The sequence below is a fragment of the Malus domestica genome, chromosome 17 (assembly GCF_042453785.1).
Source record: "Malus domestica chromosome 17, GDT2T_hap1".
Classification (NCBI taxonomy): Eukaryota; Viridiplantae; Streptophyta; class Magnoliopsida; order Rosales; family Rosaceae; genus Malus; species Malus domestica.
Genome location: NC_091677.1, coordinates 33,480,242 through 33,617,585, shown reverse-complemented (window position 1 = coordinate 33,617,585; position 137,344 = coordinate 33,480,242). Strand labels below are relative to the sequence as shown.

General features: G+C 39.2%; 8 protein-coding genes and 5 long non-coding RNA genes across 16 annotated transcripts; 6 read left to right on the top strand and 7 right to left on the bottom strand.

Annotated features, from left to right (window-relative positions):
* Nucleotides 1-2,731: 2,731 nt before the first annotated feature.
* Nucleotides 2,732-3,797, top strand: LOC103426223 (uncharacterized). The gene is made up of 3 exons (XR_003770919.2): nt 2,732-2,819; nt 3,016-3,086; nt 3,663-3,797. It is a non-coding gene; the product is annotated as an uncharacterized lncRNA (long non-coding RNA).
* A 6,183-nt stretch (nt 3,798-9,980) lies between these two features.
* LOC108169799 (uncharacterized) lies at nt 9,981-10,456 on the top strand. The gene is made up of 2 exons (XR_003770918.2): nt 9,981-10,203; nt 10,293-10,456. It is a non-coding gene; the product is annotated as an uncharacterized lncRNA (long non-coding RNA).
* A 1,318-nt stretch (nt 10,457-11,774) lies between these two features.
* Nucleotides 11,775-13,886, bottom strand: LOC103406021 (2-methylpropanoate--CoA ligase CCL4-like). The gene has a single exon (XM_029097821.2). The coding sequence runs from the start codon at nt 13,567-13,569 to the stop codon at nt 11,911-11,913; it is 1,659 nt and encodes a 552-aa protein (XP_028953654.1). The 5' UTR covers nt 13,570-13,886; the 3' UTR covers nt 11,775-11,910.
* A 10,908-nt stretch (nt 13,887-24,794) lies between these two features.
* On the bottom strand, nt 24,795-27,857 carry LOC139193493 (uncharacterized). The gene is made up of 3 exons (XM_070816520.1): nt 27,506-27,857; nt 25,736-26,505; nt 24,795-25,376 (listed from the first exon to the last, which is right to left on the bottom strand). The coding sequence occupies exons 1-3, from the start codon at nt 27,855-27,857 to the stop codon at nt 24,795-24,797; spliced, it is 1,704 nt and encodes a 567-aa protein (XP_070672621.1).
* An 11,801-nt stretch (nt 27,858-39,658) lies between these two features.
* On the top strand, nt 39,659-41,207 carry LOC108170771 (uncharacterized). 2 transcript variants are annotated; one of them, XR_011578356.1, is made up of 4 exons: nt 39,659-39,785; nt 39,908-40,043; nt 40,244-40,342; nt 40,769-41,207. It is a non-coding gene; the product is annotated as an uncharacterized lncRNA (long non-coding RNA). The 2 variants fall into 2 exon arrangements; XR_011578357.1 differs by lacking the exon at nt 40,244-40,342.
* Nucleotides 41,208-55,561: 14,354 nt separating this feature from the next.
* Nucleotides 55,562-67,134, top strand: LOC103426221 (protein LEAD-SENSITIVE 1-like). The gene is made up of 2 exons (XM_029097429.2): nt 55,562-55,918; nt 66,297-67,134. The coding sequence occupies exons 1-2, from the start codon at nt 55,825-55,827 to the stop codon at nt 66,944-66,946; spliced, it is 744 nt and encodes a 247-aa protein (XP_028953262.1). The 5' UTR covers nt 55,562-55,824; the 3' UTR covers nt 66,947-67,134.
* A 338-nt stretch (nt 67,135-67,472) lies between these two features.
* On the bottom strand, nt 67,473-70,544 carry LOC103405904 (uncharacterized). The gene is made up of 3 exons (XR_524494.3): nt 70,298-70,544; nt 68,080-68,178; nt 67,473-67,691 (listed from the first exon to the last, which is right to left on the bottom strand). It is a non-coding gene; the product is annotated as an uncharacterized lncRNA (long non-coding RNA).
* A 1,019-nt stretch (nt 70,545-71,563) lies between these two features.
* On the top strand, nt 71,564-72,163 carry LOC103406018 (uncharacterized). Its single transcript, XM_008345047.2, has one exon. It carries the CDS (start codon nt 71,564-71,566, stop codon nt 72,161-72,163), a length of 600 nt encoding a protein of 199 aa, XP_008343269.2.
* Nucleotides 72,164-73,581: 1,418 nt separating this feature from the next.
* Nucleotides 73,582-76,042, bottom strand: LOC103405903 (pentatricopeptide repeat-containing protein At5g66520-like). The gene is made up of 2 exons (XM_070817715.1): nt 75,868-76,042; nt 73,582-75,788 (listed from the first exon to the last, which is right to left on the bottom strand). Exon 2 carries the CDS (start codon nt 75,760-75,762, stop codon nt 74,182-74,184), a length of 1,581 nt encoding a protein of 526 aa, XP_070673816.1. The 5' UTR covers nt 75,763-75,788; nt 75,868-76,042; the 3' UTR covers nt 73,582-74,181.
* A 4,441-nt stretch (nt 76,043-80,483) lies between these two features.
* Nucleotides 80,484-90,840, bottom strand: LOC103405902 (auxin response factor 8). Of its 2 annotated transcripts, XM_008344932.4 has the most exons (14): nt 90,261-90,815; nt 89,863-90,092; nt 89,677-89,733; nt 89,411-89,566; nt 89,220-89,304; nt 86,116-86,206; nt 85,867-86,031; nt 85,667-85,789; nt 85,118-85,193; nt 83,542-83,689; nt 81,999-82,671; nt 81,671-81,836; nt 81,383-81,573; nt 80,484-80,906 (listed from the first exon to the last, which is right to left on the bottom strand). In XM_008344932.4, exons 1-14 carry the CDS (start codon nt 90,301-90,303, stop codon nt 80,729-80,731), a joined length of 2,382 nt encoding a protein of 793 aa, XP_008343154.1. In that variant the 5' UTR covers nt 90,304-90,815; the 3' UTR covers nt 80,484-80,728. The 2 variants fall into 2 exon arrangements, with proteins under 2 accessions (XP_008343154.1, XP_008343153.2); XM_008344931.4 differs by having other exon boundaries at nt 81,671-82,671; nt 90,261-90,840.
* A 1,696-nt stretch (nt 90,841-92,536) lies between these two features.
* On the top strand, nt 92,537-94,025 carry LOC139193825 (uncharacterized). The gene is made up of 2 exons (XR_011578321.1): nt 92,537-92,731; nt 93,523-94,025. It is a non-coding gene; the product is annotated as an uncharacterized lncRNA (long non-coding RNA).
* A 5,056-nt stretch (nt 94,026-99,081) lies between these two features.
* Nucleotides 99,082-100,934, bottom strand: LOC103432314 (glutathione S-transferase F12-like). The gene is given in 3 exon segments (NM_001328922.1): nt 99,082-99,879; nt 100,358-100,406; nt 100,680-100,934. Coding segments are annotated over 3 exon segments (648 nt in total). The 5' UTR covers nt 100,827-100,934; the 3' UTR covers nt 99,082-99,427.
* Nucleotides 100,935-118,051: 17,117 nt separating this feature from the next.
* On the bottom strand, nt 118,052-125,241 carry LOC103405901 (notchless protein homolog). 2 transcript variants are annotated; one of them, XM_070816769.1, is made up of 14 exons: nt 124,869-125,226; nt 124,521-124,602; nt 124,108-124,197; nt 123,861-123,986; nt 123,450-123,577; nt 122,646-122,845; nt 122,332-122,395; nt 121,637-121,747; nt 120,910-121,047; nt 119,724-119,866; nt 119,593-119,647; nt 118,874-118,930; nt 118,483-118,573; nt 118,052-118,382 (listed from the first exon to the last, which is right to left on the bottom strand). In XM_070816769.1, exons 1-13 carry the CDS (start codon nt 125,016-125,018, stop codon nt 118,490-118,492), a joined length of 1,428 nt encoding a protein of 475 aa, XP_070672870.1. In that variant the 5' UTR covers nt 125,019-125,226; the 3' UTR covers nt 118,052-118,382; nt 118,483-118,489. The 2 variants fall into 2 exon arrangements, with proteins under 2 accessions (XP_070672870.1, XP_070672869.1); XM_070816768.1 differs by having other exon boundaries at nt 118,052-118,573; nt 124,869-125,241.
* Between the last annotated feature and the right edge of the window lie 12,103 nt (nt 125,242-137,344).

Below are 137,344 nucleotides of genomic sequence, written 5' to 3'. Positions count from 1 at the left end.
TCGAAAAGGTCATAACCCCGAAGAACAGAATGAAACTGAAAACTCCATTTGACGAAATTATCATCCTCAAGCTTCACAATGAGCGTACCAAGCAATCCTTCAATCTTGACACTAGATTCCGCCATTAGAACCAAAATACAGATAATATTGATACAGAAAATTATACCACAGACAAACAAGACTTGTTCTTGAACATCAAATATACTACCTTTCTTATCTTTTGGCTATCGGCCTTTGTCAAAATTCACCAAATCTTGATCAAATAATGGCTATCGACCTCAGATGAGATGAGCTCAACAATGGCTATTGGCCTTTTCAATCATCTAACAATGGCCATTGGCTTTCAAACTTTCAGAAAAATAGCAGACATTTTTCGACTAGAACATAACGCAAATAGATGGTGTGCACTGTGGAATCAAAAAGAAAGAACCTAATATGAATGGAAATCTGGACCTTTGAGCAGAAAAACCACCATCAAACTTCAACCGATCGCAAGGAGTCGCACAGCGGAATTGAGCCCGAGAATCAGCCGGCTCTGATACCATGATAACAGTGCACAGAAAATCAAAGAAAACCAGAAAAACTTGGAGACAGAGAGAAAGAGAATTGTAGAGGGAAAACAAAGGAAATAGATTTTCTGTGTATAAGCTTTTGATGTTAGCAGCTCTAACTAACTAACTGCCGTTCTTAACCGTTTTCCACATCAGCACCATTTTAATCCTTTGGACCATACTACCCTTTTTATACTAGTCAATAGTATCCACACCCAAAGCTGACGATCAATAGAAGATTGTTTTGTACCCTCTGGTCCATTACATTCATTGCCTTCACGGGCAGCGGCATCATTATCTCTATTTGGTTGGCCAAAAGGCCATCACATATAGTTCACAGAAGCAATTGGTTTTGAAAGAGGTTCTCCCAAATGATGAAGCTACAGAAAATGGGTCATATAGTCAGTAAAAGAAAAGTGCAGTAGGATAACTTACCATAGCATTATCATATATGAGACCAGAAATAATAGAACGGGAAACATTTTCAAAACGAGTTGACAGGGGAGGCACCATTACCATGCCTAACACTGATAGTAACGAATCCTGGATGCATATGAAAAATGTCGTAACATCATAATTTAGTAGCAGAAAAGAACATAGTACAACACTTTACCTTTTGAAGAAAAATAAATTAAAGGGTATACAATTTCCTAGCAATGGATTCATAAGATGGGAAGTAAAGTAAATGCTTGCCTCTGGACCCTCCAATTGGATAGCTGCATGATAGCTTGCATTATGAACAAGCATTCCATCCTTGCACCACTTCAAGACAGCTCTGGACCCTCTTCCTCTACATTTTATTTTATTTTATAAATTAGATAACAAACAAATTAGTATATATCGAAACATAACAAATAATACGTGAAAAGTAAGGAATAGCACTGTTAAATTAATAATGTGTTTTACCTGCCCTGCAAACCCAAGGGAAGGTTGTAACCCCAAAGCTTTGTCATTGTGAACCGCTTCGCATGCCAAACATGTGTTCTAAGCCTCCTTGTACCATCCCCTGATGTGCTGAAATCCTTTTCAAGGTTCATTTTAAGCTCAGCTCTCCTACGAATGTGATGAGGAACATTCTTCTTGTCATCTTTCTGTAGGCAACATCAAAGCATTACTCTGATCAAGTTTTCACTTCTTTCTACATCTTTTTATGGCGGCTTGATTGTCGTAAGCAGTGGTTCTTCTTCTCTTGCTTCTCCGAAACTGGAAATCATTGTTCATTCTGTTAGATACAATTGAATGGAGCGTCTCAAGCTCTGAACCCCGTGATTTTGCAAACTTTTGGACATTGATTTTTCGAGGTGAAGCTGATGAAACCTGTTGCCATCTGAAACCATCGGTAGCCATTAGACACAATTAAACCCCTCAGATGAATAACAATATTATACAAGTCCGCCACACAAAATTATATCGCCTCTTCACTCTTCGGACATCATTGGTCTCTATTCGCAGTACTAGTCTATTACTCTAAAATGTCCAAAAACAATTTGTAAGATTCTTCAAAGCTTAGCAATCGCAATTGTGGTTCCAATTCCAATTAAATATAAAGTTGGAAACAATAGAAGACATGGGATACGAAATTCAGTCTAACTAACATCAATGATACAACAACTTCAACTTTACTTTTGAAAACCAATATGTGAAGACACAAAGATAAATATATAAAGATTGAAACAAAGAAAACTATAAGATAAGAAATTCTGAATGCAATAGGGGTGGGCACTTGAAACTGAAAACCGAAACCGAAACACGAATCGAATCAAACTGCACCAAACGGTTTGGTTTTGCGGTTTTGAAACGGTTTCGGTTTCAAAACCGAACCGCGGCACACAAAACGGTTTGGTTTCGGTTTTGGGTTTTCAAAACCGCACCGAAACCGAAACCGCACCATATAATAAATAAATGTTATATTTTAAACTTTTTAATTTTTAATTAGTTTTATAGATTTGGTTTTGCGGTTTTGGGTTTGCACTTCGACTCCTGAGTGAGTCCTGACTAGTCTGTGTCTGACTGCTTCTGCGCCGCCTCCTTGCATCTCCGCCTCTACCTTGCCTTTTGGTCACCAAGCTGCTTCTGCTTCCATCTCTGCAATCTGCATCTCTGCGTCTGCCTCTGCGAGCGACTGCCTGCTTGCATCTCTGGAAGCGGTGGAAGTGATCGGTGACTGCCTGTTGGTTGCATTTGTGTTTTCAGTGGTGTCCAGACAAATCGTCTGTCTTTGGAAGTTCTGCAGAGGATGGTCTTTTAAACATTTGGGATTATGAGAAGGTATATTGGCCTTCATAATGTACCGTGGTTTTATTTTGTGTTAATCTAGTAATTTTCAAATTTTTTCTTGATCTATTTTTTGACATAACAAACGAAGTGTTTCCAAATAAATGGAGTTTCGGCTTTTCTATTCCTCTTCCCATAACTTCAATCAGATGGAAGTTGTTATAACTTATGAAAACATAATACGCTGCAGGTCGGTAAGGAGCGAACTCCAAAAGGCCCAACTTCTCCACCTGGCCTGTTTTTCCAGCATGCTGGGCACAGGTTCGAGGCTCTCTTTTACTAACATTATTTAAACATACTTTACGATTCCTTTTCAAACTTTTGATGTCTGGTAGAGGATCTTTTCACCCTTGATTTTCAACTTTCTGGTTTTCGGAAATTGTTTTACGTCCCACTCTTGGATTTCTATCTTTCCTGGTGTCTCTTGTATGGGCGCCTGAGTCTATAATTGTGCCCATGCCACTATATAGTACTTTTTAAATATGTTCTTGTGGTCAGTAAACTGAACATGATGCTGTTTGTGTCTATATATCCATCACTGGAATATTGAGGTTAATCTTTGCATCAAATGTTGATCGGAAGTTTTGCACTGGACACGGTAGTGCTTTAGAGCCTTTATTTATCAAGTACCTTATTGCTTATACGCTTCTAGGTCTTTTAAAGTTGTTTGAAGTTTACACATGTTAAAAATTACCTGGTAAACAGTTCTTGAAGTTTACTCATGGGAAATATGATCCCTTATTGTATCATTTGGTTGAATTGTCGGGCACTTTCTTTTCTTAAATTTTCCTTGTAGTTTGTTGTTCATGGTTTGCTTAACTTTATAACTGTATACAGGGACAAGGTTGTTGATTTTCATTGGAATGCATCTGATCCATGGACTGTTGTCAGTGTGTCTGATGACTGTGATAGTACTGGCGGAGGGGGTACATTGCAGGTATCGGAATGTTTGTTCTTGTCGTTGTTGAAAGGGTTTCATTTTTCGAGTCATAAAATCATTTCTAAGAATATTTCATAAGAGTACATGTGAAAGCTGAGGGAGCTATTTTCTGCAGTTTTTTGCTGCAGGTTTGGTGAAGTTTTTGGTGTTGTCTTGCTGCTATTTTCTGTGTTTTTTATGCAGTTTGGCTGCATTTTTTTGGCAGTTTTGGAGCTGTTTTTTGCTGCATTGTTGTTGCTTGTTTTTGGTGCAATTTTGCTGCATATTCATTAATTAATATACAAGGAAAATAAAACCGTCTTATGCATAAATATGTGTATATTTTAAATTGTACATTTTTTTCTCAAAAACCAAACCGAAACCGTTTGAAACCGCACCGAACCGAACCAAACCAAACCAAACGGTTTGGTTTCATTTCGGTTTTGGCTTCAAAACCGCACCGTACCGCACCGCAAAAAGTTTCGGTTTCGGTTGTGGTTTCACTCCAAACCGCACCGAACCGCACCGCGCCCACCCCTAGAATGCAATGTGAGCAACAAAATCAATTACTTGGCACTACCACTGCAGGAATTTAACAAAAGAAACTCCTCGCATCAACCACCAGTTGCGTTTTGTGTATCGAAAATCACCAGATATGCTCACTAATTCATACTAATAATTAGTTTAAAAACAGAAACAGAAGCAAAATAAGAACAAGGATGCAATGCAGTGCAGAGCGAACTGACCCGAAAATTATGTGAGATTGCGAAATTATCGGAACTGAATGGCTTTGGATTTGCGTTTCAGCTTCTGGTTATCTAGAGGTAGACGTCACAAAACTATATATCACCAACGAGAGCGAGCAGCAAGAATAAGGTTAAGGCTAAATAGCCAAAATGGTCCTTGAGATTTGCATAATCAATAGAAATGGTCTTTGATATTGAAAATCAATAGAAACGGTCCCTGAGATTGTTCATTGTCGATGATTTTGATCTTTCCGTTAAAAACTCTTTGGGAAATTTTCAAAGTTTTGTAACTCAATCGTTTATTAACCAAATTTCACCTATAATATATCAAAATGAAGATAGGAAAGTGTAAAACAAGATTATACATATTTGATTAAGAAATGACTGAGTTACGAAGATTTAAAAATTGCCCAAACTATCAATTTGGAATTGAAGAATACTACTATTTCATCTTTTTGTACAAATGAAAACAGCTATTATATGTACATACAATGATAGCACGCATGCAATAATTAAATATAAAAACCAATGGGCATCCTTGCTGCCCATGATGTAACTGACACGCCCATGATGTGTATCCACCATGTGCAAACCTTTGCTGACAAGGATTTTGGTATCCACATGCAACTGTCCAAACTGTCCAGAATGTGCATCCACATGCTACATTCCTGCTGTCCACTTTGTACAGATTGGGTGATTTCTTTTCCTTTAACACTCCCCCTCAAGTTGGAGCGTGAATGTCAATGACGCCCAACTTGCCTAGATGTGTATGAAAAATAGGAGCGCGAAGTGGCTTGGTAAACAAGTCTGCGACTTGTTCTCCTGTTCTGACATAAGAAGTTTTAATTTCTCCCTTTTCGATCCTCTCACGAACAGTGTGGCAATCGATCTCAATATGCTTTGTGCGTTCGTGATACACAGGGTTTGCAGCTATGTGTAAAGCCGCTTGGTTGTCACAAAATAACCTTGCCGGTTGGGGATGCTCAACACGTAAATCTACCAATAAATATCGCAGCCAACTCAATTCACAAGTAGCTGTAGCCATAGATCGATACTCCGCTTCAGCTGAGGAACGGGCTACTGTAACTTGCTTCTTGCTTTTCCAGGACGCCAATGACTTTCCAAGGAAGATACAATAACCAGTAACTGATCGACGGGTAATTGGGCAACGTGCCCAATCTACATCACAGTAACCAATTAAATTCAATTCACTTTGGGAAGAGAACATCAAGCCTTGTCCAGAGGCTCCTTTGAGGTATCGAAGAAGTCGATACACTGCATCGAGATGATGTCGTTGTGGATCTTGCATGAACTGACTTAACGTGTTGACAGTGTATGCTATCTCTGGTCTTGTGATGGTCAAATAAATTAATTTTCCAACCAAGCGCCTATACCTCGCAGGTTCATGTAGTGAAGTGCTACCTGCGGGAATTAGGACTAAATCGGCCTCCATTGGGACCTTCGTGGGTTTGGCGCCAAGAAGGCCAGCCTCCTCCAATATGTCCAATGTATATTTTCGTTGACAGATTGTGACTCCAGCTTTCGATCGTGCGACCTCAACTCCAAGGAAATATTTCAGAGGTCCAAGATCTTTAATTCGAAATTGACTGCTGAGGAAGGCCTTTAGGTTCTTGATTTCTGCCTCATTGTTGCCTGTAATCACCATGTCGTCAACGTATAATAATACAATAGTGAATGAAGTACCTTTGACTTGAGTGAACAGAGAATAATCTGCCTTGGATTGGCAGAAACCAATGGTACATATTGCTTTAGAGAATTCTCGAAACCAACTTCTGGATGCTTGTTTAAGACCATATAGAGATTTGTGGAGTCGACATACGACATTCTCCCCCTGTCGACGACAACCCGGAGGCGGCAACATGTACACCGCCTCATGAAGTTCGCCATGCAAAAATGCATTTTGGACATCCATTTGATGTAAGGGCCAATTGCGAACAGCAGCCACAGTCAAGAGGCAACGCACAGTGATGAGTTTGGCTACTGGTGCAAAAGTCTCCTTGTAGTCGATACCTTCACGTTGGGTGAAACCTTTGGCAACGAGACGTGCTTTGTAGCGTTCAAGAGTGCCATCAGATTGGTACTTTAGTTTGAAAACCCATTTGCAGCCAATGGATTTTTGGCCGGGCGGAAGAGGAACAAAATTCCAGGTATTATTTTCTTCTAGGGCTGTGAGTTCGGCCTGCATCGCTGCAACCCAGTGAGGATTTTGGCAAGCCTGCTCGTAGGTATTTGGCTCCACCAAGTGTGAAATATGAGAAACAAAGCGTTGATACCCAAGAGATAAGCAGGAATAGGAAACATACCGATGCAGTGGGTAGCGCGTGCTGGACATGGACTGAGAGAGGGCCTCTGAGGACGTGAGCAAGGTGGAGTGATGAGCCACATAATCTTTGAAGTGAGCAGGTGGTTTGGTGGGACGGGTGGAGTGACGGAGTGAGATTGGGTGAGGAGTTGGTGGTGCAGGTGGCGGAGAAGAGGAAGAACAGGTAGTGACAAGTTCTTGTGGCATGTCGATGGTGGCAGGTACCATTGGAAGGCTTGAAGGAGATGTCATGGTGGCAGATTCATGTGGGGTGTTGATGATGGTAGGTGCTATGGTGTCAATGGTGACAGGTTCATATGGTGAATCAAGCACCGTTTGAAGTAGGCTTGGTGAGGAGTCGATGTCTTGTGTTGGATGAATAATGGGAGCAACATATGAGTCGGTTTGGTCTATAGGTGATGAAGAGGTGTAAGGGAAGATGTGCTCATGGAAGATTACATCTCGTGAGGTAAAAAAATTTCGTGTGGCTAGATCATATACCTTATAACCCTTTTGGCCAAGAGGATAACCAAGGAAAACACAACGACGAGCACGGACATCAAACTTATGGGTGGGTGTCATATTGGTGACATAGCTGAGGCATCCAAAAACACGTAGGTGGGTATAAGTTGGTGGTGTGTTATGCAAAAGTTCGTATGGTGACTTATGGGAGAGCAAGGGTGTAGGTAGACGATTGATGAGATAACAAGCAGTCTGAATACTTTCTCCCCAAAATTGTAAAGGTAAGTTGGCTTGAAACCGAAGAGCACGACCAACATTCAAAAGGTGCCTATGTTTACGTTCGACCACCCCGTTTTGTTATGGTGTGTAAGGGCAAGAATGTTGAAAAAATGTGCCACATGATTCTAGGTAGGAACGTATGGAAAGGAACTCACTACCATTATCCGCACGGAGAGCTTTAATGCCATGTTGAAATTGTGTTTTGACCCAAGAGAAAAAGGATTTCAATATTGTTTGTGTGTCGGATTTGAAATTCATAAGATGTACCCAAGTAAAACGAGTGAAATCATCCACAATAGTAAGAAAATATCGTGCCCCAGTGTGTGTTTGATTTCTGTGAGGCCCCCAAATGTCACAATGAATCAGGTCAAATGGTGCGAAAGATTTGATTTCACTGTTATGAAATGGTAGACGGGTTTGCTTTGCTAAAGGGCAAACTTCACAAATGTGTGTGGAATCAAAAATTATTTCAGCATGATTTTTGGCTAATGAAAGTAAAGGTGCGGCCGATGGGTGTCCAAGACGCTGATGCCATAGACTAGTGGTAAGATGGATGTGGTGGACAAGGTAAGGGTTTTGTCTTGGTGTAAGATAGTAGAGCCCATCAAAATGCTTGCCCAGGCCAATCACCCTCTTCGTGTCCATGTCCTGCACAACACAAAAATTGGGATAGAACGTCACTTTACAATGCAAAGCTCTTGTCAATTTACTAACAGACAATAAATTAACACGAAACTTTGGTACATGAAGAACTTTATCAAGAGAGAGATCTTGTGACAATCTCATGGAACCAATATGTTTGATTTCTGCTTGCTCCCCATTTGGTAAGCCAACGTACTCATGATGAGCATCAATGATGCTTTGTGTTGGTGACAAATGCGATATATGGTCGGTTGCTCCGCTATCAACAATCCAATATATACTCGAGGGTGGATCTGTTTATGCTATGTTGCATTTAGGTGAGAAAATACCTGTTGCATTTGCAAGTGGTTGATCTTTACCGTTCTTATTGTAAAGGAGAGCCATGAGTTGACTGTATTCCTTGGTTGTGAATGTTGGATTGTTGGCAGTTTGCGATTGAGGTGCTCGCTGACCATAGCCTTCTGGAGTGCTAGGTGACTGAGCAGTTTGTCCATAAACTGCAGGATTTGCAAGAGTCTGTCGTGCTGGAGGTGCTCCATATGCAGTGCCATATGCGGGCTGAGCCGATGGTTGGCTTCCATAACCAGTTTGAGCAGTTGGCTGCCCAGTTCTCTTGTTGTTCATGATGAATGTAATTTCTTGATATTGGGTATTAGAAAGTGATCTACGCCAAGTAGAATGATTATCTCCATCGGAGACGAGAACGTGAATAGAAAAATGGATTGGATGCTTTTGGCTTGTATCCATCTTGTAAGGCTGATTTGGTTGCTGCCTGCTTCCTCCTTTATTTTCTGCTTCGGTGGCACTGGTTTGAGTGAAGCTGAGTCGGCGGAGCAGTGACGTAATGAATGCTTAGCAGGTAATGCAGCGACGATGGCTGTGTAGTAGCTGTGCGACAGCAAGGCAGTGAGTGTGCAGCTTGCAGTGCAATGGTTGTGCAGTAGCAAGTGTCCCCGTGCACAGTATAGTAGCGGAAGAGTGAAGGCAGAGCAGAGCAAAGGATTAATCTTGCTCTGATACCATATCAATTTGGAATTGAAGAATACTACTATTTCATCTTTTTGTACAAATGAAAACAGCTATTATATGTACATACAATGATAGCACGCATGCAATAATTAAATATAAAAACCAATGGGCATCCTTGCTGCCCATGATGTAACTGACACGCCCATGATGTGTATCCACCATGTGCAAACCTTTGCTGACAAGGATTTTGGTATCCACATGCAACTGTCCAAACTGTCCAGAATGTGCATCCACATGCTACATTCCTGCTGTCCACTTTGTACAGATTGGGTGATTTCTTTTCCTTTAACACAAACAGTTTTTAACGGAATGATCAAAATCATGGATGGTAGACAATCCTAAGACTATTTCTATTGATTTTCAATCTTATGGACCATTTTTATTAATTATACAAATCTCATGGGCTATTTTGACTATTTAACCTAAAGTTAATTAATTTCAATGAAAATATTGAAAAATAAAGAATGAAACTTTACCATGGGAATCTGCAAGCAGAGAGAGAGTACCTGACAACCTGAAGACTGAGAGAAGAAGAACAGGTGAGGGAGAGAGGGAGAGATTTTGCAGCAGAAAGTGGAGAAAGAAAGGAGAGAAAAGGGGTACCCGAGCAAGCGGCTACCTATTTGATACCTGAAGTAATTTAATTGATTACCGTTGGATCAATCTCAACGGCTGAAACAAAACACTTTATGTGTCCAAGAAAAACGAGGCATTGGACTAAAAACTCCAGTCAGAACTCGGACTGATTCATCAGCCGCTCACTCTCTCTCCCTCTCTCTCTCTTGTTTTAAGTGATGGATCATATAAACTAGGGAAGTCAGATCTGCGTCGTTGTTTTCAGAGAAACACATCTTCTTCTCGGCCCTCGCCAATCTCCCAACTCCGAAACACACACACGAGGGAGGCCAAATGGGCATCAAAGACCACCTCTCTACCACTTTCGCCGATTCAATCCACGGCTGCGGCGGCTTCGTCGAGGTAAAAGACTTCATCTTTTTCACTGTTAGAGTTAATGGGTTTTACCCCTTTACCTGATCGAGTAGGCAATCTCCACTGTAAACTTGCAGGCTAGTTCTTCTCTGATCAAGGCCAGGAAGCCCACCGATGTTAAATTGGATTATTCTCACATCACGGTAAAACAATTTTTGGACTTACTGCCTGAAATTTCACTGCATTTTCGTCACTAATCGAAACCCAGATACGGGATATCGAACAAGTAACAAATTGATTTTGGGATTTGTTGAGCTTCGGACAGTTGATGGGTTGTTGAAGGATAGCACTCAATGTGCTCCCAATGGTTACTTCTTCGTTCCCGTATATGACAAGGTATTATTTCTTATTCTTTTTCGGCGTCGGATTTCGCTGGATCTTTTGCATTTCACGTGCTCTCATGCTTCAGTGATGATGTTGTGTTGTCGGTTAAATTATCGGAGGAGATGGCGAAGAGCCATACACTTGGTGTTGCTTAGTTTCTGCATCCAAAATGGGTGTGATCTCTTTAGCGTCACTTCCATTATTGTTTGACACATATTAAAGTTTATGACAGTAAAATTAAGAAAATTTAAATTTATAAACACACTAATACTTGAGGCACAGAGGGATCACACTCATTTTAAATACAGAAGATTTGATCACTGAAAGAAGACCTTATGGCTTAATATTATCGATTGTCATCATTTTTAATTCGATTCTTTTCTGTTAGCACAGAGGGATCACATTCATTTTAAAATTACCCCTTGTGAATTTGTTTTTATTATTTTCAGTTAGTTTTGATTCTTTTTGTTTAAGAGATTTTTTTAGTCCTATTAGTTTTGGTGAACATTGTGACCTCAAAATTAGGTTCTCGCTTTCTAATAATAAAATGAGTGAATGGATAACACACTTCTCGATACACATTATTTTAATTTATGATTGAATAAAATGAATTAAAAAATATCAAATAATAAAATTAATAATAAATGTGTGAAAAGTAATACATAGTGTGTAAATAATACATTGCTTATAAATTTATTCTCATCTCTATTCAGCTTTCCTTTTTTTTTTCTTCCTAATATTATATTTGATTTTAATTGGATCAGATTGGATTACCCACTTTCTCCTCTACTCCCACCTTTCGTGGGAAAACTAAAAAGGAAAACTAATGAAAAGGGCTTGAAAACTTTGAGTTTTAATGATAAGGACAAAATAAAGGGTAAAGTGAATAGTACCAGAATTGACTTTTTAGTGTAAAAATGTGGTTTTTCGTTAAAGTGAACAGTACCGGGTGTTTTTCGTTAAAGTTCCCAAACTAAAATCATTGGAATATCACTGTTTCACGTTTTATTTTTTATACACTGTTTAAAAATAGAGTTACGGTGACATAATGACGCCATGACCATGAGAATGAGTAGCCTATTGGAATGGAAATCAACGATCATCGTAAATCAGACGCCATAGCTCTCTTCCTTAAAGAAATTTTTTATTGTAATCGAAACACGAGTAATACAATATGTGTATCTTTCATCGAGAAATTTTTAGTTGTGATAGAAATACGAGTGATTCACCACGTGTTTTATGTAAATAGTGGGAAATTTTATTTTTTAAGTTACTAATTTTTTTAACACACATATCTCATCATTTATATAACAATATATGATGTATCACTCCACATGCATTAATTAATTAATTAACTAAATAATATAAAAATTACATTCGACTAGGCCTCGACGAACCCAAACCCTTCGCCATCTGTCTCAGCACAAACTTCTGAATCTTCCCGGTCGATGTCTTGGGAAGCTCGTCCGTAAACACCACCGTTTTTGGCACCATGTATTTCGGCAGCTTCTTCCTGCAATACTCAATGATCTCCTTCTCCGTCGGCTTCGGCCTCACCTCACTCTTCAAGCTCACGAATGCACACGGCGTCTCCCCCCAAAACTCGTCCGGCCTCGCCACCACCGCCGCCTCGTTGACAGCCGGGTTCGTATACAGCACCGACTCCACCTCCACACTGCTCAGATTCTCGCCCCCGCTTATAATAACGTCCTTGGATCTGTCCTTAATTTCCAGATAGCCGTCGGGATGCATCACGCCCACGTCACCCGTGTAAAACCACCCGTCTTTCATGCACTTGGCTGTTCCCGATTGGTCTTTCAAATACCCTAGCATCACGCACCCGCCTCTCAAAACGACTTCGCCGAGCGACGTGCCGTCGCGTTTTACGCTGAGTCCCGAGTCCGGGTTTACCACGTCCATTCGGGTCAGCCCGACCGTCCTCACTCCCTGCCTCGACTTCAGCCTTGCTCTCTCAGTCGCCGGCAACAAATTCCACTTCCTCTTCCACGCGCACGACACCACCAGCCCCGCCGTTTCGGTCAGCCCATACCCGTGACTCACCACGAAACCCAGGGACTCGGTCCGGAACAGAACCGGAGCCGGCGGCGGAGCTCCGGCTGTCAGGATGTGAACCGGGTACTCGAGCTTTTCGGTTCCGGACGGGACGTTTGTGAGCATGTTCAGCACCACCGGCGCACCGCACATGTGGGTAACTCGGTATCGTTTGATCATGGAATAGATTATTTGGGCGTCGAACTTACGGACGCAGATGTTGGTCCCACCGACGGCTGCCATTCCGTAGGGGTAGCTCCACCCGTTAGCGTGGAACATCGGTAGGGTCCACAGGTACACCGGCTGTTTGGGTACACCCCAGTCGATCAGGGAATCGACGGCGATGATGAAGACCCCTCTGTGGGAGTGAACGACTCCCTTGGGAGACGATGTGGTCCCCGACGTGTAATTCAGCGTCATCGGAACCCACTCGTTCGACGGCGAGACCCACTCGAACCCCTCGTCGCCCCTGTCCACGAGGTCCTCGTACGTGCAAAGGAAGTCATCGAGTGGTGCTGCGCGTGACGGCGCGCCGGAATCTCCGGCGATGAGGACGAGTCGAGGGGAGGGGGTGTTTGGTGGGAAGAGAGAGATGGCTTCGAGGATTAGGGATTGCAATTCGTAGTCGACGAAGACGAGTTTTGACTCGCTGTGGCGCAGGAGTACGGAGACGGTGCGGCTGTCCAGGCGGGTGTTGATGTTGTTGAGGATGGCGCCGGACATGGGCACGGCGAAGTGGAGCTCGTACATGGCTGGGATGTTTGGGGAGAGAACGGACACCACGTTGCCTGTCTTGATACCAAGGGATGATATAGAGGAAGCCACGCGGAGACATCGACGGTGGGTCTGTGTCCAAGTGTAGGTGGTGTCTCCGTATATAACGGACGGGCAGTCGCCGTAGACGGTGGCTGCTCTTTCCAGAAAGCCCAAGGGTGTTAGAGGGGATGAGTTTGCTGACGTGGGCTTCAGATCTTCCATTATTTTTCTCTGGACTACACAGATGGTCTGAGCTAGCTGTGTTGTTTAGTTCAATCATGGAGTGCTTTATTTAACGACATCCTCGCCCCATCCTTTCTTCAAGAATTATTGTAAATTTTTTTATTTAAAATTAAATATAAATAATATTTAATAAAAATTAATAGTACAATATTCAATAAATAATTTAAGGAATCTCGAAATGATCCTCTGTCTATTTAATATATCTAGACCGATCTGGATGAGGCCGACGACAAAAATATTAGCACAAAAAAAAAAAAAAAAAAAGCTCATGTGACTTTGATTTCGTCCAAGACATTTCACAAATAATATAGCTGTTTTGATGGATTTGTTTTTTTGGGTCAAAAGCTCATTCGATGGATAGATACAAATTAAGGATAATGCTTGTATTTTCTCATTTGTGAATAAACCCATATATTTATAAATGATGTATCTTTGACGGTACAGATTTTACAATTAGAATCGTTTAATTTTTTTAATTTTTATTTAAAGATCATCTATACAAAAATCACTTCTGTAAAAGATAATTTAGTGATTTAAATGTATACCAAGTAACATATTTATGATGAATTGTTTATTTATTTGATGAATTTGAATGGTTAAACGATCTTCAAGTCAAATAATTTTTTATAGGACTGATCTTCAAATGAATATTAAATAATTGAATGGTTTCAATTGTCAATTTTATTCAGTTAAGATACGTTATTCGCAATTGAAAAATATGTGCTTCCCCTGCGTAGGAGGATTTAAGTATTACCCAAATTCAAATAGTTTACTTATATATTATCGAAAAATGTAAAAGAGAGTTCTATTATAGCTTGGAAAATGTGAATTTGAAAGCTCATTTATTTTTCTCTCTTTAGAGTGATGTTACATGTATCAAATTTGTGCACACATAATGTGGCACATTATACACCATAATTTTTTTCTTCACAATGTTAGGGTTCTTTAAACCACATGGACTCATTTACTCTATTAAATATAAAAGGATTAATCCCACTAAGTGGATATTTTTATTCATTTGAATAACCTAAATCTAATAGAGAAAAATCAGAAAGAACTCTTTTTACTATATGTAAACATATAAAGCTTTCAACCCTTTTAGAAAAATACTTTGTACAGGCAGAGGTTGTCAACTTGCACACTTCAAATCCCAACCCTAACGCCAAACCCCACCACCTGTTTTTGTGCCATCACCACTCAGGCCGTCGCCTTCAGCCGCTCATCTCGCGTTGCTCAATTCAATTTTTCTTCTAAATTTTTTATAGGGACTTCCGAGATTTGAATCTTGGATCGGCACGTCACTGCATGCTGCATCATTTGATGTACAAATTTAGTATACCTAACAATATTTGTCTTTAAATTGACATGTCGACCTTCTAATGTTCACTTGGTTTCGTCTAAGTGATTTAACATCTTAGAGCATTTTTAATGAAGAAATGCAAAATATATAAAGGTTAAATTTGTCAAAGTATCGAAAACGGCACGCTGTAAAAACTCGTAAGTCCCCTAAAGTAATTCAAAAATGAAGCAAGCCGAAAAAAAAAAAGAAAAAAAAAAAGTGGGTGAAGTGAATCGGATGGTGCTTGGGAGGAGAGGATGAATATTGCACATTCCAAACCAAATCATGCCCGTAAAGAAGCAAATCAAGTCACCAACAGGTGGGCCAAATAAGGAAATAGCGAATAACGAAGGACCATTTGATACAAGGAACCTCATGAAGTTGATTGATGTCTTGTTATTGTTATTAGAAAATTTAAAATAAATAAGATGTGGAACACTCTTTTCTCTTTAAATCGTGAAAAGAGTTTGCTGCTTTTATAAAAAGCATAGAAAGATAATTCATCGGTATAAAATAATACCACGTAACAATATGCTATTGACACACATAGTTTACTTCTCACACATTTTCTCAAAATTTCACTATTTGAATCAATGAATTGAAGAAAGATCAATGACAAAAAAATTAAGAAAGGTGAGTAAAAATGAGTGTGTGAATTAGGTTTGGCAAATTGGTCATGTGTTGTCATGTTTGTGTCGTTTTCATGTCATAACCATTATCTTAACGAGTTCTTAAGAGGTGCCCCAATAACGACCCGATTTATTAACAGGTCGTGTCGTTCCTTGTCAAGTTAACAAGTCATGCAATAAAATGTCGTGTCTAATGTTAGACGCTATCTTATCGGGTCTTTAACATGTGACTTGATAACAAGCTGACACATTAACAGGTTACTCGATAACAACCCGAATCGGTAAAAGGTAGAATTGAATCTCGTTATTTTCATGTCGCTTCGTGTTGAGTTAACGAGTCGTATAAGAAATTGTCAGACTTAGTGTGAATGGCACTAAGAAAGTATTTATCTTCAATAAGGTGTTTGGGCCCAAAATATTAGTTTGGGCCGAGTATAGAATTATTCTCGGCCCAGAAGGCCTTACGACAGGATTCGGTTCTCAGGGATCAGTTAGTTCTGGACCGGATAGGTCGTGGGCTTCCAAATCCAAGTCGATTATGCCATGCCGCAAGATGAGTCGAATCTTGGTGCAATGAGGAGTCTCGGCAAGATCAATAACCTGGAAGTGAATCCGGCTCAATAAAGGAATAGGTTCACAATTAGGGTGAAAGTAGGACTGGTCGGGTCGTTGTTTGATCAGGAGAAGGAATCTTAATCCGGGTTGGGTTTTAACTTAACCTTGAAGGTATCTGTTTGGGCCCAAAATAATAGTTTGGGCCGAGGGTAGAATCACTCTCGGCCCAGGAGGCCGAGCGGCAAAAGGACCATGGATCGGTCAACCCGTGGGAGTCCAAACCTAGGGCGGTTAGGATGAATCCTAGTGCAATGGGGAGTCTCGACGGGATCGGATATCCAGGAAACTAATCCAGCTTAGCTAAGGACTAGGTTCATAGTCCTAGTAGATGTAGGACTGGTCGAGGTGATCCGGAGAGGGAAACCTAGTCCAAGTAGGATGTAAACTCGGACTCAAGGTTCAGTACTATAAATAGGGGACGCTGTACATCAGGAAGAACCCCCTCCAAATCAACATAAAATTGCCCTGCGCAAATTCTCACAACTTGAGATCTTTTTCATTTTCTTTTTCGCTGACACATCTTCCGTTGGCATCAACAGCACTGTGGAAGCAACCGGTGATATCTTAAGTCGGCATAGATAGCTCTGTCACCGTAGAGTCAGTCGGTTTCGCAGTATCTTCCGTTGGCATCAACAGCACTGCGGCGAGAACGATTGATTACCTATCCAAGTCTCGGTCGAGAAGGGTTTCTAAATCCTTATTGGTCGAGGTCATCTCATCAGCCTTCTCGGCGAAGTGAGGTGTTACAGTTATTACATTCGGCACATTGAAAGCCGAATCTGATATTGAACTTCGTAAGAATAGTAACCTTGTTTTTAGGTTCGAGAACCTAAGAGGCCGAGACGTGTTCCTTTCTCGGCCGCAATCGCAAGACGCAGAAGTCAGTAGCGCGACCCAACGCAACATCAACAAATTTACTTCTCGGCCGAGCTCGGCCGACGAGTTGGCACGCCCTGCAAATCACCAAATGACGTAGTTAGCTTATTAATTACTCGGCCTGCGCGCCACGTAGGCTTTGTAATTTCTAGGGTCAACATTTTGGCACGCCCAGTGGGACCCAGTGCTAAACTACGAAGTTCATGCCAATTGAAACACGATCGGTAAAAAAGAAAACAGCTATGGGAAAGTCGACAGCCGATTTGCCGAGTCAGAGCATAGGACAGAGTGTGCCACAGGCGCAGAACCCCCTTAGCGCTGCGACACCTGAGTCCACGAGCGCGACTCGCCGAGAGAGAGAAGTTAATCTCGGCGGCCAACCCCGTGGTTTAGAAATCCCTAACAGAAACACATGCGTTCTCAATGAAGGGATAATAGAGGATTGCGACGAGGATGGTGGTGAAGGATCTGACCCACCCACGAGGTCGTTTCTCCGAAAGCGACTGGACGAGCAATCTCGGTCAGTCGAGCAGACATTTAGTCGAGGCATCGACAAATTGCATGATGCGATAGTCAGTTCTGCTGAGCGACAGAACAGGTTGCTCGAAATGTTGTTTAGTAAAGTCGGTGGCAGCAGGCCTTCCGATCTTCTCCAGCATTGCCCTCCAGGAAACAATCCGGTACCGATTGTACCGATCGAGCCTATTCCTGCCCTTCTCAAACCAATCAACTTGGAAAAAGGAGGAGGGTCGAATAGTAGGTCAGACGGAACCGACCAGAGGGGTGAAGCAGCACCTGTTGATATGACCGAAGTCCAGCGGATGATTGACTCGGCCATGAAAAAGGGGCCGAAGTTTCCTAAGTTTATCCATCCGTACCCGGCTTACGTGGAAACGTTTGGATACCCTAAAGGCTTCAAGATTCCAGATTTTAGCCTCTTTACCGGTGAATCGTCCTTATCTTCGTTGGAACACGTGGCTCGTTTTACCGAGCAATGCGGAGATGTTAATAGTGACTTTCATAAGTTACGGCTGTTCAACTTCTCATTGATCGGCTCGGCATTCGCTTGGTACATTAATTTACCCCCCAATTCCGTCCAGAACTGGGAAGAGTTGGTCGAGAAATTCCATGAGCAGTTTTATCGGCCAGGAATGGAGACGTCGGTTTCTTCGTTAGCCAGGAATTGGTGCCGAGTACCTTTACCCGAAGTAGAATTCGTCAGGCTTGCTTTGAACGGATTAGACGTCGAATATAAAAAGAAATTCTTGGGGGCAAACTTTCGGGACATGTACAAATTAGCCCAACATGTCGAACAGTATGACTATTTGCTCCGCGAGGAGAAGGTTTCGAAAACGCCATCTCGGGGGACGCTTTACAAGAATCCTACTGTCAACTATGCGTCCACCGAGGATGAATGCGTTAGTGTGGATGCGGCCAAGATAGTGATAGATAAGCCATACGTTTGCAAGGCGTTGACTCAGGTTGATTCTAGAGAGGTCAAAGGTCGCTCGGCCACCTAAGGAGCATTGAAACCGTCAAAGGTTTACACTTTTGATATTACCAAGGCTGACGCAATTTTTGACCAACTGTTGTCCGCAAGAATTATCAAGCTTCGGCCTGGTCACAACATTCCTAAGGCCGAAGAGCTTAAGGGAAAGATGTATTGCAAATATCACAATTCGAGCAAACATACGACAAACAATTGTGTCGTATTTCGCGACAACGTCCAAAGCTGGATTGATAATGGTAAACTGAAATTTCCCGAGAAGAAGATGGGTATTGACGCTGATCCGTTCCCCACGGCAACCGTGAATATGGTCGACGCATGCCTACCTAAGGACAAAGGGAAAGGGAAGGCCGAAGTCGTTACGACGCAACGTTTTCGGACTCAGAATTCTCGGCCACGCTTCATGGCCGATTTCCGTTCAAACGCACCACCTACGGCTTTAACGGGACCCGCTGTTGTCAAACCGATGATGGATTATACCACCAATGAAGACAGCGGGACGGCGGTTTTGTGCAGGAAATGTAGAACAAAGGTCGAGAGTGAGTCAGAGGATAAGCCCCCTTCACTTGGGACGGAACGACCCGTGGCCGCAACCTGGCGGAATGTTGCCAAGATAGGCCAACATCAAGGGGTTTTTGACAGGCTTGGTCCTAAAGTACGGATGGAAGAGATACCCCCGGTTCGGAGGTGCCTCGATTTTGATGATTCGTTCTATGACGATGATTACTACAAACGAAATTCTAGCAGCACAGAATCATCGCGGAGCCAGAAAACCTTCAAACCTCCTGAACCTAAAGATCAATGGTGGTATACATATCATTCTTCGAGGGGAGTTTACACGGCACTGTCCAAATCCCAGAAACGTAGGCACCAAAGGATAGATTGCATGGCTCGCCGACGGGCAGCCCATGAAACTTCGGTCCCTAAATGGCGACCGAAGGACACAATTGCTCCCGATGATGAGCGACCAAGTCCCTCTATCATGACAGAGTTGGTTCAAGGGAAACGGTTGGTCGACCGAGATGTTGAAAATACGTTCGAAGAGGCTGATAAACGGATCAAACTTCTTCTTCGGCCAGGGGAGATGAAGGCACGACTCGAGTTTTTCAAACAAGAGGCCGAAAGCAAATTCGCACCGCCAGCTATACAAGAACCTTTGATCAAAATTCGACGAAATTTGCATCCACCATTTCTTGGGGAGGCCTTGGAATATATGCGAGAATTTCATAAGAAGCATTCGGCCAACGATCTGTATGGTTTGCCGAAGGCATGCCAGGACACTATTGATCTGGTCATGACTTGTCCGGATGCCGAGCGAGTCATCCAAAAGACCTCAGATCCAGGATTGAAAGCAAGGTTCCAGCATATCCGAGAAGCTCGTGTCCTTGGATTTGAAGTTGACCCGTACATCGATATCGATGCAGCTGACCTCCCTTTCTCGATGGAGGACCTTCAGTATTTACGATATCACTTCGAGGTATTTTCGGCTGTTTCTCTCTTCGGCCTTACGGCCGATGAAGTTGCACGTGTCGCACGTCTAGATGCTTATCTCGACATCAGGGATGCCCGGCTCTACTATCAAGAGCAGGTTCAGGCTTTGGCCCCAAGAGCACTGTCAATTTCGACCCTGCCTGAAGCGGTCGCACAGGACTAACGACTCGCTGATGCAGTACCGCCGAATGAAGCCATCACAGAGGAAACAGAGGAGTCTTGTTGTCCAACTTTGACAGCAACGGAATCCGTCGTTGCCGACCAACCGAGCAAGGAGGGTATCGACCCAATGGGCCCATCAGTCCTGGAGAATATGGAAATCAGTATGGTCCATGTGTTACCTGCCGATTTTCAATCACGCACGGCTCAACCAAATTTCCTCGATGGAGATGTGGTTGCCGAAGAACCCGGCCATATTGATTTTGTGTCGGTTGCTGAAGGAGAGTCAGCAACAAAAGATGATGGTTTAAAGGCTGCCTTGGCCGAATTGTTCCCTCGTTCATCGTCGGCCAAGCTTCACCATTTAAAGCCATTGTATGTGACGGCCCACATTGAGGGGTATCCAGTTTCTAAAGTTTTTGTCGACTGTGGGGCTACCGTCAATATCATGCCTCTGAACATCATGAAGGCCTTACGTCGTTCGAATGACGAGCTTATTCCGTCAGGAATCACAATGAGTAGTTTCGTCGGCGACAAATCCCAAACCAAGGGTACTTCCGTTAACTGTCAATATTGCTGGTCGCACCCACATGACCGCCTTTTTCGTGGTTGATTCCAAAACCGAGTATAATGCACTGCTCGGCCGAGATTGGATCCATCAAACCAGCTGTATTCCTTCTTCGTTGTATCAAGTGCTTATCTTTTGGGACGGCAAATCGGTCACTGTTCATCCGGCCGATAGTCAACCCTTCGAAGCTAACATGATCCAAGCCCGGTATTATGATGACCACGTCGGCTACATTACATTGCAAGGCTTCAATGAAGACGGATGGCCGACTCGGATTTCGGTTCAGAAAGCTATCGAGGTTGGCGCCGAGACTGTCCACCAGGATTCGGCGAGACTCGGATTGGCCAATTTTCTCCCCGAGTCTGATGTCTGACACAGACCAGGACAAACGTAGGGCCGCGGTTTCATCTACGATGGAACGACTGCTGGCCCATTGGTATACTATATCTCGGCAACCGAATTCAGGCGTTAACCTCGTCGAATTCCTTGCCGAAGGATCCTGGTCCTGCCCTATCTTTTGATCAAGTTCGAGCCGCCCCGGCCGAGCTCGAGGATTATCGGCCCCAAGTTAAGGACCCCCTAGAAGAAATTAATGTTGGGACGGCCGGTGACCCACGGCCTGTGTTTGTTAGCGCTTTACTTCCTCAGCAAATGAAGGATGAGTTGCGGGCCTTGCTTACGGAATTCAAAGATTGTTTTGCTTGGAGTTATCATGAAATGCCCGGCTTAGATCGTGCTCTGGTCGAGCATGAATTACGTATTAAGCCCGGATTCAAGCATTTCCGTCAGCCACCTCGTCGATTCTCGATCGAAGTACAACTCAGTGTCAAGGACGAACTAGTTCGGCTTTTGAAAGCCGGATTCATCCGGACAGCTCGATATGTCGAATGGTTGGCAAATATTGTTTCTGTATTAAAGAAAAGTGGGGCACTGCGCATCTGCACCGATTTTCGAAATCTGAATCTGGCAACGCCCAAAGATGAGTATACAATGCCGATTTCAGATCTGTTAATCGATGCCGCGGCGAATCATGCGATCTTATCCTTTATGGATGGACATGCCGGGTACAACCAGATATTTATTGCCGAAGCCGATGTGCACAAAACTGCTTTCCGTTGCCCGGGGGCACTCGGCACTTACGAATGGGTTGTCATGCCATTTGGCCTCAAGAACGCCGGCGTCACGTACCAACGGGCGATGAACACCATCTTTCATGATTTAATTGGTACCATCGTCGAAGTTTATATCGACGATGTTGTCGTCAAATCTAAACGCCGACAGACACATCTGGATGATCTCCGACAGGCGTTCCTCCGCATGCGTCAGCACAACCTCAAGATGAATCCTGCCAAGTGTGCCTTCGGTGTATCGGCCGGGAATTTTCTTGGTTTCCTCGTACATCATCGTGGGATTGAAGTCGATGAGAATAAGGCACGCGCAATCATCACTGCCCCACCCCCAACAACGAAGAAACAATTACAGTCCTTACTCGGCCACATCAATTTTTTACGTCGATTTATTGCTAATTCGGCAGGTAAAATGAAAGCATTTTCCACACTTTTGAAACTCAAGGACTCAGATAAGTTCGTATGGAATGAGGAGCATCAAGCGGCGTTTACGCAGATCAAGGTTTCTCTTACAAACCCACATGTGCTGGTCCCTCCTCAGCGCGGCAAGCCTCTCAAGCTATACATTTCGGCGGCCGAATAGTCCATCGGTTGCCTCCTTGCGCAAGACAACGATGCCGGACGGGAACAGGCTATCTTCTACCTCAGCCGTAATCTGAGTCATCCGGAGATCAATTATTCCGCCGTTGAGAAGCTTTGTCTCGCCGTGTTCTTCGCTGCATCCAAGCTTCGGCATTACATGCTCCCGACGGTCACCCAAGTCATTGCCCAGACCGACGTTCTCCGGTACATGCTTACCCGGCCAATTGTGAAGGGCCGAATTGGGAAATGGACGATGGCGTTGTCCGAGTTCAGTTTGCAATATGTGCCGCAAAAAGCTGTGAAAGGACAGGCGTTGGCCGATTTCCTTGCCCAGCACCCTTCGCCTTACGGTTTCGGGAGTGCTGACGTCGAAATCGGCATGGTGGTGACCCGCGACAACTATTGGACGATGTATTTCGATGGTTCCAGTACTTCGTCCTTGGCCGGCGCAGGCATCGTCATTCAATCTCCTCACAACGATCGTTGGTATTTTTCGCTCAAATTGGATTTCGACTGCACTAATAACCAGGCCGAATACGAGGCTCTGGTCATTGGTATGGACCTCCTTCTTGAACTACGCGCCACTCGTGTCCTCGTCCTCGGGGATTCTGAACTAGTGATTAACCAAATTAATGGGTCTTTTCGCTGCATGAGTTGTACTATGGCGCCTTACCACATGGTCGCCAGCTATTTGGCCGAGTCCTTTGACGGTATTACATTCGAGCATGTTTCTCGAGTTCATAATACCGATGCAGACGAGTTGGCTCAAATCGCCTCCGGTGCACAACTCTTGGGGGGCAAGCTAGGCCGGGAAATACCAATATTACGACAATTATACCCGGCCTTGGTTGATCAGCAAATCCTCCGTCGAGACAATGTGATACGTACCAAGGTCATGTCCCTGCCGTCGTTGTTAGATCGGCAGGACTCTATAGAAATTTGCACGGTCGAGGCAGTACCAGATGATTGGAGAAAGCCCATTATGCAGTACCTTGACAATCCTAACGGAAAACATAGTCGCAGGACACGGGTTCACGCCACGAACTATGTCACGTACCAGAACGAGTTGTATCGAAAGGGCGAAGATGGTTTGTTATTGCTATGCCTCGGCCCCCAAGAGAGTGCTCGGGCGATTGCAGAGGTTCATGAAGGGGTGTGCGGGGCTCACCAGTCTGGACGAAAAATGCGATGGCTACTCCGACGACACGGCTATTTTTGGTCGAGAATACTGAAAGATTGTATCGAGTTTGCACGAGGATGCGTGCAGTGCCAAATCCATGGGCCTATACAAAGGGTCCCGGCCGAATCACTACATTCGGTCATTAAGCCGTGGCCGTTTAGAGGATGGGCCATGGATGTAATCGGCAAAATCATGCCGACTTCCGGAGCTGCTAAGCATGCATGGATAATAGTCGCAACTGATTACTTCACTAAGTGGGTCGAAGCAAAATCATATGACGAGTTAACATCTAAAGAAGTTTGCAATTTCGTAGAGGAACACATTGTGACCCGATTCGGTGTTCCAGAAACGATCATAACTGACAATGGAACAATCTTCACAGCCGAAAGGTTTAAAGAATACACGGCCAATTTGAAAATTCGGCTGGAACAGTCCACACCGTATTATCCACAGGCGAATGGGCAGGCCGAGGCAAGTAATAAAGTGTTGATCGGCATCCTCGAAAAAATAATAAAAGAAAGGCCTGGCATGTGGCATTTGAAGTTGAACGAGGCATTATGGGCATACCGAACGTCGCCCCGATCGGCGACTGCAACAACCCCATACGCATTAACTTACGGACACGATGCGGTGCTACCAGTCGAGTTGAGCATAAATTCGTTGCGATTAATTGAACAAAGTAGTTTGTTTAGCGCCGAATATAATCAGTCCATGAGACAGGGACTGGAAGATTTGGAAGAGGCACGACTTGACGCTTATAACTTACTGGTGGCACAAAAACAGATTGCCGAGCGAGCCTATAATCAGAAGGTGCGACAGAAAACGTTCGGCGAGGGTGAATTGGTGTGGCAAACGGTGTTGCCCATAGGATTAAAAGATCCTAGGTTCGGCAAGTGGTCGCCGAATTGGGAAGGGCCGTTCATTGTGCATAAAGTATACGGCAAAGGGGCGTATCATCTTAAAGACCAAACTGGAGTAGTTCACAAATTACCGATTAATGGGAAGTTCTTGAAGAAATACTATCCGGTCACATGGGAAATGCGTGAATAAAAAATTTGTTGTACCAAGTAGAAAAAAAAATCATTCCATTAAGATTGATAGGTATTACAAAAATGAGTGGGTCGAATACTTTCAAGGAGACGAGGGAAGAAGAGTGCTGAGCAGAGCCTTCAACTCCAACCACCGCACGTCGGCCATGATGACTTCGGCTTGCCGATTCTTTTTGTCCAGCTTCAGCCGCTCGACCCGTTTTTTGGCCGCTGCATACTCAGTTAGGCGATTCTTCCCACCTGACTCGAAGTCCCTCGCAAGCTCAGAAGTAGTGGCCGACCGGCGTTTCGCTAGTTCGGCCATCTGACGGTCGAGTTCGGCCATCTGACGGAGGGTGTCTTGAACGGCCGTGGCGGCTTGCAGGTCTTGTTCGGCCTTCAGAGCAGTCTGGAAGATACTGAATGTCTCCCGAACGCGCTCCAAGGCAGACGATGCCCGAATAATGGCATCTCCACTCAGGCGACCATCGGCTCCAAGGTCGTTCAGACACACGCCGAGCAGATCAAGACCGTTGCGTTCAAGTACTTGCGATGATGAGAGCGACAGGACTTCTCGCAACTGGGTTAGGGCGCTTGGATCGGCAGCCTCAGTCGGAGCGGCCGAAGGGCCGGACTCTGCAGTCGTGCTGGAAAGGAGGGCTTTGAATTCAACCTCCCATGAAGCCTGCACGAATAGACAAGGTTAAGCTTAAAGGAAGTCATGACAAGAATAGCAAGAAGGTGTCGTTTTTTTTTTTTTTAACCTGCCGAGAGGAGACCTCGGCCATGTCCCCAGGATCGTTGCTTGAACCTAAAGAACTCAATGGCCGAGCCCAGTGTCTCAGATTGCTTCTCACTTCACGCGGCCGATGGAGGTTATCTACGTTTGATGGCCACTGAGGCGGCCAGGAAATATAGATAACGCCCTTCGGCGCATAGAATTGACGGTGAAAAGAATGTACAGGCACCTGACATTTAGTATTTTCGTTGTTTAGAATTCTAAAGCAGAAAAGCAATCAGGAGGAGACAATTGAAGGTACTTACAAAAGCCGAGGTAACCTCCTGTGGAGGAATGTGGAAGCCTTGGTCTTGAGGATGGACCGGCGATTCCGCCGTGGCCTCGGGTTCCTCGAGCAGCCGTTTGCCACGGTCGGCTGCCGATGGGCCGACTGGCGCAGCTGCTTCAGAGGAGGCAGGGACTTCCTGATCCTGAGAAGGAACGAGAGGTTCGGCCACCGGGGTCGGTTCCTCGACCGTGCGCTTGCCACGATTAGCCGAGGAGGGGCCGGTTTGAACCGCCATCTCGGATACTGGAGGAGGTTGTCGACGAGTATGAGGACGATGCGCCAGCGGGACCTCGTCGCTCCCCTCACTCTCTTCCAACACGAGGACCGAGGGCTTTGGATTCTTGGGAGAGGATCCCTCGGTCGTAGAAACTGCCTGTTGTGAGACAGGTGCCTTCTCGATAGAGGGAGGGACAATTGATGCGCCGGCCACAGAGGCAGGCCGCGCTAGGGCCATCTCTGCGGCCAAAGCCGGCTGTTTCTCGACCCCAGAATGACCGGCGGCGGGAGAAGGGGAAGCACTGGGAGTCGTCGTGTGACTGGAGATAACGTGGATCTCCCGTGCACCTTTCTTCGCCATTTGTTTAACCCGCTTAGCAGGCGGGGAAGGCTCGACAGCCGGCTCGGCCTCTTGATTAGGCCGTTTGATAAGCACGGCCCTACCAGCGGGTTTGTCCTTTTGGGCCACGACCGATTTTTTCCCGGCCGTGGCAGCGACAACTGCCTCCGTCTTCCTCAAAGGCCGACTACCTAAAAAGATAAAGACAATTCAGTAAGGCAAATCAATATGCAAGGTTGATGGAAATGAGGAAAGTGGAACAGGTACCTTGAGGATGAGGGGCCGAGGCCTTCTTAGGCCGGTCACCGAAGAGTCTGCTAAGCACATCTTCAACCGGCGCACCAAAGAATTCATGGGTGTATTTCTCCCACCACTCACCAAAGGTGTCGCTGCAATGGGTTGCCGGGGTGGCTGGTCGAAGGCGGAATTTTTGGCAGCGCTCTTGGAACTCCCTCACGGCGGTTCTACACTCCTTCTTAGAGGAACGAGGTTCGCGTCCACGGCTTAGGACCGTTCGGGAGGAGAGAAGGGGGATAGGGCAGCCCTGAAGGTAGCCGAGCTGTCGAGCAAGGAAGTTCGGATGATATACTTCCCAACCTGACCGTTTCCCATCACAGCCGAGAGGGAGGTCGCGAGCAAGCACAAACGACCCCCAGGTCTGACGAAGATCGGCGTCTTCCTCCGCGCTCCATGGGGAGGTAGGCAGCCTGATGGAGGAAGGATAGTCTCGACGACGACATATTAGGAACTCGTCGTTGGAGAAGTCGTCGAGAGCGAAGAGGTACCGAAATACCTCTTCGGCTTGATGGGGAGGTGTCGGTCGAGAGGCCAGTTGAGGCCCAAGCGCCTCTGTTGGTGAGAATTCAGCTATGGCCGGCCGAAGGGAGGCGAAGTATACCTGCAACCAGAGTTGGAAGACCCAGAGAGGACCATTCTGGTGTGGGTCGACCTTGTGGAGGGTTGCCTCGGCCAGGCAGCGGAAAAGTTGGGCGAGAATGTTGGAACTCAGTGCCAAGACGTGACCACTAACCAGGGCTTCGGCTACCGGCATGTTCTCGACCAAACACTTGTTTGACTTGGTACAACAAATGTATTTGTTGTACCAGTAGAAGAGGAAGGCTTCATGCTCTCCCTCTCGCAGGTCCTCGTCTCCTCGGCCGGCGAAGTGGAGATAGAGGGTGTTGTAATTACAGAAGTTCTTGTGGAGCTTCTGAATATTTTCCTTCGACGGGATATGACCGTCACGGTTCAAGGTCTCGGAGGCCCGACGGTCGAAGAGCGTTTTTAGGTCGATATTCGACGGATGCCCAGAGAGGGTCGCGTCGACAGGGACCCCGGTCGCCGAAGTCCCCAGAATGGCAGTGATATCCAGGATGGTAGGACCAATGGGACCCAGAGGAAGGACCATTGTGTTGGTGGCCGAGCACCAGAAGCACAGAGCGGCTTGGAGAAGCTCCTTGTCGGGGACGATTTCCATAGACGAAAGGAGGATGGCGTCGTAGATGCCAAGGGCCTTCCATTGCTCGCCGAAGAGTCGTTCCATTCGAACGACCCAGGCTGCCCAGGATGTGGTCGTCGAGGGCCAGGAGCCTTGGGGTTTAGCCGCATCCCATCGCGACCATTCAAACCCTTGAAGCAAGGGTGTTAGGCAGTGCTCCTGTAGAAGGCCGATGATAGTCGGCGGTATTGTAGCCTTGAAGAGAGGACCCAGGATTTAGTACTGGGTGCTCATGTCGTTTTCAAACCGGATGGTCTTGATCGAGCTCCGATCAAAAATCTTCTGATGTTGGTCACATTCCCTGGAAAACTTGGAGATGAAGGACGCCATTGTGAGAAAGAAGCACAGAGTAAAAAGGTTGTCTGGGTTGGGGATTTAAAGACGAAGACTTGGAATAGGAGAAATGCACTAGAAATCAACGGCAGAGGATTTCAGGAAGTTTGAGAGCGTAAAGGTACAAATGAGGGAAGTTCGGTATTTATAGAGTTATAGGGGGAAGAGCAATCGTTCGAAATTCAAAATAAAGGGCAAAATCGACCAAAGGAATTGTTGATCATGATGAACATTTGGGAAATGCGGTTGAGAAGACCAAAGGTTAGGGTTTTGGGGGCGCATGATTGCGTGTGACGGCGAAATTAATGACGAAAGACGGTTCGACGCCCGCACGATGACAAGTGGGCTCACGGACTGAGGTAGTGGCTCGCGGATTGAGATAGTGGTCATGATGGCAAGACGGTTCAGGCTGCCGCACGCCTTAGACGTCATTATGAGGGATTGGCCATGTTAGAGGACGCCACGTGGCGAGTGGTTTAGCAGGATCAAGATCGTGCGATCGTGCTCAATAAATGCGCCTTGGAACTCGGGTATTAGGATCCTGAGTGGTAGATTCGCTTCTTCAAGGCCCAAACTCGGCCGAAGGTTTCAGGCCGAGGACCTCAGAAGCGAGGGGGCAATGTTTGGGCCCAAAATAATAGTTTGGGCCGAGGGTAGAATCACTCTCGGCCCAGGAGGCCGAGCGGCAAAAGGACCATGGATCGGTCAACCCGTGGGAGTCCAAACCTAGGGCAGTTAGGACGAATCCTAGTGCAATGGGGAGTCTCGAGGGATCGGATATCCAGGAAACTAATCCAGCTTAGCTAAGGACTAGGTTCATAGTCCTAGTAGATGTAGGACTGGTCGAGGTGATCCGGAGAGGGAAACCTAGTCCAAGTATGATGTAAACTCGGACTCAAGGTTCAGTACTATAAATAGGGGATGCTGTACATCAGGAAGAACCCCCTCCAAATCAACACAAAATTGCCCTGCGTAAATTCTCACAACTTGAGATCTTTTTCATTTTCTTTTTCGCTGACACATCTTCCGTTGGCATCAACAGCACTGTGGAAGCAACCGGTGATATCTTAAGTCGGCATAGATAGCTCTGTCACCGTAGAGTCAGTCGGTTTCGCAGTATCTTCCGTTGGCATCAACAGCACTGCGGCGAGAACGATTGATTACCTATCCAAGTCTCGGTCGAGAAGGGTTTCTAAATCCTTATTGGTCGAGGTCATCTCATCAGCCTTCTCGGCGAAGTGAGGTGTTACAGTTATTACATTCGGCACATTGAAAGCCGAATCTGATATTGAACTTCGTAAGAATAGTAACCTTGTCTTCAGGTTCGAGAACCTAAGAGGCCGAGACGTGTTCCTTTCTCGGCCGCAATCGCAAGACGCAGAAGTCAGTAGCGCGACCCAACGCAACATCAACAAATTTACTCCTCGGCCGAGCTCGGCCGACGAGTTGGCACGCCCCGCAAATCACCAAAGGACGTAGTTAGCTTATTAATTACTCGGCCTGCACACCACTTAGGCTTTGTAATTTCTAGGGTCAACAGTATCCAATGCTATAAATAGAGGAGGATGTGCATCATTCGAGGGACCTCCAATTCAACACACAACTGCCCTGCGCAAATTCTCTCAACAACTTTGAGATTTTTATTTTCTCTTTTCGCTGACACATCTTCCGTTGGCATCAACAGCACTGTGAAAGCAACCGGTGATATCTTAAGTCGGCATAGATAGCTCTGTCATCGTAGAATCAGCCGGTATCGCAGTATCTTCCGTTGGCATCAACAGCACTGCGGCGAGGACGGTTGGTTACCTATCTAAGTCTCGGTCGAGAAGGATTTCCGAATCCTTATTGATTGAGGTCATCTCATTAGCCTTCTCGGCGAAGTAAGGTGTTACAGTTTATTGAGCTCAGCGCATTGCACGCCGAGTTATTTTATGATTAGATACTCCCAAGTGGGATTTAGAGTTCAGCATTCAGACGGCCGAACCACGTTCACTATTAAGACTTTGTTGACCCTAGAAACTACAAAGCCTACATGGCGCGCAGGCCGAGTATTCTATAAGCTAACTACGTCCTTCGGTGAATGCGGGGCGTGCCAACTCGTCGGCCGAGCTCGGCCGAGGAGTAAATTCGTTGATGTTGCGTTGAGTGCGCCGCTGACTTCTGCGTCTTGCGATTGCGGCCGAGAAAGGAACACGTCTCGGCCTCTTGGGCTCTCGAACCTGAAGACAAGGTTACTATTCTTACGAAGTTCAATATCAAATTCGGCTTTCAACGTGTCGAATGTAATAACTGTAACACCTCACTTCGCCGAGAAAGCTGATGAGATGACCTCGACCAATAAGGATTTAAAAACCCTTCTCGACCGAGACTTGGATAGGTAATCAATCGTTCTCGCCGCAGTACTATTGATGCCAACGGAAGATACTGCGAGACCGACTGACTCTACGATGACAGAGCTATCTATGCCGACTTAAGATATCACCGGTTGCTTCCACAGTGCTGTTGATGCCAACGGAAGATGTGTCAGCGAAAAAGGAAAAAGATAAATCACAAGTTGTGAGAATTTGCGCAGGGCAATTTTGTGTTGATTTGCAGGGGGCTTTCAAATGTTGCACGGCATCTTGTATTTATAGGACTGAAATACTTGTTCTCCACGGTCAGATAATCAAGTAGAGTTCATCCGCAACTCAAACTAGTGCAGCTGCTCCGTGCCATAGGTTAAGACCTATCCCCCTTTTTAGGCTTGGTATCACATCACCACAAATAAACAAGTTTATTTCCATAAAATAAACAAGTTTATATCCATGCAATCACTTCACCAATCCAATCCATCAAGTATATCTCCCCACACGAGGACCACATGCATGCATGATGATTCCTTCATCATCTTAAATTCTGAAAAACAATTGATGAAATTCATCATCATATCCCAAGAAAAATAAACCACGTGCTTCAACCTTGTCCATGAATTCAAGGTCCATTTGAACTGCACCACCCACTCCTATATCAGAAACAGAACACGTAAGAGACTGCATACACTTGGAGTCTGATATGATAAGCCAATTCAAATGTCTCCGTGCAATCCTTTGAAGATAGATCAGATATCTTTTCCGAAACAACCAACTGGATATATCAAAAATTAGGTCTTAACTATCCTAGTTAATATTAAGAGATAATATTATTATTAAAATAATATTACTCTTCAAAAAATCATTTCAACCACCTTATCATCCAAAGGTTTAATATCTGCTTATTCAACGGCCTCGATTGCTCGGACCGATGATGTAAAATCGGGTCCAAACATTGCCCCCCAGTTTCCTTGAGCTTCGGCCCGTAAGCCGAAGGTTAAGGAAACTAATTGTTCACAGCCAATAAAAACTCGTCGTAGCTCTCGACTGTCGATGCCGAGAAAATTTTGGTAGTCGAGGAAATAGGGGCCGAGGCAACCATTCCTGGTAGCTCGACCTGTCATCTATCAAAGATGTTGCAAATACCTTTTTGAAACAATCACACTCGGCCGAGTTTGGCCTATCCTTCAACCATCTACTCCTCGACATTATTATATATATATATATATAAACCAAGGCCATAAAAAACAAGATCAAAGCCTGGCTAATTTGGCCTATTATGCCCAACTTGGAATGATACTGTCGGCCATGCATACTTTTATCTTATTTATTCTTTTCTGACTCCCAATTCCACCAAATAACAAAACAATTATTTCCAGTGAGATTCAAAGCCGTGCAGACCCACCGAATGACAAAATCCAAATGCACCGAATTTCCACCGCCCTGCTTGCTTATTCTCGGCCATTCGCGCACTTTATTTTCTTAAGCATCGACTGATCAGCCGAATTGTTAAGAAAATCATTTTTATTTTTATTTTGTAGCAAAAGAAAACAAAAGTAGCCTTACTATAAGTGGAGGAGGCCAACGATGTTTTATTCCAAGCCGAAGGCTTTTTGTATCAAAACTTTCACTTTGAATTTTACCAACGCCGAATAAAGAAATTTGCCCAAATATTTTTGACTCGGCAAAATATTTTGCATTTTCGGCCGCCGAATGTGTGGAACAATTGTTATGCCCCCCAGGCATAATTTCGGCTTTTAATTCAAATAACTTAGCCAAACAGGATTTCTCCATATCGGCTTTATTGCCAATAATCATATCAATTGGCGTAGTTTCTCGGGCTAGGCCAATATCTTGGCCTCGTTCGTCACTGGAGCATTCTTTTGACGAATCTTTTTCCAAGTCAATTTTTGTATATAACTTAGGGACTTGCATTTTTTCTTCTAGGCCTACCACACTTTCAGTCTCGACCGAAAAAATAGGTAGCCTAGGTTTTTCTTCTTGGCCGACCATATCTTCAGCCTCGACCGAAAAAATAGGTGGCCTTTGTTCTTCGGCCAAATTAACAATTTTCTTAGGCCGATGTCTGATTACGGCCGGAGCGAAAAATTGCCCCCCGGCCTTTGGGCCTAACCATTTTTCAAATGGAATTGATCTATAATCAGAAACGTAAGGAAATTTTTCTTTATCTAACCAGGCATTAAATCGAGCCCTGTCTTCATTTACCCATTGCCCTTGCAGGGTAACAGGAGCTTTTATTTCCAACATGCAAGCGAATGACTTTTGCATCTCTCTATGGCCACGAAGAACTTTTTCTGCTTCCAAAGATTTTTTACGTTCCTCATTATGTTTTTTCAATTCCTCCAGGAGCTCGTACAATCGGCTACGTTGAGCCAGATTGGAATCTTGATATATCATATGAACTTCGTAGTTTTAGCACTGGGTCCCACTGGGCGTGCCAAAATGTTGACCCTAGAAACTACAAAGCCTACGTGGCGCGCAGGCCGAGTATTCTATAAGCTAACTACGTCATTCGGTGAATGCGGGGCGTGCCAACTCGTCGGCCGAGCTCGGCCGAGGAGTAAATTCGTTGATGTTGCGTTGAGTGCGCCGCTGACTTCTGCGTCTTGCGATTGCGGCCGAGAAAGGAACACGTCTCGGCCTCTTGGGCTCTCGAACCTGAAGACAAGGTTACTATTCTTACGAAGTTCAATATCAAATTCGGCTTTCAACGTGTCGAATGTAATAACTGTAACACCTCACTTCGCCGAGAAAGCTGATGAGATGACCTCGACCAATAAGGATTTAAAAACCCTTCTCGACCGAGACTTGGATAGGTAATCAATCGTTCTCGCCGCAGTGCTGTTGATGCCAACGGAAGATACTGCGAGACCGACTGACTCTACGATGACAGAGCTATCTATGCCGACTTAAGATATCACCGGTTGCTTCCACAGTGCTGTTGATGCCAACGGAAGATGTGTCAGCGAAAAAGGAAAAAGATAAATCACAAGTTGTGAGAATTTGCGCAGGGCAATTTTGTGTTGATTTGCAGGGGGCTTTCAAATGTTGCACGGCATCTTGTATTTATAGGACTGAAATACTTGTTCTCCACGGTCAGATAATCAAGTAGAGTTCATCCGCAACTCAAACTAGTGCAGCTGCTCCGTGCCATAGGTTAAGACCTATCCCCCTTTTTAGGCTTGGTATCACATCACCACAAATAAACAAGTTTATTTCCATAAAATAAACAAGTTTATATCCATGCAATCACTTCACCAATCCAATCCATCAAGTATATCTCCCCACACGAGGACCACATGCATGCATGATGATTCCTTCATCATCTTAAATTCTGAAAAACAATTGATGAAATTCATCATCATATCCCAAGAAAAATAAACCACGTGCTTCAACCTTGTCCATGAATTCAAGGTCCATTTGAACTGCACCACCCACTCCTATATCAGAAACAGAACACGTAGGAGACTGCATACACTTGGAGTCTGATATGATAAGCCAATTCAAATGTCTCCGTGCAATCCTTTGAAGATAGATCAGATATCTTTTCCGAAACAACCAACTGGATATATCAAAAATTAGGTCTTAACTATCCTAGTTAATATTAAGAGATAATAATATTATTAAAATAATATTACTCTTCAAAAAATCATTTCAACCACCTTATCAGCCAACGGTTTAATATCTGCTTATTCAACGGCCTCGATTGCTCGGACCGATGATGTAAAATCGGGTCCAAACAGACTTATATTCGCTTTGAGTATTTGTGCCCTTACACTTTGGTGTCGATTCGGCGAGAGTTTACTCTGACGAATAACATCACTGTGACCGAATCCGACGACGGCGATTCGTGAACTTCGCAAGAATAGTAACCTTGTCGGAAACGGCAGACAATAAAGAGAACATGGTGGTGTGGGAGACACCCGAGCTGGATACAACACCGGAACTCTACACACGAACTCAACAGAAAACACGGCTAAAAACCAAGTAAGGAAGGGCCATGGAAAAGGATACCCACGAGGTTTGAAGAATTGGGAAAGCCAAAGGGGAAAATTAGAAGAATCGACAGCAGATGGAAAAGGAGAAGAAAGAAAAAACAAAAACAAAAAGCTACCCACCGATCCTAGCTGCAGCTAGGACAAACGGCAACCAAGGGAAGCACGATCGGGATCACTCACATAAAAAGGTGAGAAGCACCCTCAAACAAAGGGAAGAACTCTCGAGAGAAAGAGAGAGAAAATAAAAAACTCTCAGGGCTAAACATCATTTTCTTGTTACAATTATAGAAAATATTTTATTCTAAATTAGGTAGATTTTCACAACGTATTTCATATGTGCACAAGATTTTAGTAGTAATGCATCAGATATAAACATGTCATGTTGCATATGTGACCATTGGTGCAGGGATTAGTAGCTCAAATATTCTCATTTGGGATGGTACACGTCCTTTTTGTGCACCCCAAACCCTTTACTTTGATTGTACTGGTACAGACAGTACTATGTCATTTCTTGGTATAGATAGTACTATGTCATTTCTTGGTATGGATATTTTTTTTTTAATTTCGACCAGGTTGAAATCTTTGAAAAGATTTTTATCGAGGTGTTGACACTAAAAACTATTAAACCTACGTGGCGCGCAGGCCGAGTAATTAGTAAGTTAACTACGTCCTTCGGTTGTATGCGGGGCGTGCCAACTCGACGGCTGAGCTCGACCGGTGAGTAAAATTTGTTGATGTGGTGTTGGGCGCGCTGCTAACTTCTCGATCTTGCAACTGTGGCCAAGGAAGGAACACTCTCGGCCTTCGGGTTCTAAAGCCTGAAAATAAGGCTACTAGTTCTGCGAAGTTCACAAATTGTTAGCGCCGGACTCGGTCACAGTGATTATATTCATAAGAGTATAAGCACATCAAATCGACACCAGAGTATAAGGACACAAGTACTCAAAACAAATGTACGTCTTGATTGTGATAGTGGTTCGGCTGTCAGAATGCCGAACTCTAAAACCTACTTGAGAATAACCAATCATAAACAACTTGGCGTTCAATATGCCGAGCCCAGTAACTCGTAACACCTCACTTCGCCAAGAAGGCTAATGAGATGACATCTGCCAAGAAGGACTTAAAAACCCTTCTTGACCAAGACTTGGATAGACAACCAGTCGGCCTCGATGCAGTGCTGTTTATTCAAACTAAAGGTGCTCCACAGTCGGCTGATTCTACGGCAACAGTGTTGTTTATCCAAACTAAAGATGTTCACCGGTTGCCTTCACAATGCTGTTTATCTAAACTAAAAATGTTTCGGTGAAAGAAGAAAATAAAAAATCTCAAGGTTGTTGAAAGGTTTCGCGAAAGCGAGGGTTTGCGCAGGTAGGTTGTGTGTTGAAAACTAGAGAGTTTGTTCGATGTCCTCCCTCCCTGTTTATAGTAGCCAACCTGTATTGAATCTCAATCATTCTCGGATTAGAACTTTTTTTCCCGATCCATCCTTATCTCGGCCAGTCCTACTCCTACTAGGACTTTAAGCTTAGCTCGTTATCAGGCCATATTCAATCTCCAACTTCAACATCCTTATCCTGTCGAAACTCCTTCTCACAATAGGACTCACCCACATCCCACAAGTTCTCGATAGGACGCGGCCAGCTTCGACTGTGCGGCCCATGAGCCGGGTAACCCCCAATGACACTTAAACACGGCCTCTTAGGCCGAGAACAATTCTAAACTCGGCCCAAACCAATATTTTTGGGCCCAAACAAAAGGCTTTTGTACTTATTCATTTACCGCATCAATGAATATCATGCCAGTTTAAAAAACAAATATGCACTAAGAGGAGAAAGATGATTTGAACACAAGACACAACGGGTTGAAAAGAAATATCATATTCACTGAAGCAATCAACCAATTGCAAAACCCTGATCCCTGCATTAGTTGCAAAAGACTAGAAACCACCATTTGGTGGTTAATTCAAATTCACAAAAGATAGCCAAAGGAGATGAGTTTGCTGAGGTTGGTAGCTATGCTTTTTACAAAATATTTTCTTTGTGGGGCGGTAAAAAAAAAAGTTTTTTTTAGAGAAAGATACTATTTGACCAATCAAGTTACAGGTGTCTAACATATTCATACCTAACGATTTTTCAAAAAATGGTGACGAAAGGGATAACAGAAGCTCATTACTTTTTGTTTCTCTATAATTGGAACTGTAGTAGGGCTCTACCCATTTATTCACTTGACCAAACCATAAAAATATTGGCAAATTGGCACAAAAGAGAGATAAAATACTAGAAACCTTGACAAGCAAGGAAGATTCTACCATTGGGCTTTGACTTGTTCTAAGTCATCATTTGAGTATATTATAATACTTAGTTCTTAAACGATTTAGGTTTGATTTTTCGATAACAATGTTTAAATGAGTAATATTACATTTATTATATTCTACTTATTATATTTGTATCACCTCTCTAATAAATATAGCGCCCACCAACATATGTGGATTCATCTTTATCAAAGATATGGTATAAATATGGTATGAAAATGTCGTGAGAGTAGACTTTTTATACTTAAATCTACCGTAGAAAGAAGGGGAAATGTTTGAACATTGGTTGAATAAAACATTAAACATCCTAACCATCGAGAAAAACTTATGTGAGGCTTAACTTGTCACTGAACTTTACTGAGTGGCACTACAGTCCACTTAAGAGTCAAAGCTCACCGTGTTGTAAGTTTTAAATATAATCTTTTATAATTTTTTTATGTATTTAGAAATTTCATAATTATTTTCCCTACTAACTAATATATACCATTAGATTGATCTAATGGTTCTTTTTTTTTTCTTTCTCTTTTCCTCCCTCTATTTTTTCATCCCAAATCGGCTCTGCCCTTTGCAGTCTTATTCCCCACTATGTCTTTCCCTTTTACATATTTTTTGGAAAGAAAAACTAAAAACCTAATTGGGGAAGAACGACTGCTACATGGTGAAGGGAGAAGAAAATGAGCGGGGAAGAAAAAAGGAAAAAAAAACATGTGCCATTCGATGAATCTAACTGTATATATTAATCAGAAAATAAATTAATCTATCTATACTATTAGAAAATTAGAAGTCAATTTTGGTGTCTCAAGGCTTCATAAAAAATAATCGTACAACAATGCCCCTGAAACAAAAAAAACTGCATTAACTGAAAAGAAATACAGAAATTTTTCACTAAGGTTAGTTTTGTAAGAAAAAGTAATAATTAAAAGAGATTAAACATAAGGAAAATAAGAAAAGAAATTAAACGTGCAAAAAGGAAACATGATCGTAGAGGACTCCAAATAAACTACCGCAACGGAGAAGATAAAATAACTCCCAAGAACTCGCAAATGTACATTGAATATTCCACAAATCCAAAGGAGGAGGGAAGAAGCTTCGTCCCTGCTACTTTGAATGGTTTGGGTAAATTTTAAAAATTATTAGCGGGATTTGTTTCTCTTCCGTATCACTCATTCTATGTTTTTTGTTTTTCTTAACTTTGGTCGTTTTATTGCAGGAAAACTAAGTTGGAACTCAGATTGATTTGTTCATGTGAAATTGGTTATTTTTTTTCCTCTGTTTTTTTAGTATGATGAGTTTGAATTGACGTGAACTTTTGTGTTTGGAAGGTGAATTTTGGTTGAGATAGAATTGGGAACGCAAGTTGATCATGGGTTACTTTGAATTCAGATATGTAGCATGTAATCAGGCAATTTCTGTGGACATACTCTTTCTTCCAACTTCTGAAGTTCGATCAGCATGTGTAAACTATTGATAAAACCATTCGTTGGTTATATATTATGGATACCTTCAAGAGAGAATATAAATTATAGTTTTATTCTCTCCGTTTGCACTATGGACATTATTAATTGTTTATCAGCACGTCATTGCTTCAACAATTAGAATTCTCTTTAAAATCTTTACCTCCCTGTCAAATGTTGGTGTTTTGTTTGTGAGAAATATGATGGTTTACTTAAAGAAATTGTTTGTACCATATTTAGGGCATTCGTATTTAGATCTCGTATAAATACTCGGGGGACTCAAATGTAATTATGTAATAAATGAAGTGGCAAATATGTAATAAGTGATGAGCTCTTATTCTATAAAATGACTCCTCACTCTCCTCATTAGGGGGAGGTCAAGGTTTAGGCCATGGGAAGAGAGAAAACATCTCAGAGAGGGCAAACACAGAAAATAGGTTAGAGAGCACACTGCCTCTAGCCTTCTTGTATATTCACCATTCAGAGTGAAACAATATCAACATCAGTGTGGACGTAGCCCAAACATTGGGGTGAACCACGATACATCTTGTGTTCTTTACTTTCTTGCAGATTCACGGTCGGTTTTGTGTTGTTCCAAGACCCTTCCGATTTTGTGCATCAACAGAAGTTAATATATGTTTAGATTTATCTACATTTTGATTGAAGTAGGGACATCGTAGTTCATGGCTCCACAACTGGCAAATTACAATAGTCGAGGAGTGTTTGAAAAATAGATGCGAGGGAGCAAATGAGTTTGGGATTTCAAAGAACTACTACAATTTGTGGATGTGTTTTACTTATCGTACAATTTGGAATTTCAAAGAACTACTACAATTTATGGATGTGTTTTACTTCTCGTACAAAGCTTTCAGAAATGTAAGTAGAGCCTACTATTACTTCTGATCTAAAGTCACATAATAAATAAAATAATAAATGTTGTTTGTAGTCACAAAAGTTTTTAAATCCGCCCGTAGCGCACTATATTAAAAGAAAGTCCTCTCACATGTGGGAAAGCGCAGGCAGAAAGCCAGAACCCTACCTTTGAGAGTTACCGGCCCTTGAATGGATGAATTGTGGGTAAACAATGTCTTTGTATTTTACTAATTCCATTTGTTTCTCTTGTAAGTTAATCATTTCTTTTGTATTTGAGGGACTTAAAGTTCATTGTTTTGGAATTCTAATATTAGAAAGTCGGAAGTCAAATTTGGTGTCTCAAGGCTTCACCAAAAATATTGAACTATAAAACCCCTCAAACAAAAAAATTTAACTCACGTGATTTACTGTTAAAAATATGAATAAAGGATAGAAATGTCCAAATAAAAAAATAAAAAACAAAAGCAGAAAACACAGGAAATAAAAAATAAACTAAAAGGAAAAACATGGAAACACGAAAGTAAAGGAACCCAAGTTGCAGACTAGCGGTTCCAGTTCACTTGATTGTTGCAACCTATATAACTGTTGCATACGCACTCATTAACTGCATAAGAAATTAAAAACCTACCCAGTTGGTAAGCCATTTGATTCTCATGTTGGATTTTTTGGTTTATCTCTCTATCTTTCAAAGTTTTCTCCACATATATGTTCTCGAATGCAAAGAGTCAATTCCTTCTCTCCTTCTTTAATTTGGCAGATGGGGTTTTCAATTTGATTCTCCACCCAAGACAGAGAGTCCATGTGTAAAGAGAGAAGGCAAAGAGGGTCTGGCATTTGGACGGCGACGATTGAGTTGTTGCTGCTGCTCAAAAAATGGATTGCAACATGGACAAGTACATATCAATTCCCCTTCTCATTCTTTCTATCATTTTAGCTTCTGGGTACTTTCGGATGTGGGTTTTTTGCTTTCTGATTTACTTGGTGGTTCATTGTTTTGTATTTTTAGCATAATTTTTTCTACTGTATGGCTTAAAGCAAAATGCCCAAATGAGGATTATCATATTCTGCTAATTTAGCTTAATATTTTATGTAGTTAAGTTGCTGCTTGAGTATCATTAAAGTAAGAAAATAGCGTTGCTATAGCGTAAGAGGAGAGAAGAGAAACAGTTGAGTCATCCTCTTCCTGTTTTAGGTAACATAGTTTCGTCACTTTCATTTTTCCTTATCTCCATAATTTTTTTTAATTCATTTATTCTAATATTCATTTTTCGTTCATGGGTAATTATAGTGGACGGAAATGCAAGGCAAAATTACACCTATTAGGATTTACAAAACTCGGGGCCTGATCCCAAGCTCACAATATGACTACTTTGAGTTCTTATAGTGATGCACTCTGTATAGTCTCTTGCTATCAATTCATTTATTCATATAATAAAGAAAACATGTCAGTGAGGCATTACATTTTGTCTAATTGCATGCTAATCAGTTAGACTTTCCACTGCAGAGTCAATCCCATGATAATAGAATGATACCTGTTGAATATACTTCATTTGTATGATTATCGGAGCTTATCCTATGCATCATTGACCTTCTCATTGTATGGATGTATACTTGACAGAATGTGGGGGACGGTTTTAGATGGAGGAACCAAAGTTGTTCTGCAATATCTCAAGGACAAATTGAAATGACTAGAAGATTAGAGACATACACGAGGGAAATTGCAAAAAATTATTGGTAGGTTCTTTTTGGTTATATAATCTCTTACCTTTGAGATTAATCAGTTTTGGATCATTTTACTTCCATTTCAAAATGGCAGTTACTAAACACAATAGGTTTCACTTTCACTACCAATTCATATGTAGTTTGATGTTTAACTCTTATTTCCAGACTAAGGGTGTCAAATTCTAAATGATGGAGAGAGTCACTAGGGTGCTAACAGGGCCGGTCCAGAGATTTTTGAGGCCCGGGGCGACGTAAAAAAAAGTGCCCTAACTTCATGTAAGAAAATTATTTATTTTCACACACAAGACATCAAAAAAATTATACTTAGAAAAACACTTCAAACTCAATAATTTAGAAACACAGACAAACTAATTTATTTTGTATTGAGAGAGGGAAACAAAAAAACTTCGGGCTTACAAGTAGATAGATGATGAGTTTTGTTTTCCATTTGAACTTTGAATGTGTTTTTGAATAAATCGTGAGGTGTTTTTTTCTTATTTACTAACCTTGTCAATATGGGACTAAAAAATAATGATGTTTTTGAGTCTTACTAAATTAAACATTTTGATGACACGTCATATAATTTGCAAATTTGGTCTACGTATTATTCTTTGTTGAAGATTAGACTTGAATTAAAACGAATATTTAAAAATAACAACCCACATAGCTACTAGATAGTAACTAAAAATAAATTACCAACCAAACAAAAATTTGTAAAAATTGAAAAGAATAAACATGCACATAGCATTTCGAACTTAGGACCTCTTGTTAATTTTAAACAACAAAAATCATTGTTTCTAATTAAACTTCTTGATCCTTTAACCAAATTTTCTAAATTTATACTCTTATAAAAAGAAATTTGTAAAAAAAAGGAAAGTAAATAAGCACACATGATGTTTTGAACCCAAGACCTCCTTATTATTTTCAAATGACAAACCACCACTTCTAGTTAAATTTCTGTGTCTTTGAATCAAATTTTATAAATTTATACTCTTATAAAAACATATATAAATATACTGCCCTAATAATTTTGGTGCCCCTCATTTTTTTGGGCCCTGGACGGTCGCCCCTCCTGCACTGGGCCTGGGCCGGCCCTGGGTGCTAATCTCTACTACCGACCTTGAGATTAAGTTCTCCCACTGCCCACACACACATGGTGTAAAGCGCAAACTACACGCTCTTCGCTTTGCTTCAACCGCCAAAATCCTTGAGCATTCATCGCAAACACTAAAAAATATGGGGCAGTTCTTTCAGGTTAAGTTGTATCAAAGACTCCATTACCTAACCTAGATCCTCTAATTCAAAAACTCTAATTCAATAAGCAAGCAAAGCTGTTGAAATCTCCGAAATTGCACCTGAATTGGAACATTTGGTTTGTCTCTTTCCCCTAATTTTTTGGTTCGAATTTAATCGAAATTTCAATTCGCAAATAAATTTTATTATGTTTTTGAGAATTTAAATCCTTTGTAGTGCAACTCAAGAAAATTTAGTGATGAACTCTCACATGACAATTCAACAATTGCTCTAAATAATTATGTTAATTGACTTAAGTCTTAACTTAATTATTTTTTTCACTTGTCCCCATATCCATTCCGCTTTATTAATCCAATATTACCAATTCACTTAACTCCCAACATATTATAATACGCGACATGCACATTGGTCCAACTTGTCTTTTCCACATTTAAATAAATAATTTTAGGGTAAATTACATAGTAGCCCCTCATGTTTGAGCTCTATTGCAATCTCATACAACATCTTTAAAACATTTCACTTTCATACCTTAAGTACTATTTTATTTCAATTTCATACAACCGTTAGATTTTCCATCCATGGATCTGTTAAATGCTGACGTGGCTGCCACATATATGACACGTGGCTGCCAAATGTCTGCCACGTGGCAAATAAAATAATTTTTTAATTTAAAAAAAAAAAACATATTTGTCACTTTTTTTTTTCTCTCTCTTTCTTCTTCTTCTCTCTCTCTTCTTCTTCTGGGTTCGGACCTTTTTTTTTTTTTTCTCTCTCTCTTTCTTCTTTTTCTCTCTCTCTCTCTTCTTCTTCTGGGTTTGGACCTTTTTTTTTTTTTTTTTTTTTCTTCTTCTTCTTCTTCTTCTTCTTCTCCCTCCTCCTCCTCTTTCTTCTTCTCTTCTTCTTCTTCCTCCTTCTTCTGGGTTCGGTCCCTTTCTTCTTCTTTTTTTCTCTTTCTTCTTCTCTTTCTTCTTCTTCTTCTTCTTCTTCTTCTCTTTCTCTTTCTTCTTCTTCTGGGTTCGGACCTTTTTTTTTTTCTTCTTCTTCTTCTTCTTCTTCTCCCTCCTCCTCCTCTTTCTTCTTCTCTTCTTCTTCTTCCTCCTTCTTCTTCCTCCTTCTTCTTCTGGGTTCGGTCCTTTTTTTTTTTTTTTCTCTTTCTTCTTCTTCTCTTTCTCTTTCTTCTTCTTCTTCTCTTTCTTTTTCTTCTTCTTCTGGGTTCGGACCTTTTTTTTTTCTTCTTCTCCCTCCTCCTCCTCTTTCTTCTTCTCTTCTTCTTCTTCCTCCTTTTTCTGGGTTCGGTCCCTTTTTTTTTTTTTTCTTCTTCTTCTTCTTCTTCTTCCTCCTCCTCCTCTTTCTTCTTCTTCCTCCTTCTTCTGGGTTCAGACCCCTTTCTTTTTTCTTTCTTTTTTTTTTCTTCTTCTTCTTCTTCTTCTTCCTCCTCCTCCTCCTCTTTCTTCTTCTTCCTCCTTCTTTTGGGTTCGGACCCCTTTCTTTTTTCTTTTTTTTTTCTTCTTCTTCTTCTTCTCTTTCTCTTTCTTCTTCTTCTGGGTTCGGACCTTTTTTTTTTCTTCCAATTTTAGGTTTTTAAAAAAAAAATTAAAAAATTATTTTATTTGCCACGTGGCAGACATTTGGCAGCCACGTGTCATATATGTGGCAGCCACATCAGCATTTAACAGATCCATGGATGGAAAATTTAACGGTTGTATGAAATTGAAATAAAATAGTACTTGAGGTATGAAAGTGAAATGTTTTAAAGATGTTGTATGAGATTGCAATAGAGCTCAAACCTGAGGGGCTACTATGTAATTTACCCATAATTTTAATCCATATCCTCCACCTCTCAATCGCTTTCTGCTGAGTTGTTGCAAAGATGATGATGGATTAAATATATAAATACCACTTCAATAAAAAGAAAAGAAAACTAATAAAAATGGTTTAAAAACTTTGAGTTTTAACGATAAGGACAAAATAAAGGGTAAAGTGAATAGTAACAAGTTTGATTTTTTAGTGTAAAAATGTGGTTTTTCGTTAAAGTGAACAGTACTGTGGACTTTTCGTTAAAACTCTCTAAAAAGAATTTGGATCCTTTTGGATTCTCTTTGTGATGATTCCGGAGATCCGTAAATTATATATGTTCATCGTACATCGTGCAGTCAAAAGTCATTTTAAATATTTTTATTTAAAATTAAATACAAATAGTACCTAACAAAAATTAACCTCACGATGTACCATGAACGAACACGATTTACGGATCCTTAAGATCCTCACTAAAATGATCCGATGAGGATCCTGTTGGTAATAAAAAAAGATAAAACAAAATTAGGTCGTGTGAAAAGAGAATAACTTAATTGAAATGAGTTCAACTAGATTATGACAATTCAGTCAAATAATATGATGTTATATATATATATATATAGAGAGAGAGAGAGAGAGAGAGAGAGAGAGAGAGAGAGAGAGAGAGGGAGAGAGAGAGAGAGAGAAAAAAATGCCACTGTTGTGGGCATAATATACTAAAGAGAGAGATGTGTAATTGTGAGGTGTGTGTTATCTCACACCATTGTGCCTTTATTCTTACTAGTAGGGAAGGTTAAATCCTTACCCTAATTGGATTACAACTCTAATAGGATAATATCTAATCCTAGAGAATATTCCAAGATATTCCTAGATACACTAAGATTTACACAATCACATTCCTAATCTAATAAGACTGCAACAATTCCCCTTAAGTATGTAAATACTTAACTAAATGGCGCATCAGGTCTTTAGCAATGAAGTAAGTTCAGTTGATGAAGTCATCGGCACAATGTGTAACGACCCGTCCCCAATTATTATGATTTTTATAATTTTAAAAGGTGAATTTACGAAAATGCCCTTCGAGACAAAAGTGTTGACTTTTGTTGACTGTCGTGTCGTGTCATGTAAGGTTTATTTTCTTGGCCTATCCTCGTAGTACTTGTTGCTACGAACGAGTGGGTGCAAACAGATCGTGATTTGGAGTTATAACGAAAGAGATATTAACGAATGAAGTCGAGGGCAAAATTGTAAATTTATTTATTTCTAGAATGCTTCAGATTTTTAGAGCAAAATCTGGTAGAGCCACGTGTGTGGCCTAGATTAAAAGCAAGAAAGATGGTCGGTGGAGATGGAGGATAAATGAGAGAAATAAGGGAGGAACCGAACCAATGAGGAAATGAGAAAATGAGGAGAACTTATGGGAAAAGAGGAAAGGAGGAAAAAGGAGGGGAACCGAATTGGTTTCCCCTTAACCCGTGACCCGGTGGTGACCCTTGTGTTTCTCCGACGAAATTGATTGTTTTTCCGATGAATTAAGCCGATCTACAACTCTTAACCATCATCTCTACCCTTCCTTTATCATTTCCACATCAAATTTCAGGAGATTAGGTTCGGAATTGGGAAGAAATACACCGGTGGGTGCGACGGCTTCAGGGTGGTGATCCATCAAATCCGAAGGTAACTCCGTCAACCACCACCACCATTAGACTCCTCTTGAGTTCAGGAATGAAGCCTAGATGTTGGTTGAGATGTTGGAGTGAGTTTAAAGGCCAAATCAAGAATCACCTTTATAGGGTTTTCGGCAGGTTTGGATGAAATTAAGGCTTTTCCCGTCCAAATTGGCTTTGGTCGCAAGTGCCAATCATTCGTGACGCCTTAATGTTTGTGCTAGGGAGTTGTAGCGCGGACTCCAAGTGAGTGGGCTTTTGGTTTTCTATATATACATATATATGTTTTACATCTTCCCAGAGACTATTTTAAGTAAGCGTATATTTTTAAGTGTCATGTCATGCTTGCATTTCATTTTAGTATATGCATTAGTATGTATATGCATAACATTGTGTGACGCTGCAGAGGCCAGGTAAGTTTCAGGTGAGTACTATTTGATGTTAGTAGTTGCATTGTTTATGGTTATACGTAGATGTATTTACAGCTCATTATCCTGCACTTTAGTATTAATGCTCCCGCCCGTGGCCAGGGCATAGTCATTTACGTGATGTTCACCTCCCGCACCGCACGCTCACCTTGGATCAAAGTTTGGTGCACAGCCATGTCGTACATACCATAATAGGTGGTTCCGACTCATAGGTGACTCGCGATTTATCGTACAGCTTTCACGTGATCGTAGCACTTGAGCGAACTTATTTACTCCCAGCCCTGTTGTACAGACCACAATAGGTGGTTCCGATTCGTGTGCAGGAATTGGTTAATGAGCTATAGGTTCAGTTGTACAAGTCACGTTAGGTGACTTCTGCTGACATATCATTTTACATTGATTTATTTCACCTGACTTACTTATTTCATTGTTAAGATACTTGACATGGCATATACTTGGTTTTCACTACTTTCGAGCATGATTTCAATATACGTATGTATTATTATTTTCTGGGAAATTATACGGGTTTTACAGCGAGTGGTTATAACGTTTTCAAAAGGTTTTTATTAAAAACTTTATTTTCAGGCCTACTCACCCTTGTTTTGCGCCCCTTCAGGTTTTAGCTACTGAAAGTTTGTATCGACGAGGATTCGTGGCGAATCTCAGTATAGGTGGCTACCTTCGAAGGTATGATCCTTACCCACACTACTGTACTTTACTTATGCTCTGACATCGCGTGTGAAATGGGCTCATTCCCGCTCACAACGCACTCTCATCTTTAGGTACACTTAGGTTTAAATTTATTCACATTTTCCACATCATTTTACTTTACGGCTTCGTTACCTTCCAGGTGTTGACCATCACAGCTCGATTCGGAGTCCTAGTGGACATTCCGGGTTGGGATGTGTCACAATGAACGAATGTGAGTCTCAAATTAACGGAAGAATGCATAAAAAGTAAAAGTCACAAAACATCGCTATGGTAAAACCCAAGGTGGGAGAAAAACTCATAGACTAAGGAGAAAAGTGAGAAGTTGCATTAAGTCAAAATTATACGTCTTCTAGGCCCAAATTTGCTAAGTCCAAAAACCAACGCCCTTTCTATTTTTTTTTTAATAAATTACCCTTTATAATTACTTAAACTCTTAGGGAATAAAATGCTTTGATTAGTCAGCCCATATTCATAGTCTCTAAATCCTAAAGCTTTATAGACTTATATTAGATTTTGATTTATGAAATTAGAGTAAGCTAGCTTTGATGCTACTTTGCTTAATTTTTTTAGGAATTATTGGAAACTAAGTTGTTACAAGATTAAACTTGAAAAAGTTGGGCAACCCAAACTCAACCCAAGTAAACCTTAACCCAATTAAACCCTAACTCAAATGAACCCGAATGAAACTCAACCTGAACCCGAACCCGAATTGTAAAAGTTGGGTTAGAATTGGGTTGACCTTTCAACCCGTCCGAGTTGCACCCCTAATACTGAGGGAGTAAACCACAAAGAAGAAATAAAGAGTTTTAGAATATAAAAAAAGAATAGAGAAACATGAATAAAAAGTAAGGCTGACAAGATTGGCTAAATTCTACAAATCAAACCAACAATAGAAATTAAAGGTTGGACATCTTTGGTCATCTATGCTTGGGGGGAGGAAAAAAAAAAGAAGTTGCCGTGAAAGAGAAGGAGACATGTGAGGGAGAAGGATTAATCCGATCATTAAGCATAAGATAATCTATGAATAAGGATTAAAATCATCATAAATAAAAATAATAATAAATATATTAATTACTTAATTAGTCAGTTTAGGGATAAATTTGGCAGGATAAAATAAGCTGGACCTAACTCAATAATCAAGTAAAATTGAACTATACTTAATAAAGACTCGCAAAATTAGACTCATATCAAATTTCCCCATTTTAAAAATCTTCATCAGAAAAAACTTGAAGACCATGCATGTTGTTTTAATGCGATCTATGGTTGTTAACAATAACACATTGTTCATGTCTTTTTATTCACATTTTGCAGCTGGGCAAATTAACTAAAGGACTAAACAGCATTTTCTTTCTTTCAAACATGTACATTCCGTAGAATATTCTCAATTAGGTAGCTTCACACTAACTAGTCATGCAGTTGCAGAATTAGAAATTCATTCTTGAAGGGGCATCATACATTCAACATTATATGAAATAATCAAAAGCATATAGAAAACACATTCTAGAAGGTGCTCTCTATCTACTTAGAGTGAACCAACAACAACAACAACAAAGCCTTTTCCCATTAAGTGGGGTCGGCTATATGAATCCTAGAACGCCATTGCGCTCGGTTTTGTGTCATGTCCTCCGTTAGATCCAAGTACTCTAAATCTTTTCTTAGGGTCTATTCCAAAGTTTTCCTAGGTCTTCCTCTACCCTTTCGGCCCCGAACCTCTGTTCCGTAGTCACATCTTCGAACCGGAGCGTCAGTAGGCCTTCTTTGCACATGTCCAAACCACCGTAACCGATTTTCTCTCAACTTTCCTTCAACTTCGGGTATTCCTACTTTACCTCGGATATTCTTATTCACAATCTTATCCTTTCTCGTGTGCCCACACATCCCACGAAGCATCCTTATCTCCGCTACACCCATTTTGTGCACGTGTTGATGCTTCACCGCCCAACATTATGTGCCATACAACATCGCTGGCCTTATTGCCGTCCTATAAAATTTTCCCTTGAGCTTCATTGACCTACGACGGTCACACAACACGCCGGATGCACTCTTACACTTCATCCATCCAGCTTGTATTCTATGGTTGAGATCTCCATCTAATTCTCCGTTCTCTTGCAAGATAGATCCTAGGTAGCGAAAACGGTCGCTTTTTGTGATCTTCGCTAGATTGCTCCGGTCATTAGTGTGGATAAGTATATAAATGGATAGAGATAGGAAAGCAAACACCAGATGTACGTGGTTCACCCATATTGGCTACGTCCACGAAATAGAGGAGTTCTCATTAATTGTGAAGGGTTTACACAAGTACATAGGTTCAAGCTCTCTTTTAGTGAGTACAAGTGAATGATTTAGTACAAATGACATTAGGAAATATTGTGGGAGAATGATCTCGTAATCACAAAACTTCTAAGTACCGGAGTGTGGTATCGTCTTGACTTGCCTTATCTGTCTCGTAGGTAGATGTGGCATCTTCTCTGGAAGTACTCTTCCTCCATCCAGGGGTGGTATCTTTAACTGGTGGAGATGCACAAGGTAATGTATTAATTTCACTTGAAGCTTACTTGTAGTTTCAGGCTTGGTCAAGCGCGATACAAACCATGTAATAGGAGTTCTCCAAGTCGCCGAGCTAGGGGATCTGCTGAAAGAGGTTACAGACAAGGTAAGCAATCAGAGCTCCAAGCAATCAGTCCCAGATCAGAACTTTGATTTCGAGTTCCGGCTGATTGTTCACATTCTCCCTATCTTGCAGGCAGCATGAAGGATAAAGAGAAGAAAAATGAGAAGATATGATATGGGATACTTTTGCTTTTGAAGAAGTAACTTTCCACATGCTTATTCTTGAACTGGGCTGGAGGGTTTTCTGGTTTCCTCCAGAGTATAAGGCCGACTGAAGAATTTGAGGGTCAAAACAAGTCCATCAAATCTATAGTACGTTCGACCCTGCTGATATGGGATACTTTTGCTTTTGACAGAGTAGTGGATGTATCGGCACGTGTGCTGTTACGCTTGTCTCCACATGCTTCCTTGTATCCTTCTCACTTGCTCTATCTGTTCATCAGGCAGATGCGGTATCTTCCCTGGAAGCATAAGATGTTGAAGATGAGTACTCGAGAGCAATGCCAGGTAAGTAATCAAGTAAGGGGTTCCAGGCAGTCAGTTCCTGACTGGAAGCTTGATTCCAAGTGCTGACTGATTGCTCTCTTTCTCCTTGTCTTGCAGGTAAGAACAAGGCCAAAGGAAAAGACAGGGAAAAAACATGATATGGGATACTCTTGCTTTTAACCCTGATGATATGAGATATTCTTGCTCTAGTATAGCTTGTTTGCAGAGGTATTATCGGGGGGAAAGAAAGCTAAATATTTCGAAAGGCTTCTTTGGGAATGCCCTCTCAGATATGAGGAAGGGTTGAGCATTTTTGCAGGTCTGCCTGTCTGTTGGGGATGGATGTCAACATATATAGGAGTCTCCCTAACAACAAGTAGTAATGCTATTCCTTTACCCTGCTTGGTCATAACACGGTAGTGGGAGCTGCCAGCTTCACATGTTTTAACTCTGTCAGAGCACTTTGAAAAAGTGGTCTGTGGTATCTGGAAAGCTGATGTTGCGTGTAAAGATTACAGACAAGCTTTATCCAAGGAGATCCGGCTCTTGAAGTTGGGAAAGTGGTGCCTCTTCGGTTTTTGAACAAGCAATCCTGTCGGAGATCTGGCTTTCGAGATTCTGAGAACGATGCCTTTTCTATTTTTGAGAAAGCAATCCTGCTAGGGGTCTAGCTCTCGAGATTCGGAGAGCGGTGTCTCTTCAATTTTTGAGAAAGTAATCATGTTGGGAGTCTGGCTCTCGAGATTCGGAGGACGGTGGTTGACACACAGGGACTTCCCAATTATCCAGCAGTGGTACTGTTCCTTTACCATTGTGGGTAATAATATGGTAGCTAGACCTTCAAAATTTATGTGTCTAAACTTTGTTAGTGCTGTTTCTTTGCTATTCTTTTACCCTTCTTAGTCAGAGCGGTGTAGTGGGAGCTGCAAGCTTCACGTGTCTCAACTTTGTCAGAGAACTTTAGCAAAGTTATCTGTGGTACCCATGATCTAATGTTGCGTGTGGGAAGTGGGTGATTGAACAGTAAGATTCATGTGCTTTCTACTTCACCAGAAATCTTCGACATAATGCCCATAATTTCCGCAAAGCTGACAGGTGCTGACAAGGCTGGAAAAGTAGGTGCCTCTTCGATTTCTGAGATCGGCCCTCGTGGTCTCTGAGCAGCCCAGCTTTTGAGAAGGCAAGCGCCTCTTCGATTTCTGATATCGGCCTTCGTGGTCTTTGAGCAGCCCAACTTTTGAGAAAGCAAACGTCTCGTGGTCTCTGAGCAGCCCAGCTTTTGAGAAAGCAAACGCCTCTTCGATTTTTGAAGCTCCGTCGAGTGCAGATTTTTATAGAGGCTGGCATTAAGTTCCAAAGCACACTTGAATCTCCACCAGTAGAAGCTTCATTCTTGCACTTCTAAGATCTTGATTTGTCCGACCTCTTCTCTCTTCAACACCTTTGAAAATGTCTGGCCCCTCCGACCGTCGTTTTGACTTGAACCTTGTTGAAGAGGCAGACACACCTTCTCCAGACAACATATGGCGCCCATCCTTCGTCTCCCCTACTGGTCATCTTACCGTTGGGGATTCCGTGATGAAGAATGATATGACCGATGCGGTAGTGGCCAGGAACCTTCTCACTCCCAAATATAACAGACTACTTTCCAAACGGTCTGATGAGTTGGCTGTTAAGGATTCTCTGGCTCTCAGTGTTCAGTGTGCAGGTTCTGTGTCTAACATGGCCCAACGCCTATTTGCTCGAACCCGCCAAGTTGAATCATTGGCGGCTGAAGTGATGAGTCTCAAACAGGAGATTAGAGGGCTCAAGCATGAGAATAAACAGTTGCACCGGCTCGCACATGACTATGCTACAAACATGAAGAGGAAGCTTGACCAGATGAAGGAATCTGATGGTCAGGTTTTACTTGATCATCAGAGATTTGTGGGTTTGTTCCAAAGGCATTTATTGCCTTCGTCTTCTAGGCCTGTACCGCGTAATGAAGCTCCAAATGATCAACCTCTGCTGCCTCCTCCTTCTAGGGTTCTGTCCAGTACTGAGGCTCCAAATGATCCCCCTCCAGTGCCTGCTCTTTCTGGGGCTCTACCGACTGCTGAGACTTCTCCTAAGCAACCTTTGTGAAGGCTTCCTCTTGTTTGTTTATTTTGACTCATGTATATGTACATATTTGTGACTTATCGGGGATATCAATAAATAGCTTTCCTTCATTTCAACGTATTGTGTTAAATACACCAAAGCCTTCTTCGCTAAGTTCTCTGAATTTTCTTTTGTTGAAGCTTGTATGTTGAAGCTTTGTGAGTGGAGCATGTAGGTTGAGGTAGTATTCCCTTAATTTCCCGAGTGAGGAAAACTTCTCGGTTGGAGACTTGGAAAATCCAAGTCACTGAATGGGATCGGCTATATGAATCTTTGAACGCCATTGTGCTCAGTCCTGTGTCATGTCCTCCGTTAGATCCAAGTACTCAAAGTCTTTTCTTAGAGTCTCTTCCAAAGTTTTCCTAGGTCTTCCTCTACCCCTTCGGCCCTGAACCTCTGTCACATAGTCGCATCTTCTAATCGGAGCGTCAGTAGGCCTTCTTTGCACATGTCCAAACCACCGTAACCGATTTTCTCTCATCTTTCCTTCAATTTCGGCTACTCCTACTTTACCCCGGATATCCTCATTCCTAATCTTATCCTTTCTTATGTGCCCACACATCCAACGAAGCATCCTCATCTCCGCTACACCCATTTTGTGTACGTGTTGATGCTTCACCGCCCAACATTCTGTGCCATACAGCATCGCCGGCCTTATTGCCGTCCTATAAAATTTTCCCTTGAGCTTCAGTGGCATACGGCGGTCACACAACACGCCGGATGCACTCTTCCACTTCATCCATCCAGCTTGTATTCTATGGTTGAGATCTCCATCTAATTCTCCGTTCTTTTGCAAGATAGATCCTAGGTAACGAAAACGATCGCTCTTTGGTATTTCTTGATCTCCGATCCTCACCCCTAACTCGTTTTGGCCTCCATTTGCACTGAACTTGCACTCCATATATTCTGTCTTTGATCGGCTTAGGCGAAGACCTTTAAATTCCAACACTTCTCTTCAAAGGTTAAGCTTTGCATTTACCCCTTCCTGAGTTTCATCTATCAACACTATATCGTCTGCGAAAAGCATACACCAAGGAATATCATCCTGAATATGTCCTGTTAACTCATCCATTACCAACGCAAAAAGGTAAGGACTTAAGGATGAGCCTTGATGTAATCCTACAGTTATGGGAAAGCTTTCGGTTTGTCCTTCATGAGTTCTTACGGCAGTCTTTGCTCCTTCATACATATCCTTTATAACTTGGATATATGCTACTCATATTCCTTTCTTCTCTAAAATCCTCCAAAGAATGTCTCTTGGGACCCTATCATACGCTTTTTCCAAATCTATAAAGACCATGTGTAAATCCTTTTTCTCATCTCTATATCTTTCCATCAATCTTCGTAAGAGATAGATTGCCTCCATGGTTGAGCACCCTGGCATGAACCCGAATTGGTTGTCCGAAACCCGTGTCTCTTGCCTCAATCTATGCTCAATGACTCTCTCCCAGAGCTTCATTGTATGACTCATTAGCTTAATACCCCTATAGTTCATGCAATTTTGTACGTCGCCCTTATTCTTGTAGATAGGCACCAAAGTGCTCGTTCACCACTCATTTGGCATCTTCTTCGTTTTCAAAATCCTATTGAAAAGGTCAGTGAGCCATGTTATACCTGTCTCTCCCAAAACTTTCCACACTTCGATTGGTATATCGTCTGGGCCTACTGCTTTTCTATGCTTCATCTTCTTCAAAGCTACAACCACTTCTTCCTTCCGGATTCGACGATAAAAAGAGTAGTTTCTACACTCTTCTGAGTTACTTAACTCCCCTAAAGAAGCACTCCTTTCATATCCTTCATTGAAAAAATTATGAAAATAACCTCTCCATCTGTCTTTAATCGTGTTCTCTGTAGCAAGAACCTTTCCATCCTCATCCTTGATGCACCTCACTTGGTTTTCTTCTTTTAGATTCCACCATCTAGTCCTTGGGCACTTCCAAGTCTTGTTCTTTTTTCTCACTCTTTTGATATGTACATCCATCACCAACAAGCGATGTTGATTAGCCACGCTCTCTCCTGGTATAACTTTGCAATCCTTACAAGTTATACGATCCCCTTTCCTCATTAGAAGAAAATCTATTTGTGTTTTTGACGACCCACTCTTGTAGGTGATCACATGTTCTTCTCTCTTCTTAAAGAAGGTGTTGGCTAAGAAGAGATCATATGCCATTGCAAAATCCAAGACACGCCCGTGCCCCTTCTACTTCTTAAGTGGATCCACCACTGTAGTCAGGGAGTGACGATCGCTTTGAGCTACAAATACATGTCTTTGAATTGAAAAATATCCCTAGTTAAAAAATGATTTCAATAGATTAATAACCGTGACTTTTGTTAGAATGGGTTTTACCTTTTTTTTTTGGGTAATTGAGTTTTCTTGTTCTAGTAGTTCTCTTAAAATCTAAGGAAATTAGCTTAAATAAAAGGATTTCAACCATAAGGTGCTGATATAGCCTTTGATGGTGTAAACATTTTTAGAGCATGGAAAGTCCAAAAAGCCAATACTTATGAACTCCCTTATGCATTAATCTTCTCACTTTCCTGAGTTTCCTTCATTTCTCTCGCGATCTCGATCTCAATCTATCCTCTCTCACTCTGTCGATCGGCCAGCTAGCCTCTTTTCTGTGTGGGAGCCCTCAGCCGTCCACTCATATCCCATCAACCACCCATAAATCTTCTCTCTCATACTTTATGCGACTCTCCCTCTCTCACCAATTCACAATCGATTTCAACTCGTTCAAAGCACAATTTTCAATCGATCTATGTTCATCCTTTCTCATTGGATCTTTCTGCTTGTGATTGAAAGATACAAATATAGGGTTTGGTGAGAGCAACGTTATGGAAGGTGGTGAGTGAACAATATTATGAACATACCGATTGTATATCAAACACATATCAGTATCTATAACAACGCATTGACAATACTAATGATCATTATCAACAACATTAATAAGACGGTTTATACATATTATCAACATCATATGAATAATATCTACGTCATATATAAATACTATATTGACATAATATTTATGTTATATCCATAGTATATTTACATAGGGGTATTTCAAACATTTAACTATTTCAATACTTTGTCATCCATGTCTTTCTTTCGCAACCAAACTTTGAAATCTTTGTTTTATAGTTAATTTCTTGAAAATCTAATAGTTATTAAACACCCTTGTTTATTTGTACTTTGTTTTAATTAATAATGAAAGTTAAATATTAAGTAATAAGTAGTGATTACTGTGGATTATCGGTTGCTGATACTTTAAAGATAAAAATGTAAATAATTTCAACCCATCTTAAAAATGTGTTTATAATTAATGATATCATTTTATCGTTAATATTACAATCTAATAATATTCTACTTCACTTACAAACGATAAGTTTCAAGCTCAACCCACCTAAATTATTATTTGAGAGAATAATTTGATACCCACAACCGTATTATTTCAATTTTCATTCTTTTAAGTTTTCATTTTTTGTAATGTTTAGTGCTAATTATTTATTTTATGAAATAACGAGGTATTGTTTTATTCACGACTCGCACGTGCGAAAGAATATGGAATATTCGAAATCCAGAAAAAATCGAAAGCGAAAGGTTTTCAAAAAAAGGGAAAAAAAAAAAATTAACGCAACGTTCACGATTCCCTCGGTTGGGAAAAGCCATATTACGTCGAGAGAATTAAATCAAGGGAAAAAGGCAGGCGCGAAAAAGAAGGAGACTTACAGGCGAAGGAAAGGCGATTGCTTGGAAACTCCCCCATTTCAGTTTTCTTCTTTTCTGATTTGGGGATGAATTGAGTTTTCGCCATTCCATTTCCAATTCCACAACTTTACAGTTTCGATCGAGAGAGAAGGAAGGAATGGGAGTGCTGTCGAACAAGATCCGGAGGGATCTTCTGAAGCCTGGAGATCACATATATTCATGGCGCCGCGCCTACCTCTATGCCCACCACGGTCCTCCTCTTCTTCTTTCCCTCCTTTTAATTTTTAATTTGATATGAATTTATTCGTTTATTTGCATGTTAGGAACTGTTTGGTGATGATTTTCTGCTTTTAGTTTTTGGGTCTGTTTTTCCTGCACTGAAACGTCAAAAGTTTGGATTTTTATTCTTTGTTTTTGGTGCAAATGGCAATTCCAGTTTTTACTGCTTTTGGATTTGGGGTCATTTGGGGGTTTGGAATTTCCGGTGCAGCTTTATGATTGGTGAAATCTGAGGCTATTTTCAATTGGTAGTGATATGGGTTAGTTCGTACTAGATTTTTGGTTCTCTCATTAGTGATCACGATACGATTAGATTCTGATTGCACAATACAATATCCCATTAGTGTTATCTGAAAAATTTAATCATTTCTACTACTTTTTGTTGTTGTTATTCACTGGGATCGTATAATTTGCAGAATGTGTTATTTGTATAGCATTGGAAACACCTTGTATTTTTCTGTTTGTTGTCTGTGTGTGCGCCGAAGTGACTGCAGGTGACCATGGGTTGCTGTTTATATTTTGTCTATGTGAATGTTGTTAGAACTCCGCCTATGTCTTACATGGCCGGTCCCAAGCCCGGATAAAGGAGGAGGGGGAGGGCGTCAGGTAGTCGACAGCCGGCACTCCATGATCACGTCGAATCCTTATGAAAATGAATCCAGAACAAAATCGCGCTAAAGCTAGGGCGTCACCCGTAAGTGGCGCGCTGTGTGGCCCGAGCACAGTGATAAGTGAGCAAGGGTCGCTGTATCTCCATCGGCACCCGGATGCAGTGTTAAATGAGCAAGGGGGCCATAGAAACTTCTTTTCGAACGACTCCACTCAAAGTTGTTTGGGAGCATATGCTCCTATCAACTTTACCCGGGACACACAAAAGAAGTACTTTGATCCTATTAGACGGAGGAAGGTGAAGAAGCTAGGACAGAAGGGTAGAGTTCAAGAGAGCAAAATGCGTTTAGGAACGTGGAATATAGGAACCTTAACGGGAAAATCTATGGAAGTAGTGGAAGTTATGGTGAGAAGAAGGATAAGTATTATGTGCCTACAAGAAACTAAGTGGGTTGGTAGTAAGGCAAATGATCTAGAAAACTCAGGGTTTAAACTTTGGTATTCGGGCACAAATAGAACGAGAAACGGTGTTGGCATCATCGTGGACAAGACCTTGGTACAAGATGTTGTAGATGTCAAGAGGGTAGGAGATAGAATCATGGCAATCAAGATTGTAATAGGACAAGAACTTATCAATGTGATTAGTGCGTACGCACCTCAAGTAGGGTTGGATACGAGTTCGAAGGAGAAATTTTGGGAAGATCTTGGAGACTTGGTGCAAGGAATTGCTCAGACGGAGAAGTTATTTATAGGAGGAGATTTAAATGGACACGTGGGCAGGGAGACAGGCAACTATGGAGGTTTTCATGGTGGCCATGGTTTTGGGGAGAGAAACGAGGATGGGGAAGCTATCTTGGATTTTGCAATGGCATATGATCTCTTCTTAGCCAACACCTTCTTTAAGAAGAGAGAAGAACATGTGATCACCTACAAGAGTGGGTCGTCAAAAACACAAATAGATTTTCTTCTAATGAGGAAAGGGGATCGTATAACTTGTAAGGATTGCAAAGTTATACCAGGAGAGAGCGTGGCTAATCAACATCGCTTGTTGGTGATGGATGTACATATCAAAAGAGTAAGACAAAAGAACAAGACTTGGAAGTGCCCAAGGACTAGATGGTGGAATGTAAAAGAAGAAAAACAAGCCATTTTCAAAGAGAAGGTAATCACCCAATGTGTGTGGGATAGAGAGGGGGAAGCTAGCCAAATGTGGGATTCCATGGCTAGTTGTATCCGAAAAGTAGCAAAAGAGGTATTAGGAGAGTCCAAGGGCTTTGCCCCACACCAAAAGGAATCTTGGTGGTGGAATGAGGAGGTACAAACAAAGGTGAAGGCTAAGAAGGAATGTTGTAAAGCTTTATACAAGGAGAGGACCGATGAAAATGGTGAAAGGTATAGAAAAGCGAAGCAAGAGGCGAAGAAAGCTGTCAGAGAAGCTAAGTTAGCGGCTTAAGACGATATGTATAAACGACTAGATACCAAAGAAGGAGAGTTGGATATCTATAAACTATCTAGAGCAAGGGAAAAGAAGACAAGGGACCTAAACCAAGTGAGGTGCATCAAGGATGAGGATGGAAAGGTTCTTGCTACAGAGAATGCGGTTAAAGACAGATGGAGAGGTTATTTTCATAATCTTTTCAATGAAGGACATGAAATGAGTGCTTCTTTAGGGGAGTTGAGTAACTCAGAAGAGTGTAGAAACTACTCTTTTTATCGGCGAATCCGGAAGGAAGAAGTGGTTGTAGCTTTGAAGAAGATGAAGCATAAAAAAGCAATAGGCCCAGACGATATACCAATCGAAGTGTGGAAACTTTTGGGAGAGACAGGTATAACATGGCTCATTGACCTTTTCAATAGGATTTTGAAAACGAAGAAGATGCCAAATGAGTGGCGAACGAGCACTTTGGTGCCTATCTACAAGAATAAGGGCGACGTACAAAATTGCATGAACTATAGGGGTATTAAGCTAATGAGTCATACAATGAAGCTCTGGGAGAGAGTCATTGAGCATAGATTGAGGCAAGAGACACGGGTTTCGGACAATCAATTCGGGTTCATGCCAGGGCGCTCAACCATGGAGGCAATCTATCTCTTACGAAGATTGATGGAAAGATATAGAGATGGGAAAAAGGATTTACACATGGTCTTTATAGATTTGGAAAAAGCGTATGATAGGGTCCCAAGAGACATTCTTTGGAGGATTTTAGAGAAGAAAGGAGTACGAGTAGCATATATCCAAGCTATAAAGGATATGTATGAAGGAGCAAAGACTGCCGTAAGAACTCATGAAGGACAAACCGAAAGCTTTCCCATAACTGTAGAATTACATCAAGGCTCATTCTTAAGTCCTTACCTTTTTGCGTTGGTAATGGATGAGTTAACAGGACATATTCAAGATGATATTCCTTGGTGTATGCTTTTCGCAGACGATATAGTGTTGATAGATGAAACTCAGGAAGGGGTAAATGCAAAGCTTAACCTTTGGAGAGAAGTGTTGGAATCTAAAGGTCTTCGCCTAAGCCGATCAAAGACAGAATATATGGAGTGCAAGTTCAGTGCAAATGGAGGCCAAAACGAGTTAGGGGTGAGGATCGGAGATCAAGAAATACCAAAGAGCGACCGTTTTCGTTACCTAGGATCTATCTTGCAAAAGAACGGAGAATTAGATGGAGATCTCAACCATAGAATACAAGCTGGATGGATGAAGTGGAAGAGTGCATCCGGCGTGTTGTGTGACCGCCGTATGCCACTGAAGCTCAAGGGAAAATTTTATAGGACGGCAATAAGGCCGGCGATGCTGTATGGCACAGAATGTTGGGCGGTGAAACATCAACACGTACACAAAATGGGTGTAGCGGAGATGAGGATGCTTCGTTGGATGTGTGGGCACACGAGAAATGATAAGATTAGGAATGAGGATATCCGGGGTAAAGTAGGAGTAGCCGAAATTGAAGGAAAGATGAGAGAAAATCGGTTACGGTGGTTTGGACATGTGCAAAGAAGGCCTACTGACGCTCCGATTAGAAGATGCGACTATGGGACAAAGGTTCAGGGCCGAAGGGGTAGAGGAAGACCTATGAAAACTTTGGAAGAGACTCTAAGAAAAGACTTAGAGTACTTGGATCTAACGAAGGACATGACACAGGATCGAGCACAATGGCGTTCTAAGATTCATATAGCCGATCCCACTCAGTGACTTGGATTTTCCAAGTCTCCAACCGAGAAGTTTTCTTCACTCGGGAAATTAAGGGAACACTACCCCAACCTACATGCTCCACTCAGAAAGCTTCAACATACAAGCTTCAACAAAAGAAAATTCAAAGAACTTAGCGAAGAAGGCTTTGGTGTATTTAACACAATACGTTGAAATGAAGGAAAGCTTATTTATTGATATCCCCGATAAGCTACAAATATATACATATACATGAGTCAAAATAAACACACAAGAGGGAGCCTTCACAAAGGTTGCTTAGGAGAAGTCTCAGCAGTCGGTAGAGCCCCAGAAAGAGAAGGCACCGGAGGGGGATCATTTGGAGCCTCAGTACTGGACAGAACCCTAGAAGGAGGAGGCATCAGAGGTTGATCATTTGGAGCTTCATTACGCGGTACAGCCCCAGAAAACGAAGGCAATAAATGTTTTTGGAACAAACCCACAAATCTCTGATGATCAAGTAAAACCTGACCATCAGTTTCCTTCATCTGGTCAAGCTTCCTCTTCATGTTTGTAGCATAGTCATGTGCGAGCCGGTGCAACTGTTTATTCTCATGCTTGAGCCCTCTAATCTCCTGTTTGAGACTCATCAGTTCAGCCGCCAATGATTCAACTTGGCGGGTTCGAGCAAATAGGCGTTGGGCCATATTAGACACAGAACCTGCACACTGAACACTGAGAGCCAGCGAATCCTTAACAGCTAACTCATCAGACCGTTTGGAAAGTAGTCTGTTATCTTTGGGAGTGAGAAGGTTCCTGGCCACCACCGCAGCGGTCATATCATTCTTCATCACGGAATCCCCAACGGTAAGAGGACCAGTAGGGGAGACGAAGGATGGGCGCCATATGTTGTCTGGAGAAGGCGGGGCTGCCTCTTCAACAAGGTTCAAGTCAAAACGACGGTCGGAGGGGCCAGACATTTTCAAAGGTGTTGAAGAGAGAAGAGGTCGGACAAATCAAGATCTTAGAAGTGCAAGAATGAAGCTTCTACTGGTGGAGATTCAAGTGTGCTTTGGAACTTAATGCCAGCCCCTATAAAAATCTGCACTAGACGGAGCTTCAGAAATCGAAGAGGCGCCTGCTCAGAAATCGAAGAGGCGTTTGCTTTCTCAAAAGCTGGGCTGCTTAGAGATCATGAGGGTTGATCTCAGAAATCGAAGAGGCGTTTGCTTTCTCAAAAGTTGGGCTGCTCAAAGACCACGAAGGCCGATCTCAGAAATCGAAGAGGCGCTCGCTTTCTCAAAAGCTGGGCTCCCCAGAGACCACGAGGGCCGATCTCAGAAATCGAAGAGGCACCTACTTTTCCAGCCTTGTCAGCACCTGTCACACGCACACTCAGCTTTGCAGAAATTATGGGCATTCTGTCGAAGACTTCTGGGGAAGTAGAAAACACATGAATCTTACTGTTCAATCACCCATTTCCCACACGCAACAATAGCTCATGGGTACCACAGATAACTTTGCCAAAGTTCTCTGCCAAAGTCGAGCCCGTGAAGCTTGCAGCTCCCACTACATCGCTCTAACCAAGAAGGGTAAAAGAATAGCAAAGAAACAGCACTAACAAAGTTTAGACCCATAAATTTTGAAGGTCTAGCTACCATATTATTACCCACAAGGGTAAAGGAACAGTACCACTGCTGGATAATTGGAAAGTCCCTGTGTGTCAACCTCTGTGCTTCGTGGCAAGGTAGACTAGCAAACATGCCCAACCTTTACTCACATTCGAGAAAACACTCCCAATAAGATTGCTTGCTCCAAAATCGAAGAGGCACCGTCCTCCGAATCTCGAGAGCCAGACTCCCAACATGACTACTTTCTTAAAAATCGAAGAGAGGGTAAAGGAACAGTACCATTGCTGGATAATTGGAAAGTCCCTGTGTGGCAACCTCTGTGCTTCGTGGCAAGGTAGACTAGCAAACATGCCCAACCTTTACTCACATTCGAGAAAACACTCCCAATAAGATTGCTTGTTCCAAAATCGAAGAGGCACCACCCTCCGAATCTCGAGAGCCAGACTCCCAACATGATTACTTTCTCAAAAATCGAAGAGACACTGCTCCCCGAATCTCGAGAGCCAGACCCCCAGCATGATTGCCTTCTCAAAAATCGATGAGGCATCGTTCTCCGAATCAATCGAAGAGGCGCTCGCTTTCTCAAAAGCTGGGCTGCTCAGAGACCACGAGGGCCGATCTCAGAAATCGAAGAGGCACCTACTTTTCTAGCCTTGTCAGCACCTGTCACACGCACACTCAGCTTTGCAGAAATTATGGGCATTCTGTCGAAGACTTCTGGTGAAGTAGAAAGCACATGAATCTTACTGTTCAATCATCCACTTCCCACACGCAACAATAGCTCATGGGTACCACAGATGACTTTGCCAAAGTTCTCTGCCAAAGTCGAGCCCGTGAAGCTTGCAGCTCCCACTACATCGCTCTAACCAAGAAGGGTAAAAGAATAGCAAAGAAACAGCACTAACAAAGTTTAGACCCATAAATTTTGAAGGTCTAGCTACCATATTATTACCCACAAGGGTAAAGGAACAGTACCACTGCTGGATAATTGGAAAGTCCCTGTGTGTCAACCTCTGTGCTTCGTGGCAAGGTAGACTAGCAAACATGCCCAACCTTTACTCACATTCGAGAAAACACTCCCAATAAGATTGCTTGGTCCAAAATCGAAGAGGCACCGTCCTCCGAATCTCGAGAGCCAGACTCCCAACATGACTACTTTCTTAAAAATCGAAGAGAGGGTAAAGGAACAGTACCATTGCTGGATAATTGGAAAGTCCCTGTGTGGCAACCTCTGTGCTTCGTGGCAAGGTAGACTAGCAAACATGCCCAACCTTTACTCACATTCGAGAAAACACTCCCAATAAGATTGCTTGTTCCAAAATCGAAGAGGCACCGCCCTCCGAATCTCGAGAGCCAGACTCCCAACATGATTACTTTCTCAAAAATCGAAGAGACACTGCTCCCCGAATCTCGAGAGCCAGACCCCCAGCATGATTGCCTTCTCAAAAATCGATGAGGCATCGTTCTCCGAATCAATCGAAGAGGCGCTCGCTTTCTCAAAAGCTGGGCTGCTCAGAGACCACGAGGGCCGATCTCAGAAATCGAAGAGGCACCTACTTTTCTAGCCTTGTCAGCACCTGTCACACGCACACTCAGCTTTGCAGAAATTATGGGCATTCTGTCGAAGACTTCTGGTGAAGTAGAAAGCACATGAATCTTACTGTTCAATCATCCACTTCCCACACGCAACAATAGCTCATGGGTACCACAGATGACTTTGCCAAAGTTCTCTGCCAAAGTTGAGCACGTGAAGCTTGCAGCTCCCACTACATCGCTCTGACCAAGAAAGGTAAAAGAATAGCAAAGAAACAGCACTAACAAAGTTTAGACACATAAATTTTGAAGGTCTAGCTACCATATTATTACCCACAAGGGTAAAGGAACAGTACCACTGCTGGATATCGAAGAGGCACCGTCCTCCAAATCTCGAGAGCCAGACTCCCAACATGACTACTTTCTCAAAATCGAAGAGAGGGTAAAGGAACAGTACCATTGCTGGATAATTGGAAAGTCCCTGTGTGTCAACCTTTGTGCTTCGTGGCAAGGTAGACTAGCAAACATGCCCAACCTTTACTCACATTCGAGACAACACTCCCAACAAGATTGCTTGCTCCAAAATCGAATAGGCACCGCCCTCCGAATCTCGAGAGCCAGACTCCCAACATGATTACTTCCTCAAAAATCTAAGAGACACTGCTCTCCGAATCTCGAGAGCCAGACCCCAGCATGATTGCTTTCTCAAAAATCGAAGAGGCATCGTTCTCCGAATCTCGAGAGCCAGATACCACAGACCACTTTTTCAAAGTGCTCTGACAGAGTTAAAACATGTGAAACTGGCAACTCCCACTACCGTGCTATGACCAAGCAGGGTAAAGGAATAGCATTACTACTTGTTGTTAGGGAGACTCCTATATATGTCGACCTCCATCCCCAACGGACAGGCAGACCTGCAAAAATGCTCAACCCTTCATCATATCTGAGAGGGCACTCCCAACGAAGCCTTTCGAAATATTCAGTTTTCTTTCCCCCCGATAATACCTCTGCAAACAAGCTATACTAGAGCAAGAATATCTCATATCATCAGGGTTAAAAGCAAGAGTATCCCATATCATGCTTTTTCCCTGTCTTTTCCTTTGGCCTTGTTTTTACCTGCAAGACAAGGAGAAAGAGAGCAATCAGTCAGCATTTGGAATCAAGCTTCCAGCCAGGAACTGACTGCCTGGAACCCCTTACCTGATTACTTACCTGGCATTGCTCTCGAGTACTCATCTTTAACATCTTATGTTTCCAGGGAAGATTCCGCATCTGCTTGAGGGACAGATAGGGCAAGTGCGAAGGATACAAGGAAGCATGTGGAGACAAGCGTAACAGCACACGTGCCGATACATCCATTACTCTGTCAAAAGCAAAAGTATCCCATATCAGCAGGGTTGAACGTACTCTAGATTTGATGGACTTGTTTTGACCCTCAAATTCTTCAGTCAGCCTTATACTCTGGAGGAAACCAGAAACCCCTCCAGCTCAGTTCAAGAATAAGCCTGTGGAAAGTTACTTCTTCAAAAGCAAAAGTATCTCATATCATCTCTTTTCATTTTTCTTCTCTTTATCCTTCATGCTGCTGCAAGATGGGGAGAAGGTGAACAATCAGTCGGAGCTCTGATTGCTTACCTTGTCTGTCACCTCTTTCAGCAGACCCCCTAGCTCGGCGACTTGGGGGACTCCTACTACATGGTTTGTATCGCGCTTGACCAAGCCTGAAACTACAAGTAAGCTTCAAGTGAAATTGATACATTACCTTGTGCATCTCCACCAGTTAAAGATACCACCCCCTGGATGGAGGAAGAGTACTTCCAGAGAAGATGCCACATCTACCTATGAGACAGATAAGGCAAGTCAAGACGACACCACACTCCGATACTTAGAAGTTTCGTGATTACGAAATCATTCTCACACAATATTTCCTAATGTCATTTGTACTAAATCATTCACTTGTACTCACTAAAGGAGAGCTTGAACCTATGTACTTGTGTAAACCCTTCACAATTAATGAGAACTCTTCTATTCCGTGGACGTAGCCAATCTGGGTGAACCACGTACATCTTGTGTTTGCTTTTCTATCTCTATCCATTTATATACTTATCCACACTAATGACCGGAGCAATCTAGCGAAGATCACAAAAAGCGACCGTTTTCGCTACCTAGGATCTATCTTGCAAGAGAACGGAGAATTAGATGGAGATCTCAACCATAGAATACGAGCTGGATGGATGAAGTGTAAGAGTGCATCCGGCGTGTTGTGTGACCGTCGTAGGCCACTGAAGCTCAAGGGAAAATTTTATAGGACGGCAATAAGGCCAGCGATGTTGTATGGCACAGAATGTTGGGCGGTGAAGCATCAACACGTACACAAAATGGGTGTAGCGGAGATGAGGATGCTTCGTGGGATGTGTGGGCACACGAGAAAGGATAAGATTGGGAATGAGGATATCCGAGGTAAAGTAGGAGTAGCCGAAATTGTAGGAAAGATGAGAGAAAATCGGCTCCGGTGATTTGGACATGTGCAAAGAAGGCCGACTGACGCTCCGGTTCGAAGATGTGACTACGGGACAGAGGTTCAGGGCCGAAGGGGTAGAGGAAGACCTAGGAAAACTTTGGAAGAGACTCTAAGAAAAGACTTAGAGTACTTGGATCTAACGGAGGACATGACACAAAACCGAGCGCAATTGCGTTCTAGGATTCATATAGCCGACCCCACTTAGTGGGAAAAGGCTTTGTTGTTGTTGTTGTTGTTGTTGTTGTGAATGTTGTTAGTAAGTATTGAATCAGGGGAATGGTATGGTTTAAATTCAGCTTAAGTGGAAGAGGAAAATTCGAATAGCAACAGTCGGAAAAAAATAATGATGCTTTAACATTGAAGAAGTTAATTCTTTTTATCAGACAAATAGTTTGAGAGACAACATTGAGTTTACAGTCAAGCAACTTGCATGGTTAGTTAATGGATCAGCATATTCAGCACTAGTTAGGAATTTTGATTAGAAGATTGTTAACCAACTATTTTTTTGGGTCAGTCTTCCCCCCGGCAAACACACACAGACGCAGACACGCGCCCGCGAATACTATGAGATTGAACTGTTGGAATACGAACCCAATATTTGATTGATAGGATGAGGTAGGAGAATTGATTGGTTTGTTTAAGTTATAAATTCCATTTGGAGCAGGTAACCAAGGAGTCGTCGCATTTTAGACTTTTAGTTCTATACCTGTGTTTCTGTCGTTTTGATGCTTGGCGAACTTGCGCAGTTCAGTTTCCTTTTCATGCATAGTTTTTCGTCCTACTTTCCATCAGTTTTTGTTAATGTATGAGGAGAACTTTTGTGTTTTTTTAACTTTTAAATCCTGCATTTAAATCACCATGGAAAACATGGCATCGCTGATCGTTTATCTGCTATGTGATCTCAGGGATATATGTTGGTGAAGGAAAGGTTGTTCACTTCACTCGAGGAGCGGGCCAGGAAATTGGCACAGGAACTGTGCTAGACCGCTTCCTTGTAAGCAGCTCTCCATCGCACTCTCCGGACAATCCCTGCCCAAACTGTGATCAATCGACACTTGATGGTGTCATGTCTTCTTGCATAGATTGTTTTCTATCTGGCGGTGATCTTTACCTCTTTGAATATGGTGTCACTTCAGCTTTCTTTATTGCCAAGGCTAGAGGGGGTACCTGTACCCTTGCGCGGTCTGACCCTCCCGAAGATGTCCTTCACCGTGCTTCTTTCCTTCTGCAGAATGGCTTTGGTAGTTATGACATTTTCAAAAACAACTGTGAAGACTTCGCCATATATTGCAAAACAGGCTTGCTCGTGTTCACCAGCATTAGCGTGGGCAGGAGTGGACAGGCTGCCTCCTTCGTAGCTGCCGCAACTGCTGTTGTTTCTTCACCGCTTCGATTTATGACTACCAGTTTTACTGGTCTGGGTGCTGTAGGTTGTGGCATGTATTGTGTTAGTAGATTGGTTTCTGACATCGGAATACGCCGAGATGTTAGGAAAGTATCGGTGGAGAGACTGATTACCCCCTGTGCCCTAGACGAGTCAGTGGCTGCAACTTAAGTGCTCAAGAAAGAATAATTTGTGTGCACAAACCGAATTCGTATGGCTTCAAAGGCCGAATCTTTCGGTTGTATTAGACATTGTATTCGTAGTTTGTAATTGCTTGTTTTTTCCCTGGTTGTCATGATAACGGTGAATGATTTGTTCATTTCATTCGTTGGTTTATTTATTTTACTTCGATTTGTTCACTTGGATGTACTTCGTTCATCTACTTCATTGCGATATTCCCCCTGTTTTTCGATACGTTTATGTTATGCCCGCGTAACACCCTGTAAATTTTGGTGTCGAATAAGGACAAGGATTGTCTACCCTCCACTTCCGGTGCCTTTCTTGTGCCCTCCTGTTTGTGTGATCACGGCTAAACCACGTCAACATTTTATATTACTATTCATTTTTGTCTTATTATATCTATCTATAAAAAAATAATATAAAATGTTGACGTGGCTTAACTGTGATCACACAAAACAGGAGGGTACTGGAAGTGGAGGGCAGACAATCCTTGTCCGTCGAATAACCCGTAGACAAATATTGAAAGCTGTTGTTTAATCGTCATATAATTACATGTACAGATACAAATAAAAATAGAAGGATGGCAAGATAATCTGTTGTGTTACAAAAAAGGTACAAGAAAATCCGAATGATATACCAAATGTTTATCCAACGATGAGATATCCCGCTAGTAAGGCCAAATACTAACGCCGCCGGGCTTTTTTACGAGAATCTGACTGTATTCCGGCTTTGATGTCTGCAGTTTACACATTCAATTGTTAAGATGCTGATCCACTAAAACATTTAACCAATTGAACATTTACCAAGTCATCTTGAAAGGTGTAATCTATCATTCGGGAGATACTAAATGCAGGTTATTCGACAAAAAGAAAAGGACACGAAAAACACGTTGAAACTGGAAAAAAAATCCTTAAGGCTTTTTTCTGGTTGAGGGATTGCCAAGTTCCAAAGGATTGAGACCAAGTAGCAAGGAATGAATCACAAAAAAGTTGATAGGAGGGATTAAGAAATGCAGTCCATGATCACTACAAAGGTATATAAGAAGGATTTGCAAATAAAAATAGAAGGATGGCAAGATAATCTGTTGTGTTACAAAAAAGTACAAGAAAATCCGAATGATATACCAAATGTTTATCCAACGATGAGATATTCCGCTAGTAAGGCCAAATACTAACGCCACCGGGCTTTTTTACGAGAATCTGACTGTATTCCGGCTTTGATGTCTGCAGTTTACACATTCAATTGTTAATATGCTGATCCACTAAAACATTGAACCAATTGAACATTTACCAAGTCATCTTGAAAGGTGTAATCTATCATTCGTGAGATACTAAATGCAGGTTATTCGACAAAAAGAAAAGGACATGAAAAACACGTTAAAACTGGAAAAAAAAATCCTCAAGGCTTTTGTTGGTTGAGGGATTGCCAAGTTCCAAAGGATTGAGACCAAGTAGCAAGGAATGAATCACAAAAAAGTTGATAGGAGGGATTAAGAAATGTAGTCCATGATCACTACAAAGGTATATAAGAAGGATTTGCAAATGACACCTTCTAAGTAGGGATTTGCAAATCCTTCTCACATGCCTTTGTAATGGTCATGGAGGGCTTTTGTAATCCCTCATTTTTTATCAATTCCTTTATAACTTGGCATTGACGCCTCAGGACATGGAAATCCCTTGCCCAAACATAGCCTAACATAGGTACATACCAGCCTAAATTTCCCTCCAACGGTCCAACCTAATTTTATTTTTCTATTAGGTATAGATCAATCTGCCACACTCATATTGGCAACCAAATATATAGACCTATCTACTTCACTGCTACACATTTTTCATCCAGACATAATTTTTTTCTTTTATTTCTCTTCACCAACTAGAGGTCGCACTTGGTGCGATGGCAAGTGCCTTCGCCCATGAGCGGTAGGTCTCGGGTTCGAGACTTGGGAGCAGCCTCTCCATAAATGGGGGTAAGGCTAGCCGACATTTACCTCTCCCAGACCCTGCGTAAAGCGGGAGCCTTGTGCACTGGGTACGACCTTTTTATTTCTCTTCACCAACTACCAGGATTCCAACTTTTCAAATTCATGTAAACCTCAAGAATAAGGTTGACTAACACGAAACAGCTTTGAAACAAAACAATACAAAAGATTCTGAAGAATACAGGATAAAACATGACTATCTAGGTCTCTCTCTCTGTATATTGAAACAAATGAAAGTGTGGAAAGGTTAACTTGGTGCATTTTTTGCATTGATGATGTCAAATGTAACCTATGGGTTTTGTTGTAAACAAGCAGAAGATGATGAGGAAAAGGGCTTCAAAAACGGTTGACCAACTAGTGGTAGAACTATTGGAGGTTTCTTTCCATCATTTTTAGTTAGCCTTTCATTTTTCTTATAAATTTCTATGCAATAGTTTCTTTGGGAGGTTTAGGACTTAAATGAATCCTCTGTTTCAAATTAATGCAGTGTAATTGGCATATTCTGATATTTAGTTCTATCTTTGGAGGGTTTCTCCTCTACTTGTTAACTTAGGAATGGTAAATTCTTTGCTGGGTTTCGTTTATTCTCATTTAACTACAATGCATTCTGTGATCAAATCAAATTTCGGCTTATTGAATTAGGTATAGGTTTCCATAGGATGACTGGGGTATTTTGCTTTTCCTATGAACTTACATTTAAATTTTGACACTAAACCAAAACCATTTTGTAGTACTTTCTTTTTAACTTAGCTTCCTAGAAATGCATAAGCCTTTAGTTTACTTTCTGATGTAGGACATACGTCAATTTCTTACTTATGTTAAAACCTTCATTTTGTCTACATTCACGAGAGCCACACCATTTCCTACCTAAGCAACACGCATATAGTAGACTAAGATTGCAATCCTGCGGAAGTAACCAGAAACTAAACACTTGTTTTATAAAGTTACTTAATTTGTTATACCATCGATCTTGGCGGAGGGAGATTCGAACATAGGACCTCAGGTGCAAGGGTAAACGCTCTTAACCACTTCAAGCTCCAATCCACTTGCAAGAAAAATTGAACCTTTAATGGTACTTCTCTACCCCAAGAGGTCCCAAGTTCGAATACCCCTATTGATTAAAACTACCTACTAGCAAATCTTTGGTCAATAATTTAAAGAATCTGTACAATTTGTTAGTCCCTAAAATTAACATATCACATGAGGTGATTAATTATATGAAAAGAATCAATTTCTAGAAAATTAAGTTACATAATTAACCAAACTAACATAATATAATGATAATTAGGAAACCAAAATGCAAAAATCAAGAATCCAATCAAAGAATCAGAAGAAATTTGAGAAACAAGGAACTGGGAACTTACGAGATCTTTGAAAATGATGAAAGCGATTACGAAGAAAAGAACAAACAGGATTTCGAACTCGGCGAATCGAACAAAGCGAAAGACCGACTTGACGCCCCGAGTCAATGCGGACTCGTTCGAGTTCCGGCTGCCGACTCGCTTCGCCATGGCTGCGACGGTGGCTGTCTCCTGTGCCTTTGTTTCGTTTGGTAGTTGGTAGTAAAGGGGTTCGCGCGTGGCAGGCCGAGGATGGCATTTCACGAGTTCCTTTTAATTTAAAGAATAATAAAATAAAAAAACAGAAAAGTCAGATTCAGATAAAAAAGTAAAAATGAATGGTCAATTTGTAAATTTAGCTAATTCACACAATGTAAATTTATCATAAGGTATTCCACACTTAATTATATTCTTTAAACATATAAAGTATTTGGAGCTAATAGAAAATTTGACGCAAAATTGAGCGTATTGACATTTTAATATTCATACAGCCGACCTTATTTAATAGAATAAGGTTTGATTGTTTTTTATTTCACACTAAATTATACTAAATTAAATTTTAAGTTTGATTTCTAATACTATTGCGACAAGTTTTTTAGATATGACCTCGCAACGAGTCGTCTTTGTATTAATTTGTAATCTTAACTGGTTTTGTTGTGTTGTGTCAATTAGTTAAATTAAGCGGTACATCCAATTGGGGTTTATAAACATTTAATTCTCTTTAAAAATTGAAGGATATTTAATCAGGATTTTAAATGATCATTTAAAGTCTAACGGGGTATTTAATTAGGATTTTTAAGAAATTCATACATTTTAAGTGTATTAATTTAGAAATTGATTTGAAAAGATTTTTAAAAAGTTGGGAAACTCGAAAAAATTAAAGATATTTCACAGCATATTTTAAACATTATCAAATCTCTTCTTAAAATTTTGAGGAAATTCACTCAAAACTTTACATAAAAACTTTAAAAATTATTAAACTTTATCAAAATTCATAAATCTATTCTATTCCCTTAAAATCTGAATTGAGTACACCTCTAATTGAAAAAATTCAAATCTAAACCTAATATGAAAAATCACTAAATTACATAGAAATTCTAAACCAAATCTAACAACGATGAATTACAATTCTAATACGATGTTGTAATTATTTAGAGTTTTTGAGGGTAATATAAGTAGATGATTTGGGGCCTGGAACTTGCTTAAAACCCTAAATTGCCAATTGAAACGAGAAAGAAGAGAAGACTGAGAGAACGAGAGGCTCCCCGTCTTCCTTTGTGCTAGTAATCCATGGCGTCAACGAGTCAACGATCCCTCCTCCTCCTCATCGCCCTCCTCTCCCTCTTCGCAATCTCCGCCACCGCATCAAGGCCCTGTAAAACCCTCTTCGTTTCCTCCTACTCCTTCTCCCTCCGCCGCCTCCCCTCCTCCTCTTCCTCCTCCGGCTTCGTCACCATCGTCACCGAGATCAGCCAGATCCGCCCCGTCCACCTCCACCCCGCCCGCTTCGACGACGGCTTCGTCCCACACCCTCACCACGACGCCGCCAGCGAGAAGCGAACTCAGACGGCGCCGCTCTTTCCCGTTATAGGAACGGACTCGGGGTCTTCCTCCTACGACCTCAGCTCCCTCCGCGATCGCACCAAGGACATCCTGAGCGTCGTCGTTTCGCTACTCTTTGGCGTCGGCTGCGGCGCTCTCACCGCCGCCATCCTGTTCCTGGCTTGGTCCGTTTTCATCAGTCGCCACGACGGCGGCTCCAGCTCTTCCGATGACGATTTTGAAGACTTTAGCCCTAAGAAGATGGGTTATGTCAAGATTCCGGAGGTGACCGCTGACTCCGTTTCCCCACCACCGTCTACAGTCAAGGAAGCTGCCGCCGCCGTGTGAATATCATGATGATGATGACGGCAAATTGGTAATTCTATAAATATCTTATAATTAAACAAAAATGTTTCCCTTGGACGATGAGAACTTTGTGACTGTGTGGTGGGTTGGCGATCAAATAAGCTTAAATCGTACGCCGTGGTCTGTATTTATCGAATTACGACTTAATTATTGTCATCTCACTCTTTATCTATATATATATAATGATACTACATTTGAAATGTTGTTGCACGTTGTTATATGCTCGAAATTATTTTTACCTTCGATTCATCGATTGATGCTGGTGGTGGATGGGAATTGGGCATGCATATCCATAATGTTGAAGATGTTGAGCATTAAACCCTTACTATTAGAACACAGCTTATTCTGGGGGGCTTTCTTAACCGTTTTTAGCCGTCTAGGGAATTGGCATTCCTCGGAAGAATTGGAGAGATGATTGGTTTTCCGCAATGTCTAAATTTCCATTTCAAACGCATGTATTGTTGGCAAAGGTGAAAGAATGTATTCCTGTTTTATTGTCTTCCTTCAGCTTCATCTTGCTTTATGACGACGCGATTGATTTTCATGGTTATTGGGGTGTCAATCTCGTCTCTTACTTGGATGGGGAGGAATAGGAGGACGAGTATAAGTGTTGGTGGGTTATCTCTATTGAATTTGATGTCCATTGGGTAGTTGCTGAGCATATTGGTGTCAAATTTGAATTTTCTTACTTTATATGGCTATGTTTGCTGTCTTTGTTTCCTATGAAAGATTACTTTATATTTGAAACATATGATCTATAGCAGGCTGGGTTATTTAGTTGTTGTTAGCACTTTGATTGGGAAGATCTGGATGAACCAGATAACATACTTCAAATTGCGCAGAATATGTTGCCACAATAGCTTTAAATTGTTTGGTTTATCAATTCGTAGGTGACAGATGAGCTTCTTAATGTGTTTGCAGAGTGAGCCTTCCGTTAGTGATAGAGAATGAACTTGGGAGTTATAGGATATGAGGCCAGCTAAATTACGGGAGGTGATGGTTCATAACCATCAACAGATTGTTAGGTCATAAGGAGATGGGTTATGGGTTGCAGGTGAGCTATAAATGGAGAGGTCGAGTTTTAACCGTTGTGAAGGCAGATGATAGTTCTAACTCTCAAAGTAGGGAATTCAGTTGTAAATCTTATTTCATTTAGCCAAATCTGCAATAAGGAGAGATTAGACCAAAGATTAATTCGAGGCTTAGAAATAACCACGATCACTTAACCAAAAACTAAAATGTTTCCATGTTCGGTGAAAAACTATAAGGTATCTGTAGTGGTATGACATTGACAACGACTCGTTGGGAGTTTGGAGGTGTTTGTTCTACTTGGACTGCAACCCGGTATATAATTAGTTGTTACTTTTGAGATCATTGTTGATTGTTGGGTAAATGTCTCGTCGTTTTAATCGGTACCTTATTTTCAGGTGATTGTAAACTGAGTTTTGAAACATGTAGACATAGCTCTAATAATCGACAATCGTGTTAGGTACCTGTTAGCTAGACTTCTTCCTGCAAGTAATCATAGTGTCCATGAGTTTCACTCTTCCAGGTGATATTTCTGATACGAATCCGTATGTGGATCTTTTGGTCTTCAATGCATGGAATTTTTGGTAACTTCAATCTTTACCCTTCATTTTGCCTAAGATTTTCAGCCGGTACTACCAAGAACCAGTATCACAATATCCCACAACTGCCTAGCTATGTAAAGTTGACATGCAGATGTTCCACAGCGGACCAATCATTCAGCATCCTAATAACCGCCCCTGCGACCTCTCACTTTGTCTGCGAATCAAGAAGAGAACTCTCTGGCTCCGAGGACAATGTCCTCGTTTCAATGGCGCAGTATTGGTTTAGTTCTTTCACGGATCTTCATCGTAGCAGTTGACAAATTTCGATTTCTCTGATTTTTGAAATTGCCTCCTACGACAACCCTAAATAGACATCCTCCATGATGAATTAGTTTGTAAAAGAGGAAACCAACTCTGCTAAAACTTGAGTTATTCAGTTAGTTTGTCATCATCCCTATCAATCCAAAAAGACTTCAAATGCTTGTCAATCGCAAGCGACACCAACGTGATTTCGTCCATGAGCACATGCGACCTGTCTCCGGCAACAAACTCAAAAACCTCGCAATTGACTTCGAGCGAGCTACATCCTGGCACCTTTCTCACCTTTTTCTCCTCCATTCCCTTCCTCAGCATTGTGACATCGTCCCACTGGTTGGCGGAGGCGTAGATGTTTGAAAGAAGAACACGCACGCCACTGTGGTCTAAGCTTTTCCCAGACAAGCGCTCGACCATTTCTTTACCTAACTCGACATCTCCATGAACCCTACAAGCATTGAGCAATGCACCCAAGACGTACGAGTCTGGTTCCATGGGCATCTCTCTCACAACTTTCTTTGCCTCTTCTAGCATACCAGCTCTTCCCAGTAAATCAACCAAACAACCATAGTGCTGGACCCCTGGCTGTATCCCGAAAATGTTACTCATACTTTCAAAGATTCGCAATCCCTCGTCCACCAAACCCATCCGACTGCAAGCACTCAACACGCATATGAATGTAACTTCATTGGGCGCAATTCCTTCATTCTGCATTCTCGCAAACAACGATATGGCGCTCTCACTTTCACCGCTATTTGCAAGCCCCGAAATCAAAGAAGTGAAAGCAAAGACATCCCTACTCGGCATCTCATTAAACACAGCATGAGCAGTTTCAACACAACCGCACTTTGTGTACATGTCGAGAAGAGCAGTGCCCAACACTCTATCTAATTTCATCCCCTTCCTGCTCACATACGCATGTATCCACCTTCCTTGATCCAGTGCACCAAGGAAAGCACAAGCAGTGAGTGCACCAACAATCCCGGCATGGTTAGGCAAAACCCCAGAAACCTGCATATCGACGAAAAGCTCCAAAGCCTCACTGAACAACCCAACTTGCACATACCCATTAATCAAAGCGCTCCACGAAACTGCATTCTTCTCAGGCATTTCATCGAACAGCTCCCGTGCAACCTCAACTTGGCCCGACTTCACGTACCCATTAATCAACGCAGTCCAGGTAACAACATCTTTATAAACGCTCATATCGAACAGTTTCCGAGCTGGGTTTATGGAATCACAAGTCACATACAAATGGATCAACCCATTCTGCACAAAATCGTACGACTCCCACCCCAACCGGATTGCATGGCAATGGAGCAACAAACCCATTGACAGATATGAGAGGTCGGCGCAAGCTCGAAGAAGAAAGGAGAAAGTGTAGTTGTTGGGCAGGAGGCCGCTTTGAATCATGTCGTTGTAGAGAGAGAGAGCTCTCGTAGACTCATTTCTCTCGGCGAAAGCTCTGATCATGACGTTCCAAATGTAGGTGGTCCGGTGTGGCATGTGGCGGAAGAGTCGAAATGCATGGCGTAAATCGCCGGAGTTCGATTCGGAACAGAAGGCGATGATCTTGGCAGCTGCGTAAGGATCGAAAAGGGTGCCGGAAACTGTGAGGTGGGATTGAGTTTGCCTGATATGCGCCATTGTGAGGCATTGGTCCAAAATTGACAGAGCTCTCCTGCTTGATTTCATGTAATACTTTCGATTTCGGAGGCAATCTGATTTCGCATAAAGTCGTTAATTAAATATTGAGAAAAGATACAAATAAAAATTTAACAAATAACCAAGAAATTCTACCATGTAAATTATTATGTTCTATGATCTGATTTTCTAATGTTTAAAGGGAACTTTGGAGGAATTGTGAACTTTGGCTCAATTGGAGTTTTGGTTTCTAAACTGAAAATTCGTGAGTATTGATCACTGAACTTGTTATGATGTAAAGCAATCATTTTTTTTTTGTCAATTCTGTTAGAACTTTTATCTATGTTTTTTCTCTCTTTAAATCCTTTATTTTGGATTGATGTTCTAATGGAGTTAGAGAAAATTATCATTTCTCTATATTAAAACAAGTTCAAGAACTAATGCTTATGGATTTTTAGTTCAATGGTCAAAACTTTAATTGAGCTAAAATTCAGTGATCACTACTCCAATTAGCTTCAATGTTAATTGTTTGCTTTCCCCTTTTAATCAGTAATGTTCACGTTTTCTCGAATTGGCTCTTAAGGACATGAATAACTAGTAAATATGTATTATACGATTCATTAAAAACATAACAAGTTATTTTGATCTAGTATCATTTCTCTTTTCAATGCTAAAAGATGTCCTAAGTTCAAAACTCTTCATCCCTCCATTGTCAGAAGACAAAACATCTTGTTCAAATTACGGTGGCGGGTTCTGAACCCCAAACCTCATGCTTTGCAAATAGTGTTATCCACCATAAGGTTATGCCTCAGTTTGTAAACTCTAACCACATGCATGGCTCTTTTATTTGACAGGCTAACGGTGCAAGACTCTACCACAGAACATTACATGTATACAGAAGTCGACAGCCGAACTCTCTTGTCCTTTTGAATTGTACGTCCCACTTTTTCTTCCATATTCTCCAAGATCTCAGGAGCACATTCCCATTCAAAAGCAGGAGCATCGCTGCCAAGTAAAAGTGCACCGTGCGATGAGCAAGGGGCCATCCCGCGCATACCCTTCTCTAGCTCCCAAAAGGCAGCAGAGCGAAGTCTTGGCCTTTGACATCGATGCTCGAACCAATGAACCTTTCTGGTTTGTATTTGAAAGGTTCTTCCCAAATACTCGGGTCCCTCGCAATCGCCCAAACATTTACCAGAGCAAAGCAATGCTTAGGAATATGATACTCGGAAACCTCACATGCCTCGTTTGTGCAACGCTGTATGACTGGGGCTGCAGGGTGGAGCCGGAAAACTTCTTTCACTGCCGCTTGAAGGTAAGGTAGATTCGCAATGTCGGTCTCTTCAACAAACCTGTCATTTCCTACCACTTGGATGATCGACTCACAAAAAGTATCCCTTTGATGATATTTCTAGGAAGGCTTTTCAATTCGTCATCTCTATCACTTCTCCATTCTAGTAACACATCTAACAAGTCCGGCTTGTCCTTCTTAATACTCTTTTGGATTCTGATTTTCCTCTCTTCCAACTTCTCGTTGATAAGTTTCTCGTAGAAAGCATCCTATCTCGGGAAAATCTTCATTGTTCTCCGTTTCAATTCTTGAGGATCTTGAATATTGGGATGAAATCAACAACAACATTGGATATGCCGAGAATTTTCGCCAGTTCCCTCATTGTCTCTTTTAGTTCTCTCCCTTCCTTTTTTGTGCAATCGAAAAGGCTCTTACTACATACAAGGTTACTCATAAGGTTGGCTAAGGAGAAGAAAGCCCACTCTCTAATGGCCACATGATTCTTTGACATTGAAGTTTAATAGAGTTGCTTCAGTACCCCCATGAACCTACTATTAAACAAAAGATTCAAGATTATTGAAGAAATGGAAAGAGTACATCCAGAACTGGAATTGGCATAAGTATTGAGCATTAGACAACCAAGACTACACTCCGTCGTCAACTGTTATTCTTTCAAGCTGCATACTTTTCCCTCGTTTAGAGGGATGGAAGAGAAGAAACCCTAGGGGTGCGTCCATGGCGATGGTGGCGGCAGGAAATATGGGATTGGGGATTTTTTGTGGGTGATGGTTGGTGGTGGGAAATATGAGATGGGGATTTTTTTTGGTTGATGTTGGTGGTGGAAGAACCCTTGCAGGGAGGAGGAAGAAGCCCAGAACTCACAGAAGGGCTCGCAGGGAGGTGAATCAAGCAGGACGAAGAGAGATGCCGTCGAAATCGAGGTTGATGAGGTGAATCAAGCAGAACGAAGCAAAGTTCCTAGCTAATCCCGTGGTTTTTGGGGGGACTCGTGAAGACCGGCTAGCATGGCTCGCAGGGACTCGTAGTCGAGGCGAGTCCCATTTATTTTAGTCCCACAACCTACCAAACGTAGGATTATAGTCCTACTTAAGGTAGTCCAAGCCAATCCCTCCTAAAGAGGTGTAACAAACGTGCCCTAGATATATAGGAAAAATTTCCATCCCTCCAATAGACCAAAGCTAAATATTAAAAACTACAATCTTGATACAAATCATTGAAAAAAAATTTGTTCTTTGAATGAAATTGGATCATGCCACTAGTACTACGGTGTTGTGGTATTTTTCTTTCACTTGTAATTACTGTTCTAAAAATCCTTACTTAGCGCCACGGTCACTGCGCCGATTAGTCCCTAGACGTTTGAAAATTAAAAAAATACACCTAGACCCTCTTAGGCGCCCTCCTAACTCGCTTAAACCCGCTCTAAATCGTGACTCTCACTTAGATAGAAAATCAATAACTCTCTTAAAGTGTAATTTATGGAGGGCTTACATAGTTACATGTGAAAATCAATTTCAATATTTAGGACTAGGAAGGAATTGAAGATCAATCTTTGCAGTTACCAGTTTATCCGAGCAGTATACATCATCGAGCAGGTAAAATTTTAGATGCGACGGACAAACCTGTTGCTTGCGATTTGGTTCAAAAGCCTTCAGGGCCTTAAGAGAGCACACCTCTTCCGCCAATATTCTTCTTAGCACTCTCCACCGCGTACCCACCGGAGAAAAAAATAACGGACACCCCTTCGTATGACATTAACCGGAAGGCCTCAGTGACGATATGGTTGCAGAAAACATCATCGTGTTGACGAAAGATCTGGCATGTCATTTCCGGTGAAGATGCCACAATGACGGGCTGTGAACCCAATTTCAGGCTAAAGAGTAGACCATTAATTTTTGATAGCTTGAATAGATCTTCATGCAGGCGAATGCTGAGGTGAGGAAGGCTCCCAAGTATCGGCCATCCAACAGGTCCCACCGGCGAGTTTTTCCAGTTCTTGTTTCTGTAACCATGGACTGGATGAGTAGTACTGCAACGTTGGTAATGCAGAGAGGGAAGGTTGCAGCTGCTGCTGCTGAAATTGAAGTAAAATGCAGGTAATCCATGGTGTTATTTCTCATCTTCTGGTTCTTCTCCGCTCTGAGTATATGTAAATTACGTATGTGCTTACAAACAAAGCATCTTTCTTTGAACAGTTGTCCGATGCATGTAACGCTTTCTGGTAGAAATTGAGGTGGTGATGACAAGTTTACAGTGCATGCAATAAAGTGCTTCTGGATAAACCAAGACAAAAACGGCGTCGCAAGCTAGAAGAAATGGAGGAAGTCATTTATAGTTTTTGATAGCAAAGATATATGTGAATTTTGTTAAGAAAGAAGCTTTCTTTTTCAATGAAAATAAAGAAGGATTAGGCAAGATTAGCTTTTCGTCAACAGTCGCGTGCGAGGCATTAACTCTATCTTGACAGAGAAAGAACCGTTGATAAGAAGAACCTGACCACATACAACTTCACCATCCTAGATAAAATCAACATAAAAGGTGTCGCCTCCATCTAATCTCAATATCCGCTACAAAATAATTCATTTGGTGGCAAAAGCAAATAATGGACGAATTGACGAACATACTCATTCATTTCCCGCAAGGTTTATCTTGCTCTCACAAAACATTCTCAAGTTTGAGAAATTACACTATACACTTCTTGACGTGTTGTGAGACCTCCATCTATTTTTCTTTTCGCAGTTGTATTTGAAGAATTGACGAACATACTCGAGGTTTAGAAGGCGTGGTAGAAAACAACGTAGAAGGTACCTCCTCCGTCTATTGTCAAATCTAAATATAAGTTTTTGACTATATGTTTTTGAAGATGCATGTCAAAAGCATTCGTCTTTTTAAAGACAATTTGCCAATTTGCACCACGATCTAGTGTTGTTTCTCAGAAAGCCAACAACATAAGCTCGGGAATCAATTTATTAATGACCACTTTGTCCCGAATCCTCAATACTCGGATGAAGACTTCACACATTGACATCGAATGAGGCACTCCTGAAATAAACCTTCAAATCGCAAGGTCGTCTCAGTTTCTCGACCCATCAAAAACTTACAAACGCCTACGCAAACTCAAAGGATCAAATTGATGAATCCTTGAGGATATTCGAGACTGCATTCGACTACAGACCTTGGTGAATTTTTTGGTACGATTTACAAGGCTCAGTACCTCGAAGCATTAACATACATGTAGCCGAGAGGCGAGGCTTCCCTGGGATGATAAGGATCTCAGAACTGCATCTTTGGCATTGGACCTTGAAGAATTGTCCAATGCGATGGCAAGAGAAGTTCAAAAAGCCAACATGCACCACGAGTCTATCTTTCTTTACCATCTTAGGAACTCCAAACGACATAAATTGGCTGCTAGAAACAGGAAAAATAAAAGGATACGATGCTACAAATCTTTAAAGTTCAAATATTTTCCAAAGTTCAAATATATTTAACCATAAAGATCTTTTTCATCAGAGCTTCATAGTCTCTGAAAGATAAGTCATACAATACCGAGGAAATGCACGCCGAAAGGGGGGGAAGAGGGGAGGGGGAATGCAGAGAGAAAAATAGATTGAGCATCATATCACATGCTAATGCATTCAACCGGAAGTTTCTCCCGTAGTAAGCGGACTAGAAGCAGAACGTGGAACGGTTTCATACAATCAACAAATTTCAATATTCAAGTGAGCCGAGAGATGGTAGCCCTGAAACAATGTCTTGACCTTCGCCACCACCGCTGTTCAACCTTTGACCTGTATTTGGGCTAAAGGATTCAACTGCTTGGTGCCCCATTTTGTGCACATCCTCAGGAGAAAGTATCTTGATATACCAAACATTGTTCACAAAAGACCTGCATATGATTTCATATACTAGTGAGACCCGCAAAAATGTCGTATTACTTGTTGCTCCTTCATATAATGTAAAAGTAAGTTAAATATACTAAGTAACTGACTAAAAGGAAACGTTCAAGAGAAGACTAAAGAAATTATTCCTTGGGGGTTAAACCACCATTTCTATATATTTCAATTAGAATGTTATGGCAAAAATTGTTTTATATCCTAAGAACTTCCCCACACATGGCCTCCCGCCACTGGAGCTGAACACGTGGCGTTCAATATAAATTAGGACTAGGAGGTTGCAGTTGAGAGAATTCAACTTAAAACCTCACTTTGATACCATGATAACATTTGCTTGTTCCCAAAGATGTAAACCACATTCCATTTTTTTCTATATGATATCCAGTAGTATAACTAGTCAAAGGATTAAATTGGTATACAGGTAATCTAATGGTAAGCAGAATGATATGTAACTGATCTGAGAACTTACTCCCATGGGTCGTCTCCAAGGAGAAGCACATCATCCTCCCTGTCAACGAATACAAGCTGCCAGCCTGATCTAAGACGATCCTCCAACTTCCCCTCAATCCCAAACATCTGTCCCAGCTCTTCTCGCAGCTCATGATAGCTGCTGAACCGGGATATGTCCAGTGAGCGGCCAACTGACCCTGACTTATAAACCTGCACTAGCAACAGAGTATCATCCGTCCAGCAATTTAAAGAAAATGAAAGCAATAACATTGAAAAAGCAAAACACCTAATTACTTTCAGCTCACACCTTGACAAATGTACAATTGTTGGGGGTCGGTGGATCAACTTGCCCTGCACTGTGCAACAACTCAGAAGAGTCTTGCATGCAACCATACAGAGATCTCTGAAGTCCCGAGTCCCCTAAAGGCATTGAAATGTCAGCATCATTTGAGGAAGTCGCAAAACTGGGCGCACTGGTTGGGAATAGAAGTCCAGAAGATTCAATATTAACACCAAACAGAGTAGGATTATGGGTATCTGAATTTAAATTCTCTTGCTCAACTGCATTGTCTTTCTCATTAAATGGTGGAAATGACATTGAGTTGGCAAAAGCATTGGCCTGTCCATGTGCATACTTTGGAGCCCAGGATTGCTGAGGTGACTGCTCAGTTGGCATTGAATGACCAGCTCTGGACATGCTCAAAAGATTTCCGCTCCCATCAGGACACAGTGTACCAAGCATGTTCTGTCTAGGAGTAGTAGATGCTGAGAACTTTGTGCTTGAATCACTTAAGTCTGTTTTCAGGAACGACGTAGATGACACATTCATTTGCTGACTCTGATGGAGTTGTTCATTTTGAACCTTGAGTGCATCCTGATAGGCGTTTTGGTGTTGCTGAGCCTGCTCATCTGTTTGATTGTTAAATTGTTGCTGGAGAAGGTGCTGAGGCATATTCTCCATTGAAACTTGTTGCTGTCCCTGCAGGATATTATGAGGGATTGACTGCTGAATTGCTTGCTGTTGTAACTGCAGCATCGGATTGTGGCTACCCGACTGCTGAACATACTGAAAAGGCTGCTGAAAGTGCATCATCTGTTGTCTTAGCTGATCTCCACTTCCTAGATTCTGCGAACCAGCAGCCAACATGGCCTGGTACTGCTGATTGTGATCATTTCCAATCAATGTCGAATCCAATCTCTGTTGCATCCATGGAAACATACCAACATTTTGAAAGTTCATGGACTGAAGACCTTGCTCTACAGCTCCCCCCCTTAGCCACATTAAGCTATTAGATTCATCTCTATTATCTGCAGTAACAATGAAGCAAAGAACAATTAATCTATTTGGACTTTCTAACGCCCATATGAAGCAAGTTTTTTTGGGTAAAGGAAACACTACATCTGCCTTTATAGTGAATTATACAGCATGCAATGAAATACCACAGGTTTTACCAAAACAATACAAATGCCACTCTCTTGACTTAAAGCATGGTAAGTGGAATTTTAAATGGGTCATACTATCTCATTGGAAAGCAAAACCTTTTGCATGTTAAGTTGAAATAAATAAAAGCAATATGTGCCATTGCCTTCTCACTCAACGCATTTAATATGAAACTGTGCGATGATGATGATACATAAAAACTCAATGATTCATATCTTAACATGAGATACTTCAGAGCATAACTAAAGGTGAGAAAGCAATGACAAACAAAAAATAGTCTTATTACAATTTTTAAGACGAGCAACTTAGGAACTCTGGTGACTTTTATAGGGTCCAAAGGGTGACCCCAAGCCAACAAGGCTCCCACTTTGCGAGGGTCAGGGGAGGAACGTCTATCGTACGCAGCCTCTACTGAATCACTTCGGCCTCAGATAGACACTAGAATGGCATGAAGTAGATCCCAGGAGAAAGCACCATAATATCACAAACACTAAACAGCTTATATCATGCATAAAGAAAAGTATTTTACTGGACCATTTTGAAATTTCAAACCTACACTTCTCCATAAAGAAATTTACTTGACCTTCATCTATATCACTTAGAATTAGCCTATCAAACATGTGTATCAAATTTAATCCATTCAATGCCAAAAGCAAAAAAAAAATTGAAAATAACATTGAATTTTTCTGAGGATAAAGGCACCAAATAATAAAACCACATTTGAACATAGGCTTTACCATGCATAGATGAGGCCCCAGGATGCCAAGGACGTTTCAGTCGAAGGGGAAACAGTGATGGGTACATGGGGAAAGTTGTCAAAGGCTCAATCTCCCATAATGATACCCTTGGTTGCCTCTCACCTGCAGTAGACTCATCCCAACCAACCTAAAGAAACAAAAGAACAAAATGTTAAGAATAAAACTTTATATAAGGCAGAAACAAAATGGCCCAAACTCGTAAAGCCTGGTAAAAATAACGGAACATGGTGACAACATACCGTAAAGAATACCATGTGTATTCTGCCCAATGGTTTGCGAGTTTTTTTAGAACAAGGTGTTTCATTTCAGGTACCAATTGGTCTAAAAATATTATTATTCAAAGTACAATTTTATATATTTAGTATAAATATGTGCCCTTTATTATAGTTAAGAGTCCTTGCACTAGGTATTACTGTATTAGCACCTGGGAGTCTATTTTCTTTAGCATTGGTAGTTTTTCTCCATTAAGTTTTCATTAAGTCAGCCACATTTTTCATTAGGTATTAATGTATTAGCACTAACGGAGGACATGACACAAAACCGAGCGCAATGGCGTTCTAGGATTCACATAGCCGACCCCACTTAGTGGGAAAAGGCTTTGTTGTTGTTGTTGTATTAATGTATTAGCACTTGCATTCATCGTGCCCAAGCCATACAAAGACTAGAGAACACAAGTCAGAGAGGCACCAATAGCAATGGAAGCCAAGGTAGGACACAACCAATGGGATGAGGAGGGTATGTGGAAAAAGAATATGAAGAAGGGTATAGGTGGTTTTCAAGGTGTGAAAATCTGAATTTCTTATTTGTCGACCTTTTCATTTCTTCTTTCAAAATTCATTTTCCACATCAAATATTTTGTCTACTATTTACCACATTGACCATTTAGTGGTGAAAGAGATGGAGACTGCTTAAGGGTCTATTTTGAGCTTTTAAGAAAGAAAAAAAAAGTGAAAACTCTAATCATAATGGGTTTTAAATACCATAATTCTTCGTAGAATTTCGTTGTGAACAATCAGAGTGGACTGCCACAGATAAATACTGGGAGATTTTGATACGTCTCAAATGCATGAGGGAGGTCCTTGTACTTTCAAGCTGAGATGAGGTTAGCACAACTTACACTTGCAAAAGAAACCATGAAAAATACCCTCTGGACTTCTGATAGAAACTTGGTTTTGATGTGCTCACTTGTGTTCGGACCAAATTTCAATAAACTAAATTTGTTTTAAGTATATCCTTGTGTGTGTGTGTGTGTGTGTGTGTGTGTGTGTGTGTGTTGGGGCATGGGGCGTTTAATAGAGTAAATACAAGAAACCAAGAAAAAAAAATTGGTCCCATAGACAGGTTGGTGTCGTCATATTACAGGCACACATATAGGAAAGTAGATGGAGATTTGTTCTTCCTATCAGAGTTCTTAATCTTTCATTAAACAGCATTAGATATATAACGTCTGATGTCTTACCTACCACACCATACAAAATTATAAATGGAGTCCAGGGCGTATAATCACAAGGAAATGCAATTGTGTAACTACAGTATACAAATAATGCATCATTACCTTGACAGATCGCCAATGAGAATTTGGCCACCGAACAGGATCCAGATCACTTATGCCAGTTATCGTACCCATGTACCTTGATAAGCCCAACATTGATCATGTTAATAGTGTGCATTTAAGTATATCAACGCAACACACATCAAGAAAAAATCAGTTGGGTGAACACTATTAAGGAACAATATATTTTCTGCTCTAAAATAGTTTATCCAGTATCGGTGGAATATACACATATGCGCCAACTAACCCTCCATACACTGCAATCCCTAAATAATACCCATGCATGTCATGATTAATTTTCCTAGCCTCGTTTAAACACATTTGAAAATTTTCTAAATATTTGATGGATGTTGGCACAATATAAAGCACTAATCTTGTTGGTGTTTCACTTCTAGAGAACCTAGTGCCAAAATCCATGTAGGTTGTTCATGCTCTAAGTTATAACCAAGCAATAAATTATACTATGGTTGCAAGAAAAACTGTACAAAAGTGATCATTAGGTTTAACAATATGAATATTGTGGTTTGACCATGAATAGAATAGCTACAATACCTTCTGACACTAGACTCTTCAGTCTCAAATAGCATCCGGAATCGCATCCCAACTGAAACACGTGTGTGAAATACTGCTTTAATGTATTTTGATAGGGGTATGACAAACTCAGATGGACTAGCCCTGGACATCATAAACATATAAGCAGATGGGTAATAAAAGCATTGCAAGGAAACAATTATCTGGAGAAAATTTGCCACCTTGGATTATAAAAAACTGTAAAACAGCTGTTAGTTGAAGCTGCATGAGCCGCAGCAGCAAGAAGTCCAATATGCATGCTATCACTTGACAAAACAGAAGATGGCATCACAGTTTGTGGTCGAGTGGCACGACGAATCCCCAAAAAAAGCTGATTCTTTTCATTCCTATTATAGGATGTACCCAGGATATCAACGCATGATTTATATGCATATAGAGAAATCACAGGAAAAGAGAGATGAAAAATATACCAAATAAAAAGAACAGAATCTCCAGCAACAAGTCTTTTGGCACTAACAAACACACTCCAGCCTGTAGTAAGAAGATGTCGTTTCGGCTGTCCTGCAAGACGAGCAAGGAATGGAACAGGTCAGTTTTCAAGAATTTCCTTAATAAGTACTAGATGACTGCCTTGCACACAAAACAGCATTATCCAGTAAGCAGTGCAGAGCATTTTTTAAAAGTAGTTTCAGCAATAAAGATTCCAGCTTGTTTAATGATTAGAAGAAAGAGAGGATGCGGAAAACTAAAGCATAGTTTATCCATAAAGGAATAACTTGAAGATATTACATTTAAAACTATCCCACTTAAAAATAACAACAAAAAAACTAATAAAACTATAGAACTATATCTCTTGATCATATCTGCATTGCTGTAACTATATATTAATCAAGGAACAAGTAACACCATTGAAATATATTACATTAAAAACTGTTCCACTTAGAAATAAGTCAAATAACAGAACAGGAAAATAAAACTATATCCCTTGATCATATATGCAATATATTCCGCTCATGTATGTCATCCTCCTTTGCCCTCCCTAACTTTAAAAAGATTTTATTTGATTTGATCTTTGATCATATTCCACTAACCCGTACCAACACCGCCATCTCAGCACTCACTTAAGAGGCAAGTTTTGAGAAAAGAGTAGCCTTCTTTATAAACAATAAAGCATAAATCTTCAAAAATCTTTAAAAAGTTTACTTTTTGACATTTGACAATGGAAGCAAAAAAGAAAAGTTATCCTGATCTTAGGCACACAAATTTATCAAGTACAATCATTTTCATTATATTTTATTTACTATAATTAATAATTAATTAGTCATTTGACCTTGTTTACAATAATCTAGGATATTTTATTGCATGAGATTTCCATATAACGAGATCTAACTGTGGGTTAAGAAAAATAAATGAACAACTATACAGGCTAAATGAAGAGTGTAAATCACCAAAAGGGTTTCAGATAGCCTAGTATTTTCATTCTAGGGTAACAAGATGGTTAGAAGTCCATTGATTCCTCAATGGATCACATTCTTTGATTTGACAATAAAAAATGTGAGTTCATCCTACTTTGCCTCTCTTTCTCCTTAATCCCTTTCTTTCCCTAAACCTCTACTCCATTTTTCTCTCTTACTCTCCAGGTTCTTCTATTCTCTCTCCACTTCCTGTTACACATTAATTTGGCGCCAAAGCATCTATCAAATCCCAAATTCATATCATTCTTTTTTGCAACCATTCTAGGCATCACCTATTCAATAAAATGTAGCCATTAGCCATTCGGATCCACCACGAATGCACATACCACTGCAGAAACTGTGTAGATTGTACATGCCACAATCTAATCATAAGTGTGGTTTCGTTCCCAAAGAATAAGAGACAGCATAAGAATCAGAGCATGTATATCCTCTGTTTCCTGGATATGCCATCTGGAGATATTGCAGCACACTCCCCCACAGACCAGTAGAAGTCTGTTGTTTGGCCTCATGCACTGAGTCCATCACGGAACTGCTCCAACAAGCAAGGGCACCACAGGTCTCAGAAAGAGCTAATCTAATCGAGCATTAGTAAAACACAGTAGTGCTTGACCAACAGCTCATCCAAGATGGATCAAAAGATGAAGAGATTTGTGTTGTCTCAGTGCGGCAAATCTAACAGGGAACCTGGCCGTGTGGAAATATGAAAACTATAGAAAGAAAAGAAAACAAACTTAAAGCCCTTGGAGTCGGCAACCAGTAGAGCTCAAAAGCTTAAGTCGTTAACAAATGGACCAGCATTGTGTATCAAGCTAACACCGGGAACAGCAGGTCAAACATATTCTTCTTTTTTATCAATCATCCATATAATTCAGCTTCATCCACATCATACAGCCAACATTAGCAGCCCTTCCCTAAATGAGCTTCGGCACGGACTACATGTTCTCTTATCAACAATAATGTTCGTTACCAATTAGTAATACCATGATATTGCTATACACTTTAAAATAATGCAATGGCCGTCTCTTAATTACTTCAGTTGATTAAACTCTGTGAATGACCACAACAGGGTAGACTAAATCTGATCAAACAACATCCCATTGACAAAAATATTGTTCCAAGATGATTCAAGTCAACTTTTGATCATAGTGGTGACTGGCGAGTCTAGTGATCCTCAACATAACCATATGAGACTGAGGGTTGATTACATCAAAGTCTCCATATTTGAGATATTGCGTCCCTCTGAAGCAGTTTTCCATGCATGCATTAATCAGAGCATTTTATCAAAATCTCTAGTTCACATTAGCGACTTGGGACTTCAATATTCAGTGTGGTCAGTGGAAGGGTTATAGAAATGATTATATACCATGCCAGGGTTATACATTTATGTGGTAAACAACATCTATCAGAATCCTTTAACGATGCCGTCAACATAAAGGATACATGACAAAAAAGTGGACTAGTCCACAGAGTGATCATATATGTATAAAACCTGCAGGCGTTATACATTAATGATTTGAACGGACAAAAGTCATAACCCAGAAGTGTAGATTAGCCCACTAAATCAGTATGTACCATGGAATTTTCTCCGGTTCGTGCAGAATACTGGAATTACAATCATTAAGGCAGCATGAGCATAATTTTAAAATTACAGTACCATCAAGAAGTGACTTGGGCATCAGCTGAACCAGGGTTTAAGTAAACAATCTTTGATGCGATTAGTTTGTAAAGCAGATCAAATCCCCCAAAACACAAGACGTGGACAACCTAATCAATCCTGTAGCTGCATGAATGATTCTAACCTAAAATTTTCTTCCATTGCATGAACAGAAGAAGAAGAGACTACAAATCTGTGCTTTCCTTGCACGAATTATGTCTGATAACAATAGTTTGATGTTGCAAATCATTAGAGGAATACAAGCAGTCAAAAACTTCCAAACTTTTCAGGTATAATTCTAACTGGCAACATATTATATTAATGAAGAAATTATTATTTTCCAGTTACCAAAAAATTATTTATTTTGCAAAATATATGGCAAAGTGTGATATAAAATCCCCTACAATGCAAAGCAAGAAAGAAATGCGCCAAGTCCAAATCATACCTCGAAAAATATGCCTAAACTTCCACTCAACATCATGGAGATCCCTAGCAATAAGTTCCTGAGCTGGTGGTTGTAGCGTAAAATCCTGTAAGACATTATAAAAATAAAAGGGTTTAAATAAAAAGCAACACTACCCAACTAGAGTCAAATAAAAGAACAGAAAGACAATAGCAGTTTGATGAGGGAAGTACAAGTGGAGGAAAAACTTTCTCAGCAGCACGACGAGGAACAGAGAAGCCACCATGTGTACTAGTATCACTTGCGGTCAATGTCTTGCAAAAGTAGTTTGTGGGTTGCTTGCTTGGAAGCCCCAACTCCATTGGAAGAAATGTTTCTTTTTGTTCTTGCTGTGTGAGGATTTGTGCAGTTTCAAACAACATTGCAACTTATTACAGTAAGATAGCAAAACTCCAACAAATTAAACAGAAAAAAAAAAAACCAAAACATAAGCATTTACCGGCGTCAAAGGCTGCAATGTCATTTGGGCATATACTTCATCTGTCTCCACATCTGCCTGAAGTTCAATGGTTAATCAATTCCAGTTCGGGTTTCAATTTTAACTTGTGTTATTTCTTCTATATGTCATAAACAAGTGAAAGTAATGCAGCTGAATCAAAATTCAAAAAAGGCAAAGGGAACCCACATGCATGGTGATATTATGGAGCTGACAGATCAACTGGGGGGGCAAGCTCGGGTAGTTTGGTAGGTGGGCATCAATTTGCTTGTTGGTAGTGGCGGCAACCTGGTCGCTGTGGCCCTGCGGAAAGTAGACCACACGAGTCCCACGTGTCGGCAGGGATACCAGAGGCCCAGCGCACGCATGCCACAGCTCCGAATTCAAGCACTTCTTTTCCACTCCTCCTCCTCCCCCTCCTATCATTTTTCAGTCCAATTTCAATTTTTTATATATGTTTTCAAAGATCACCAACAACGACAGCAACAATAATAGTAATTAATGGCAGATACTTAATAAAACTACACCTAAACTCCAGAAATATAATAAACAAAACAAAAAAATATATATAAAAATAGGGTTTTTACCTTCATGATCCTGCTGACCCAGCCCTGATGCTGAAAGCTTCATATCACTAAAGATATATAAATATTAACCTAAACCTTTCCCTAATTATATTTAAAAATTCACACATAGAAAACCCCTAATTTGCAGAACCACCCTCAACAACCCAAGAAAGAAGATGAACTCTACTGTATACTACTACTTCAAGTTACCAAATTTTTCCATCATTCTCCACAAAATTGCCATCCTTTCCTGCAATTTGAAGCCCCAAACGGAGGAAACTGGAAACCCATCCCCTCCCTCCACGGAAGCATCACGCTCTCCTCTAAGAGATCGCCATGGAAGCAGGAGCAGCAGAAGCTCAAAGCTGATTGTTGCTACTCAAAAAGCTTTTTCCTCCTCCTTTTCCGGTCTATCACTGTCCATTCGATTCAAACCCCCAAAAGCCAAAGGGAGAGAGAAAAGTAGAGAGAGAAAGAAAGAGGAAGATTTTGCTTTGAAAGTTGAAACTTACAGTGCCGAACAGAGAGGAGAGAGAGAGATAGAGAGAGAGGAGAGAGAGGGGAAAGGGAAAGAGTGGGGGTCTTTACTCTTTCCCTTCTTATAAGGGTCCCGACCGAGCTGGACCTCATACAAGGAGAGAGAGCCTAGGCGCGTTATGGGAAACCTCCGATCTGGGCCGTCCAGGGATCCGTACCTGTTAATCTCGACCGTTGAGTATGGGACTGATGTGACAGCATCCATGTGCCACCATCCCTCAGTGGTCCTTGTCAGAGTACGTACGTACTATGTTTTATTTTATTTAAAGTGTTTTACGTAATATTTTTCAAGAGAAATTCCCATTAACTTATAATTCAGTAGCGATAGCGTCATATGCAATTTGCATGTGAACTAATTCCTCTCATAAGCGCTTTTTTTATAAGTAGTAAGTACATCTAAATTTTTAATAAAAATGTAAGTAATTGTATCAACCATAGGCGTTTTTAACTATTGTCTATTGTTAGAAGTGCTTTTAGAGGTCTAAACGATTTTACTAGAACTTTCAAACCTACCCTACAATAGAACCTATTATTAAGAAAAAAACTTATTGTAAAATATGACTCATTGGATTAATATGATATAACTTACAATATATACAGGGTTTGACAAAATTTATATGTGAAAGGAATCTTAAAATACTATAATAAGAAATTGCATTTCTATTATTACGAATAAGATTCTGAATTAACTAAATCTATTATAACACTCGCTCACCCTGCAAACTGGACAAGCCTAATCCGACGGATTTGGAGCAAAAAATATCATGACGAGATTGATTGAGAGCTTTGGTAATCAAGTCAGCATAAGAAATATAATAACCCCGTTGACTAGCCAAGTGCCACTTTCACACAAACAAATTGTTAATCAAGTTCAATAAGGCGAGTGGAAGCATGATGAACAAGATTAGAATCAAGATAATGGATATTAAGGTTATCATATGATGACCAGACCCTGTCCGCACAGGACCACATCTAATAACCTTAAATGCAAAGTCTAATAAGAAATATTGTGAATCACATAAGATTCCTAACTAAACTCTACTTAGGCTTACACAAAACTGTCTTATAAAATATAATCATAACACTAACCTCTTTAAATTTATTTATTTATGTATTTGTTTATTTTTGCCAATAACCTCTTGAATTGAAAAGTACTGAAATGGTGTATCAGAAAAACAAAAAAAAAAAAGATTGATGAAATGGACCATCTACAGGGTAAAAATGCCCAGGCCTAATCCCAACACCAGCCCAACCCTCCACCCCAACCCACTCCCCATAATCCCACAGTCAAGACATTTGTCTCTATCCATATCCACTGTTTGTTTGCCCTGGATTCTTATGCAGAAGAACAACAATGGCATTTAAACCAGCCATACTGCAACACTTAAATCCTACAATCTCTTGTTGTCCGATACCACCCTTTGAATTTTCAGCCGAGGGAGAAGCCACAACCAGTGAAGGGTTTTGAATTCCATGTCAAGAGAAGAAGAATAGGAGCAAGAAGTTGGGCGGCACTGCTGGCAAAAGAAACACTTTTCACAGAAGCTGCTTCTGGGTTCGACTTGCAGCTGATAACGCCTGATCAAACGCTTGCAGAAGGAGGAAGAAATCAGAGGGCGCGCACAAGCTTTGTTGGAAGTGAAGGATCTGATGGAGTTGGAGTCATGGAGAGAATTACAGACAGCTCTAAGGAAGAGCTCGTCGTTGTTGAAGAGATTTTTACACCACAAATCCAGGGGAAACGAGACCCTAAAACTCCATAGCTGTTACAAGGTCGAATGTGTAGAAAGCCACCATGGGATCACAGAGGGAAGCTCATCAGTTCAACAAGCTAAGAAGCATGTTCTTGGGTCTTTTCTATACAGCCGTGAATTTGATGATCTGGAATTCTTGTTCCTGCATTTGTTAACGATTTTCAGGTTTCGATTTCGGGTTGACGTACTTGCACAAATGAGGTATGCTTTACTTCTTCTAGTTATTGGATACCTGATTAATTATACTGCTTATCACTCTACAAGAATTGTATTTCATTTCATGAACTTTAGTTGGGGTGGGTTTCTGGTTAATTCAGGCAATTGGAATTGCCTGACATTTACTTGTTAATGGATATCTAATCATATTTCTCTGCTTAACTGTGCAAGAATTGTATAAATTAGACTTCTTGAGGCAGTTTTCTGAACATATTTTATCAAAAACACAAAAGAAAACAAAGAAACCCAATAAGGCAAGGCACCGATGACAATTTTTACAATTTCGCACTGAGGCCACCAAGGGCACATTTCACACGGAGGCCACCAAGACCAAGGGCACTGGTCATGGACGACTTACCCCAAGACATGTTGTTTGAAATCCTTGTTCCTGTGAAATCTGTCTTGCGATGCAAAAGTGTGTGCAAGTTCTGGAATATGTTAATAGGCAGTCCTCTTCAAAAAAAAATTATTATCTCAAAAGATGCGTCTCGAAAAATTCATGTGGTTATGTATGAGTGTGGACTAGTAGTAGTAGATAATCACATGATATTTTTCAAGACATATTTTTGAGTTTTTTTTTTTTAAAAGATGACTGCCTAATTAACATGTTTCGGGGCTTGCAAACCCTATTACATCGCAAACAAATTTCACAGATAATGCTGTAAGGATTTCAAACATGTCTTGGGGTAAGTCGTCTATGACCTGTACCCTTGGTCAAGTTATCCAAAATTTCCATCATTCTCCATGAAATTACCATCCTTTTCTACAATTTGAAGCCACAAATGGAGGAAACTGGAAACCCCTCCCCTCCATCCATGGAAGCATCACGCCCTCCTCTAAAAGATCGCCATGGAAGCAGAAGAAGCAGAAGCTCAAAGCTGTATGTTGCTACTCAAAGCTTGTTTCTCCTTTTTTTGGTCTATCACTGTTCATTCGACTGAAACCCCAAAAGCCAAAGAGAGAGAAAAGTAGAGAGAGAAAGAGAGAAGAAGATTTTTCTTTGAAAGTTGAAACTCACTGTGCCGAACTGCGGAAAGAGAGGGGAAAGGGGAGGAGTGTTATGGGAAACCTCCGATCTGGGCCGTCCAGGAATTCGTACCTTTTAATCTTGACCGTTGAGTATGGGACTGATGTGACAGCATCATGTACCACCATTTATCAGTGATCCTTGTCAGAGTACGGACTGTTTTATTTTTGTTTTAAAGTGTTCACGTATTATTTTTCAAGAGAAATTCCCATGAATCTATTATTCAAATATTCATTTCATGCTATGAAGAAATTCCCATGATTGCATGTGAAAATTTTAAAATTTAACATTTTTTTAAATCATAAGAATTTCAAAATCGAAACGCATGAATTGCATGTGAAATAATTCCTCTCATAATCGCTTTTCTTTCTTGGAAGAGAATTCTCTCCGGATTCATTTTGTGAGAATTATAGGGTTTCTCACATTTTAGTCGTTCATCGTATATCGTATGGTCAGTTTTTGTCAAGTACTATTTGTGTTCAATTTTAAATAAAAAAAATCAAATGATTTTTTACCGCATAATGCACGATGAATGGGATCCCCACAATTTAGATCTGGATGGGATCCAAATCCTTCTTTCCTATTTAGGTTTGTGTTTCATGTATTCCCTCCCAAGCTTTAAAATGGTGCCGTAGCGTTTCTTGTAAGATATAAATTGCTAAGCAAGTTTCCCTTTTACCCACGCACACATTATTGACCCTTTTATTGTTGGTAATTTATTATAATTTTTTTTTAATGTTTCCCAATACACCAAGTGCAGGTCGGTCCATAGATTTTTGAGGTCCAGGACGATGCCTAAAAATGTGCTTTAACTTCATATAAGAAAATTATTTATTTTCACACGTAAGACATCGATAAAATTATACTTAGAAAAGCAGTTCAAATTCAATAATTTAGAAATACAAAAAGACTAATTTATTTTGTATCGAGAGAAGGAAGCCAAAAAACTCTGAGCTTACAAGTAGATAGACAATACCACGGTGGTCATCGTTTGCCTCGCAATTGTACCTTGTGTTACACTCAACAGGACCGGTCCATAGAATTTTGAGGCCTAAGTGACATCAAAAAATGTTCCCTAACTTCATATAAAAAAATTATTTATTTTCACAAATAAGATATTGATAAAATTTTAGAAAAGCAATTCAAACTCAATAATTTAGAAACACATAAAGACTAATTTATTTTGTATCCAAAGAAGGAAACCAAAAAACTCTGGGCTTACATATAGATAGACGATGAGTTTTGTTTTTCATCTGAACTTTTAAAGTGTTTTTGTATAAATCTTGAGGTGTTTTTTCTTATTTACTAATCTTGTCAATATGAGACTAAAAAAAAATAATGTTTTCAAGCCCTTAATTAATATGTATAAGTAATGAATGGGCACCCAATTAAACATTTTGATGACACGGCATATGATTTGTAAATTTGCTCTAAAATTTTGGTCTACATATTACTCTTTGTAGAATATTAGACTTGAATTCAAATGAATATTTAAAAAGCAATCCACATAGCTAATAGCTAGTAACTAAAAATAAATTAAAAACCAAACAAATATTCGTAAAAATTTAAAAGAATAACCACGCGCATTTCAAACTTAGGAAATCTCATTAATTTTAAACAATAAAAACTACCTCTTCATTATTTTCAAATGACAAAACCACCATTTCTAGTTAAATTTCTTTGTCATCAAACCAACTTTTATAAATTTATACTCTTATGAAAACATATATAAATATACCACCTTAATAATTTTGGTGCCCCAAATTTTTTTGGACCCTGGACAATCGCCCTACTCGCATTGGGCGTGGGCCGGCGCTAACCAAGTGTTGTAATATAAGTGGTTGAAATTTTTTTTTTAAATATCTAACCACTTGTATTATGACGATTTGTGTACTAGGCGGTGTTCCCAACACATTGAAAAATATATCATTTTACTATTTTCTTATCCTTCCTTTTTGGTTAATTATTTGCAAGTCTTTTTGCCATTTTCCCCACATTTATTATCTATAAACAAGTGAGGGAGGGGCGGAGCGAAAATACATTATCTCATTTTGTAGAAAATATATAAAATTCTTAACCATCTGAGTTACAAGTCATCTCATCGCCACATCCTTCACTATTTGAATGCCAACATGGGTCATATGGCAACTTGGACCTCTATAGAGAAATTTAATGAAAGATTAACTAGAATGAAGTAGGACCTCATATCTTTGTCGATATTTGTTCCATATTAACTTAGGGTTACCGGCCAATTCCTAAATATACCAATTTGTTATATGTAAAATGTACCCTTTTTTATATAAAATCTATTCAATTTTTTTCTAATTCATTTTTAAACTTATACGGGTACATATTTTTTCTTGATTTGAGAATGTATCCATGTCAAGTTTAATCAAAGAAATTTACACTAAAATTTTAATAAATATTGCATATATAATTATATTTTATAGATATAATACTTTGTAAAACAAATATAATTATAACTAAATCAAAGATAATATCATCTTCTTCATTACTAAGTCTAGTTGTACTTAGAAACTATATCATAAAGTCCTAAAATGTTGTAATTATCTATTTTATTGTAAGTAATTATAGAGAACTTTAAGAGAAATAAGGCTGAGCGGCCACAATTATAGGGAATTTCAAGGAAAATAAAGGTTGAATGTCACAATTATAGGGAAATTCAAAAGGAAATAAAGGTTGAGTGGATAAATTATATGGAATTGTAATGATATAAAGGCTGAGTGGAGAAATTATAGGAAATTTAAAAGCAAATAAAAGCTTAGAGAAATTATTATAGGGAATTTAAAGGAAAGTAAAGGAAGAGTTAGAGTTGGAGTTAACCTTTGTCATTTGGATTTTGGAGAGAGAAACTCTCTCTTTCTTCTTCGTTTAAACTAGAACAGTCTCTAGCATTTTAGAAACAGACATGAATTTTGAAGGGAAAAAACGCCCAAGTTGAACGCCTGGGCGCACCTCAGTCGCCTAGGCAAGCCCCGACACAGCCCTAAACCCACCCCAACAAAACAGAGGCGAAAATCCAACCGTCCAGCCTTCAAGACCGTCTAGGCGCACCTTAAGGCGAGTTTTTTAAAACATTGAGATATACACACACAATATATTGGAGAGTATAATTTATATTTTAATAACTTTAATCCACAAATTATGGGTTTTTTTTAAATTTAAAATCTCATTAATACAAACAACTATAAATTTCAATTTTTAATTAAAAAAATATGGTAACCTACATAGAAATGCATTATCACATTAATTTTAGAGACTTCAATTAAAAATTAAAAATCAACAAAGTTTCAGTAAAAAAAATATTGATAGTTAGAGATTGCATTCAAAGTATCCCTATTTTGAATGTATATATATTTCAATTAGAAAATTAAAATGTCCCAATATATATATATATATATATAAGTCTTGGAGAGCTGAATAATTCCTCAACTACTTGTTAAAAAGAGAAAGAGAGGAAAGCCACCTGCACGTTCTCAGCTTGCTTCCAAATTTTAGTGTGTTGAAGAATGGTGGATGGTGGATACAAATCGAAAACTGCATCAAGTGTGTCACGCTACACACATACACACACTCACTTACCCAACCTAGCTTTAGCTAGCTTGTGCATTGTCTGGACTCTGGAGGTGGATACACTTGAGGATCGAGTCCCTACCAACCATGGATATGAATACGAATACGGGATACAACTACGATATGACACGATTGGTGATTCGAAAAATTTCTAAAAATTAAGATATGATGCGTTATGGATAAGGCAACAAAAATATATAGCAACAAAGATATACAATTTAAAACATAATTCATCATTCAAATTCAATTACATTTGAGTTGTTGGAGAATAAAAGTTGGAAATGTAGTCCTCTTTGTATACATTTGAGAAGTGTGTGAGTCGTATTCGTGGTTTTAATTAGAGATAGGCTCTTTGTATCCATCAACTTTGAATTATACACGTCTCTTATTAATTTTCTCCTCCTCATTATCTTTTTTGAAAGTGTAAATGTATCCATGAAAGCAGGATACGCTTATTCTTAATGTGGGATATGCATACCCATCAAGTCAAATCCATGTCCATTGACCATGATACGTGTTCTACGAGTATCCGAAAGTATCGATTCTTGAAATTTTGATGTCAAATATTCAATTAACAGCAACCAGAAAAGAGTTTCAGTCCCTCAATCCCTCACATGTAACTTACCATTGGTTTACATTGCTAACAACACTAAAAACTTTCTGCTTAGAAATCCCATTGGCATTCGCTTGATTGAGTAACAAGTAACAGTTACGGTTTCGAATTGAAACCCCATTGGCATACATGAGGTGGATGTACTTCTCGACCATTTATTGGATTATAAATTGAAAAACAAATCGTTTTTTAGGGAGTTGTTATTGGTACTTCAAATAGCTCATTGTGCACTCTAAATATTTATATTTTGAAAGAAAAAAATTGGCACTTATAAGAAGTGCACAATGAGATTTAAAAGCGTTAGCAAAAACAATTTTTTTTTAATATATAGCATTATCACATATAAATTTTTGATAAAATTTCTTTTTTTTAGGCCCCTTCAAATTTGGGGCGTGATTGCATCTTTAGCTCCCCAAAACCACCTCTGCTAGCTGATATATGATTAAAAGCACCAATGCACTATATAGTTACTTGAAATAGGTTAATCATATAAAATTACTCAAGATTTTAATCCATCTCCAGAGTCCAGACAATGCACAAGCTAGCTAAGCTACGTAGGGTATGTGAGTGTAAGCTAAAGTGTGTGTGTGTGTGTGTGGGGTTATATGCACTTGATACAGTTTTTTATTTGTATCCACCATCCACCATTCTTCAACACACTAAAATGTGTGGAAGCAACCGGAGAACGTGCAGGTGGCTCTCCTATATCGCTTGCTTTTTTAACAGTAGTTGAGGAATTATTCAGCTCTCCAAGACTTCTATATATTGGGACATTTTAATTTTCTAACTGTAATATATACATTGAAAATCATTTTCGTCAAAGCTTTGGTCCCACGACGTATTTAGTTAGTTTCTTAAGGCATTTGGCATTTGGCACGACAAGTTCTCGTAATCACATTTCATCATATATATTTACAGAGAAACAAATATGAGTGCCGATAAATTTACGATATTAGGATATCGTTCCATGCATCATCTTTTGCATGCATGGTTTACGAGTTTTTTTTCAATGATGGTATTCCCAAACTACAGTTTATATGTACATGTTTCCAAATTGCGGTTTATATATCTTTTTGACAAAAGCAAAGCATTCCTTAGGGGTAAATGAAGAAAACCATTTATTCTTTTTATTGACACAACTAATTTGTCACACAGCACACATACATATTGCATATATAGGGGGAAATGTAAATCAATCCAACTTTTTTTCTTAAACTGTTCTCTCTCTCTCTTAAATAGAAGCAATAGTCATCGCTATAATAAATACGATACAAATAATATTATTATTGTATTTTTTCTTGCAATTTTCTCATCCATGTTTATATTTGTCCTTTGATTCTCATCATCAGACTTATTAAGCCTAAAAATGACCCGAAGTGTGCATGTATGAGAGAAAAAAGATGTGCGGAAATATATCATATATGAAGCACAAAGTAGGTATGACTATCTAGTAGTCACTAGCAAGCTGCATTAGTTTCTTCCAAGAAGGCCTGTTGGATATGTCCTCCCACCATGCATTCACTTTCTTCCTCCCAGTCACCAAATGCCCCAGTTTAGCTTCATCAATCAGATACCTAATCCCAGGAAGATGGCTCAGATCAGCCAGAGTGAAAGTTTCTCCAGCAAGATATTTGCTTTTTGACAATCTTTCCTCATAAACATCAAACACCTTCTCCAGTTTCTCCTCACATGCATTGATTAATGCAGCGTCGCCACGTTGACCCATCCGTGGCAGGACAAGAAGCTGGAGCACCAGAGTGTAAACCAGGTCGTTGAAGTTGTGGCCTTCCACTTCCAGCCACTGGTCAACAACTGCTTTCTCCTCCAGAGTTGTTCCCAATAGGTTGGGACCACGGCCTGCATACTTGGCTGCGTAGTACCTTATGATCGCCCTAGATTCTGGGAGGAGAAAAGATACAAAATCTCAGACCATAAAAGAACATGTACGTAGGAACATGCGTGTGTGTATATTTATATATGAGAAAGACTTGGCTCCTCAAGGATTGAGGAGGAAATTCTCCTTGAAATATGTTGTAGGTTTTTTTTTTTAGAATTTTGTGCTAATGATCAGAACCGTTCATATTATAAATAATTATGTAATCTATTTATACAAAAAGTCAATTAAAACAAAGATAATTTACTGTATAAAAGATATATAGATGGAACTGTTTATCTATTTACTACAATTAGTTGACTAAACAATCTTACTTTTAATTTATTTTTTTGGAGGGATAATTTTTACAAAGTGATTTATAATATGGAAGGTTCCAATTATAAACACGAATTTTTGTGAATAGGCCATAAAATACATTATATATATATATGTATGTATGTATGTATGTATGTATGTATATGTATGTGTATATATGGTTCTCACCAAAGAGCCTGAAGTCACCATCTTCTACAACTGGAACTTGCCCAAACGGCTGCAAAACAATTAAACATCTATCAATATACATGAATATATATATACATATATATATATATACATATATATATATATACATATATATATATATATATATATTACAGGTTCAATATTAACAGCCATATTCCAGCATCACTCTACCTCCTTTAAGGGCTTTGTCTTAGCCCGTAAGTTTACAGAATTTTGTTGACGCTTGATTTAGAATTACATTTAACTATTATGTATGTTACATGCGCACTGTATGTTTTCAAACTGTGAATCGAAGAACTACCTGACGGGTGAGAAACTCGGGTCGCTTGTGCTCTCCTGCCTCAAGATCAACATCTACAATTTCAAAGTTCACTCCTTTCTCCAAAAGGCAAACCATCACCCTTTGGGGGCAGGCTGCCATTACTGGACCATATACTTTGACAACCATCTTCTTGTACAACAAAGTGCTAGCCAAGAATATATATTGACACACTCGAAAGCGTGCAAATTAAGTATATATATGAGAATTGCACAAATCTATGTTTCGGTTTTTGGCATTTCAGTGAGGACTCAAGCACTCTATATATATACATGCATTTAGCATGACTCGATGCCTTTGGGTTCGCCATCGCGGGGGTTGCTACTTGCCACGTGAGTTTGACTTTCAATGGCTTGTACATGAACATGTGTGCTATATATAAGCTACCTAGCCAGGTTGAAAGTATAAATGTAAAAGAGAGATTAATTCAAGAGTAAATACACAATTAATAATTCATTTCGTCATTAAACTATATAGCAATGATATGATTTTTTTTTTTTTTTAAAAAGGGACCAACTTGTCGTTTCGCCACCGCAGTCAACACTTCCGGGGGTGGAGAAGACTCACATAGGCATTTCAGTCTCCCTCTGAGCACCATTGTGTGTTTCACACGCTCTAGGAATCTAACCAAAGACGTTTTCATTCCCAACCACAAGGCACCCCGTGGTGGTTATAGCAATGATATGAATAAATAACATTAGAAAAATTGCTAGTTAAAATGTTATTTAAACACAAATTATCATATTGCATATACAATTTACAATAGACGTGAACTTTATTATTATATGTAAGATCTATCAAAATTTAAGTGTTTCATGTATGTGTGTGTTTCTACAAATGACAGAGTGTTTCCAAGACTTTAGGGAGGACACTACCAAGACGCAGTAGAGGCCATCCCCCATCACTCTGTATATTTTGTTCCTTCGTAGTTGGCATTTTTCTTTACTTTCCATGCTTCATGCAATGGCACTAAAAAAAGGCTAATTCATGCACTTTCCTTCCAGCAATCCCCTTTCAAAAATTGCATAAACTATATATGTGAAGATTATTGATGCATTCTTTTGCATGATTATACAAAATTTTGCATACTATATAAATTATGCTCCCTCTTAGAAATACAATGGTTGAGCAGTCACCTAATTAAATGAATTTTTTTTAGAGATGATATTTAGATAATAACAAAGATAATGACTTGTTCCAATTATGACGTTTATAGCTAAAAACACTCAAACCATGGCTCAAACCAAATATTCTTTTAGAACGGGACAACATGCACGACAATTTATGCCATAACAGTTGATTACAACTAGATATTAATCTCATAGCAAAATATCAAAACGCACGAACGAGGTAGAAACTGTGTTATGGGGAGAGAGGGTGGGGGCCGGGGCCGGGGCGGCGCGCGGGAGGGGGGTGGGGGGGGGGGGGGGGGGTTGACGGGGGACAACAAAGGAAGACTTTGGGATAAAAATTAGGTATATCAGTTTATGGTGGTTGATGGGGGTTAGCTCGTGTCTCTTAGCCGGTGAGTAAGACAAAACCAACGCCCTGTTATGGGTATGGCTATTCACCCACCACACGATGAAATTTACTTTCTGCCAATGTGTGTCTGGCGCCCATGCATACACGTCTCTTCTGGGGATTACGTGCGAGTGTACGTCAAGCTAAATTTCAACGAACGACAGTTTCGAACGGATGTGTACAATGCGGAATACACTGGGTTTCGTTTTAGTTATATCCACGTTCTAAAGATCAACAAACGCCAGGAGGATAGAAACTTTTTTCTGCAACTGTGAAATAGTTTTTGTATTGGTGTCATTCGTATAACGGGTGTTTGTCACGTATTTATAATGTACATTGTCAATTTAATAAATGTTTGTCGCATGATATCTTTTTTTATTTAATAAAAAATGATCAATTTGTGATTTTTTTTACTGCAATTCATTCTTTCAGAGGCTGAAAAAACTCAAAGATGCATTTCAACCTTTTCTAGCCACTTTTATGTGATTCACAAGTGTCAGGAATCAAGCTCACGACGTATTGGATGAAATATAGGCCTAAAATTTGTTCCGAACTACTAGGCAACCGATGGTTGTCACATGGTGATAATTTATCTCGTACAGAGATGATGCGTAAAATAAGTTAACACACAAAATTAAACCATCTTTTTGACAATTGTAGTATAGATGTAAGTAGGGTATCGTTCTAGGCCGGGGATTAGGAGGGATTGCTAATCTGTCCTAAATTAATTTAAAAATATTAAACAAGACTCAAGGATACAAAACTAGGCTAAAAACTCTAATAACTCGAAACACACTTAAAATGACTCAAAATAATGAAAACAATTAAATTAAACACTAGGAACTGAAATGGATGGAAATTAAATTAAAAGACTAACAATAAAGAAAACTAAATAAATAATATAATTTAATAATGGATGGGTGTTTGGTTTTGATGAAAAGTAAATTAAACTTAATTAAATTACAGAATTGACAAAAACATGAAATTAAAATGAAAAGATAAATGACGGACTAGCTAGAGGGTTCTTCTCCACACATGTTATACTTGCATACAAAATGATTTCCAGTTGTTCTTTCAATAAATTGTGAATTTCAATACTCCAGATTAACCGTGAACAGCACTTTTTTAATCTTCAAGTTTTCCTTAAGTTATTGAATTGGACGGGAAAACGCATACAACAATTCAAAACATTCTTCAAAAGTCCCCTACGTGAAAAGCACAATAGAGATACAATCAAAGATCATTAAACTTTGTGAAAACTATAAGCATTGACGAGGCATTCGTAACTATGAAAAGCATGATACTCTTGCCAAGAATTTACTTAACGTGATTGTGACTAGCAACCTTTACTACTTGTGAAAATAAGTTCATAACGATTAGGTGAAATTCACTTATATTCTAGCATCAAATTCATGCATGTAAATTAAGCGTGCACTCTCAACCAACATACACAAATCAGTTTTTATACGAACGGATAAGTAAATTGAAATCACAACTTATGAAATCACAACCGAAGGTAATCAATTCATATTACAAATATATCCATGACTTTGAATTAACCTCTAGCCAAAATAAATTTAATTACACATTATTAAAAATAGAAATAAAAAATAGGAGTTTGGAAAGATTAAACCGAAAGAAAGGATCTGCTGCTTGGACTCTGAACTGCATGAACTCTGAACTGCATTTTCATGCTGACCTCCTGTCCTCTCTACGTCTGCGAGCTGCCCTCCTTCTTTCTGTTTTCCTGTGCTGTCTGACCTCGCTGCCAAAGGGCAGCTTCCCCCTTCCCTTCTCTCCGCAGCTTCACGCTGCCCAAAGGGCAGCCCTCTGCCTTCCACCAAAATTCCCCTTCCACAATCACCTCCTTCTCACTTCTATATCCTCCTCCCCTCACTTTGCTTTTCGTGTTTCTTATTCCTCCAGTCTGCCAGTGCCTCTCTGCCCTCACTTTCTGCACGCTGTTTTCTGACCCGCCAGCTGCAAAGGCAGCTCCCTGACTTCCTTCTGCTTTCCGTCTCTCCCTTTTTCTGCTTGTTTATATTTATTTTTTTCTTCTTTTCCTTTTCCTTCTTTTCCTTTTCCTTTCTTTTTCTTTTCTTTCTTTTTCTTTTCTTCTTTGCCGTTCCTTTCTTCTTCTACAAAACATGAATCATGATGATGTTTCAAACATCATCATGACTTGTTATTATTATTATATATATATATTTTTTTTAATTTTATTTAAAAGCTGATCTACACAGACAGTTTTGACGAATTTATTACATAAAATTTCACTTGTTCTATTTTTATTTTCTTTGCATAACAAATCCTATAAACACAAAAATAACGTAAATAGCTCAAAAATATAAGGAACTAACTAAGAAAAGACGAGTGAATTCGAAGTAAAAATATATATAAATATCATCCGATCAAATACCCCCACACTTAACTTTTGCTAGTCCTCGAGCAAAACAAAGAAAACAAGAACAAGAAGTAACAAGAAAAACATTAGTTTCTCCCTATCTGACCCTCATAGAATTTCATTTAAGAAAACAAATCATCAAGAACCATAGCTAGCATCAAGGAACTAATCCAAGTTCATCTTCCTTATTCAAATATTAGCAGTAGTCTTCAAATCATCCTTGAAGTGTAGTGTGTGAGATAGCCATGCTAATGCAATTTCAAGTTTTTATTTTTAAAATCATCATATGCAAACTAGTGACCTTCTCACGGGATATGCACTCAATCACACATGTGTTTAGTTTTAATGTGTTTCGCTCAAAGAAACAAATGTGAAATTTCTACCATAAGCTTGCATAAAGATCACTTCTCCACAGTCATAATTGCAAAACTTAAATCAAGATGACTTTTATTGGATGTAATGAGGCTTAGGGATAGGGTTATTGAAATGAAAGAATAGGAAAACACAAGTTCCAAGCTATATTGCAAGCAATTCTTTTGTTTAGATTTATAAGAACTCAATTTTTTCAGCGATTCTTCTAGCACCTCCAACCATACCCTTAAACTGAAACTTTTAAAAAAAACTTTTTTTTTTCTTTTTTTTTTTCTTCTTTTTTTTTTCTTCGTATACAATCTTTCTTTTTCTTTTCTTTTCTCTTTTTTTTTTTTTTTTTTTTTTTTTTTTTTTTAAATACAAACACGAAATACCTCCACACTTATTCTTTTGCCAAACACCTTCAAAGTACTTCACAAACGTTTCTCATAAAACAATCTCACATTGCTCACTAGCTTGCTTGGAAAGGGTAAGGAAAAATGTTTCAGGTATAAGGGTAGACATATCTGGTGATAAGAAATAAAAGGCTCAACATACATGGCTCAAATTGGCAATCTAATGATATCATTTTTCTTTGGGAAACATGGTTATTTGGGCCATAGTGGTAAACCTAATGCCTCTATCATTTCCAAGTTCAGCAATCAATGACAAACATTTCGAAAGATCGTTACGCAAGTTCTAGAGATGTATCTCACATAAGTTCATCACACATGAAAGAATAGGAGTGTATGAAAAATGCACACACTTTCAATAGGCTCAAAAACTCACATAGGATGTATATGGTCACTAAATTCACATATGAAGCTTTAAGTCATACTTTAGTTTCACATTAACAAGGCTATGTGCATTTGGTTTTTCAAAGATGGTCAAACATGTACAAAACTAACAAGAGAATTAGGAATTTCACAAAACACATGTTAACTAAGTTCTTGATAATCCTGATTCAAATTTGATCTAATTATATCATTGGGTCGGGAAACTAACAAAAATCTAATTTAAAACAATAAAGAAAACGACAATATTTTTGGATTTTTAAATTTTCCGATTTTTTTTTTTTTTTTTTTTTATAAGAAAACAAAAAGCAACAACACAGACAAAAAACAACAACACAGAAACACAACACAGAAACAAATGAAATTCTGGAGATTTCTACCCCCACACTTAAACTTGACATTGTCCCCAATGTCAGAAAACACTATAATGCAAATAAAAATAAAATAAATAAATAATAAGAAACAAAATAAAACAATTGGACTGAAAACTTCCCTAATTTGCAGTAAAATCAAGCGATGACCCCCAAGCTAAAATTCTGCAATCAACTTCAAGGGTGGAAATAACTAAAAGTTCCTGCAAAGAAAAGAAATAATTCAGTTAAGTAACGCAAGAAAATTAATTAAAAAAAATTGCAAACGAAAAATTGAAAATTACGATAAAAGATAATGAATAAAACTAATAAGTAATCATTGGTCGTGCTTGTTGACTTTCCACAGCTTTCCTCTTGAACAGGGTGACACTTAGCTTTTCACTTGCAAGTGATGATTTTATGCTATTGTACTGCAAGGCTTTGCTCTTTGGTTAAGTTGCAGTTCCTTATTTGTTCTCCAAGCAGATGTGGCAGCTTCTCTAGTTCCTCAGTTCGGACTCCTTCCGCTGGGATGATTGTGCAAGCTGCATTCTTCTCTGCTTGTTTCTTCTGCACAACGGGCAGGCACGAGGGAAAGGTGTTGGTCCTTATTTCTTTCTTCAATCTTTCCAAGTGCCCACCTCTTGCTTTCTTTCTCCTTGTCCCTAGCTGAATTGTCTCCACATGCTTCGAGGTATCATTTTCACTTCCCTTACTGTCCCCCAGGCAGATGTGGTAGACGAAGAGAAAGCATAAAATGATGAAGATGAGTACTCGAGAGCAAGGCTAGGTAAGCAATCAGGAAGGGGTTCCAGGCAGTTGGCTCCAGATTGGAAGATTGATACCAAATGCTGGCTGATTGCTCTCTTTCTCCTTGTCGGAAAACAAAGACAAGGAGAAGGACATGGAGAAAGCATGATATGAGATACTCTTGCTTTCAACCTTTATGATATGAAATACTTTTGCTTTGAATGGGTTGTTCGCAGGAGTATCCCAAGGAATGAGGAACACAGAGTGACTCGAGAGGATTCTTTGGGAATGCATTTTCGGAGATGAAGAGGTGTTGAGAGGGTGTGCTGAGAGAGTGTGCTTTTGCTGTGGAAGGCGAAGGTAGAAACTTATAGGACTTGTCTTCACAACCGGAACTGTTCTCTCACTTAGTGTCGGCAGCCGGTGGATGGATGAATAGTACAAATTACGCGCTTTCTGACAAAGCTGCCCGTAATTTCCGCAAAGCTGCCAGTTGCATGTGACAAATGCTGACTAGGCTGAGAGAGACAGATGGTTGGAATCGGCACTTCGACAGACTGCCCGTGATTTTCGCAGAGCTGAGTTTGCGTGTGACGGGTGACAACACGTCTGGACGAATTGATCTTGCGAAATCCGGGGTTCGGCTCGTGGTTTCTGAGCAAGCCCAACTTTTAAGAAATGAACGCCTCTTTTGAGAAAAGAATCCGGCTTTTGAGAACGGAAACTCCTCTTTTGAGAAAAGAATCCGGCTTTTGAGAAAGGAGCCCCGACTCTTCGATTTGCGAGAGGACGCTTCTCTGAGGAGCGCCTCTTTGATTTCTTCTTTTTATAGAGGCGTTAATTTTGTTCCTCAACACACTTGAGTACCCTCCTGTAAACACTCCCTTCTTGCACTTGTTTAATCTTGATCATTCCGACTCTCTTCTTTCTTTACCACCTCTGAAAAATGTCTGGCCCTTCTGATCGTCGTTTTGACTTGAACATTGGTGAAGAGGCAGCTCCGCCTTCACCAGACAACATATGGCGGCCATCCTTCATATCCCCTACCGGTCCCCTTACCGTGGGGGATTCGGTGATAAAAAATGATATGACAGCTGCGGTGGTGGCCCGAAACCTTGTCACTCCCAGAGATAACAGACTGCTCGCAAGGCGGTCTGATGAATTGGCGGTCAAGGAGTCTCTGGCTCTCAGTGTGCAGTGTGCGGGTTCCGTATCCAACATGGCCCAACGCCTATATGCCCGAACCCGTCACGTTGAAACCATGTGTAAGGGCAGATGATTAACTAACCGCTAATGTACATGGATTGGCCAAAGTGGCATCGCGGGCCTCCAGGAGGGAAGTTTGTCGTACATTTGGTACATCCATCTTTGCAGGCACATTTGTAGTTGGAATATGTGATCTTGTCACTGACGCTAGATTGGTGAAAGCATCTGGCATGCTTTGAGCTATGTTTTGAAGATTTAATATACACTGCACTTCAGTTTCAGACTAAGCGGTGCGGGGATCTAAATGAGACAAAGTAGGAGTCGTCCACAATAATTCAGGTCGTTCTTCAGGAACATTGACGTTCTTATCTCCCCCTAACAACGGGAAGTCTGTCTCATAGAAGTGACAATCCACGAAACAGATCGTCTGTCAAAAAATCTAAGTAACGAATGATCGAAGGAGAATCATATCTAACATAGATTCACATCCTTCGCTTAGGCCCCATTTTTGTATGTAAAGGCGGTGAAATTGGCACATAGACCGTACAACCAAAAACGTGCAAATGAGATATGTTGGGTTCGTATACGGTAACCAACTGAATGGCGCCATATGGTTGGGTCGCAACAGGCTTCAAGTAGACCAACATGGTTGCGTGCAATATTGCATGGCCCCAAGTAGTGATCAGGAGCTTAGTACGTATGACCAATCCTTGGTGGCTGAAATACAGAGTCTCAAGCAAGAGATTAAAGGGCTCAAGCATGAGAATAAGGAATTGCACAAGCTCGCACACAACTATGCTACCAGCATGAAGAGGAAGATTGACCAGATGCAGGACACCGATGGTCAAATTTTACTTGATCATCGGAGGTTTGTGGGTTTGTTCCAACAACATCTGCCTTCGTCTTCTGGAGCGGCACCGCGTAGTGAAGCTCCAACTGATCAACCTCTGCCGCCTCCTCCTTCCGTGGCCCCGCCTACTACTGAAGCACCACCCGACCAATGAATACTATTAGTTTACATCATTGTAAAATATTTGTACTTTTTTTTTTTTTTAATTTTTTTTTAATTTTTTTTTAATTTTTATTTTTTTTATGTAATTTTTTTTTTATTTTTTATTTTATCATTAATTTTAAATTTTGTCTTTTTTTATTTTTTTTATTTTTTTATTATATCATTTTTTTTTTAATTTTTTTTTTAATTTTTTTTTTTATGTAAATTAAAGTAGAAAGACTTTGGTTAACCTTCCCCCATACTTAAACTAAATAACACAAACTCACAGAAATCAAACAAATAACACAACTAACTAAACAAAACAAAATGAAAGCAGTAAAGATAAGGGTGTAAAAATGCAAATCTGATTGGGTTAGCGATTCCAAAGTCTCCATTCGTTGAATGCTTGGGTTGCCTCCCAAGAAGCGCTTGATTTAACGTCTTTAGCCGGACGCATCTTTCCTTTAAATTTCCCTCGGCTCCATTTGAACCTAAAATCAAAGAAAGAAAAATAAATCAAATATCAAAAGTAAAATACACAAACACCAATATAAACATAACAAAAACAAAAATAAAAGGATTAGCAAAGTTACTAATCCCCGGCAACGGCGCCAAAATTTGATGCGTAAAATAAGTTAACACACAAAATTAAACCCTCTTTTTGACAATTGTAGTATAGATGTAAGTAGGGTATCGTTCTAGGCCGGGGATTAGGAGGGATTGCTAATCTGTCCTAAATTAATTTAAAAATATTAAACAAGACTCAAGGATACAAAACTAGGCTAAAAACTCTAATAACTCGAAACACACTTAAAATGACTCAAAATAATGAAAACAATTAAATTAAACACTAGGAACTGAAATGGATGGAAATTAAATTAAAAGACTAACAATAAAGAAAACTAAATAAATAATATAATTTAATAATGGATGGGTGTTTGGTTTTGATGAAAAGTAAATTAAACTTAATTAAATTACAGAATTGACAAAAACATGAAATTAAAATGAAAAGATAAATGACGGACTAGCTAGAGGGTTCTTCTCCACACATGTTATACTTGCATACAAAATGATTTCCAGTTGTTCTTTCAATAAATTGTGAATTTCAATACTCCAGATTAACCGTGAACAGCACTTTTTTAATCTTCAAGTTTTCCTTAAGTTATTGAATTGGACGGGAAAACGCATACAACAATTCAAAACATTCTTCAAAAGTCCCCTACGTGAAAAGCACAATAGAGATACAATCAAAGATCATTAAACTTTGTGAAAACTATAAGCATTGACGAGGCATTCGTAACTATGAAAAGCATGATACTCTTGCCAAGAATTTACTTAACGTGATTGTGACTAGCAACCTTTACTACTTGTGAAAATAAGTTCATAACGATTAGGTGAAATTCACTTATATTCTAGCATCAAATTCATGCATGTAAATTAAGCGTGCACTCTCAACCAACATACACAAATCAGTTTTTATACGAACGGATAAGTAAATTGAAATCACAACTTATGAAATCACAACCGAAGGTAATCAATTCATATTACAAATATATCCATGACTTTGAATTAACCTCTAGCCAAAATAAATTTAATTACACATTATTAAAAATAGAAATAAAAAATAGGAGTTTGGAAAGATTAAACCGAAAGAAAGGATCTGCTGCTTGGACTCTGAACTGCATGAACTCTGAACTGCATTTTCATGCTGACCTCCTGTCCTCTCTACGTCTGCGAGCTGCCCTCCTTCTTTCTGTTTTCCTGTGCTGTCTGACCTCGCTGCCAAAGGGCAGCTTCCCCCTTCCCTTCTCTCCGCAGCTTCACGCTGCCCAAAGGGCAGCCCTCTGCCTTCCACCAAAATTCCCCTTCCACAATCACCTCCTTCTCACTTCTATATCCTCCTCCCCTCACTTTGCTTTTCGTGTTTCTTATTCCTCCAGTCTGCCAGTGCCTCTCTGCCCTCACTTTCTGCACGCTGTTTTCTGACCCGCCAGCTGCAAAGGCAGCTCCCTGACTTCCTTCTGCTTTCCGTCTCTCCCTTTTTCTGCTTGTTTATATTTATTTTTTTCTTCTTTTCCTTTTCCTTCTTTTCCTTTTCCTTTCTTTTTCTTTTCTTTCTTTTTCTTTTCTTCTTTGCCGTTCCTTTCTTCTTCTACAAAACATGAATCATGATGATGTTTCAAACATCATCATGACTTGTTATTATTATTATATATATATTTTTTTTTTAATTTTATTTAAAAGCTGATCTACACAGACAGTTTTGACGAATTTATTACATAAAATTTCACTTGTTCTATTTTTATTTTCTTTGCATAACAAATCCTATAAACACAAAAATAACGTAAATAGCTCAAAAATATAAGGAACTAACTAAGAAAAGACGAGTGAATTCGAAGTAAAAATATATATAAATATCATCCGATCAAGAGAGAGAGAGAATATATATATATCCTCTCAAATGAATTCGGTCTCACATATCTACGAGGATGTGTTTTGGTTTAGCTCATTTTTCAAATACTTTCAAGTTGAAATCACTTGGATCTTTTTCACGTCTTGAGCTGCCAAGCTTTTTAAAACACAATTTTCTAATCCCTAGTATCAACTATATGAGTACATCTATGACTTTTACTGCTTCAATGTTGATTCCAATACAATGTGTTGTAGAAGATTAGAATGTACAGATGGCAAGTTAACCGTTAAAATCCTGCGAGTAACCGTACTCATGAGTAGGACGGGGTTGAAGATGCTAATTCAAGTATTTGATAACCGTGTAAAATTGAATTAAAATAAGACAAATTTAATGAAAAGAGCTTATCTAAACTTTTTATTAACAAAAAATTATCTACTAATTTTATTTAATAAAGATAACTTAAATTTTAATAAAAATGACTTAAACTTTAATAAAATGATAAAAATTTAACATAATAATAAAAAAATAAAAAAATAAAACAAAAACAAAAGCTGACACGCTCATTACATGAGAGATTTTTCAGTGTGATCAGTATACGGGTTCGTACACCAAGTATCACTATACAAATGGTAAGATATATGTGTTAAAAAGTTAATAACTTCAAAAATAAAAATTTTCATCACTTCTATAAAAACACGTGATATAATACTCATGTTCCGATCACAATAAAAAATTTCTTGCATTACATGATGTATTGTTTATGGAGTGAGAGTAGAGTAGTGATATGAGAGAGTGAGGAGAGGTGAAATGAGAGAGGAGAGAGAAGAAAAAATGTTGTTGTGGATGGGTGAGGTGAGAGGAGACAAAAACTTTTATTATATTTCAAGAAACTCCATTAGTTATGTCAATGAGAGACAAAAAAAATAAAAACAATTAAAGCTCAGCCCAAAAACATGGAAATGTTACAGTCATATTTAGAATGAGAATATGATTGTGTAAATCCTAGAGAATCTGGGAATGTATCTTATATTTCTATTAGGATTAGATTACTTATTAAATATTGTAATCCTAAAGGGAAAGGTTTTACCCTTCCTACTACTATAAATAAAGACACAATGGGGTGAATCAAACACACCTCACAATTAAATCAATCTCTCTTCTCTCTAATAGTGGCTGACTCCCTTTCTCTCTAAACCCTTGATCGTTTAATCAAATAGGCCTACAACAGGAAACAATATTTTAAAATACTAGCCATATCCCTAAGACTTTAGGGTTGTTAATACAACCTGTTGATGCACAAAACTGGAGGGGTCTTGGAACAACATAAATCCGACTGTGAATATGCAAGAAAGTAAAGAACACAAAATGTATCGTGGTTCACCTCAATGTTTGGGTTACGTCCACACTGATATTGTATTTCTCTGTTTGTGAGAGGATTGTGAGGGAGAGAGAGCTTACAAAAAGAGAGAGTTTGAGAGAGCTCTCTGTTTGTGAGGATGAGAGCTTCTTTGTGGGGATGTGAAGCTTGAAGATTGTAAGGGTGAGGAGTCCCTTTTATACACTAAGGGCTCCTCACTTATTACATACTTGCCCCTTCATTTATTATATAATTACACTTGAGTTCCCGAGTATTTATACGAGGTCTAAATATGGAGGCCCTAAGTATGGTACAAACACAACCCAACCCTCACAACTCCAACAAAATTAATATGTGTCATAAACTTAACTCATCCTTGATTTTTTCTGCAGAATCAGTTTTGAAATTATATGTAGAATCAATTTGTATCATTTATTACTAGAATCAATTCAATCTATCATCGACCATTTTTGCAGAATCAGTTCAATCCATCCTCGACAATTTTTGCAAAATCAGTTCAACATGTCTTCGACTAACCATTTTTGCAAAATCAGTTCAACATGTCTTCGACCATTTTTGCAGAATCAATTCAATAAGTCATCGACCATTTTTGCAAAATAAGTTCAACCCGTCCTCGATCATTTTTGTAGAATCAGTTTTTTTTCCTGCAAAATCAATTCAACCTGCTTTTGATCATTTTTACAAAATCAGTTCAACATTTCTTTGATCATTTTTGCAAAATCAGTTCAACCTGTCCTTGATCATTTTTGCAGAATCAGTTCAACTCGTTCTCGATTATTTGTTCAGAATCAGTTCAAACCGTCTTCGACTATTTTTGTAGAATCAGTTCAACCTGTCGTCAATCATTTTTACAGAATCAGTTAAACTCTTCCTCGATCATTTTTGCAGAATCAGTTCAACCCGTCTTCGATCATTTTTTGCAGAATCAATTCAACCCGTCCTCGATCTTTTTTTTTTCAAAATCAATTTCAAATAACTTGACCTGGTAAAAATTATTGAGTTATAACAGCTACGCTAATCTAGATTAAACAAAGAGAGATCCTTAAATCTTGCCGAGCTGATAACAAAAATTTGATTTCTATTCCAAGCCAAAATACTGCTACCACCACCATATTGTGTCATTAGACTTTAACTGTCTTCCCCTTCCATAACATTTTATGCAGTTGAATGGTATTATGTATGATATTGAGAAATAATGATATTATTCAATAATTTAATAAAAATTAAGATTTGCAACTGGTTTTGTGATTAAATCTCATGCTTTTCTCATACTAACTAAACTACTAAGGTTACAATAATTATGTATAAATACCTCCAGGTCATAACCGTGAGCTCCCCATCCATCATAAGATGAACGATCTTCCCTCCAGTAAGACCTGCATCACCAAAGATTGTCTTCTCATGAAGAACAAGCTTAATGACCTGGTCAATGACTATCTCATCGTTTGTGATAGTCTCATCATGCTGGGTGGAGATATGGGCAGTGTGGACATGCACTGAAACCATACATATTTTATCGCTATAAAGGATATTTTTGTAATTTACATTTTAGAGGAAAAAAGAGTCAATGGTGTCATTTTCTACATTTATTAACTTTTATCGCTCCTTAAAAGGTTTAAAAAGTGTAATCTCATTATAAAATTAAGTATCCGATTTCGTGAATACGACATTAAGTTTTGTAACATCTAATCCAAGGGATTCAATTTTTGAACCCAATTCAAATTCTTCTTCATTGGTCAATGCTTCCCACCTGTTGGAGGAGACCTAAGAGATTCATCACCCTCACGTGTGTTCCTTGGGACAATTTTTCTTTTGCTTACAATTTCTCTTAATTGCCTCATATTGTGAAAAGGAAAAGTAGTAGGATATAATCATCCTGGAGTTCGACCGTTGCTACAATAAAAGGGTATTTTTGTAACTTAAATTTTAGAGAAAAAAACAATTAATGATGTCATCTTCTATATGTATTAACTTTTATCCCTCATTGAAATGTTTAAAAAGTGTTGTCTCAATATAAAATTAAGTATTAAAAGTATATTCTATGTGTAATTTTTCCTTTTATAAACAATGCTTATTTTAATTTTGAAATGGTGATTTTATCTTTAGTTTGGACAAATTTTTAAGTTTGTGTTATGTGATATGAACACTGGTTATTTTTATAATTGAACATTGATTATTTCTAGAATTGAACACTAATTATATTTAGAACTTAACACTAACTATTTCTAAAACTGAACCATCAAACTATTACTACTTCTTGAACCAAACACTGATTATTTCTATAACTGAACACTGACTATTTCTTAAAATGAACACTAGTACTATCACTATTTCGTAAACTAAACACTAATTATTTCTTAAACCGAACACTAATATTACCACTATTTCTGAAACTGAACATTAATACTATCACTATTTCGTAAATTGAAAACTGACTATTTCTCAAACCGAACACTAGTACTACCACTATTTCGTAAACTAAATACTGACTATTTTTTAAACTGAACACTAGTACTGTCACTATTTCATTAACCATGGCAGAGAAAACAATGTATAACAGACGAAGCTCAACTGGAAAATGCACACTAGCATTTAAGGTTTTGGGGGCCAAGAAATTAATGGCCAATGGCATGAAAAATAAACCTGGAAAAGGCATGCCATCAATATTAACTAGATACAAATGATTAGTTGCGTTTTCTGATTAGTTGTTATACTGATTGATGGATGAATCGTGACGATCAGATTTTTAAACTCATTAATCCACCATTGTAGAAGCTTGGTTTTTAAGCTAAAACTCCATAGATGGCATCGACAATCTTTATGAGGCTTTAGGCCGGAAGAAATGAGTGTGACACCAATATATCCTGAGTGTAATAATTATAGACTAATGTCCTAAAGTATGGCTCTCATAGTTATAAAACTCAAGTTAGTGTGTAACGTTATATGTATCAAACTCAGGTTATCTGATTTCTGTATGTATATCACACAACTCAAACTATAGTAGAAGACGTAAACAAAGTATAATTTTTAAAATTAAAATATCTTTACCGTTTTTTTTTTGTCAAGAAAAATATCTGTTACGTTTTTTCTTGTCAAAGAAAATCTCTTTATGTTAGAAACTATTATTGTGCTTTTCACATACGAAATTGTTGTACTTCACTCCTTACCAACCCACTAAGGGGGCGTTTGTTTGGCCTCGCTAACTCTCACTAGGTTGGACTGGACTAAGGGTTAGTCCAGTCTCGTGTTTGGTACCCGCTGGGACTAACTTTAATGGCACTAACTTTCACTCGCCTCGACTAACCATGGGATTAGCTGATCTTAGCGAAACCCCTCAAAAACTATGGGATTGCTAGTCCCGTTTTCAAAACTGTCTGCTTTTCGTATGAAAGCTGCAAGTTTGCAAGCATGCTTATGGGCAACTCCATTTGCCCTCCCATGCCCAGATCTGAAACCCAAACCCACTCACAACCTAAATCCCAAAATCCAACCACCAAAATCCGAAAAGAAAAAAAGCAAAACAATAACATCAACAATCTGAAAAGAAAAATTCTACATTATTTTCAAAAATTCCTAGAAAATTCCCATAAATGTTCCCCTTTTCTCCAGAAAATTCCGGAGAGAAATGGATAGAGAAGGGGAGAGAGTTGGGGACGCAGAGAGATTAAGAACAGAGAGGGAGGAGAAAGTAGCTTTGGGGACGATTTTGCAAGAAACTTGGTTTTGAAACTTTTTGCAGGGAAAATATGGGAGGAAAGGGAGTAACAAAAGAACTCTCTAGAGAGAGATAGAAGTGTGTTCGAATTTTTAGGAAAAAAAAGTTGAATTAATAATAAAAAATTATTAGATATATATTAAATAATATAATAATATAATTTGTTATTTTATCCAATTTTTTAGTCCGACACTGCACCAAATGCTTCAATAAGTTAGTCCAGCTTAGTCCAGTCTAAGCCAGTCCAGCTTAGTCCCTGAAACTAGTCCAGTCCAAGATAGTCCGGTGCAACAAATGCACCCTAAATGTCTCACCGGAACTAAAGGATTTGTTAACGAACTTTGATAACAGGGAAAAAGTGAGACAATTGGGCTGGTCGGGAGGGGGATGGAAATGTTATAATTTCAGTTGCGCAGAGCTGAGTGAGATTTATGTCGAGTTCCGGGAAACATTTTAATAAATTAGCCCAAATATTTCAACAAGTATGAGCATCGGATCCAGTATGACAATAGTGAATCGTATTGTTCAGAGTAGGGGTGGGTTTGGTTTAAATCGGTTCAGTTTTTTGCCAAAACCGAAACCAAACCGAAATTTCGGTTCGGTTCGGTTCATTTTTTTTTCGGTTCGGTTTCGGTTTTTTGTTTTTTGTTTTTTTTTCAAAAAATGAAAAACATTGAAATTTTAAATTTTAACATATCCAACACAATCATAACATAAGCATTCTAACTAAAATAAAAAACAATGAAAATAAACATTTAAAATTGAACTAAAATCATCAATCAAGTCTTCCAAAATCCAAACTAACAACCTCACAACACAAAAATCGTACAAATGACTTAGAAAAGTTAAATTGTATGATGTTGTTCAAAGATCAAGGTTGTTTGCTTGTAATTGCATGTTGACAACTTGATTAGTAAAAATAATGCGTGTGTGGATTTATTTAGTGTGTGTTAGATTCTTTTCCATCACAAATTACCCAAGTAATCTACCCGAAATAAATGTTTATGGATTCTGTTACATGTTATATAAGAGTACATTTGGAAAAGAAAGCTAGGGCAGAAGTAGGTAGTGCTATGGAGATGGATGTAGGTACTTCTGGAGGAGGTTTGGTTCCGGAACCTTATATGGGGGATAAATAATAGGTTAGGGTTTAGAGTTTTTATAGGCCTTTTTTAAATATTTTGAGTTTAAAGTTTGGCAACACATTGGGTTTAGCACATTTTAACTTACAAATTGGGTTTAGAAAATAATACCCAAAACAAATAATTAAATAAAAAATTAATTTAATTAATTCGGTTCGGTTCGGTTTAGTTCCGTTTCTAGATCACTAAAACCGAACCGAACCAAAAGAATTCGGTTCGGTTCGGTTTTTTCAATTCAGTTCGGTTTTTTTGTTCGGTTCGGTTTTTTCGGTTTCGGTTCGGTTTGGTTTTCGGTTTTTTTCGATTTTCGGTTTTTTGAACCCACCCCTAGTTCAGAGCTACAAAACGAGATAAGCATATATTGGCAATTTGGCATGATAGCAGAAGATTCAGAAGACAGGAATCAGCTGCAGGAATACATTTCCGGACTAGTTCAGGGTTCGTTTCCCTCCAATATAACCAAAAACAAATATTAATGCACAAAATAATTATATAAACTACCTTATGGCACAACTCTAAATAAGAAAACTTGGCCGCCTTGCTATTCCACATCAGACAGCTCGCAGAATGCTCGCCCCCAATGGATTGAAATTTTAATGCTGATTTAGGAGCTTTTCATGGCAATCTTTCTTGTGACGGATTCTTAGATTCCCAATCTTTGTTCATATCCCTGTATTTGTACAGGATACATTATATCGTACCAAATACTTCAATGCTCAATTACCATCATCATGTATTTCAGTTATCTAGTTGCCCGGACTTTGGCCTACCATTAGTCTAGCCCATCCATAGCTTCAGAACTCTATCCTTGCCACCCGAGGCAACCTTCCCACCATCTGGACTCCAATCGACAGCAAAAACCTTTCAAAAACAAATTAAAATTTAAAAAATGGGCCTCACCATGTGTCAATATAAAGAGGGCATGTATACTACGTGCGTAAAGCTTGTCACGGGTGCACGTGGTAATTCATTCTAAGTAATATCCAAAAACATTTGGTAAAATGGAGAATTGAAAATTTGCTAGCGTTGCCTACAATGGTCTGCTGATTTAGCATCTGTTTTTGGGAATCTTCCTATATGTCTATGTTTCCATCCTCCTCCAAGCATGCTTCAATAAATGTAACAGTAAATCAGTGCCTTTGAGGTGAAGCGAAAACATACCTCATCAGCATGGCCTGGAAGGTCTTGTTTTAGCGCCCGTGCCCTGATATCCCAAACCTATATGATTGAAAGAAAAAAAAATTAAAAAATAAAAAAAATCAGCCATAGGTCATGGATATAACCCCGAGAAATTCCACCATTAACAAAAAGGGTATAGCACCCAAACCAAGGAACACAATAACAAAACAAGTGTAAGGAATCTGAATTAGTTGCTCAAACATTGGAGTTCATACATGATGAAAATATTCAATAATCTGGGATCTAAAAACGGAGATCAAGGTTTCCATGGTTGCTAATGCCACGAGCACACCCATGTACAGAACCCCAAAACACCAGGTCAAAGCTAAGAAATACGCCTTATAGTAGTGAAATGATTAACGGATATTAAAAGACAACAATTTATTTCTCAGATGTATGAAAACAAGATCAGGATAAACATACTCAAATTATTAGGATGTCATATGGAAACAATCAAACTAATGTCTAGTTTACACGAACTGAGATTTAAACCACTAGCAAAATTTGAGATGATTCGTTTTGTGACATGTAGAATTATCAAAATGTGAAGAAGTCACAATGTCAATTATTTTCTCCACGTACACCACATTATGTTTCGTGATGCGTTTCTAATGCAATGTAAAATCTTAGTCTCACTCCTTTTGATAGGAAACCTTATCACCACCAAACAATAAAAAGTTCATAACCAGTTAATGGTTTACCTTGAGAGTGGAATCTTTGCTGCCACTAACAAGCAGCCTACTGTCTGCCGACCAGCTGTGAGGCAATATGTAATAATTAGCCATACAACATAAGAATTTGAATAACATAAATAATTGAATTCAATTCAGACCTGATCTGGTAGACAGGGCCAACATGGCCCCGGAAAGCTGCAACAAATTTTCCAGTAGTACAGTTCCATAACTTGACAGACCTATCAAATGAGGCACTTGCTATCCATTGCCCATCAGGTGAAAAGCAGACGTGGTTTACAAGCTATTACCAAGAAAACATTTTCACCAATCCATTATAAAGCGTAAATGATGAAAACTTCAAACTACACGTATTGGTTTTGAGAATTCATCTTATCAGAAACATGAACATGAGCACCCCTAAAAAGCAAGCAGTAATCAGAGCTCTAAGTTTAAGGCCTGTGCTGCAATGAAGATGCATCGTGCGTATTTTGGGAACTCAAAATTGCCTCATTTCATCTACTATGAAATAAAACATCTTACTCAAAATTGAATCCGAATTACCTTGCAGAACTAAAGATGAAAACAACAGTCTGTTGATTGGCATGACATATTTTTTAGTTGTAGCCAGAGGCGGTGAGGAATAAAAAAATGGCATGTTTGGTTCATCAGAAAACAGCTTTGTGTTCCATAATCATGAAAAACTTGTTCGCCCAAAAAAGAAAAACAGAAATACGTTACCAAACAAGCTCTCACAATTTGACCCAAAAAAAAGTTCTCACAACTGTCTTGAAATTCTAAAAACATAATGATTTATAGACAGCTGCAGACCAAGGTAATGCAGGAAAGTCTCTAAAGCAAATTAAGATTAGCCATTCATTTAACCTACGAAATTCACGTAGAATGCACAAAGACTCGACTTCACGTGTGTGGGATGAAGCACTGAACATCAAGGATAACGGTCTTCTTCAGGAGGTTAAAAGCTGACAGGTTCATCATTTTAAATCTTTTCAAAGGATGGAAGCCTAAATTCACAACCCGAGTAGCTAGCTCTCAATGATTGAATAGTAACTCACCACAGGAGGGTTGGGAGGATGAACCATTATGATTTACAAACAAGGAAGGTGTCACTACCAGACCATGCCTAAAGCTAAGTAAGCCTTTACTAACGAAAAAAACTCAGGTAAGCTGACAAATAAGATCTTGTCATTTTAAGTCATAACTCATAAGCACACTGATACAGAAACACAAACTGGAAAATTAAGGTAGCATTCACTCCAAATAAAAATAATCAGGAACTTGGATTACAGTTAACAACCGAACATAGCGTTCAAGAAAATATTTTACCTGTTGATGACCTGTCATGCGAGTTTTAGGTTGTTTGCTGACAAAAGGTTCCCATAGAAACATTGTAAAATCATCGGATCCAGAAACCAATCTTTCAGGGGCATTGCCTTTCATTTTGTTATATCTTTCCAAAGCTGCCTATATGTCCGACGTTGAAAATATAATTAGTTTCATGGATGGGAAAAAGAGGTGGAGAGAGAGAGAGAGAGAGAGAGAGAGAGCATATATCAGGAGAGGTTATCACTTTAGTCAGCTAACTGTAACCTAATCACAACACTGACATGTGGCAATCAGTATAATAAAAACTCTCCAAATAAAAGCTTCAAAAAAGTTATCCTCAAGCTTAGTGAGTTATGAAAGAATCAGCATTGTAAAATCCATGATATACACTTCTTCAACACTGGTATTCCAGCGTAAGAATTGTTCAATCAAAGGTCAAGACCTTGCAGTTCCCAATTGAAAAAGAATGCAATAACGGAGATTCATAGTAAACATCAAAGAAAATAGATCTTGTCCTCCCCAACATTAATGTCAAAGAAAAAAAAACAAATGCCTGAGTGGCAGGCCTGAATCCTTAGAACTAGTAAAAGGGTACCAAATTTGTTTCTTTTTTGATACTAAAGTGTCACTATGAAAAAACAATATGAAACATATGAGACCTGAATAAAATAAACACTATCAAACCAGACAAGACTAATGCAACTACCAAAGCAGACAAAACAATTACCTTCTTCATTTCCTCTGGAGATGAATATTGCTTGCAAGTGTGATCAAAGGCTCCAGTACGAAGAACATATTCAGTACTCAATGTAAGAGAGTTAACCCAATGACCATGACCCTAAACATACCATGTAAGATATCAAAAGTCATGAAATGTAAATTACAGATATTAAGATGCATGAACGTCAACAAGTGCCATTCCATGGACAAGGCATATTAATTTAGACAAATAAGCATATTACTAACCATCAATGACTTAAAAGAAACAACAAACAACAGAACAATTGAGTTACAAAATTATAAGGTTGAATTAGAAATTTGAACTAGCTAATACAGAGTCTGGTGAAAGTTCCATAAGAAATCTAAAAACCATTGATGGAAAAATCGGGAATATGAATAGTCTATATACCATTAAACAAAACAAGGTCTAAGAGAAGAGATGGAAGCAGATTATCATTGAGATCCATAAAACAAAACCATTATATTTAGTCACGAAACACTTATCAATGTCTAATACAACAACGAAATTAACACATCCACAGCACAGAATAAAGCATAGAAATAAGTTATAGGGTATGAATAACTAACAATTTAAATGAGGTAATCACAATGTCAATAACTTAATTATATGTTACAAAACAAGCAATGATGCAAAAATCAGAGGTTCCGAACCAGCCACGACCCTATAGACGTATTACTTACCTTCAGTTCACGAATTAGTTTTCCTTGAGTGGTCTCCCATACTTTGATGGTACAATCCTGGGAGCTGTGACAGTTAAGATAGAGATATTTGTTATAAATCTGTAGCCAACTTCACCTCAATAATATCGAAAATATAAGAGCCACATGTAAATGGATGTCAGGTGGAGCATTCAAATTGATGACCATAATTATCATCCACAAAGTCTCTATTTATAGTTTACATAAACATGTTGAACATACCAACACATATTTCACATTCTTATCAGAAGTAAATGTTATTATTATTGAAAGAAATAGGAAAAAAAAATATATACCCTGTATATATGACACCATCTCCACCCCATTTTACACAAGTTACTGCAAGTGTGTGGCCACTAAGACATATAACAGATTTCCTCAACGTAACATCCCATATGCGTGCATCACCATCTTTGCTAGCACTTACAAAGCGTCGACACGGAGAGCTAAGGTGGACTGGTTCCCAAGAGATTCCAGTAATCCATTTCTTGTGGCCCTAACAAAAGAATAAAATAATATTTTCAGCAAACAAATATCAAAGAAACACTTGCTTCCCAGTAAGGGATTGTCAAGGAAAACGCAATTTTCAGGAACCCTCTTCTTTATTTAGTTGTTCTTACATAGCAGCCATCATGGCATCATCTTGATGGAGTCTAAATGGGGCATCACACTTGGACAAAAAGGTTACATAAATACAGACAACCTTATATGTGGATGTACTCAAAGTTTCAAATTGTAAATTTCAACATCCAAATCCAAGGGAGAAGATATCAACTTCCAAGTTATAAAGGTTTCAAAATTCATGACACATAAATCATTAATAACAATATGTTATAGGGGTACTTATTACGTATTTAAAAAGCATACAGGCACTCATTGTTTTACTCTTTATTGGAATGGGAACTCATTACTTAATAACATGCACAGAGAAAGAGGGAAGGCACATGTTCCAGTTAATTCAGCTGTTGAACATTATAGTATAGCAAGTTCCTCTATGTAGAAGAGGTTTCTCTCTATATGCATCACAAGCAACAAAGTACAATATGCCACAAACAACAGAGAAGTTTATAAAGATCAGTAATTGAAGTATAGATTCTTACGATAAGTGGATTGCCTGATGGATTCCCTGTCAGTGGATCCCAACATTGAAGTTCTCCAGACTTGCTGCCACTAACAAGATGCTTACCATCAGGTGACCATGCAATAGAAAGGACCCAATTCTTATGTCCTGAATAAAACAAGGTCCACTGTTAGTGCAAATAATATTATGACAAGTGATGAGGAATGACTACCCTCTTAACTTAGAAGTAATTGCATTATCATCTCTAATCCTACAGTAATCAAGAAAAGAAATGGTATGTTCTCAGATATCCAAATCATCTGTAATTCCTTCTCTTTTTTTATATGCAAGCTTATCTACTATTTCAAAATACTTTTCATAGTGTACAAACATAGTGCAATGTTCAAAAGTATAAAAATTAGGAATGTGATATAAAACTCAGACTCCAAACCTGTGCATGTGTGCAACGGCGTCTGAGTATTAAGGTCCCATAGTCGGACAGTTGTATCACCAGAACCACTAGCCAAATGTTGACCATCAGGACTAAAAGCAACTGAAAGTACAGCTTCTGTGTGACCTGCAGTGACAAAACATAGCTTTGATTTAATAATAAACAAAATTATATTCTCAACGGCATACAAGTAGCCAAAATTGGTATCCAGTAAGCCAATCCAGAGAAGGTTGATCACAAAAATTACCAGCAATTGTTGCTGAACAACGATGAACAGGACGAATTCGGAAAACAGCTTGTGGTTGATAAACTATGTTGAGTACCTTCTCCACGGAAACTGCCAAGGATTTTCACCAGAAAAGAGTAAAAAAGGTCGTACCCAGTGCACAAGGCTCCCGCTTTACGCAGGGTCTGGGAGAGGTGAATGTCGGCTAGCCTTACCCCCATTTATGGAGAGGCTGCTCCCAAGTCTCGAACCCGAGACCTACCGCTCATGGGCGAAGGCACTTGCCATCGCACCAAGTGCGACCTCTTTTCACCAGAAAAGAGTATCAAATGAAAAAGCGGCCCTAAAATCCCACAGTTGCTGTTGTTTAATATATGCACAACAATCATGGCAGCTGAAATACTGGCTAAAATTTTTGCCATTATCTAACTCACTTTTCTTCTTCTCTGCATATTTTCCAAGTGACTCAAGAAGTTCCTGATCTTGTATATAGAAAGCATAAGGTAGCCTCTCCTCCTGAACAAACCCGAAACGCAGACTTCATTACTTATATGAGCATGAAAAGCCACAACACATGAAGCAGGATCCACAAGAAATGTCAATGTCACAAATCACTTCTTGCCCATACATAATAAAGTTGGAAAAACATAGACTTAATCATTGCATTTCAAATTTTCTTACAAAATTGAAATTAGTCATTGCAATTCAACAGCTTTAACCAGGGGAATTACAAAATTCAACAGCAAGATGCAAAATTTGTAAAGAAGTAAAAATGATTATACATTTTTGAGAAGCTGATTGACGATTTGCTGAAGGTGTTGCGGCTCAGTGTTCTGAGGAAGGTAGACGGAGCTTCCTAATGGAGTCCCATCTGGGTCCGTCAGCAGGCACAACACAGTCTTCCCCTCTGTTTCTTCCACCTCCATAGCCATTGCTGATGCAATGTCCAAGTTGGAGAATCCTTCTTCTGTAAAAGTTGAGATTTTTGGGACTACATATAGCTATGGGTTCAGGGAGTTCAAAAATTGGGGGCGAGGGGTTTAGGAATCAGGGTTTAGAGATTAGGGTTTGTCAGATGCAGCAGTGGTCGCGGTTTATTGGTTTCACGATTGTGTCATGGGTTCGAGTTCCGCAACCAACAAATTAGTATTCTTTATTTGCCATTTTTTATGAATCCATTTCATTCCATGGCTAAGAAGATTGGTTAAGCTAATAGTATTCTTTTTTACTTGTAAACGAAAGATTTTAGCTTTGAATTCTCGTCAAAGGTAAATTTGAATCACATTCTTGCTAACACATTGTGAAGTTTAAGCAACTCTCCACCCCTTTAGTGTAGATACTATTGTTTGTTAAAAAAAAAAAAAAAATTAGTTGGGTTGTTCATTCATTGCTTTTATATAAAAATTAGAGACTCGAAGAACTTTGCTATTCTATAAACGTGATATTGTGGACAGAGAATTTGAACTCGAGTTTTCAGATGTAAAGTTGAATTTTTTAATCATCTGAGCTTCAAGTCATTTTCATAAGCATTTTTTCAGGAGGACTTATATTTGTAAAGTTGAATCTCTTACACCAATATGTATTTAGATGGTAGAAGTAAAGTAGTTGAAAATGTTAAATTACGGGGCGGCAAAAAACAAGGGATAAAAATTTTGGGGGTAAAGCGATAAGTTATGTTAGACTTGGGGGTTTCTTATAGTTTATTTTCTCTATTTGTGCTTAAGTTGATTTGTCATTATAGTCTGATAAATAAATATTCCGATTATAACATGAGCGGATCGACTAAAAGTATTTTTTGACAACTAAAAATTAGCTTTTTGACAATTAAAGTTGGTTATATTTGGAATAAAAATTTGCTTTAGAGTCATTAGTGAAACACATGTCAAATGTTTATTTATGAAAATCGAATCTAAAACCTTTCACTTACAAGTAAATATGAATAAAACTCTATCGTAATACTAGGCGTAACGTCAAATCACCCTTCAATAAAGTTACTGTAGATAGTAAACTAGGCATTAGATCATAAAAACGATACCATAATTAAAGGTCATCATTCCTAAAACATGTTTTAGGCCCAAATTTTGATAAAACCGGGTGAATAAGTTCGTGGTAGTCGAGGCCCATAACTTGAGGCTTCTCCTACGTTTCCAATCCATGATCGAAAGTCCATCATCCTTAAACAAGTGATTGAATTTTTTTCAAGTATCCAATTACTTATATTATAATATTGGAAGTACCATACCGTATTTTTAACGTACTGAAAAATATCTCAAAATTGGAGGGTGAAATCATTTAATTATAGAAGCGCAATCAACCTGTAAAACACTAATTCCAAACTTCTACTAAGTTGATTGTGCTTCTAGAATCGAACCTTTTTTTTTAACACGAATTAAGCTAGTAGAGGTGCAAAGTGGTATTTACATAATTCATTCACAATAACAGTCACAGCGATGGAACGAGACAGATAACCAAGTTATGACAGTTCACTATAGGTAATGTTAAGGTGTAGACAAAATTCACAAACTAAATAATGTGTCATCAATATAACTCGTTTATCAACGCTTAAGTAATAATTCAAGGGTAATACTAGAGATACTAAATTTGGAGATAAAGTTTTGGAAACTAAGAGACATAGAAGTTGATGATTGGTATATTACTTAAACGTTGATAAACGTGTTTATTTCTATTGGTGACACATCATTTAGTTTGCAAATTTAGTCTCCAAATTTAGTCTCTTTAGCATTACCCATAATTCAATCATCAACTTTCATATTATTTATTTTATAAAATTTAGTCTATAAGTCTACCTAAATTGCTTTTAATAAAAGCTAGCCAATGAAATTTGAGAAGAGATACATAGATGGTCCGAGTAGTAATACAGTTTTTTCCAATTAAGTACTAATACTATGATGACCTGAGATACTTGTACACTCATTAAAGTTCATGTCAGGCCTAACAAAGCCAATGAAGGAGTTGAGGTCGAAAGAGATTGATCTGGTTCCAGTAATGCTAGATGATTGTCATTTTTGTAGGATCCACTCTATAATGTATTTTAACGATTTAAATAGTTTTAATAATGTTAGGCCATTGTCATAAGATACACGTTTTGTGGGGCTCACTCCGTAATGTATTTCAATGATGCGAACTGTTAATTTTTTAGGTCGTCCTTCAAAGATCATTCTACAAATCACCCAAATATGAAATTATATGAATGTTCAATCAAGGGTTTAAGGTTTCTTTGAGAACCGTATTAGTCAATTTTCTTCACTACAAATGAACGTTTTAATAATTTTAAATTTATCTAATTTTCTGCAAGGATATTCTATGAATGATGTTCTAAATGATAGACGGTTCAGATCGTCAAAATTTATTACAGAGTGGAGCCTACAAAAACTTATGTCAAAATTTGTGCAAGAAAAGTGGTGTCATGGATCTAACCCATATATATATATATATATATACATGTATGTATGTATATATGTATGTATGTATATACCCACACACACACACACATATTTATACATACACACACATACACATATATATACATACATATCTTTTAAGCAAACATGGGTGTGCTAACCTTTTGCACTCAAGTTCGAATCTTCCTCCTTTAGAGCATGTTATGAATGAAAATTGAAATAATTTTGGTTCTTTAGTTTTACGCATTTAGAAAAATATCAGAATGGAGAAACAGTTCACCTTTAAACTTTCCCATGTACTAACACGTAAAAAATAAAAAATAAAGTATTAATGTTTCTTATGATCTATAATCAAATACCTAAACAAAAAAGTCTTAATATAGGTTTCTCGACTAAACTGTTGTTGTTTACATTGAGTTGTTAATAAGATTATTCAAGTGAAGATCGAATTTGTTTCCCACCAACAAAGTTCCTGGAAAATTCTCATAAAACTAAAAACTAAATAGAACTCTTAACACTTTCTTTGGAAAGTTGAACATAAGTTCTTGGAAAGTACCACACCAATTTCTTCTTGGAGACTTGAGTTACACTTCATTTAGTGGAAATTATTTCTTAGTCTATCTTTAAGAGGTTGGTTGGTACATTCCGAAACACATTCTTTTATGCTTATTTAACTCTAGATTTTTTTTTTTGGGGCCTTATTTACTCAAGGGAGAGAGAGGATGTGGTAGCACAGAGAAAGATAAGGCTGAGGAATTTTTGTGATGCATGTTTTCCATCACTTGTGCCTTTATTGATAAATATAGCGAATTTTCTTGCCTTGCAAGTAATGCAATCCTAAACGAATAATATTTTTTATTATCATAAAAATAATCAATTAATAATTTACACAATCACACATGTAACATTTTCGTCGTATTCCATGCCTTGCAAGTAATGCAATCATAAACGAATAAGATTGTCAACTATCATAATATAATCTGTTAATAATTTATACAATCACACATGTAACATTTTCGTCATATTTTTATCACATGGAATTAATATCATAACATTTGCCTAATTTTTGTAAGAATGATCAATGAATGATGTTAAAAAAAATAGACGGTTCAAAAATACATTACAAAATAGGTTCCACAAAAAATTTTGTCAAAAATTGGGTAAAAAAAATGGCGTCAAAAATTGTGTCAAAAGTTGTGGAATAACCTTTTTTTTATTTCTTTTTAATATGAAGAAACACTGACTCCTTTTTCATTATTCGTTTTTTCTTTCTTCCACTTGTAATATTTGATTCTTTAGTGTGATCGATGTGTGATATAGACCTGCAAACTAAATTCCTCCAGACTACATGACCTTGAATATTCAAGGGTCGACTGTCATATGACCTTGAACAGCTCCTAAAAGTATCTCAGGTCATTATAGTATTAGTACTTAATTGTAAAAAACTGTATTACTACTCGGACCATCAATGTATCTCTTCTCAAATGTCATTGGCTACCTTTTATTAAAAACAATTTAGGTAAACTTGTAGACTAAATTTTATAAACTAAATGATATGAAAGTTGATGATTGAATTATGGGTAATACTAGGAAGACTAAATTTGCAAACTAAATGACGTGTCACCAACAGGAATAAACATGTTTATCAACGTTTAAGAAATATATCAATTATCAACTTCTCTGTCTCTTAGTTTCCAAAACTTTTTCTTCAAATTTAATCTCCCTAACATTACCCTTGAATTATTACTCAAGCGTTGACGGGTTCTATTAATGACACATTATTTAGTTTGTGAATTTTGTCTATACCTTAGCATTACCTATAGTAAACTGTCATAACTTGGTTATTTGTCTCGTTATTGTGAATGAATTATGTAAATACCACTTTGCACCTCTACTAGCTTAATTCGTGTTAAAAAAAAGTTCGATTCTGGAAGCACAATCAACTTAGTAGAAATTGGAATTAGTGTTTTACAGGTTGATTACGCTTCTATAATGAAATGATTTCACCCTCCAATTTTGAGATATTTTTCAGTGTGTTAAAAATACGGTTTAGTACATTCAGTATTATAATAAAAGTAATTGAATATTTGAAAAATATTCAATCACTTGTATTAAGAACTTAGTGTATTAGGACCATGTTATGCACACCACAAAATTTCTCCCAATATTCATATTCATGCTCGGTGAGAACGGACGCAACCCAAATCGGTTGTGCTGTTTATTTTTGCTTGTTCTTATTCCTCTAACAACCATTTTTTTAACCATCTTGATGACTTGTCCCGTTCATTTGGAAGGAACAGAATCCAAGTCAAATTCATCATATTTTCATAAATGCAAGTCAATATTTTGACTGGATTTCTTTCAACAACCAATAGCATGTCTTGTTTAATCTTTACAGGTGGTTTGTTAGTTGAAACGAATTAGATCCTGACATTGATGAATCATCATATTTTTATAAATGCAAGTCAATATTTTGACTGGATTTCTTTCAACAACCAATAGCATGTCTTGTTTAATCTTTACAGGTGGTTTGTTAGTTGAAACGAATAACAAGCTCGTATTCCATACAGAATGTTTTAGGTTTGATTTTTGATATTGATGAATCACACTGGTCAGAGAAAGCTGAAATGTCTATGTGAGTTATTCTATCTCTAGAAAAGATAAACTACTGTAACAACTGGTCCCTTATTATAATTTCCTTCTAATATTTCCAACATAATAGTGTGTTGTGTTATACAGAAGATGATCTAAGGCAACAACCCTATTCAAGTAGTCACTTTTGCGTTTGTTAAAAAGTTTTGATGTGACATGCCTGGTTGAAAAGTACTTTGAAGGGAACAGAGAAGCCCCGCAAGCCCCACAACCCCCGGTCAGTTTGTTTTCTTGTAGTGCCATAGTTGTTATGTTTTGTTTTAATATGGTTTAGCAAGTAGTGATCCATTAAAAATCTTATAATCATATTTTCTACAATTTTTCAACCCTTAATTTTATAATTTATTAGACAAAGCCAATGCTATGTGTGTGTAAAAATTAAAAAAAATAAAAAAATAAAAAAATAAAACTATGTGGAAGAGAGTAATTTATTAGACAAAGCCAATGCTATGTGTGTGTAAAAATTAAAAAAAAAAAAAAAAAAAAAAAAACTATGTGGAAGAGAGAGATGTTTGAGAGAGATGTTTGAGAAAGATGTTTGAGACAGAACATGGTAGATGTTTAAAATTTTATTTTGTAGTTTTTTAATTAGTGATATGCTATAATAACATGTGAGTCATATAAAAAAATAAAAAATAGTTTGTAAAATTATATTACTGCTCATGATTTTATTTTGCGATAATAGATCAAATTATTTTTTCATTATCTTTTGATTGACAGAGAAGATTTTACTAATACTTCGTGAACTATATATCCTATTGAACTGCGAGGTTCAAAACCTCTTCAAAGACAACATTATTCAGATGTGACCTACAACAAAGAGGACAGTAATATTTTCGAGATCGAACTAAACTTATGTTCTTGTTGTATCCAAGAGGTCAGTTATACCAAAAACCTGTTGATAATATATTTTTCTGGGTCGTCCCCGCCTAGAAGTCATGTACAAAGCTTATTTCGTTGTCATCCATTCAATGCAGCAAGCAGATAGAAACACACATAAATTAGTGTTTTCAAATGGAAGAAAGAGATTCTCGTAAGACTAAAAACAAGTTCTTCGAAGTTGCACTCTTTGCCTTTGTTTGACTACAAGAACGAGTTTCTTCTTGGAGAATTCAGGTAAAAGCTCTTTTAGTGGAGCTATTTTTCAAGTCTTTAGTGGAAAGCAAACAAAGCACTGAATCATGCATGTTTCTATCAGCTTGCTCCATTGAATATGGATGATAACAAAATAAGCTTCGTACATGACTTCTAGGCAAAGACGACCCAGAAAAATATTTTATTAACAGGTAGATGATGGATTAGTTATGAAGAAAAGTTTACTCCTAATTGTAAAATATAGGGTTTAGAAGGGATATAACTTTCCTTTATGACTACTTCATCTTGATGTTTTAAAACTCTCATTAATTGATTTGCCTCTTGAAATCGCCATTTAGTCTTATTTTATTGCCTGAAACTGGTTTTGTCTCACTTTACCCCATGAAACTACCATTTTAGTCTCATTTAGTCTTAATTCATCATTGTTCAGTTTATTCCATCAAATAAACGTAAAATTAAAGGATAGTATGTACATTACATCAAATAAACGTTAAAAGTGAGACTAAATTGCACTCCTCAATGCATGTTTCTATCAGCTTGCTGCAGTAATGGATGATAACGAAATAAGCTTTGTACATGACTTCCAGGCAGGGGAGACCCAGAAAAATATTTTATTAACATGGTAGGTGATGGATTGGTTACGAAAAAACCTTGTAATTGTAAAATTTAGAGTTTATAATGATATAACTTTTCTTCATGACTACTTCATTTTCAATGTGCAACTTGCATAATATTTAAAAGTTTCCATCCATGCTAGGTCTTAGGTTCGATTCTCGTTAAAGGTGAATTAGAACTATATTATTGTTAACCTATTGTGAGGCTAAGCCTAACCTCCTCCTCCTTAATATATTATCGTTTGTTATAAAAAAAATTAAAAAAAAAAAAAAAAAGTTTTCATCCATGCCTTCTTTAAATTTTCGTTCGAAACCACCTCTCTCTATCAAGCGCAGCCATGATATGATTTATTTTTCATCCGTTGATGTTCAGACAAGAAAATAAGGAACATAATTACTCTATGGGTCCTAAGTCCTAGCATGCGAATTGATTAATCTTGCCAACTACTTCCCCATGACTGGTGTTTAGGGCTAGTTTGGAGTTGTTGTACTGTGAAAAAAACATTGTTTTCAAAAATAAAGATAGAACTGCTTCTGTTTTCTACTGTTTTGGAACCATGGTTTGAAAAAAAAATAAATAAACATTTTTTTTCATTTATTAAACACGATTTTAGTTCTAACTTTTTTTTAAAAACTACTTTTAAAAAAATTTCAGCAATGTCAAACCGGCCCTTAGTGTAAATTAAGCCTGATTTTAGTCGTCCAAGCATGCCTTTTAGGACAAAATTGATCTTGTTGTTCAAGTTCAAGTTAGACAGTTTTCTTTTCTTGCATGCCAAGGGAGAAAACAAAATAGTTCTAAAGTCAGACTGCGCCTTGCTAGTGATGGTTTTTATATTCAGTATTGTCGTTTAACTTTTTCAGACAACGTACAAGAGAAACATGTGTTATGTGTGAATTTAAAAAAAAAATGTTACTTGTACCGTATTTTTTATATAATAGATGAAATCCACATGTGTTGGTAGGCGATATATTTATTAAAGAGGTTGTATGAAAAATGTAATAAGTATAGCATTACTTAATATTTTTTGTATACTTGCTGTTTATGGGTTTATCATAATTTATTCAGTTTTTTTAGCAAGTTTATTTTTTAATTTTTTTTAATCTGGTGTTCAATTTTCAACTTGTGATTTTAATCAAAAAATGAAATTTGATAACAATTATCAAACAAGTTTTTGGTTTTTAAAAAAAATAATAAAAAACAAAACTTAAAAACAAAAATTTAAAAGCTAAAACGAATATAACCAGATATCAATTTGTTTTCAATTTAATTTTTCACTATAGCTTTTCAATTTTTTTAGTTTTTAATCATTAAGTTTATAGTTTTTTAGTGCTTAAGACCCAGTAATCAAATGTTTACTATGTTAACTAGCTCATTGGATGCGGATAGTTTTGGATTTGGATCCTCTCGGATCCCCTCCCTGGGGATCCCGGGGATCAAGACACAATGACAGTTCATCACAGATCGTGCGGCCACAATTAAATATTTTTTTACACAAAATGAGACTGCTTTACTTTTAAAAATATAAAAAATATTTAATTGTGGCCTCGCGATTTTTGATGGACGGTCCTTATAGCTTGATCCCCGGGATTCCCATAGAGGGGATCCAGAGAGGATCCAAATCTTTACTAGCATTGGTTTCTTACTTTTTTATCGAAATAATTGGTGTTTTAGGGATTAGGATCATCTCTAGAGCAATTACATCATGATCTTCAGGATCAATGAATCATGGCCGTCCGTAATAGATCGTGTGGCCAAAAATGAATCTCTCTTCATTCGTCTGCTCCTTCCCCTTCCCCTCTTCCCTGCAATCACCAACTTCTTTCTTTATGCTTCAATTTGATTCTAATCCTAGGGGATGAAGACAACACAGTATATATTGAAATCGGGAAAGGATAGTTTTTCTCCATCGTGACCCAAATTGAACCCGCGGCGACCTGATTCCCATCCGACAACGGCGACACGTCAACGTCGTGTCAATCACCTCTGAACTCATCCCCTAGCTCTGCTTCTCTCACACTCTCCGAGAGTGGAAGCCAGATCAGGAACGGCTGGAATCGTATGGAATCGTCGGAGTTCGGCTTGGTAAGGGTTCCAAAAAGGAGGTTATTGATCACAGAGGAAAGGGGAAGCTGAAGGGGAAGGGGAAGGGGAGGGAGAAGACGAGGCCGGAATCGTCTGAAATCACCGGAGTTCCACTTCCATACAGCTCGAAGAAGAAGGTTGGTGATTACCGAGGAGGGAGAAGGGGAGGGTTTATTTTTGACCGCACGATCTATTACGACGGTTAGATCTTGAGAATCTAGATGTAATTGCTCCGGAGATGATCACATGAACTAAAAATTCGTGAATATTGACCCCTAAATTTATCACAATGTAGGGTAATAATCCATTTAGTTAAGACCATCTCCAACCGAGAGCTGGTCAGAGGGCTCGTTTTAGCCCTTTGGCCCTCTAAGAAATTAATATTGTAATGAATAGTACATGGCCATATTTGCTTCCATCTCCAACTGAGGGCCAAAGGGCTATGGGGCCAAACATAATTTATTATTTAAAAACTACAATTTAAATTCAAATCCAACTTAAATTTAATGTTATTTAATGTTGTTTCATATTGTTTAATGTTGTTTCATGTTACTTAATTTAATCTAATGTTGTATAATGGCTTAGGAAGTTGTAGGAAAAAAATAAAATATAAAAAAAAAACAATTTAAAAAAATTTTGTAAAAAAAAAGGGCTAGCTTACATCAGCTAGCCTTTATATTAAAAAAATTTCATGCTATTTGTGTCGGTTAGAACAACACTATTTCTTTTATTTATGTTGGTTATAACAGACAACATTAAAAAAAATTCCAGCCAGCCCTTTGGCCCTTTTAGATTCCATGGGGCCCACGAGCTATTTGGCCTAGCCCTCGGTTGAAAACGATTTTCGGGCTATTTTCGGCCCTCTAACTCTTTGGACCCTTCAGTTGGAGATGACCTAACACCCTCACAACTTCCATCCAAAATAAAAGGATTTAACAAGCAAATAAGTGACATAATTTTTAACAGAGTTACCCAAAAAAAGTGCTACTTCATAGTGTAAAAAGTTGGACCAAAACTTGCGGATCAGAAACTAAGACTCTAATTAGACTAAATTTCATGGACCAATGTTCTAAATTTCTGTATTTATTTTGTTAGGAATTATAAGATGTGAACCCAAAATATAAAAAAGGTTAAAAAAATTCATGGAAATCCGAAGAGTAAAATGTGTTTTACTGGAAATGGATGAAAAAGAGAGTGGTAAAAAAGAAGATTTACTTGGCTCCATCTGTCGAATGCTTACTATTCTTTCCTTTTCGTATAGGTTTGAAAAGAAAAAATTAAAAAACAAGTATTAATATTCTATTCTTTAGTGGCAAGTGATGTATCTTAGGTTTGATTCTCTTCAAAGGTGAATTTGAACCATATTATTGCTTGCTCATTGTGAGACTTAGCTCACTCTCCTATCCCTTTAGTGTAGATAATATCATTTGTTCAAAAAAAAAATTTTTTGACTAATATCACAATCTTGTGCATTAATCTATTGTTTTTTATCCAATCCTAGGAAGATATTTTTCAATGCCCAGAACAGGGGTGCTATGCCACATGTAATTGTACAAGCGGTGAGAAGTTTTTTTTTTAAGTGTTGTTGATGCACAAAATCAGCGAGGACATTGGTACAACAGAAAGTGTTAAGTTTGTGACATTAGCTAGATTGCTCCGGTCACTAGTGTGGATAAGTAAGTAAATGGATAGGGATAGGGAAGCAAACACAAGATGTATGTGGTTCATCGAGATTGGCTACATCCACGGAGTAGAGGATTTCTCATTAATTGTGAAGGGTTTACACAAGTACATAGGTTCAAGCTCTCCTTTAGTGAGTAATAGTGAATAATTTAGTACAAATGACATTAGGAAATATTGTGAGAGAATTATCTCTATTTATAGAAGAAAGTTTCTAGTTTCATTCTGACATTGACACGTGTCGTGGTTTGATTGGCTTCTGATGTTGTCACGTGTCGCGCTATGATTGGCTTCTGATGTTGACACGTGTCGCGCTGTGATTGGCCTCCTGGTTGGAGGGAAACTCTTCTGGGTCCTTGACGGTAAAACGTTGACCGATGCTCAGTAGTTTCCGGATTGGTCAGGTATGGTACAAACAGTGATCCCCTAAGTTCTCGAGTGAGGGAAGCTCATCGGTTGGGGACTTGCAAGATCCAAGCCATTGAGTAATCACGAAACTTCTAAGTACTGAAGTGTGGTATCATTTTCACTTGCCTTATCTGTCTCATGTGTAGAGGTTGTATCTTTTCTGAAAGAACTTTTCCTCCATCCAGGGGTGGTATCTTTAACCGATGAAGATGCACAAGGTAATGTATCAATTTCACTTGAAGCTTACTTATAGTTTCGGGTTTGGTCAAGTGCGATACAAACCCTATAGTAGGAGTATCCCAAGTCGTCGAGTTAGGAGATTTGCCGAAGGAGGTAACAGACAAGGTAAGCAATCAGACTTCCAAGCAAGCAACCTGGATCGGAGGTTTTGAGAATTGTGGTTGAATTCATTTGATGAAGCTTTTGTTGGCACTATAAATTGGTTTTGCTTCACACTGTCTTGATCAAGAGTGTGTGAAGCCTTGAAGAATTGTGGTTGCCCTTCATTGATGAAGCTTTTGTTGGCACCATAAATTGTTTTTGCTTCACACTGTCTTGAACAAGAGTGTGTGAAGCTTTTGAGAATTGTGGTTGCCCTCCATTGATGAAGCTCTTGTTGACACTATAAATTGGTTTTGCTTCACACTGTCTTGATCAAGAGTGTGTGAAGCTTTTGAGAATTGTGGTTGAACTCTTTTGATGAAGCTCTTGTTGGCACCATAAATTGGTTTTGCTTCACACTGTCTTGATCAAAAGTGTGAAGCTTTCTACGAGTTGTAGTGTTTGCATTGTTACAGAGGGGAAATGTCTGAAGCAGATGTAAGAGGGTTGAATAGCTTGATCTTCGTATGCCATGCATTGAAGTTGTTGTTGGCTTGCAATAAGACTTTGTTGGTGACTATAACTCTTGTTGGGCATAAGTGCTATCCTAGTTGAGTTGTCAAGCTTGAGGGTTTTTGATTATTTGTGAATGCTATGAGTTCACATGTACAAGTTGTACCACTCGTCTTCTGGTAGGTGGAATGAATAGTGAGTTGCTTTCATCTTATACCACTCGTCTTCTGGTAGGTGGAATGAATGGTGAGTTGCTTTCATCACTTGGTTGGTGGTGCAAAGGTGAGTTCCTTCATCACCTTTCATCACATTTCATCACCTGGTTGGTGGCACGATGATGAGTTCCTTCTTCACCTGGTTGGTGGCATGAATGACAAGTTGCCAAATGATATTAGAGTACAGGTTGTACATTTCATCACCTGCTGGTGGCATGAAAGAAAGTACGGGTTGTACATTTCATCATCTGG

Coding starts and splice junctions, on each gene's coding strand:
- LOC103406021 (XM_029097821.2), bottom strand. CDS start 13,569: ATGGAAGATCTGAAGCCCACGTCAGCAAACTCATCCCCTCTAACACCC.
- LOC139193493 (XM_070816520.1), bottom strand. CDS start 27,857: ATGGAACGACTCTTCGGCGAGCAATGGAAGGCCCTTGGCATCTACGAC. Junction 26,506..27,505: donor GAAGCTCCACAAGAACTTCT/GTAATTACAACA, acceptor TTATCTTTTTAG/GTAGTCGGCCTTTGAGGAAG. Junction 25,377..25,735: donor AGGAGGTTACCTCGGCTTTT/GTAAGTACCTTC, acceptor CTATTCGTGCAG/GCTTCATGGGAGGTTGAATT.
- LOC103426221 (XM_029097429.2), top strand. CDS start 55,825: ATGGGAGTGCTGTCGAACAAGATCCGGAGGGATCTTCTGAAGCCTGGA. Junction 55,919..66,296: donor CTACCTCTATGCCCACCACG/GTCCTCCTCTTC, acceptor ATGTGATCTCAG/GGATATATGTTGGTGAAGGA.
- LOC103406018 (XM_008345047.2), top strand. CDS start 71,564: ATGGCGTCAACGAGTCAACGATCCCTCCTCCTCCTCATCGCCCTCCTC.
- LOC103405903 (XM_070817715.1), bottom strand. CDS start 75,762: ATGAAATCAAGCAGGAGAGCTCTGTCAATTTTGGACCAATGCCTCACA.
- LOC103405902 (XM_008344931.4), bottom strand. CDS start 90,303: ATGAAGCTTTCAGCATCAGGGCTGGGTCAGCAGGATCATGAAG. Junction 89,734..89,862: donor TCCATAATATCACCATGCAT/GTGGGTTCCCTT, acceptor ATTGAACTTCAG/GCAGATGTGGAGACAGATGA. Junction 86,207..89,219: donor GTTTAGGCATATTTTTCGAG/GTATGATTTGGA, acceptor CTCGTCTTGCAG/GACAGCCGAAACGACATCTT.
- LOC103405901 (XM_070816768.1), bottom strand. CDS start 125,018: ATGGCTATGGAGGTGGAAGAAACAGAGGGGAAGACTGTGTTGTGCCTG. Junction 121,048..121,636: donor CTCCAGAGGAAATGAAGAAG/GTAATTGTTTTG, acceptor TCGGACATATAG/GCAGCTTTGGAAAGATATAA. Junction 118,931..119,592: donor GCAAAGATTCCACTCTCAAG/GTAAACCATTAA, acceptor TCAATCATATAG/GTTTGGGATATCAGGGCACG.